Source organism: Ranitomeya variabilis, chromosome 2 (genome assembly GCF_051348905.1).
Source record: "Ranitomeya variabilis isolate aRanVar5 chromosome 2, aRanVar5.hap1, whole genome shotgun sequence".
Classification (NCBI taxonomy): Eukaryota; Metazoa; Chordata; class Amphibia; order Anura; family Dendrobatidae; genus Ranitomeya; species Ranitomeya variabilis.
Genome location: NC_135233.1, coordinates 61367988 through 61512166, shown reverse-complemented (window position 1 = coordinate 61512166; position 144179 = coordinate 61367988).

The following is a 144179-nucleotide window of genomic DNA, read 5'->3' as shown; positions in this document are numbered from 1 at the left end:
CAACACAGCTAATCAATCATTATGATTCTCCAGGTCATTACGAGTTCATAGACACCTAACATGTCTAGGTTCTTTTTTATCTAAGTGGTGAAAAAAAATTCCAAACTTAGCTAAAAAAAAACCAGAAAAAAATTGTGCAATTTTACGATACCCGTAGCGTCTCCATTTTTTATGATCTGGGGTTAGGTGAGGGCTTATTTTTTGCATGCCAAGCTGACGTTTTTATGATACCATGTCAGTGCAGATACGTTCTTTTGATCACCCGTTATTTCATTTTAATGCAATGTCGTGGTGACCAAAAAACGTAATTCTGGCGTTCTGAATTTTTTTCTCGCTACACAATTTAGCGATCAGGTTAATGCTTTTTTCATTGATAGATTGGGTGATTCTGAACGTGGCAATACCAAATATACGTAGATTTGAATTTTTTATTGTTTTATTTTGAATGGGGTGAAAGGGGGGTGATTTAAACTTTTATATTTTTATATTTTTTCTTATTTTTAAAAACATTTTTTAAAACTTTTGCCATGCTTCAATAGCCTCCATGGGAGGCTAGAAGCTGGCACAACTCGATCGGCTCTACTACATCGGAGCGATGCTTAGATTGCCCCTAAGTAGTAGAATTGCAGCATTGCTATGAGCGCCGACCACAGGATGGCATTCACATCAATTCAGCATCAACAACCATAGAGGTCTTCAGGAGACCTCTGGTTGTTATGCCAACGCACCGATGACCCCCAATCACGTGATGGGGTCAGCGGTGCACGCAGCTCCGGCTGCACGGCCGGGAGCGCTAGTTAAATGCCACTGTCAGCGTTTGACAGCGGCATTTAACTAGTTAATAGCGGCGGGTGGATCGCGATTCCACCCGCCGCTATTGCGACCACATGTCAGCTGTACAAAACAGCTGACATATCGCGACTTTGAGGTGGGCTCACCGCCGGAGCCCACATGAAAGGAAGAGATGCGACCTCCGAAGTGGTTAAATTATCCTAATCTTTAGAAGTTTGGTCTTATGACAGGCAACCTTTAAGTGTTATTCAATGTATTCTAAATTGTCATCTTTATGCACTATGCTATCAGGAATAACATTGATGTTGGGTTTTCCATGCTTGAAATTATTGACATCAAATAACATCCAACAATCAACAAATGTGTTTTCAGAAACTGGCCCTTGATAAATTAGACTAATGAAACATATGAAGCCACAAAAAATCTATTTATGGCTAGGTAAAAAAGGAAATCTAACATAAAATGTAACTCACTATTCTGATCCCTTTTCCTGGGTTTTCTTTAGTAGCTTTGAGTTTATTACCATTTTCACCTTCATTCATTCATTCATAGAAAGTAGGAATAAATGATTCAACTGGAAAAGGGGAATAAGTAAGGATTTATAGAATATGTGAAAGACATTCTTCAGTTGGAAATCTTCAGCTCTTTAGAATGTGATGACAATAAAAAGGATGAATGAGCATTATATAATGAAATCCATAAGCGGCTAAAGCTCTTTTCAAATATTTGTCAACAGAATTGTATTGTGATATTAGGATTCTGAAGGTTGTTTGTCCTATTCTGTATCCAGGTCAATAGGAGTCGTGTTTAGTGGTGGCATCAGGCCGTTAAAATTGTTACATATGTGTGTTGGTGCACTAAAGCTACAGTACGTTTATTGGGAATATACAGTATATCATTTCATTTAAGCTATATAAAGGACAAGTACCTAGATCCCTCTGGAAATTATGTAAAAAGACCCTCAGCTATCTTATGTCCAGATGAAAAAGTATCATTTAGAAAACACTTTTCTCACTGGAGATGGGAATTCCCTGGGCCTTAAATTGGCTTGACTAAACCAAAAGAAACTTCAAGCTACCAACCCCCATCCCCTTGCAAGATAGTGTACATTTTCCTGGATGGACTAAGGGTGCATTTACCAGAAATCATTGACTGGTGGCAGTAGCACAGGTGATGCAGTAGCATGGTCATAACAGATGATCAGATATAATAAAACAGATCAGTGGAGAGGATAGGACCAGAGCTCGGAGTTGAATAACAGGTATCAGATAAATGCTCCACAGAAGGCAGAATTAATATCCAAGAAGAGGAAAGAATTCAATGTCAGGATAAACCAGGAGTAAGGAAGAAAAGATCATTTTGCTAAGCAACTGGATATGGCAGTCCTTTGGAGCTGAAATGCATGAGCGACGAAGGACCACACAGTTTCCTTTTCTTCTCTATCTGGATTTCTTTGGGACAGTATGTTGTTAAATCTAGATATTATTTCAAGAGAAACAATTAGTTATCATTATGCTCACTTATATAGAGCCATCATATTCCACATAACTTTACATACATTATCATAGTTGTCCCCAATGGAGTTTGCAATGAAAATTCCCTATCACTATGTCTTTGGAGTGTGGGAGGAAACTGGAAAACCTGGAGGAAACCCACACAAACACAAGGAGAACATACAAACTCCTTGCAGATGTTTTCCTTGGTGGGATTTGAACTTAGGACCCCAAAACTGCAAAGCAAGAGTGTCAAACATTCAGCCACCTTGCTGCCCAAACAAGATAATATTGTGCCATTTAAATAGGTGCACAACCAGGCTTGGACTGGCCCACTGGATAACAGGAGAATCCACCGGAGGGCCCCTTTGCAAGAGTAAACCACTATTCTCTTATATGAGCAGTACTTGGCACAATGTACTTGAATCACTATAGAAAGACAAAGACAGCATCTTAATAATTTAACAATCTTGTTATATAAATTTGTGATTGTGGATAATGCCACATTTGCATGAAGCAAAAAAGTGGTGCCCTGGAGTTGGTTACTGGTGGGCCCTTGGCACCCCAGTCTGACACTGTGCACAACTCACAGTTATGAATCCACTGTATTCGTGAACTTGGCACTTGCTTTGCCTATATTTGTCACCGGAACAATGGTTGTGGGTTACCCAGGTATGTACCAGCACTTACAATGCCTGGTCTAAGAAGGGGAAGCAACTGGGGTAGCTTTTGAATACATAGTACTTTTCTTTCTTAGGCTACGTCCCCACAATGAGTTTTGGGCAAAAAAATTGAAGCTGCGTATTTTGTAAAAAAAAATGCAAGCACTCTATTTTGCGTAATGGGTGCTGAAATGGTGCAGAAAATGTGCAACATCATAAACTCACCAAAACTTCATTGTGGGAATGTTTCCTTAGCGTCACTTGGTATGATATCTCTTTGGTCATGTTATCATATATTATTGTTTTGAAATATGACAACATTTTACAAATCCAATTTAAATTGCAACAGTAACCTCTCTGTATCTAAGATATGATGTGATATGCCATTAAGGCTATAATTATAATTTTATAATTTTTGCATTTCATTTTTTTTAGTATCTGTAGAATATTCCCTCTCCCTTAGCGATCAATATATACTTATGACAGACGGTAATACAGCGCCTGCCATTTGGATACTATTTCAAACACCAGGGATATAGCTAGATACTCAATTGAAATGTCAATTCTGAGCTTTTAACCTACCCTTCTAATCTGCGTAAGTCTTTGTTTACTGCAGCCATTTTCCGAGGCTGTTCTAGTCAATTTACTTTTATCAGCAAATTTTGTCAGCTCATTTATACTGTCTTAAAGAGTATTGAAGTATATAATTGAAAAAGTTTAGTCCAGAAATAATGGCTTTTATATACCCTCTATGCCCTATGATTTAAGGTGTAGTTCTCCTTGACAGTGATATTCATTTTCTCTATTCTTTCTTATGAGATAGCAGACATAAACATTGTTAAATTAATTCAGGTTTAGTTAACATTTATATATATATTTTACTGTTTGTTTATTTTTTATTTTATAAATCTTAAGAGTTTATCTTAAGTATAATTATAAAACAATGAAAGAAGTGTAAACTCCTGCACTCTGTATTACAACATGACAGCTCAAAAGAACTGGAATTGATTAAACAAAAAACAAAATGAATGAAATATAAGACAGCTGGTTACAGATGTGCGACCTATAGCTTTTCATTTAGTACCCCACTTGAGGATGGCTCAGTGACTCACATGGACTCAGAAGACTTTTAGTAATTATGAGGCATCTAGCGTAGCACTCACAGTCTCTGAGTATCATATTAGCCATTATACCGAGCATGGAGGCAAACAACTTGGCAGTTACAAAAAAATAAGAGAACAGAGTTTGTCAGTTACACAACAAAATAACAGTACAGAGCTTGGATGTTATACATCAAAGATAAGACAAAGAGGCTGGCAGTTTCACATGAGATAAAAAGCATAGACCTTGATGGTTACACATCAGAAATTGGGCATAAAGCTTGGTAGTTACACATCAGATATGAGCTACAGAGTTTGGCTGCTATGCACTAAAGGTGAGGTATAGAACTTGTCTGTTACACCTCATAAATGAGAGTCAGAGCTTGGTGGTTTCATAACAGAGCTAAGGCATAAAGCTTGGGGGTTACACTTCAAAATGGAGATGCAACACTTGCTATTTTTTTTTAATTCACAATATGAACAGTTTTTTAAATCAGCAGTACAGTGTTTTTTTTGCAGGGCTAGAGTGGTGCTGCTATTTATGTTCTCTGCCCCTTGTCTAATAGTTACCAGCTGCCATCTTCATATTTTACCCATGCTGCTTTGGTTAATCTTGAGCAGGTTGTGACCTGCCAGATCGCTCTAGTGTTTGCTTGGCAGAGCAGAAATCAAGACTCAATGTAGGCCTATGAGAGCCAGAAAAAAGGGTCTCATAGACTTGCATTGAGAGCTTGTGACTGTTACCTCTGACTTCTGTTCAGTCAGAAGTTGCGGTCGCAAGATGGCGCTATGAGACTGGGAAGAGCTACATTAGTAGTATCACTCCTGAAACACAAAAAAAGCACTGGAGTGATGCTTTAGCACAGTTCAGTTTGTAACTCACAGTATGTGGTTGCAAAGCTTCACGATTTGGCATGGTCACTGGCTCAAGACATACTCTCTACCCAGACTCTCTCGACTCATATAACCCCACAAAAAACATTATAGGTTAAAAATGATCTGCAACAATTTTCAATCACCAGAGTAGTCTCTAGTCACAGAGTGCTAACTCCAGAAGGTCTGTTTATATCAGTCTAAGGTAAGTCCACAGAACCCTGTTGGATTTCAGGGTTGATATTTTTCTCACCTGACCCCACTACAAACTTGGATCCTCTTCATTACTCTATCTCCATACTAATGTTTCTTGACTAGCGACACTCAGCCTGGTATAATCACTGTCTTGGCGGCTGACCACAGGATTTGAAGTAGTTGTCTGGATCAATGAATTGCTGTTTGAGTAATATCCTTTTCTATTTATGAAGATTTAACATAATGCTTACCAAGACTATGTGTCATTGTTACTGGGATCAGCATTTCTTTCACTGGTAGTTTAACAGAGGGCAGGGAGGTAGTGGTGGCTGAGAGTGGTAGTACTTCCACACCCTGGCCCTCCGTCTCATAAATATATTGTCCCCTGTGTTGTGTGGAGGATGGCTCACTTACTTGCACATTAAAGTCCTCTCCAGTCTGTTGGGGGTTTTCTTTCCCAAATACCATGCAAAGACAGGCAGAGTCCAAATTCATTTTCAAACAAACAACCTTACTTATTTCTTGTCTCAGCTCGTCCAGAGTAATCACAGGTACAACACAGGATTCTTCACACATCATAACCTTTTCTTTCCCTGTGCCATCCTGTACACCCCCACGAATATTGCAGGGTCGTACCGTCATCTCCGGTACTGCAACGCTCTGTCTGGAAAGCCTAACTACCATCAGGAGTTCCCTGTCTGTTTCGCGCAGGACATTTAGGCATCTTCCCATGAAGTTTACTGCAACCATGTTGAAGCTGCCCTGTATTCCTTTGTCTCCCAAATGACCGTTACTCCTAGGCCCTGGACTAGCTGGTCTCCTTTACTTGAATGTTGCGTGGCTTAACTGCCCTGTCCGGGCTCCCAGGCTCTTCTCCCTCAATACAGGAAGCCCTCTCTTTTTTACACAGTTGGCCCCTCCTAACTTAACCAGTTCCTATCTTATTCTTATTACTAACTTACAATGACCCCCTCTAGTGGGCTAATCCAAATACTACACTTTCCCTATCTATACAGTAAAGGAACATACAGTTAGGTCCATATATATTTGGACAGAGACAACATTTTTCTAATTTTGGTTATAGACATTACCACAATGAATTTTAAACAAAACAATTCAGATGCAGTTGAAGTTCAGACTTTCAGCTTTCATTTGAGGGTATCCACAATAAAATTGGATGAAGGGTTTAGGAGTTTCAGCTCCTTAACATGTGCCACTCTGTTTTTAAAGGGACCAAAAGTAATTGGACAATTGACTCCAAGGCTATTTCATGGACAGGTGTGGGCAATCCCTTCGATATGTAATTCTCAATTAAGCAGATAAAAGGCCTGGAGTTGATTTGAGGTGTGTTGCTTGCATTGGGAAGGCTCTGCTGTGAAGTAAACATGCGGTCAGAGGAGCTCTCCATGCAGGTGAAACAAGCCATCCTTAAGCTGCGAAAACAGAAAAAACCCATCCGAGAAATTGCTACAATATTAGGAGTGGCAAAATCTACAGTTTGGTACATTCTGAGAAAGAAAGCACTGGTGAACTCATCAATGCAAAAAGACCTGGGCGCCCATGGAAGACAACAGTGATGGATGATCGCAGAATAATCTCCATGGTGAAGAGAAAGCCCTTCACAACAGCCAACCAAGTGAACAACACTCTCCAGGAGGTAGGCGTATCAATATCCAAATCTACCATAAAGAGAAGACTGCATGAAAGTAACTACAGAGGGTTCACTGCACGGTGCAAGCCACTCATAAGCATCAAGAATAAAAAGGCTATACTGGGCTTTGCTTAAAAAAACATCTAAAAAAGCCAGCAGAGTTCTGGAAGAACACTCTTTGGACAGATGAAACCAAGATCAACCTCTACCAGAATGATGGAAAGAGAAAAGTCTGGCTAAGGCGTGGTACAGCTCATGATCCAAAGCATACCACATCATGTGTAAAACACGGCGGAGGCAGTGTGATGGCTTGGGCATGCATGGCTGCCAGTGGCACTGGGTCACTAGTGTTTATTGATGATGTGACACAGGACAGAAGCAGCCGAATGAATTCTGAGGTATTCAGAGCCATACTGTGTGCTCAGATCCAGCCAAATGCAGCAAAACTGATTGGTCGTCGTTTCATACTACAGATGGACAATGACCCAAAACATAAAGCCAAAGCAACCCAGGAGTTTATTAAAGCAAAGAAGTGGAATATTCTTGAACGGCCAAGTCAGTCACCTGATCTCAACCCAATTGAGCATGCATTTCACTTGTTAAAGACTAAACTTCAGACAGAAAAACCCACAAACAAACAGCAGCTGAAAACCACCACAGTGAAGGCCTGCCGAGCATCAAAAAGGAGGAAACACAGCGTCTGGTGATGTCCATGAGTTCAAGACTTCAGGCAGTCATTGCAAAAAAAAGGGTTTTCAACCAAGCACTAAAAATGAACATTTTGTTTAAAATTATTGAATCTGTCCAATTACTTTTGGTCCCTTTTAAAAACAGGGTGGCACATGTTAAGGAGCTGAAACTCCTAAACCCTTCATCCAATAATAATGTGGATACCCTCAAATGAAAGCTGAAAGTCTGAACTTCAACTTCATCTGAATTGTTTTGTTTAAAATTCATTGTGGTAATGTCTATAACCAAAATTAGAAAAATGTTGTCTCTGTCCAAATATATATGGACCTAACTGTATATATATATATTATACAACATAGCAGCATTATGATACAAGGCATCATACAACATATCAGCATACATATGTATATATTAGACATTCAAGAACTTAGGAGCAGGTGCAGGGTATGAGCTGTCCTCTGTAACTTACAGTATTACCACAGGGCCCACTGGAGTAAAATGCAACTATTACTAATTTATGAGTGATAGCCTTTTAATAAATGTGTTATAACTTTACCTGTTCATGCATCAGAAAATAATATGTATACTATGGGCAGACATAAATTTGGGCTATATTACATTTGTCTGAGAGTGGTTACAGAAAGCAGCATAAAAAAATTAAAAAAATGTGTGCAAGACGTGCTATAATGGCAACTTATTTCTACTGGAAAACTGGTGAAAGTCTCTTAATAAATTTCCCTTTTTATGTTATTTACAGATATTTTGTGCCTGTTGACTGAATCATTTACTATCTGAAAATTTTCTCCAGCATTGCATCAATTTCTGACACTTAAAATATGAAAGCAAAGAAAAAAAAAATCGCCCTCATTTTTTTCTACCATGTTTATTTTTTTTTCCAGAGTAGTAGCTATAAGCCATAATCAATACTGACTCCTACTTGACCCAGGGTTGGGAGAATGGAGAAGGGAAGTAATTTAACTGTCTTATAAACTATCTACGTTGGCAAATTGTTTCGATTCTCACACAGGCTATACTAATTATTTTCTGGAGCACATGCTGTGTGACAAGTCCCCCATCCAAGGACATGTGTACTTCTGTAGAAAATGTTAACAATCATGAGGTCAGCTCAATGTAATGCTATTCCACATAGTCCCACCACTGCGCCAATGTAATTATAATTTACATTTAAGCCTGGTACCTGCCCATCGCTAGGTTATACTTAATTGGTGAGAGCGCCAATTTATAGACCTGCACTAAGATGATCTCGTAATAAAATAAATTGAAAAAATAGATATTTTGTAGTAATAGAAGTTTTAAAAATGATGTATAACTTAATTAAATACTTCAAGCATATGATTTAACAATAGTTATTCCCTGCCAGACTGTACCATACATTGAAATGAATGAAACCCTAAGGGTAAGTTCACACTAAGTGTTTTTTCAGGGGGTTTTTCTGCAGCAAAACCTGATCTCTTGGCAGGAAAGAAGCTGCAGAAAAAAACAATGTTTTCCTTGGCTTTTCTTGCATTTTTTTCCTTCGGTTTTTTTGCAGCGATTTTGGCATGCTAGATTTGTCTCTTGTGCATGCTGCTAAAGATTAGTATTAAAAAAAGAAGTCCTATTCCAAAGAATGAGGTTTTGGCATAAAAAAGCACTGCAGAAAATGATACCTGCGTTTTTGGTGTGTTTTTTTCAGCGTTTTTTTACCACCTATTCAAGTCAATGGGTGAAAAACGTTGAAAAAACGCTTTAAGAAGTGACATGCTCTTTGTACTAACCATTTATAAATAAAGACCTGGATGATCACAGAGGATTCTGGGCTGGAATGGAGGTTTGGGAGGTAAGGAAAGCTTCTTTTCTGTTTTACCATATCCTTCTGTCTTTTTTTTTCAAAACAGATAACCCATTTAATACTTTTGAAGTAATAGGGCCTAAAAAGCACAAATATAGCTGGTTGAAACACCCACAAAGTTGAAGGTCACCCTCATGATCAGAAGATTTATTACAAAACTACATAATGGATTCCATTCTCTAGATCCAGTAGAAAGAATATTAACTACCGTATTTTCTGGTGTATAAGACGACTGGGTGTATAAGACGACCCCCAACTTTTCCATATAAAATATGGAATTTGGGATATGCCCGCCATATAAGACGGGGGTCATCTTATACGCCCAGTCATCTTATATGGCGTGTGGTTCCCAGGGTCTGGAGGAGAGGAGACTCTCCTTCAGGCCCTGGGATCCATATTCATGTAAAAAATAAAGAATAAAAATAAAAAATATGGATATACTCACCCCTCCGACGAACCCTGGCTGTCACCGCTGCAAGCGTCTGCCTCCGTTCCTAAGAATGCAGAGAGTGAAGGACCTTTCGATGACGTCGCGGTCACGTGAGCGGTCAGGTGACCGGTCACCTGACTGCAACGTCATCGAAGGTCCTTCACTCTCTGCATTCTTAGGAACGGAGGCAGACGCTTGCAGCGGTGACAGCCAGGGTTCGTCGGAGGGGTGAGTATATCCATATTTTTTATTTTTATTCTTTATTTTTTACATGAATATGGATCCCAGGGCCTGAAGGAGAGTCTCCTCTCCTTCAGACCTGGGAACATCCAGGATCGCTCCCTGCACACGCCGTACCCGGTGTATAAGATGACCCCCGACTTTTGGGACAATTTTTAGGGGTTAAAAAGTCGTCTTATACGCCGGTAAATACGGTAATTCCCACTAAGGGAGATTGATATTCTTTTCACATATAGGAATGCTATGATATAGGACATGGAAACAGTTTTTAAATGGTGGGGGTTTAACTAACATAATTCATCAATCACTAAATTTTATGGTTTAAAAGGTTTTAAATGTAATCTTTCAGCATGTTTTTGCTATGTAATCTGAGGTTAGCATGAAGTCGGGGTTAAACACAGATTTCAACTATGTCACATGTCAAGCTGTGCACTGCTGTCTACTTACAGTGAAAGTTTTATAACTAGTACATTATCATTGCTATGACTAGCTGGGACATGCTTGCAAGTCTGACTCCACCCCTTCCTATTATAAGCAGCTCACTTTACTATGTACATACAGAACCTGGTGTGGGCGGGGGCAGCTTTCTCAGCTCTGCTTCATGCTATATCAAAGAACTCAGGTTGTGTCACAATTGCTGCACCAAATAATCTAAGTGATACATCTTCAGATTCAGATTCTCTTTTCCTACATTATGCTGCTGTCAAATGAGGTATCAAAACCTGGAGACAGATTCCCTTTAAGGATTTAACGTTTGCTTTAATTCTGAGTCCCATGTTTAACAGGTGGCCGTTAGTGGCCGTTAGTGCCATCATGCAAAAACCCTGTTACCCCTTCAATCTCAATATCAGTGGGATTCATGGACTTTGAATGCTTATTTAGTAGAAAAAACTTGGCACTCATGGGGCTGTAAAAAGTTGGCAGATCGCCGACTACCTATGTGCTAACCTACATACAAGTCCTTGTAGAAGTATCACTAAACAGCAGAACAACTACACTGAGAAATAGAATTCCTACAACTGTACCAGTTGTGATGAAGGTCCACACCAGGACCGAAAACGTTTAATGATATGTTGGATGCATAATTAATGGAACTGTTTTTCACTTTTTACCGCCCCATGAGTGCCAATTTTTTTCAAATTCATATGCTATAGGCTGAATACCCTACTTGGGCACCCCATCGCTTTACTGTAAGAGTGCCGTGAATATTATGTGTACTTTGAGTGTTTATTGTCAGAAACCATTGGCATATAACTCATCATTTTTTTAATTGTTCATTTGCTTCCTAAATGTAATGTTAAAGTACCACTACAGTGCTTTTTTTTATTTCCTCATTCAATAGCTTTCAGTAAAGTATGTTCAATATATGTATTAAAATACGCACTGGTCTCTGTTTTCTGCCATTTTCAGTGTTAGTTTGATTCCTCTCTTCCTCAACTTTCTAAATAGTTATTATTACTGAGTTTAATATGTAAACCATATACCATATATACTCGACTATAAGCTGACCCGAGTATAAGCCGAGACCCCTAATTTTGCCACAAAAAACTGGGAAAATTTATTGACTCGAGTATAAGCCTATGGTGGGAAATGCAGCAGCTACTGATAAATTTCAAAAACAAAAATAGATATTAATAGAAGTAAAAGTTTTTGAATATCCATATTGAATCAGGAGCTCCATATAAGGCTCCATACAGTTCATGATGGGCCCCATAAGATGCTCCATATTAAAATATACCCCATATAATGCTGTACAAAGATTAATAATGGCCCCATAGGATTCTCCATATTAACCCCTTCCCGACCTATGACGCATACGCTGTGTCATGAAAGTCGATGGCAATCCGACCTGTGATGCAGTGTATGCGTCATGGCGGGATCGCGTTCCTGCAGGTCGGGTGAAAGGGTTAACTGAAATTTCACCTGACCAGCAGGAACAGGGGGACTGGTACTTTAGCCCAGGGGGGGTGGATTTGCCGCCCCTTGGCTACGATCGCCCTGGTGACCACTTTGTCACCACCCCCCAGATCTGATTGGAGCTAGCGTCCATGTGATGCTAGCTCTCCATTCAGATATGGAGGGGCAGAAAAAATCATGGCTGCCTCGCTGTCCAGCTTCATGCCATCCATGGAAGCTAAACAGCGAGGTGCCTGCTTGCTGTCCTGCCACATACCGCGATCGCCGCCGCCATCGCCAGGTACTCCCCTCTAATGCCCTCCGCTCCCCCCCGCTGTCCAAATCCATGCCCCTGACCTCTGCTCCCTCCCCCTGCCCCAGTGATTACCCCCTCTGCTGCTGCCGGCTCCATCTCATCCATCTGCTGCTGCATCTCAGGCCCCCCACGTCTGACAGCCCCCTCCTTCCCCCAGTGATCACCCCCTGATCTCCCCCTGCCCCCTGATCTCCCCCCTGCCCCGCTGATCTCCCTTCTGCCCCACTGATCTTACCCTTGCCCAGCTGATCTCCCCTCTGCCCTGTGGATCTCCCCACTGCCCCGCTGATCTCACCTCTGCCCTGCTGATCTTACCCCTGCCCCGCTGATCTCACCTCTGCCCCACTGATATCCCCCTGCCCCGCTGATCTCCCCCTGCCCCACTGATTTTCCCTCTGCCCTGCTGATCTCCCCTCTACCCCACTGATCTCCCTCCACCCCGCTGATCTCCTCAATGGCCCGCTGATCTCCCCTCTGCCCCGCTGATCTCCCTCCACCCTGCTGATCTCCTTCCACCCAGCTGATTTCCCCCTGCCCTGTGGATCGCTCCCTGCCCCGCTGATCTCCCCACTGCCCCGCAGATCTCCCCCCTTCCCCAGTGAACACCCCCAGCCCCAGTTTTCCCATTAGGGTTAGAGTTGGGCTAAAGTGAGTTGGGCTAAAGTTAGCATTAGGTTTGGGGCTAAATTTAGGGTTAGGGTTGGGGCTAAAGTTAGGGTTGGGATTGGGGTTAGGGGTAGGGTTAGGATTAGGGTTGGGGTTAGGGGTAGAGGTAGGGGTAAAGTTAGGGGTAAGGTTAGGATTATGGTTGGGATTAGGGGTAGGGTTAGGGGTAGGGTTAGGGGTAGGGCAAGGGTGGGGATTAGGGTTAGGATTAGGGTTAGGGTTAGGGTAGGGTTAGGATTAGGGTTGGGATTAGAGGTAGGGTTAGGATTAGGGTTAGGGGTAGGGTTAGGATTAGGGTTGGGATTAGAGGTAGGGTTAGGATTAGGGTTGGGATTAGGGTTAGGGGTAAGGTTAGAGGTAGGGCTAGGGGTACAGTTGGGATTAGGGTTAGGGGTAGGTTTAGGGTTGGGACTAGGGGTAGGGTTAGAATTAGGGTTAGAATTAGGGTTAGGATTAGGGTTAGGGGTAAGGTTAGGATTAGGGTTGGGATTAGGGGTAGGGTTAGGGTTGGGATTAGGGTTAGGGGAAGGGTTGGGATTAGGGGTAGGGTTAGGGGTAGGGTTAAGATTAGGGCTGGGATTAGGGTTAGGGGTAGGATTAGGGTTAGGTTTAGGGTTGGGATTAGGGTTAGCGATAGGGTTAGGTTTGGGATTAGGGGTAGGGTTAGGATTAGGGTTCGGAATTAGGGTTGAGATTAGGGTTATGTTTGGGATTAGGGGTAGGGTTAGGGTTGGGAATAGGATTAGGGGTAGGGTTAGGATTTGGGTTAGGGTTAGTGGTAGGGTAAGGATTAGGGTTGGGATTAGGGGTAGGGTTAGGGTTGGGATTAGGGTTAGGGGTAGTGTTAGGTTTGGGATTAGGGGTAGGGTTAGGATTAGGGTTGGGATTAGAGATAGGGTTAGGATTAGGGTTAGGGTTGGGATTAGGGTTAGAGGTGTGTTGGGGTTAGGGTTGGAGTTAGAATTGGGGGGTTTCCACTGTTTAGCCACTGTTTTTTATTTCCTCATTCAATAGCTTTCAGTAATGTATGTTCAATATATGCATTAAAATACACACTGGTCTCTGTCTTCTGGCATTTTCAGTGTTAGTTATATTCCTCTCTTCCTCAACTTTCTAAATAGTTATTACTACTGAGTTTAATATGTAAACCATATACCGTATATACTCAACTATAAGCTGACCCGAGTATAAGCCGAGACCCCTAATTTTGCCACAAAAAACTTGGAAAATGTATTGACTTGAGTATAAGCCTAGGGTGGGAAATGCAGCAGCTACTGGTAAATTTCAAAAATAAAAATAGATACCAATAAAAGTAAAATTAATTGAGACATCAGTAGGCTGTGTTTTTGAATATTCATATTGAATCAGGAGCTCCATATAATGCTCCATAAAGTTCATGATGGTCCCCATAACATGCTCCATACAAAATACGCCCCATATAATGCTCCATAAAGTTCATGATGGGCCCCATAAGATGCTCCATATTAAAATATACCCCATATAATGCTGCACAAAGATTAATAATGGCCGCATAAGATTCTCCATATTAAAATATGCCCCATATAATTCTGCATAAAAGGTTAATGATGGCCCATAAGATGCTCCATAGAATAATATGCCCCATATAATGCTGCATAAAAGGTTAATGATGGCCCCATAAGTTGTTCCATAGAATAATATGCCCCATATGCTGCTCCATAAAAATTTATGGCCCCATAAGATGCTCTATAGAATAATATAACCCCATATGCTGCTCCATAAAGGTTGATGGCCCCATAAGATGCTCCAATTGAATAATATAACCCCATATGCTGCTGCTGTGATTTTAAAAAATGACATACTCATCTCTCGTCACTGGGGGAGAGTTCTCGGGGTCCTGAGTATGTGGGGTCACAGGCGCACTATGGGGTCCATGTGCAGGAGTCACCGCTGACTCAGGACACCGGTACTTGCGATACTCACCTGTCCCCATTCCACCGCCACACGCCGCTGTCTTCCGGGTCTCTGCAGTAACTGTTCAGGCAGAGAGCTCGCACTAACCACATCATCGCTTCCTCTGACCTGAACATCACAGTCAGAGGACGCAGAAGACGGAGCCCGGTGGTGGAACCGGGACAGGTGAATATCGCATGGCCCACCCTCCCCGTCATACTTAACCTCCCGGCGCGGTCTCTGCAAGTCCCTGATTCTCTGATGGTCTCTGACGCCTGCAGTTTGTTCTTCTGTTCAGCAGTCACATGCTACTGCTCATTAAAGTAATGAATATGCGCTCCGCCAATGGGAGTGGAGGCGCGTCCATACTCATTACTTAATGAGCGGTACTACGTGACTGCTGAATACAGGAACAAGCTGCCACCGCCGAGAACATCTGAGAAGCAGGGACATGCAGAGACCGTGCCGGGAGCAGGTGAGTATGATGTGACAGCCGCCACTCCTGCTGCTCCCCCTCCCCAGCCGACCCCCTGGGATAATGACTCGAGTATAAGCCGAGGGAGCACTTTCAGCCTTAAAAAATGGGCTGAAAATCTCGGCTTATACTCAAGTATATATAGATAGATAGATAGAAAACTTGGTTAAAAACTACCAATCAAGGTATCTGATGTGGATTCAGCAAGGTAGAAGTACTAAAATATAACTTTGAATATATTGCGATAAAATAGTCACAGGCTAATTGACAAACAATATACATACAGACACACGATTGACCTCATAAATAGTTGTCATCTAACCAAAATAGATTGCACTAATCAGTGCTCATTTGCAATGAGGTGCCTATCGAAGTGATATATATCATCTGTATTCATATAGTACAAAGGAGTGATCTCACCGTATGTCCCGGAGGTGTCCCAACAGACTGGTCTAGGTCAGATGATGGGATATAGAAAGTGGGTGGCATCACATAAAAGCCACACATTTTCCACAGTATTCTCCCAAGGATCAAGTAAAGAGGTGCCCCGTGGTACTCCCAGGGAGAATCCACATCATATATATATATATATCCTGAATTCTCCCCGAACACAACTTTTCTCTATGAGGGGATTAGATTCTCTTTATCAGAAAGCACAAAACTGACTGTTCTAACAATATAGTAAGAGAGTTAGGCTGGGGTCTCATTTGAAAGTGTAATGTGAGAAACTCACTCGAGTCTCTTGCCTCAATACCCAACACTGCCGCCGGCACTCGGACCGGAGCGTGCGGCTGCATGTATTTCTATGCAGCTGCACACTCTGGACCCGAGTGCCGGTGGCAGCACAGGGTATTGATGCGAGAGACTTGCACGAGTTTCTCGCATCACACTCGCAAGTGTGACCTCGCCTTTCTCAAAATCTTGGACTTATGAATAGTCAAGTCAAGTCCAGGTACATTTTTTGTTTTTTCTTTTCTGTACCTGCGGTTTAAAAGTTCTAAAGTTTTTCTTGTTGTTTTTAAATATTTTTTGTCTGTTTTACTCACGATACATGGAACCTAATTTTTATGTCATTTTTACATTCAACATTCTATATTTTATACAAATATTAAGAGAGAAATGTAATACAAAATAAGGAAAACAGGTCCATTTTTCAAACTTTTTTAAAGACTACAAAAGGTCACTAATATACAATTATAGTTGTTCTCCTTTCCAATATAATTATTGTTATATATTGGACATCCCGTTTTTGGGGCACTGCGGTCCTGATTTTGGTCTGCTAAGAACCAGTAGCCCCTGTTCCCTTCAGGCAATTGGACCTGAGCAGAACCCACAATTAATGCTTCCTGTTCTTTATTTACAGTGCTCATTTGAAGGTGTCTATAAAGCAATCAGGAAGGCAGCGATGGTAATAAGCCGTCTCATCCTTTTGGTGTCTATTCTGGCTATCTCTGATGATTTCATTTCCATTTCTGCAGCTGCATAATCTCAATGCAGCTCCTGACTCGGTGAGGACATTCTGTAACATTCTTGCAGAATCATATGCGGGACACCTCAACATTTTAAAACATTGGAACTGTTAAAATATTATTCATGGGTGGACTTTTACTTTAAATAGTTGAATAATTAACATAATAAGCAAAGAAAATATCAAATAAAAATAAACAAAATTGTCTATATTATTGTTTTATCAGGATAAAGAAGCAATCGCATATAATAGAATAGAGCCGGTCCCATCATGAATTAATACAGTATCTCTTTTCAGACGACACTGCAGGAATATAATGTTGGAAGCCACTTGTTCAGTACTTCTGCTATCTATTCATCCCTGGCTTTATATTTGTTATTCAATATTCATTATTGTCCTTGGTGAATTTCCTAGTACAAGTGATTGTATCTATGTGATGAAAAAAGCAGAATTTAAAATACACAATGATCGAATATCCAAACAAAATATATTCTGCATAAAACGATAAGGATCTAAATCTGTCACCTTCTTTTAAATCCTACATATTGCATTCATCTAAAAATCTATGAGCTGCCATCAAGATTTATTTTTGTCTTTTCAGGCATTTATCATTTGCCTAATGTATTCTGTATCATTATTTGTAGCGTGAATGCAAACAAGCAGGTTCACAGTTAAATTGTTTTGTCTCCTTTGTCTTTTTCAATTTAATTTATTTGATGCTGCATGAAAATAAAAGAGTTACTCTATGAGATTGGTTTACTGAGCATTTCAGGATCACTACTTCACCAAAAGATTAAATGAGGAAATATTCCTAAATATACATGGAAGACTTTCAGAGAAGTTGGTAAGTAGAGCAACATTATATGACTGAGCTGGTCGCATTTGATACTGCTATCTTAAAAAAAGAAAAACAGAACTGGTCACAAAAAGAAGAAAATGAAAATCTGCCTGATAACACAAAGGAATTATTTTAATAATTGAGTAACAATGACTCCATTAATTTCTATGAGAGGTCCAAAAATTGCTCAGTCTGCTTCATCCATAATTTTTTGTTGCTCTCAGAAATAAGGACAGAATCATACATGTGCGGCAACTAGAGTTCAGAGGATCTCCCAAAACCAGAATAATCAGGAAGGGTCTGGCAATTGAATTTGAAGTGCCCAATTCTTCTCTTCCCTGACATCATCCAATGGTGGAAAGTTGGGAAAGTTGGGAGCCGCACATAGACTTCAGCTATTAGGCTTATCTCATTGAAATTGGCAGGTTTGACATGTGTCTGAAATATTAGGTTGCTTTCACACATCAGGTTTTTTGTTTCAGGCTAATTCTGGCTCTTCCGAAAAAAAAACGGAATCGGAATAGTGTAAAACCGGATCCGGCTTTTTCCCCATTGACTTGTATTAGTGCCGGATTGCGCCGGATGGCCCAGCGTTCCTTCCGGTTTGATGCCGGATCCGGCGGACAATCGATTCCAGCGTCTGGAAAAAATGTCTACTGTAGCGTTTTTTTGTCTGCGGCGAAAAAGCCAGGAGGGCCGGATCCGGCCTTACTGGCTTTTCGCTGCAATGTCTATGGACGCCGGATAGTGCCGGATCCGGAAAATGGCGGATCCGGCGGCCTGATCCGGCTTTTTACACTGAGCATGCTCAGAAACTGTGGGCCTGCCCCAGGACTAAATATAAAGCAATGCCATTGAGGCCTTCACTCATTTCCAGCCATACTGCCAGCCAGAGAGACCACAAGAGAGACACACCCTGCCAAGACAGAAGAACAAAGGAGCCAGAGAGCGGAGCCAGCTACAAACCTGCCACAGAACTCAGCCAGCTCTCCTGCCACAGAGGGCTGCCAGCTACCTGCCACAAAGGCCTGCCAGCTATAACCTGCCACAGAGCCCAGCCAGCCAAGCCGTACCAGAGCAGACATCTCTTCTTCTGGGAGCCCTCCTCCCCGTCGGCAGCGCACTGAGGTAAATATGTTTTTAACATGATTTTGCTCTCCTGCTCCCTCACTGTCTTGTGTGTGTGTGTGTCTGTGTGTGTGTGTCTGTGTGTGTATGTGTGTCTGTTTGTGTATGTGTGTGTGTGTGTGTGTGTGTGAATGTATGTCTGTGTGTGTATTTGTGTATGTATGTGTATATTGATGTATTTTGTCATTTTGCATCTTTGTAGGAAGCTGCTGAAGCTGCTGACGTAGTCCAAGAGGTGCTCCCAAAAGAAGAGGGAAGGGGTGGAGAAAGACATGGAGAGGGTTCACAATTGGTATGTTTCTTTCACGTATTGCGGAACCACAACCTAACACTACACACAACACATAACACTAGATACTTAAAGATAGAACACAACACATACAAGCTGATACATTCAGACATCACACAACTAGTGTTGAGCGATACCGTCCGATACTTGAAAGTATCGGTATCGGAAAGTATCGGCCGATACCGGCAAAGTATCGGATCCAATCCGATACCGATACCCGATACCAATACAAGTCAATGGGACTCATGTATCAGACGGTATTCCTGATGGTTCCCAGGGTCTGAAGGAGAGGAAACTCTCCTTCAGGCCCTGGGAACCATATTAATGTGTAAAAGAAAGAATTAAAATAAAAAATATTGCTATACTCACCTCTCCGACGCAGCCTGCACCTTACCGAGGGAAGCGGCAGCGTTCTTTGTTTAAAATTTGCGCTTTTCTTTCCTTTACTGAAGTCCCGGCTTGTGATTGGTCGCGTGCCGACCATGTGGCCGGGACGCAACCAATCACAGCAAGCCGTGACGTAATTTCAGGTCCTTAAGGATTTTAAAATTACGTCCCGGCTTTGTGATTGGTTGCGTCGCAGTCACATGGGAGACGCAACCAATCACAAGCCGTGACGTCAGGGGAGGCTGGACACGCGCGCATTTTAAAATGGGCGCGTGTCCAGCCTCCCGTGACGTCCCGGCTTGTGATTGGTTGCGTCGCGATCAACCAATCACAAGCCGGGAGGCTAGACACGCGCGCATTTTAAAATTTTAAAATGCGCGCGTGTCCAGCCTCCCGGCTTGTGATTAGCCGGGACGTAATTTTAAAATCCTTAAGGACCTGAAATTACGTCACGGCTTGCTGTGATTGGTTGCGTTGCCCATGTGACTGCGACGCAACCAATCACAACGCCGGAACGTAATTTTAAAATCCTGAAGGACCTGAAATTACGTCACGGCTTGCTGTGATTGGTTGCGTCCCGGCCACATGGTTGGCACGCGACCAATCACAAGCCGGGACTTCAGTAAAGGAAAGAAAAGCGCGAATTTTAAACAAAGAACGCTGCCGCTTCCCTCGGTAAGGTGCAGGCTGCGTCGGAGAGGTGAGTATAGCAATATTTTTTATTTTAATTCTTTCTTTTACACATTTTTACATTAATGTTGTTTCGATACCGATACCCGATACCACAAAAATATCGGATCTCGGTATCGGAATTCCGATACAGCAAGTATCGGCCGATACCCGATACTTGCAGTATCGGAATGCTCAACACTACACACAACACATAAAAAACTTATCATTATAGATATCACATGGCACACAACACATAGAAAGGCTACCTACAAGCACAACATTTTTATGTTATTTTTCTTCTAGTGTTCGGATTCTGGTGCTCAATCAAGAGGTCCTTCCAGTGGCTCCCAGGGTCGTCGGCGTGAGAGTCGTGGTGGCCGTCCTCGTGTTTTTTTTATTTTTTATTTTTGTAGGTTTTCTATGTTTACAATTTTGTGTTAATTTATTTTTCCCTTTTTTATAACAGGCTTCACAGCGTGTGCCTGATTCTGATGGTGAGGAGGTCGGCCTTGATATTGACCTCCTCATCGATCTTGTCCGAGACAGGGAGCCGCTGTGGAACATGGGTGACCGCCGCCATGCTGATATCACAGTGACCCGTTGACTCTGGGAGCAAATCTGCCAAGAACTTATATCGAGATGGGAGGACCTTGATGTTCAGCCCCATAATCAAGAACGTAAGTATCCACAGTTCAGTTTTGTTGATGCATTCTAAGTAGTGTTGAGCGATACCGTCCGATACTTGAAAGTATCGGTATCGGAAAGTATCGGCCGATACCGGCAAAGTATCGGATCCAATCCGATACCGATACCCGATACCAATACAAGTCAATGGGACTCAAGTATCGAACGGTATTCCTGATGGTTCCCAGGGTCTGAAGGAGAGGAAACTCTCCTTCAGGCCCTGGGATCCATATAAATGTGTAAAATAAAGAATTAAAATAAAAAATATTGCTATACTCACCTCTCCGACGCAGCCTGGACCTCAGCGAGGGAACCGGCAGCGTTGTTTGTTTAAAATTCGCGCGTTTACTTGGTTACGTGAAGTCCCGGCTTGTGATTGGTCACGGCGGCCATGTTGCCGGGACGCGGACCAATCACAGCAAGCCGTGACGAAATTTCGTCACGGCTTGCTGTGATTGGTCCGCGTCCCGGCAACATGGCCGCCGTGACCAATCACAAGCCGTGACGTCACGGGAGGCTGGACACGCGCGCATTTTAAAATGCGCGCTTTTCCTTCCTCCCGGCTTGTGATTGGTTGCGCCGCGGTCAACCAATCACAAGCCGTGATGTCACGGGAGGCTGGACACGCGCACATTTTAAAATGCGCGCGTGTCCAGCCTCCAGTGACGTCCCGGCTTGTGATTGGTCACGGCGGCCATGTTGCCGGGACGCGGACCAATCACAGCAAGCCATGACGTAATTTCGTCACGGCTTGCTGTGATTGGTCCGCGTCCCGGAAACATGGCCGCCGTGACCAATCACAAGCCGTGACGTCACGGGAGGCTGGACACGCGCGCATTTTAAAATGCGCGCTTTTCCTTCCTCCCGGCTTGTGATTGGTTGCGCCGCGGTCAACCAATCACAAGCCATGATGTCACGGGAGGCTGGACACGCGCACATTTTAAAATGCGCGCGTGTCCAGCCTCCAGTGACGTCCCGGCTTGTGATTGGTCACGGCGGCCATGTTGCCGGGACGCGGACCAATCACAGCAAGCCGTGACGTAATCGTCACGGCTTGCTGTGATTGGTCCGCGTCCCGGCAACATGGCCGCCGTGACCAATCACAAGCCGTGACGTCACGGGAGGCTGGACACGCGCGCATTTTAAAATGCGCGCTTTTCCTTCCTCCCGGCTTGTGATTGGTTGCGCCGCGGTCAACCAATCACAAGCCGTGATGTCACGGGAGGCTGGACACGCGCACATTTTAAAATGCGCGCGTGTCCAGCCTCCAGTGACGTCCCGGCTTGTGATTGGTCACCGCGGCCATGTTGCCGGGACGCGGACCAATCACAGCAAGCCGTGACGTAATTTCATCACGGCTTGCTGTGATTGGTCCGCGTCCCGGCAACATGGCCGCCGTGACCAATCACAAGCCGGGACTTCACGTAACCAAGTAAACGCGCGAATTTTAAACAAACAACGCTGCCGGTTCCCTCGCTGAGGTCCAGGCTGCGTCGGAGAGGTGAGTATAGCAATATTTTTTATTTTAATTCTCTCTTTTACACATTATTACATTAATGTTGTTGCGATACCCGATACCCGATACCACAAAAGTATCGGATCTCGGTATTGGAATTCCGATACAGCAAATATCGGCCGATACCCGATACTTGCAGTATCGGAATGCTCAACACTAATTCTAAGTATTGTTTCTAACCAAGTTGTGTTTCTCCTTTTTTAACAGGTGAGAGGATTGTGAAAAGGTGGTGGTCAATCCGGGATCGCTTTAAGAAGGAGTTCAACAAAGAGATGTGGGCCCCGAGTGGATCTGGAGGGCGCAGGAGCAAATACAAGTATGCCCAAGCCCTGTCGTTCCTCAGGTCAACGATGGTAACACGATGGTAAATATTACCCACCACATGCACTAACAAATGTCTAACCTCTTTTGCTCTTTCAGCCAGGGCCATGCAATGACAGTATATTAATTGTTTGTTTTTCTCTTTTGTTCCACAGCACCGTCGGGAGCACTCGGGAGCCTGCAGCACAGTTGAACCCTTCTGCGGCGATCCCTCAGGAGGCCGCCACCGAGGGACACTTTGACAGTGAGGAGCCCTCTGCACCTTCCCACTCTGCACCTTCCCACTCTGCACCTTCCCACACATCGGATCCCTCTGTCCCATCCACGAGCACTGGAGCATCCTGGCCGGTTCCATTGCATGTATCTGCTGGTGAGGATATATCGTTTCCTGTACCCCACCCCTCTGCTGCAGCCACCTCTAGTGGCTCCTGTTCCACCAGCCACAATACTTCCAGCGTTCCCGTGCCCCTTCCCACCAGCCACACTGCCAGTGTCCCGCCCGTGCCCCTTCCCACCAATAAGATGATCCTGACCCATACGACTTCCCATCCACTTCATCCGCGCCTCCTCTCCCTGGCCACTACCACCAGCCTGTTTCACCTCCTTCCCAACCCTCTTCTCCACCCATCACTGATTCTGCCTCCCAATCCTCCAAAAACATCACCTACACCCCTCCATCCTACCAAATTCCTAACCCCAATCCCACTTTCTTGCCCACCCGGTCAATTGCCTTCTCCACTCCTTCACCACTACCTATTGATCCTTCCCCCACCACTAGGGTTGAGCGAAACGGGTCGATCATTTTCAAAAGTCGCCGACTTTTGGCTAAGTCGGCGTCTCATGAAACCCGATCCGACCCCTGTGCTTGTCGGCCATGCGGTACGCGACTTTCGCGCCAAAGTCGCGTTTCAATGACGCGAAAAGCGCCATTTCTCAGCCAATGAAGGTGAACGCAGAGTGTGGGCAGCGTGATGACATAGATCCTGGTCCCCACCATCTTAGAGAAGGGCATTGCAGTGATTGGCTTGCTGTCTGCGGCGTCACAGGGGCTATAAAGGGGCGTTCCCGCCGACCGCCATCTTACTGCTGCTGATCTGAGCTTAGGGACAGGTTGCTGCCGCTTCATCAGAAGCAGGGAGAGCGTTAGGCAGGGTCCACTAACCACCAAACCGCTTGTGCTGCAGCGATTTCCACTGTCCAACACCACCTTCGGTGTGCAGGAACAGTGGAAGCTATTTTTTTTTTTTTTTCCCCTCAGCGCTGTAGCTCATTGGGCTGCCCTAGAAGGCTCCGTGATAGCTGTATTGCTGTGTGTACGCCACTGTGGAAACCAACTGCTTTTTTCAAAGCACATATCCTCTTGTTCCTTCCTTTCTGCACAGCTATCTTTTTTGTTTGTCCACACTTTTTATTTAATTTGTGCATCAGTCCACTCCTATTGCTGCCTGCCATACCTGGCTTACATTACTGCAGGGAGATAGTAATTGTAGGACAGTTTTTTTTTTTTTTTTGTTTTTTTTTTGTGGGAGATTAAGATTGGCATTTCTGCTACAGTGCCATCCCTGTGTGTGCCATCTCTCACTGAGTGGGCCATAGAAAGCCTATTTATTTTTTCCGTGATTTGTGTTCTAAAATCTACCTCAACACAGAAACACTACATCAATCAGTGGGAGAAAAATATTGGCCTCAGTCAGGGCTTGTGTGCCACTGCTGTGTGTGCGCTATCTCTCATTCAGTGGGCTATAGCAAGCCTATATTTTTTTTTTTTTTTTTTTTTTAATATTATTTGGTTTCAAAAGTCTCCCTGAAAAAAAAAAAAAACCTAAAAAAACAGTGGGAGAGTAATATTGCCCTTTCAGCTTGTGTGCCAGTCTTGACTCCTGGGTGTGCCACCTCTCTCCCTCTCATTCAGTGGGCCATAGAAAGCCTATTTATTTTTTTTTTTAAATATTATTGGGTTTCTAAAGTCTCCCTGAAAAAAACAAAAAATACATAAAAAAACAGTGGGAGAGTAATATTGCCCTTTCAGCTTGTGTGCCAGTCTTGACTCCTGGGTGTGCCACCTCTCTCCCTTTCATTCAGTGGGCCATAGAAAGCCTATTTATTTTTTTTTTTAAATATTATTGGGTTTCTAAAGTCTCCCTGAAAAAACAAAAAAAACCTAAAAAAACAGTGGGAGAGTAATATTGCCCTTTCAGCTTGTGTGCCAGTCTTGACTCCTGGGTGTGCCACCTCTCTCCCTCTCATTCAGTGGGCCATAGAAAGCCTATTTATTTTTTTTTTTAAATATTATTGGGTTTCTAAAGTCTCCCTGAAAAAAACAAAAAATACATAAAAAAACAGTGGGAGAGTAATATTGCCCTTTCAGCTTGTGTGCCAGTCTTGACTCCTGGGTGTGCCACCTCTCTCCCTCTCATTCAGTGGGCCATAGAAAGCCTTTTTTTTTTTTGGTTTTTTTAATATTATTTGGTTTCTAAAGTCTCCCTGAAAAAAACAAAAAAAACATAAAAAACAGTGGGAGAGTAATATTGCCCTTTCAGCTTGTGCGCCAGTCTTGACTCCTGGTTGTGCCACCTCTCTCTCTCTAATTGTGGGCCATAGAAAGCCTTTTTTTTTTTTTTAAATATTATTGGGTTTCTAAAGTCTCCCTGAAAAAACAAAAAATACATAAAAAAACAGTGGGAGAGTAATATTGCCCTTTCAGCTTGTGTGCCAGTCTTGACTCCTGGGTGTGCCACCTCTCTCCCTCTCATTCAGTGGGCCATAGAAAGCCTTTTTTTTTTTTGGTTTTTTTAATATTATTTGGTTTCTAAAGTCTCCCTGAAAAAAACAAAAAAAACATAAAAAACAGTGGGAGAGTAATATTGCCCTTTCAGCTTGTGCGCCAGTCTTGACTCCTGGTTGTGCCACCTCTCTCTCTCTAATTGTGGGCCATAGAAAGCCTTTTTTTTTTTTTTTTTTAATATTATTTGGTTTCTAAAGTCTCCCTGAGAAAAAAAAATAAATAAATTAGGTGGGAGATTAATATTGACATTAGTGCTTGAGTGACAGTCCTGCGTGTGTGTCATCTCTGTGATTTTGTGCCACAGAAAACAGAGTGTGTAACATTGTGCCTGATTTTCCTTGTGGTCTCACCAACCTGTTAAGGGATATTGAAATCATACTGAAGTTATAGCTCACCGTGTAAGTTGTTTGATAGCAACAAATAAAGTTACTTTGGTTAAGATTTTAAAACAATGAGGAAGTCTGGTGCAAGAGGTCGTCGTGGGCGTTCATTGTCAGCTGGTAATGATGGTAGTGGTAGTGGAGCATCAGGTGGTCGTGGGGATAAAAATATTCCACCTAAGTCTGGAGCTGTGGAGCCAGTTTCGTCGTCAGGCTACACAAGGCCTCGAACGCTCTCTTTTCTGGGAGTAGGAAAACCGCTTTTAAAGGCGGAGCAGCAACAGCAAGTTTTGGCTTACATTGCAGACTCAGCCTCTAGCTCTTTTGCCTCCTCTTCCGAAACTGGTAAATGTAAAAGCAGCGCGTCGCTTGTGGATGTTCACGGTCAGGGACAAGTCGCTTCCTTGTCCTCCTCAGCAAAAACTACAACAAGAGAGAAGGATGCAGCAGGCGACACAACGGGTCACTCCATGGAGCTCTTTACACATACCGTCCCTGGCTTAGAAAGTGAAACATTTAACAGGCCATGCCCATTACAAGTATATTCTGACATGGAGTGCACTGATGCACAGCCACAGCCAGAGTACTATGCTGCTCCTTTGACTCAGACCACCACATTGCCCTCTCAGGGTACAGATCCACAATCAGACCCTGATGAGACTATGTTGCCCCGCCACGAACGCTATACCACCGACCGACACAGTGACACAGACGAAGTTGCACACGAGCTCGAAGAGGAGGTAATAGATGACCCAGTTATTGACCCCGATTGGCAGCCATTGGGGGAACAGGGTGCAGGCGGCAGTAGTTCAGAAGCGGAGGTGGAGGAGGGGCCGCAGCAGGCATCAACATCGCAACAGGTTCCATCTGCCGGGCCCGTATCTGGACCAAAACGCGTGTCAAAGCCAAAACCTGTTGGAGCACAGCGTTGCCATCCGGTTAAAGCTCAGTCTGCAATCCCTGAAAAGGGATCAGAGTCTAGGAAGAGTGCAGTCTGGCATTTTTTTAAACAACATCCAACTGATCAGCGCAAAGTCATCTGTCAAAAATGTTCAACTAGCTTAAGCAGAGGTCAGAATCTGAAAAGTCTAAATACTAGTTGCATGCATAGACACTTAACCACCATGCATTCTCAAGCCTGGACTAACTACCAAACGTCCCTCAAGGTTGTAGCACCCTCGGCCAATGAAGCTAGTCAGCAACGCAACATCCCTTCCGTCACTGTAAGGCCACCATTTTCCGCACCACCGGCAGTATCTGTGCAGGTTTCTTTGCCAGCCAAAAGCAGTCAGGGTCAGGGAATCACCAGTTTTGTAGGAGGAAATATTGCATGTAGGGCACCGGCGGAAACAATACCGTCTCCAACCGTCTCTCAGTCTGCCATGTCCACCGGCACACCCGAAAGTTCCACGATCTACAGCTCTCCAGTCCAGCTCACCCTACATGAGACTCTGGTTAGAAAAAGGAAGTACTTATCCTCGCATCCGCGTACACAGGGTTTTAACGCCCACATAGCTAGACTAATCTCGTTAGAGATGATGCCCTACCGGTTAGTTGAAAGCGAAGCTTTCAAAGCCCTGATGGAGTACGCTGAACCACGATACGAGCTACCCAGTCGACACTTTTTTTCCAGAAAAGCCATCCCAGCCCTGCACCAGCATGTTAAACAGCGCATCGTCCATGCACTCAGGCAATCTGTGAGTACAAAGGTGCACCTGACTACAGATGCATGGACCAGTAGGCATGGCCAGGGACGTTATGTGTCCATCACGGCACACTGGGTGAATGTGGTGGATGCAGGGTCCACAGGCGACATCAATTTAGGGACAGTTGTGCCTAGCCCACGGTCTAGGAAACAGTTGGCTGTAGGCGTTCGCACCCCCTCCTCCTCCTCCTCGTCCTCCTGCAGAAGCTACAGCTCTTCCACAGAACGCAGTCGGCCAACCACTCCATCGGCAGATGACACTGTTGCACACCAGTTGTCCCATTATGGGCCAGCTACTGCCAAGCGTCAGCAGGCTGTATTGGCTATGAAGTGTTTGGGCGACAACAGACACACCGCGGAAGTTCTGTCCGAGTTCTTGCAACAAGAAACGCAGTCGTGGCTGGGCACAGTAGATCTTGAGGCAGGCAAGGTAGTGAGTGATAACGGAAGGAATTTCATGGCTGCCATCTCCCTTTCCCAACTGAAACACATTCCTTGCCTGGCTCACACCTTAAACCTGGTGGTGCAGTGCTTATTGAAAACTTATCCTGGGTTCTCCGACCTGCTCCTCAAAGTGCGTGCACTTTGCTCACATATCCGACGTTCGCCTGTACACGCCAGCCGTATGCAGACCTATCAGCGGTCTTTGAACCTTCCCCAGCATCGCCTAATCATAGACGTTGCAACAAGGTGGAACTCAACACTGCACATGCTTCAGAGACTGTGCGAACAGAGGCGTGCTGTTATTTATTTGTGGGAGGATACACGGGCAGGCAGTAGGATGGCAGACATGGAGTTGTCAGGTGTGCAGTGGTCGAAGATACAAGACATGTGTCAAGTCCTTCAGTGTTTTGAGGAATGCACACGGCTGGTTAGTGCAGACAACGCCGTAATAAGCATGAGCATCCCCCTAATGCGTCTGCTGATGCAAAGTTTGACGCACATAAAGGAGCAGGCGTCTGCACCAGAGGAAGAGGGAAGCCTTGATGACAGTCAGCCATTGTCTGGTCAGGGCAGTGTACAGGACGAGGTAGCGGGCGAAGAGGAGGTGGAGGACGAGGAGGATGATGGGGATGAGTATATTTTTAATGCGGAAACTTTCACGGGGGCACAGGAAATTGGTTGCGTGTCACGGCCGGGTTCTGGTTTTTTGAGGGACACAAGTGACGTAGATTTGCCTGCAACTGCCCCTCAACCAATCACAACCGGAGATTTGACAAGTGGAACTTTGGCCCACATGGCGGATTATGCCTTACGTATCCTACAAAGGGACACACGCATTACGAAAATGATGAACGATGACGATTACTGGTTGGCCTGCCTCCTTGATCCACGCTATAAAGGCAAATTGCAAAATATTATGCCACATGAGAACTTGGAACTAATATTAGCAACCAAACAATCAACTCTTGTTGACCGTTTGCTTCAGGCATTCCCAGCACACAGCGCACGTGATCGTTCTCACACGAGCTCCAGGGGGCAGCAGACTAGGAGTGTTAGGGGTGCACACATCAGAAGTGGCGTTGGACAGAGGGGTTTTCTGACCAGGTTGTGGAGTGATTTTGCTATGACCGCAGACAGGACAGGTACTGCTGCATCAATTGAAAGTGACAGGAGACAACATTTGTCCAGTATGGTTACTAACTATTTTTCATCCCTTATCGATGTTCTCCCTCAACCGTCATTCCCATTTGATTACTGGGCCTCCAAATTAGACACCTGGCCAGAATTGGCAGAATATGCATTGCAGGAGCTTGCTTGCCCGGCAGCAAGTGTCCTATCAGAAAGAGTATTCAGTGCTGCAGGGTCAATATTAACCGAAAAAAGGACTCGTCTGGCTACCCAAAATGTTGACGATCTAACATTCATTAAAATGAACCACAACTGGATTTCAAAATCTTTTGCCCCACCTTGCCCGGCCGACACCTAGCTTTCCTATGAAAAGCTCTTGCCTGTGAATTACTTTTCTAATGTCTAATTTGCTGCTGCAGATTGTACAGCATACGACATGTTTACACCTCCCTAAATGGCCAAACTCCCCACACGGGGCCGTGGTATCGCGACTTGGCGCAAGCACCCGTGAGACTGCTGTTTGTCTGAAGAGGTGGGTGTGCTCGCTTTTGGTTGACGGCATTGCTACTGGGTCCCTCATAGTACAATGTAGTGTCTCTGGCGGTGGTGGTGCGCACCCAACGTCAGACACACCGTTGTAACATGAGTGGCCCTGGGGCGGTCCCGCCGGCCTCAAGAGAGTTCCCCCCTACCCCAGCTCAAACTGGGCTCTACTACGTGCAAAATTATGTCGCACAGCTCCACCAATCTTTAGTCTATTCGCTGACATCATTCAATGTCTGGCACTGACAATACAAATTTGTAGACATCTATGATGCAACTTAAAGTAGTCTGTGTCTGTGTCCTATATTGGCACCATTAAATAGTTACTGCCAAATTACTATGTCAGAAACACAGCAGATGAGCCCACCCCTGTACCTAAGTATGCCATCTTTTTTTTTGTTTTGGTTGTTTTGCGAGACATTAACATCTATTTATATTTTGGGAGTACTGGGACAGACACTCCTTGCACTACTCCTCCACTCAGCACCAAGCTGCCTGCCCGTGTATCCATGTAACCGCTGTAAAACTGCCATGAGCCTATTGTTTGTTATTTTAGGCCTTTGATAGCCTGTCTGCGGTCCCTACTCCTCCACTGACCACCAAGCTGCCTGCCCGTGTATCCATGTAACCGCTGTAAAACTGCCATGAGCCTATTGTTTGTTATTTTAGGCCTTTGAAGCCTTTCTGCGCTCCCTCCTTCCACTAGTCCTCCACTGACCAGACCACTGCTGCCCGTGTACCCCTGGAACCAATTTTAAAGTGCCTACAGCCAGCCCATTTTATTGTGTTAGGCCTTCGAAGCCTGTCTGCGGTCCCTCCTTCCACTAGGCCTCCACTGACCAGACCACTGCTGCCCGTGTACCCCTGGAACCAATTTTAAAGTGCCTACAGCCAGCCCATTTTATTGTGTTAGGCCTTCGAAGCCTGTCTGCGGTCCATACTTCCACTAGTCCTCCACTGACCAGACCACTGCTGCCCGTGTACCCCTGGAACCAATTTTAAAGTGCCTACAGCCAGCCCATTTTATTGTGTTAGGCCTTCGAAGCCTGTCTGCGGTCCATACTTCCACTAGGCCTCCACTGACCAGACCACTGCTGCCCGTGTACCCCTGGAACCAATTTTAAAGTGCCTACAGCCAGCCCATTTTATTGTGTTAGGCCTTCGAAGCCTGTCTGCGGTCCATACTTCCACTAGTCCTCCACTGACCAGACCACTGCTGCCCGTGTACCCCTGGAACCAATTTTAAAGTGCCTACAGCCAGCCCATTTTATTGTGTTAGGCCTTCGAAGCCTGTCTGCGGTCCATACTTCCACTAGGCCTCCACTGACCAGACCACTGCTGCCCGTGTACCCCTGGAACCAATTTTAAAGTGCCTACAGCCAGCCCATTTTATTGTGTTAGGCCTTCGAAGCCTGTCTGCGGTCCATACTTCCACTAGGCCTCCACTGACCAGACCACTGCTGCCCGTGTACCCCTGGAACCAATTTTAAAGTGCCTACAGCCAGCCCATTTTATTGTGTTAGGCCTTCGAAGCCTGTCTGCGGTCCATACTTTAAATACTCCTCCACTCAGCACCAAGCTGCCTGCCCGTGTATCCATGTAACCGCTGTAAAACTGCCATGAGCCTATTGTTTGTTATGTTAGGCCTTTGAAGCCTTTCTGCGCTCCCTCCTTCCACTAGTCCTCCACTGACCAGACCACTGCTGCCCGTGTACCCCTGGAACCAATTTTAAAGTGCCTACAGCCAGCCCATTTTATTGTGTTAGGCCTTCGAAGCCTGTCTGCGGTCCATACTTCCACTAGTCCTCCACTGACCAGACCACTGCTGCCCGTGTACCCCTGGAACCAATTTTAAAGTGCCTACAGTCAGCCCATTTTATTGTGTTAGGCCTTCGAAGCCTGTCTGCGGTCCATACTTCCACTAGGCCTCCACTGACCAGACCACTGCTGCCCGTGTACCCCTGGAACCAATTTTAAAGTGCCTACAGCCAGCCCATTTTATTGTGTTAGGCCTTCGAAGCCTGTCTGCGGTCCATACTTCCACTAGTCCTCCACTGACCAGACCACTGCTGCCCGTGTACCCCTGGAACCAATTTTAAAGTGCCTACAGCCAGCCCATTTTATTGTGTTAGGCCTTCGAAGCCTGTCTGCGGTCCATACTTCCACTAGGCCTCCACTGACCAGACCACTGCTGCCCGTGTACCCCTGGAACCAATTTTAAAGTGCCTACAGCCAGCCCATTTTATTGTGTTAGGCCTTCGAAGCCTGTCTGCGGTCCATACTTCCACTAGGCCTCCACTGACCAGACCACTGCTGCCCGTGTACCCCTGGAACCAATTTTAAAGTGCCTACAGCCAGCCCATTTTATTGTGTTAGGCCTTCGAAGCCTGTCTGCGGTCCATACTTTAAATACTCCTCCACTCACCACCAAGCTGCCTGCCCGTGTATCCATGTAACCGCTGTAAAACTGCCATGAGCCTATTGTTTGTTATGTTAGGCCTTTGATAGCCTGTCTGCGGTCCTTACTTTAAATACTCCTCCACTCACCACCTAGCTGCCTGTGTATCCATGTAACCGATGTAAAACTGCCATGACTGCCTACTGTTTGTTATTTTAGGCCTTTGATAGCCTGTCTGCGGCCCCTACTTGCAATACTCCTCCACTGACCACAATGCTGCCTGGAGTGCCTGCCTGTGTATCCATGTAACCGATGTAAAACTGCCATGACTGCCTACTGTTTGTTATTTTAGGCCTTTGATAGCCTGTCTGCGGCCCCTACTTGCAATACTCCTCCACTGAGCACAATGCTGCCTGGAGTGCCTGCCTGTGTATCCATGTAACCGATGTAAAACTGCCATGACTGCCTACTGTTTGTTATTTTAGGCCTTTGATAGCCTGTCTGCAGCCCCTACTTGCAATACTCCTCCACTGACCACACCAATGCTGCCCGTGTACCCCTGGAACCTATTTAAAAGTTCATAGAGCCTAGTTATATATTTTATTTACTATTAATAAGGCCATGATGGACTACGCTGTACCACGCTACAAGCTAACCAGTCGACACTTCTTTTGCGAGAAAAGCCATCCCAACCCTCCACCAGCATGTAGAAGACCGCATTGTCCATGCACTCTGGCAATCTGTGAGTACAAAGGTGCACCTGACAACAGACGCATGGACCTGTAGGCATGGCCACGGAAGATTACGTGTCCATTACGGCGCAATGGGTTAATGTGGTGGATGCATGGTCCACAGGGGACAGCCTACTAAGTCTGTCTGCAGTCCCTAATTCAAATTGTCCTCCACTGTCTAAATCGGAACTTCCACCTTCTGGCTTTCGGCCTATAGTATCAGAAATTAAACTGCATTTGGCCTTCAACTTTGGTTAGGGCCTACTAACGGCTTCTGCCCCTCCCTGGTGTTGCCCTCAACTAAATAAAGCTGAGCTTCAACCTTCCGGCTCTCATTATGTGGTTTTAAAAAAAAAAATGGTGGTTAGGGCCTACTAACGGCTTCTGCCCCTCCCTGGTGTTGTCCTCAACTAAATAAAGCTGAGCTTCAACCTTCCGGCTCTCATTATATGGTTTAAAAAAAAAAAATGGTGGTTAGGGCCTACTAACGGCTTCTGCCCCTCCCTGGTGTTGTCCTCAACTAAATAAAGCTGAGCTTCAACCTTCCGGCTCTCATTAAGTGGTTTTAAAAAAAAAAAAAATGGTGGTTTGGGCCTACTAACGGCTTCTGCCCCTCCCTGGTGTTGTCCTCAACTAAATAAAGCTGAGCTTCAACCTTCCGGCTCTCATTAAGTGGTTTTAAAAAAAAAATGGTGGTTAGGGCCTACTAACGGCTTCTGCCCCTCCCTGGTGTTGTCCTCAACTAAATAAAGCTGAGCTTCAACCTTCCGGCTCTCATTAAGTGGTTTTAAAAAAAAAATGGTGGTTAGGGCCTACTAACGGCTTCTGCCCCTCCCTGGTGTTGTCCTCAACTAAATAAAGCTGAGCTTCAACCTTCCGGCTCTCATTAAGTGGTTTTAAAAAAAAAAAAAATGGTGGTTAGGGCCTACTAACGGCTTCTGCCCCTCCCTGGTGTTGCCCTCAACTAAATAAAGCTGAGCTTCAACCTTCTGCTCCAAATTACCATTTTAAAAAATGCAATAGGCTTTTCCGGCCTACTAAAGGTGTCTGCCCCTCCCTGGTGTTGTCCTCAACTGAACAAAGCTGAGCTTCCACATTCTGGCTTTCGCCCTATACTATCAGATATTAAACTGCATTTGGCCTACTAGTGTGGTTAGGCCCTTGAAACAGTGTCTGCTGCTCTTGGGTTTGCTACTCCACTGAACAAAGCAATGCCGCCTGTTTAGTCCTGTTACCAATTTTGAACTGCATGTAGCCTACTTTATTCTTTGGCCCTATATCTGTTTCCTCCTCATCCTGCCCATTGCCCAGCCACTGCTAAATGAGTCTGCTGGTACATTGACCTAGACCACTACATTCCCCTTGTACTCTACACAGCCAGAATCTGTCCCTGCTGAAAGTAAGGTTCCCCTTCCCGCATGTTATACCACCTTACACAGGGACAAAGAGGAAGGTGCAGATGAAAGTGCAGGTTCCTTCATCAGGTGGGGGGGCATACTCGTTGGCGACGTCACTGGCACAGGGCCCCTCAGAGTACGCAAAAGTGTCGCTGCTGGTGGGAGGCGCCCCCGCCATGCAAACACACCGCCGTACTTTGAGGGGCCCTGTGCCAGTGGCAATGCGAACGAGTGGGCCCCCCCTGCTTGCTCAGGATCACAGCACTTGCAACTTTTAAATACTTACCTTTCCCTGCAACACCGCCGTGACGTAGTCCGCATTTCCTGGGCCCACGAAAAACTTGAGCCAGCCCTACTCCCCCCACAACTTTCCCCCAATTCCCTATGCCCAACTATTATTATACAGTTAATTAAGATTGGCAAGCTTCAGAAACAAGAATGGATGTTTTTGGCATTAAAATGGGCACTGTAGGTGTTTTCCTGGCCTCCACTCACTGCCGACTATGCTTCCCCATTGACTTGCATTGGGTTTCGTGTTTCGGTCGATCCCCGACTTTTAGCGATAATCGGCCGACTGCACTCGACTCGACTCTGGACAAAATCGGGTTTCCCAAAACCCTACTCGATCTTAAAAAAATGAAAGTCGCTCAACCCTACCCACCACCAATACATTCCTCTCTCCACACTCCCACTGTCAAAGTGTGGCCCTATCCGACTGCCCCTCCAGCACTATCTCCACCCCGACTTATTCCAATCTGTAGTTTGTTTTGCATGCTGCAAAATTTATTTATTTATTTTTGTTTCCAAATAAAAGTTGGGTTTGGATATTGTAAAAAAATTTTTTTAATAAAACTTTGTTGTTTACAGCTATCTTGTATTTATTCTTTATAAGGTATAGATTAACACACTTTGGTTAAACAAGGTTTATTGGTCAGAGGTAAAATACTTTGGGTACAAACCCAAACAGATGCACATCTTGGGTAAAAGGTAAAACCAAACAGGTACACATCTTGGGTAGGTAAAACCAAACAGGTACACATCTTGGGTAAAATGTAAAACCAAACAGGTACACATCTTGGGTAAAGGGTAAAACCAAACAGGTACACATCTTGGGTATAAAGGTGAAAAAGTTACTAGGTTCAATACAAATTGTTTAAACTCTCTCATCCTGCCAGTGTATTCTTCCTTCGGGTGAAATAAAATATTCTGCAAAGTGATCCCATATTCTGGAAACAGTGGCAGAACTTCTATATGTTTGGTTGCTATATTCAGCCAAGGTGGTTTCTGCAGAGAGGTCCCCAATGGAAAGCTGTTCCTTGGATATAACAAAATTGTGTAGGACAACACACGCTTTCACTACCTCATCCACATTGTCTGTCTTCAAGTTAATGGATGTCAGGAGAACTCTCCATTTGGCGGTTAAGATCCCAAACGCACACTCCATCATTCTCCGTGCACGTGTGAGTCGGTAGTTGAAAATTCTTTTAGTATTGTTTAAACCACGGCTGGAGTAGGGTTTCAAAAGATGTTCTGAAAGCTGAAAAGCTTCATCTCCAACACAAACAAAAGGCATTGGTGGCTCAGAGGTTTGAGGCAGTGGTCTAGAGGGGGAGAATTGAAAGGTTTGTCCATACAAATGCCGTCCCATAGAAGACAGTTTGAAAACTTGAGAATCATTAGAGCGGCCATATGCCCCAATGTCCACCGCTACAAATTTGTAATCCGCATCGGCGATGGCCATCAGCACGATGGAAAATTACTTTTTATAGTTGAAAAACTGAGATCCAGAACCAGCCGGTTTCACGATACGGATGTGTTTCCCATCCACCGCGCCCAAGCAATTGGGAAACTGACACACTTCCTGGAATTTGTCAGCAACTTCCAACCATGTCTGCAGTGTGGGATGTGGAATGAATTCGTCATGCAGAGAGTCCCACACAGCACGGCAAGTGTGCCTCACTATTCCAGATATGGCTGAAATGCCCAGGCTGAAATGAAAATGTAGTGAAGACAGGGATTCACCAGTTGCTAGGAATCTGTGAACAAAAGCAAGGCAGAAATTACTGCAAATTCAAAATATCAATCAATGAAAGTGCGCTACAAGAGTAGATCCAAAAAGAATGCTTACCGAAGAGTGACCATCAGACGCTCAGCAGGTGTAATGGAGAATCTGCTTTCTCAGCTTTCATCCGCACATAGCTGAAAAACTTGTCAGGGTCTCCTCGTAGCTCCATGTGTAAAGTAGAAAAGACTCCCCGCGTCATTCTCTGTGTCGTGATGGGGTGGAATTGCTTTCAATCGATTCGCCTCCACAATGAAATCCACGTTGTTCTGCAGAATCTTCGCAATAATGCCATCCATCTTGCTCCGTATCTTGCTCCTCTCAAACCTGTCACAGATGGCTGTAGGAACACTGTATATATAGTTTTCAGCGGGCCAATCACCTTTTTAGCCTTTCAGGGGCCGTTTCTCGCCGGATCCGGACACTTGATCCGGCTGAAAAACGGATCCATCTCATCCGGTTTTTACAAAATAAGCCGGATCCGGCGCTGCGGCGCAACACTGGAACTGGCATGCGGCTAAAAACCTGATGTGTGAAAGCAGCCTTAAGGATTATATTTGTGGATTTGCAGAGGAAATTATGGTGGCATTATGGTGGCAGAGAAGTAAATGAGATTTTACAAATGTTTCAAAATTAATTCCTTGAATGATTTTCACTGTGGATTTTAATGGCATTGGGGTAAACTCTATGGTGGATCTTTCCATCCTGTGGAATTGGATCTGCAAAATAGGTTGTATTAACTCACTGAAACATGTTATTAAGGGTCCTTTCACATTGCATTCTTGCCTACTTTCAGTGATCCAGTCGGGGCTTGCGTCTGAACCATTAACCCACTGCAAAACGGGATTCAGGGATATGCGTCGCCAAGGCCATTGACTAATAATGATGCTGATGGAGTCAAAGTGTACTCTGTCATGCATTATTTTCAGGGGTATACACCTACTATTGGCGGACATTCAGGCATAGTATACTGTATCTGAGTGTCCATCTCCAGTAAGCGTGTACACCCCAAAATGATACACGGCAGAGCACATAGTCAATGGCCTCACTGGCTCATACGCCCAAATCCCGTGGTATGGTGAGTTGAGATGCAAGCCCCAATAGAACCACATTGGCGTGGGCAAGAACGCGAAGTGAAAGCACCCTGAGGAATAGCTACAAAACACCAAAGGTATAACTCACTTCAACAATTTTAGATCTGCTTCTACATGGATAGGACACTTTTTATTCTGGGTCTTATGGCTCTTGCATTATTGGAGGACAAAGCTTCTGTTGTAGCAATAGGTTTATGCTAACTTCAAGAAAACAGACTCAAGTCTCCTATCTCTGTGTAGTATAAAGCGTTGCTTTGGGCCACAATACAGTTCTCATTATCTCCATGATGATTCTTGGGATGGATACAGCAGGTAAAAACTTCTTAAAATAAAATCAGAGGCATATGGAGGTATAGTAGCAATTTACGTGTGGCCAATTATTGCTCCATATAATTTGGCTGTTGTATTAAGCCATAATATGGCCATGTGCATAAGGTCTAATTGTTTCAAAAGATCACGGACATTGCAGCAGGCAGCTGGTCTACAGTTTATAACAGGAAACTTTAATATCTCACACTGTTCCATTTATTACAAGGGTTTTGGCCTTCACCTGATAAATTAAACTTTTATCTATGAAAAAGGATTTTATTGCACATATGTTCAGATATGAGTCTTTTTGGGAGAAACAAAACCTATATAATTGTACTGGTCGTTGGAAATTCGAAATATGTGAAAATAATGAGAATTTGCTCTTTGGCTTCAACCCCATACAATGTATAATAAATTCATTATAACAAAATAGAACATCACTCTTCTAGCTAGAATGTGTCATGTGGGTTTGGATATTTCTAATATTACTATACAGTATATGGGCATTTATTAGCTAATACTACTGATTCCCAACCTGCTAGGTTATCTCTGTGAACGGAGAGGTGGCCTTACATGTGCTCCTCTTCATTTACATCCTTGAAAGTTTCAAAAGTATCTGTGACTGATCTTCATCCCATAAGTGATGTAGCCACTGTCAATGGTGACATTGTCCTGCATATCTGACTCACTGCATTAATTTAAATGGAGGATCCAAAAACAACCAAGCTTGATAAGATTGCTGGAAGTGGAGAGGTGGCTGCACATGGGCAAATTACTTCATTTATTTCTATGTTGGTTTAAAAAAACAGCCAAAGAAGTGTGCGTGACAGTTTTTGGAACTCTTATAGATGTGAAGAGAATGTAAGGTAAGAATTTTTAATAATTGAAATTTCTGAGCAATCCCAAAGGTTTAAAGAAGGTCTACAGGCTGCCATAGACCCATCATTCTTAAAATCTACTGTTATTCGAAATTTTAAGAATATAACTTTCTAAAACAGAAAAAAAAAGTTGGCCTCGTTTCCTATTTCAGGACAATTAAAGGGGTATTCTATTGGATGGGTAATAGATATTAGAATTAAGTAAGCCTCTCTCTGCAGGGTCTTAGTGGCAGGCTATAGTTTTTGCAATAGCTTGAAAGTCAAGAAAGAGCAACACTGCCTGGAGAAAACTAATAATTCATAGTTACATAGTTACATCGATTGAAAAAAGACCTAGGTCCATTAAGTTTAACCTTTCTCCACCAATTATGTATTTTGTCACTGATTTAACTATAACCCACGATGTTATGTACTGGCAAAATCATCCAGCCCTCTTTTAAAAGCTGTTATAATGTCTGCCATTACTACCTCTGGTAGTAATTTGGGTATTCCACAGTCTGACTGCTCTAACTGTAAAGAATACTTTCCAACTTATCTATAATAATAATAATAATAATAATTTTATTTATATAGCGCCAACATATTCCGCAGCGCTTTACAACTTATAGAGGGGACTTATACAGACAATAGACATTACAGCATAACAGAAATCACAGTTCAAAACAGATACCAGTAGGAATGAGGGCCCTGCTCGCAAGCTTACAATCTATGAGGAAAAGGGGAGACACGAGAGGTGGATGGTAACAATTGCTTTAGTTATTTGGACCAGCCATAGTGTAAGGCTCGGGTGTTCATGTAAAGCTGCATGAACCAGTTATCAGCCTAAGTATGTAGCAGTACAGACACAGAGGCTATTAACTGCATAAAGTGTATGAGAACATGATGGAGGAACGTGATTATGTTGTTGTTTTTTTATTAATAGGCCACACAGGGATAATTAGGTTAATGCGTTGAGGCGGTAGGCCAATCTGAACAAATGAGTTTTTAGGGCACGCTTAAAACTGTGGGGATTGGGGATTAATTGTATTAACCTAGGTAGTGCATTCCAAAGAATCGGCGCCGCACGTGTAAAGTCTTGGAGACGGGAGTGGGAGGTTCTGATTATTGAGGATGCTAACCTGAGGTCATTAGCAGAGCGGAGGGCACGGGTAGGTTGGTAGACTGAGACCAGAGAGGAGATGTAGGGTGGTGCTGAGCCATGGAGTGCTTTGTGGATGAGGGTAGTAGTTTTGTACTGGATTCTGGATTGGATGGGTAGCCAGTGTAATGACTGGCACAAGGTAGAGGCATCGGTGTAACGGTTGGCGAGGAATATGATCCTGGCAGCAGCATTCAGGACAGATTGGAGCGGGGAGAGTCTGGTAAAAGGTAGGCCAATTAGTAGAGAGTTACAATAGTCCAGACGAGAATGAATAAGTGAGACAGTAAGAGTTTTTGCAGAGTCGAAAGTAAGAAAAGGGCGAATTCTGGAAATGTTTTTGAGATGCAGATAAGAAGAGCGAGCCAGTGATCGGATGTGGGGGGTGAATGAAAGCTCGGAATCAAGGATGACTCCAAGGCAGCGGGCATGTTGCTTTGGAGTAATGGTGGAACCGCACACAGAGATGGCAATGTCGGGCAAAGGTAGGTTTGTAGAGGGAGAGAACACGAGGAGTTCAGTTTTTGACAGGTTCAGTTTCAGATAGAGGGAGGACATGATGTTAGAGACAGTGGTAAGACAATCACTGGTGTTTTCTAAAAAGGTCGGCGTGATAACAGGAGAAGAGGTATATAATTGGGTGTCGTCAGCATAGAGATGGTACTGGAAACCAAATCTACTGATTGTTTGTCCAATAGGGGCAGTATACAAAGAGAAGAGGAGGGGGCCTAGGACTGATCCTTGAGGAACCCCAACAGTAAGGGGAAGGTGAGAGGAGGAGGAACCAGCAAAACAAACAGTGAAGGATCGGCCAGAGAGATAGGAGGAGAACCAAGAGAGAACGGTGTCCTTGAGGCCGATGGAGCGGAGCATAGTGAGGAGGAGCTGATGATCCACAGTGTCGAATGCTGCGGAGAGATCCAAGAGAATTAGCATGGAATAGTGACCATTAGATTTAGCTGTTAGTAGGTCATTAGAGACTTTAGTGAGGGCAGTTTCAGTAGAGTGTAAAGAGCGGAAACCAGATTGAAGAGGGTCGAGAAGAGAATTATCTGAGAGATAGCGGGTAAGACGGGAGTGGACCAGGCGTTCCAGGAGTTTAGAGATCTACCGGAATCGCCTTTCTTCCATCTGTAATGAGTGCCCCCTGGTCCTCAGTATGGTCTTTGGAAGAAGTAAGTCATGTGCCAGTCCTATGTACAGACCACACATTTATTTTTACATATAAATGAGATCTCCCCTGAGGCGTCTTTTTTCTAAGCTAAACAATCCCAACTTTTCCAACCTCTCCTCATATGAGAGGCCTTCCATCACTGGCACTAATCTAGTTGTCCGTTTTTGAATTGACTTCTGAATATCATTTTTAAATTGTGGAGCCCAAAACTGGATCCAATATTCTAGATGTGGGCTCACAAGTGAATTATAAAGGAGTAACAATACTTTGGGATCGCGGGATTTTATCTCTCTTTTTATACACCCTAAAATTTTGTTAGCTTTTGTAGCTGCTGCTTGAGATTGAGTACTGCTGCTCAGCTTACTTTTAGCCGGAATACCCAAGTCCTTCTTCTGTTCTGTAGTCCTGAATATACTTCCATTTAATGTATGTGCAGCGATAGGATTACTCCAGCTGAGGTATATTACTCTAAATTTATCAACATTAAATCTCATTTGCCAAGTGCCCATTCAGACATTTTATCCACATCATTTTGTAATATTTTAATGTCAAGGTCAGATTTTAGTATCCTACATATTTTGGTGTCATCAGCAAAGACTGACACTTAACTCTTAATCACATCCACAAGGTCATTAATAAAGAGGTTAAAAAGAATCGATCCTAGCACAGATTTGTGCTAGTGATGGGCAAACATTGGGTTCGGCTGGACATCTAAAAAAAGTTTGGTTCGGGTACCAGAACGGTCCCTGACCTTAAACCCCATGCATACTAATGGAGGGCTCAAACATCTGTTGTTTGCCAAGCTGTCATTTGCATGACAGCATGGCAAACATGGACTCTGATCAGCGGTAACATCATTACCACCAGTCAGAGAAATGTATTTCCCAGCCAGCAAAATGTATTTCCCAGCCAGCAGCTGTAAAAGGCAGCAAAAAGTTTACCTCCGGTAACAGGCATCGCCTGAAAAGAGAGTACTACTATGCCTATGAATGCTGTCACTGAAAACAGTGATACCAAAATTGAACTTTATGGTATCATCGCCAATCAATGTGGTTGGAGGATGAAGATGGATGAGTAATAATAATTAGTTTTCTTCAGAATTTAGGCAGCTCCATGAGGAAAGACATGCATTATTCCCTCCATTATATTTTGCATTCCTATTTTTAAATGAAACTGCATCAAAAACTGCCTTGGCAATTCCACTGAAGAAGACAGTGATATGTAAGTACAAGAGATGAGTGAATCTGTCAAAATTTCAATTCGCAAGTTCGCCCAAATTTGGCCTTTAAATTCAAATTACATCAAATATGCAGTTAACATGAATCGTACATGTGTTATTATTAGGGTTGAGCGACTTTCATTTTTTTAAGATCGAGTCTGGTTTTGTGAAACCCGATTTAGTCCAGAGTCGAGTCGAGTGAAGTCGGCCGATTATCGCTAAAAGTCGGGGATCGACCGAAACACGAAACCCAATGCAAGTCAATGGGGAAGCATAGCCGGCAGTGAGTGGAGGCCAGGAAAACACCTACAGTGCACATTTTACTGCCAAAAACATCCATTCTTGTTTTCTGAAGCTTGTCAATCTTAATTAACTTTATAATAATAGTTGGGCACTGGAAATTGGGGGTCATTTGGCAAAAGTTGTGGGGGTAGGGCTGGTTCAAGGTTTTAGTGGGCCCAGGAAACATGGACTACGTCATGGCGGTGGAGCAGGGAGAGGTAAGTATTTCAACGTTGCAAGTGCTGTGATCCTGAGCAAGCAGGGGGGGCCCACTCGTTCGCATTGGCACTGGCACAGGGCCCCTCAAAGTACGGCGGTGTGTTTGCATGGCGGGGGCGCCTCCCACCAGCAGCGACACTTTTGCGTACTCTGAGTGGCCCTGTGCCAGTGACGTCGCCAACGAGTATGCCCCCCCACCTGATGAAGGAACCTGCACTTTCATCTGCACCTTCCTCTTTGTCCCTGTGTAAGGTGGTATAATATGCGGGAAGGGGAACCTTACTTTCAGCAGGGTCAGATTCTGGCTGTGTAGAGTACAAGGGGAATGTAGTGGTCTAGGTCAATGTACCAGCAGACTCATCTAGCAGTGGCTGGGCAATGGGCAGGATGATGAGGAAACAGATATAGGGCCAAAGAATAAAGTAGGCTAAATGCAGATCAAAATTGGTAACAGGACTAAACAGGCGGCATTGCTTTGTTCAGTGGAGTAGCAAACCCAAGAGCAGCAGACACTGCTTCAAGGGCCTAACCACACTAGTAGGCCAAATGCAGTTTAATATCTGATAGTATAGGCCGAAAGCCAGAATGTGGAAGCTCAGCTTTGTTCAGTTGAGGACAACACCAGGGAGGGGCAGACACCGTTAGTAGGCCCTAACCACCATTTTGTTTTTTAAAAAACACTTAATGAGAGCCAGAAGGTTGAAGCTCAGCTTTATTCAGTTGAGGGCAACACCAGGGAGGGGCAGACACCGTTAGTAGGCCCTAAACACCATTTTGTTTTTTAAAAAACACTTAATGAGAGCCAGAAGGTTGAAGCTCAGCTTTATTCAGTTGAGGGCAACACCAGGCAGGGGCAGACACCGTTAGTAGGCCAGAACCACCATTTTGTTTTTTAAAAAACACTTAATGAGAGCCAGAAGGTTGAAGCTCAGCTTTATTCAGTTGAGGGCAACACCAGGCAGGGGCAGACACCGTTAGTAGGCCGGAACCAGCAATGTGTTTAAAAACAGCAGTTAATCAGAGCCGGAAGGTAGAAGCTCAGCTTTATTCAGTTGAGGGCAACACCAGGGAGGGGCAGACACCGTTAGTAGGCCGGAACCAGCAATGTGTTTAAAAACAGCAGTTAATCAGAGCCGGAAGGTAGAAGCTCAGCTTTATTCAGTTGAGGGCAACACCAGGGAGGGGCAGAAGCCGTTAGTAGGCCCTAACCACCATTTTGTTTTTTAAAAAACACTTAATGAGAGCCAGAAGGTTGAAGCTCAGCTTTATTCAGTTGAGGGCAACACCAGGCAGGGGCAGACACCGTTAGTAGGCCGGAACCAGCAATGTGTTTAAAAACAGCAGTTAATCAGAGCCAGAAGGTTGAAGCTCAGCTTTATTCAGTTGAGGGCAACACCAGGCAGGGGCAGACACCGTTAGTAGGCCGGAACCAGCAATGTGTTTAAAAACAGCAGTTAATCAGAGCCGGAAGGTAGAAGCTCAGCTTTATTCAGTTGAGGGCAACACCAGGGAGAGGCAGACACCGTTAGTAGGCCGGAACCAGCAATGTGTTTAAAAACAGCAGTTAATCAGAGCCGGAAGGTAGAAGCTCAGCTTTATTCAGTTGAGGGCAACACCAGGGAGGGGCAGAAGCCGTTAGTAGGCCCTAACCACCATTTTGTTTTTTAAAAAACACTTAATGAGAGCCAGAAGGTTGAAGCTCAGCTTTATTCAGTTGAGGGCAACACCAGGCAGGGGCAGACACCGTTAGTAGGCCGGAACCAGCAATGTGTTTAAAAACAGCAGTTAATCAGAGCCAGAAGGTTGAAGCTCAGCTTTATTCAGTTGAGGGCAACACCAGGCAGGGGCAGACACCGTTAGTAGGCCGGAACCAGCAATGTGTTTAAAAACAGCAGTTAATCAGAGCCGGAAGGTAGAAGCTCAGCTTTATTCAGTTGAGGGCAACACCAGGGAGGGGCAGACACCGTTAGTAGGCCGGAACCAGCAATGTGTTTAAAAACAGCAGTTAATCAGAGCCGGAAGGTAGAAGCTCAGCTTTATTCAGTTGAGGGCAACACCAGGGAGGGGCAGACACCGTTAGTAGGCCGGAACCAGCAATGTGTTTAAAAACAGCAGTTAATCAGAGCCGGAAGGTAGAAGCTCAGCTTTATTCAGTTGAGGGCAACACCAGGGAGGGGCAGAAGCCGTTAGTAGGCCCTAACCACCATTTTGTTTTTTAAAAAACACTTAATGAGAGCCAGAAGGTAGAAGCTCAGCTTTATTCAGTTGAGGACAACTTGAATTAGGGACTGCATACAGACTTAGCAGGCTGTCCCCTGTGTGGACCATGCATCCAATACATTAACCCATTGAGCCACAAAGGACACGTAACCTTCCGTGGCCATGCCTACAGGTCCATGTGTCTGTTGTCAGGTGTACCTTTGTCAGTGTAGGCCTATTGGAAGGAGGGACCGCAGACAGGCTTCGAAGGCCTAACACAATAAAATGGGCTGGCTGTAGGCACTTTAAAATTGGTTCCAGGGGTACACGGGCAGCAGTGGTCTGGTCAGTGGAGGCCTAGTGGAAGGAGGGACCGCAGACAGGCTTCAAAGGCCTAAAATAACAAACAATAGGCTCATGGCAGTTTTACAGCGGTTACATGGATACACGGGCAGGCAGCTGGTGATGAGTGGAGGAGTATTTAAAGTAGGGACCGCAGACAGGCTATCAAAGGCCTAAAATAACAAACAATAGGCTCATGGCAGTTTTACAGCGGTTACATGGATACACGGGCAGGCAGCTGGTGATGAGTGGAGGAGTATTTAAAGTAGGGACCGCAGACAGGCTATCAAAGGCCTAAAATAACAAACAATAGGCTCATGGCAGTTTTACAGCGGTTACATGGATACACAGGCAGCTTGGTGGTGAGTGGAGGAGTATTTAAAGTAGGGACCGCAGACAGGCTATCAAAGGCCTAAAATAACAAACAATAGGCTCATGGCAGTTTTACAGCGGTTACATGGATACACGGGCAGGCAGCTTGGTGGTGAGTGGAGGAGTATTTAAAGTAGGGACCGCAGACAGGCTATCAAAGGCCTAAAATAACAAACAATAGGCTCATGGCAGTTTTACAGCGGTTACATGGATACACGGGCAGGCAGCTGGTGATGAGTGGAGGAGTATTTAAAGTAGGGACCGCAGACAGGCTATCAAAGGCCTAAAATAACAAACAATAGGCTCATGGCAGTTTTACAGCGGTTACATGGATACACGGGCAGGCAGCTGGTGATGAGTGGAGGAGTATTTAAAGTAGGGACCGCAGACAGGCTATCAAAGGCCTAAAATAACAAACAATAGGCTCATGGCAGTTTTACAGTGGTTACATGGATACACGGGCAGGCAGCTGGTGATGAGTGGAGGAGTATTTAAAGTAGGGACCGCAGACAGGCTATCAAAGGCCTAAAATAACAAACAATAGGCTCATGGCAGTTTTACAGCGGTTACATGGATACACGGGCAGGCAGCTGGTGATGAGTGGAGGAGTATTTAAAGTAGGGACCGCAGACAGGCTATCAAAGGCCTAAAATAACAAACAATAGGCTCATGGCAGTTTTACAGCGGTTACATGGATACACGGGCAGGCAGCTGGTGATGAGTGGAGGAGTATTTAAAGTAGGGACCGCAGACAGGCTATCAAAGGCCTAAAATAACAAACAATAGGCTCATGGCAGTTTTACAGCGGTTACATGGATACACGGGCAGGCAGCTGGTGATGAGTGGAGGAGTATTTAAAGTAGGGACCGCAGACAGGCTATCAAAGGCCTAAAATAACAAACAATAGGCTCATGGCAGTTTTACAGCGGTTACATGGATACACGGGCAGGCAGCTGGTGATGAGTGGAGGAGTATTTAAAGTAGGGACCGCAGACAGGCTATCAAAGGCCTAAAATAACAAACAATAGGCTCATGGCAGTTTTACAGTGGTTACATGGATACACAGGCAGCTTGGTGGTGAGTGGAGGAGTATTTAAAGTAGGGACCGCAGACAGGCTATCAAAGGCCTAAAATAACAAACAATAGGCTCATGGCAGTTTTACAGCGGTTACATGGATACACGGGCAGGCAGCTTGGTGGTGAGTGGAGGAGTATTTAAAGTAGGGACCGCAGACAGGCTATCAAAGGCCTAAAATAACAAACAATAGGCTCATGGCAGTTTTACAGCGGTTACATGGATACACGGGCAGGCAGCTGGTGATGAGTGGAGGAGTATTTAAAGTAGGGACTGCAGACAGGCTATCAAAGGCCTAAAATAACAAACAATAGGCTCATGGCAGTTTTACAGCGGTTACATGGATACACGGGCAGGCAGCTGGTGATGAGTGGAGGAGTATTTAAAGTAGGGACCGCAGACAGGCTATCAAAGGCCTAAAATAACAAACAATAGGCTCATGGCAGTTTTACAGCGGTTACATGGATACACGGGCAGGCAGCTGGTGATGAGTGGAGGAGTATTTAAAGTAGGGACCGCAGACAGGCTATCAAAGGCCTAAAATAACAAACAATAGGCTCATGGCAGTTTTACAGCGGTTACATGGATACACGGGCAGGCAGCTGGTGATGAGTGGAGGAGTATTTAAAGTAGGGACCGCAGACAGGCTATCAAAGGCCTAAAATAACAAACAATAGGCTCATGGCAGTTTTACAGCGGTTACATGGATACACGGGCAGGCAGCTGGTGATGAGTGGAGGAGTATTTAAAGTAGGGACCGCAGACAGGCTATCAAAGGCCTAAAATAACAAACAATAGGCTCATGGCAGTTTTACAGCGGTTACATGGATACACAGGCAGCTTGGTGGTGAGTGGAGGAGTATTTAAAGTAGGGACCGCAGACAGGCTATCAAAGGCCTAAAATAACAAACAATAGGCTCATGGCAGTTTTACAGCGGTTACATGGATACACGGGCAGGCAGCTTGGTGGTGAGTGGAGGAGTATTTAAAGTAGGGACCGCAGACAGGCTATCAAAGGCCTAAAATAACAAACAATAGGCTCATGGCAGTTTTACAGCGGTTACATGGATACACGGGCAGGCAGCTGGTGATGAGTGGAGGAGTATTTAAAGTAGGGACCGCAGACAGGCTATCAAAGGCCTAAAATAACAAACAATAGGCTCATGGCAGTTTTACAGCGGTTACATGGATACACGGGCAGGCAGCTGGTGATGAGTGGAGGAGTATTTAAAGTAGGGACCGCAGACAGGCTATCAAAGGCCTAAAATAACAAACAATAGGCTCATGGCAGTTTTACAGCGGTTACATGGATACACAGGCAGCTTGGTGGTGAGTGGAGGAGTATTTAAAGTAGGGACCGCAGACAGGCTATCAAAGGCCTAAAATAACAAACAATAGGCTCATGGCAGTTTTACAGCGGTTACATGGATACACAGGCAGCTTGGTGGTGAGTGGAGGAGTATTTAAAGTAGGGACCGCAGACAGGCTATCAAAGGCCTAAAATAACAAACAATAGGCTCATGGCAGTTTTACAGCGGTTACATGGATACACGGGCAGGCAGCTTGGTGGTGTAGTGCAAGGAGTGTCTGTCCCAGTGCTCCCAAAATATAAATAGATGTTAATGTCTCGCAAAACAACCAAAACAAAAAAAAAGGTGGCATACTTAGGTACAGGGGTGGGCTCATCTACTGAGTTTCTGACATAGTAATTTGGCAGTAACTATTTAATGGTGCCAATATAGGACACAGACACAGACTACTTTAAGTTGCATCATAGATGTCTACAAATTTGTATTGTCAGTGCCAGACATTGAATGATGTCAGCGAATAGACTAAAGATTGGTGGAGCTGTGCGACATAATTTTGCACGTGGTAGAGCACATTTTGAGCTGGGGTAGGGGGGAACTCTCTTGAGGCCGGCGGGACCGCCCCAGGGCCCCTCATGTTACAACGGTGTGTCTGACGTTGGGTGCGCACCACCACCGCCAGAGACACTACATTGTACTATGAGGGACCCAGTAGCAATGCCGTCAACCAAAAGCGAGCACACCCACCTCTTCAGACAAACAGCAGTCTCACGGGTGCTTGCGCCAAGTCGCGATACCACGGCCCCGTGTGGGGAGTTTTGCCATTTAGGGAGGTGTAAACATGTCGTATGCTGTACAATCAGCTGCAGCAAATTAGACATTAGAAAAGTAATTCACAGGCAAGAGCTTTTCATAGGAAAGCTAGGTGTCGGCCGGGCAAGGTGGGGCAAAAGATTTCGAAATCCAGTTGTGGTTCATTTTAATGAATGTTAGATCGTCAACATTTTGGGTAGCCAGACGAGTCCTTTTTTCGGTTAATATTGAACCTGCAGCACTGAATACTCTTTCTGATAGGACACTTGCTGCCGGGCAAGCAAGCTCCTGCAATGCATATTCTGCCAATTCTGGCCAGGTGTCTAATTTGGAGGCCCAGTAATCAAATGGGAATGACAGTTGAGGGAGAACATCGATAAGGGATGAAAAATAGTTAGTAACCATACTGGACAAATGTTGTCTCCTGTCACTTTCAATTGATGCAGCAGTACCTGTCCTGTCTGCGGTCATAGCAAAATCACTCCACAACCTGGTCAGAAAACCCCTCTGTCCAACGCCACTTCTGATGTGTGCACCCCTAACACTCCTAGTCTGCTGCCCCCTGGAGCTCGTGTGAGAACGATCACGTGCGCTGTGTGCTGGGAATGCCTGAAGCAAACGGTCAACAAGAGTTGATTGTTTGGTTGCTAATATTAGTTCCAAGTTCTCATGTGGCATAATATTTTGCAATTTGCCTTTATAGCGTGGATCAAGGAGGCAGGCCAACCAGTAATCGTCATCGTTCATCATTTTCGTAATGCGTGTGTCCCTTTTTAGGATACGTAAGGCATAATCCGCCATGTGGGCCAAAGTTCCAGTTGTCAAATCTCCGGTTGTGATTGGTTGAGGGGCAGTTGCAGGCAAATCTACGTCACTTGTGTCCCTCAAAAAACCAGAACCCGGCCGTGACACGCAACCAATTTCCTGTGCCCCCGGGAAAGGTTCGGCATTAAAAATATACTCATCCCCATCATCCTCCTCGTCCTCCACCTCCTCTTCGCCCGCTACCTCGTCCTGTACACTGCCCTGACCAGACAATGGCTGACTGTCATCAAGGCTTTCCTCTTCCTCTGGTGCAGACGCCTGCTCCTTTATGTGCGTCAAACTTTGCATCAGCAGACGCATTAGGGGGATGCTCATGCTTATTACGGCGTTGTCTGCACTAACCAGCCGTGTGCATTCCTCAAAACACTGAAGGACTTGACACATGTCTTGTATCTTAGACCACTGCACACCTGACAACTCCATGTCTGCCATCCTACTGCCTGCCCGTGTATCCTCCCACAAATAAATAACAGCACGCCTCTGTTCGCACAGTCTCTGAAGCATGTGCAGTGTTGAGTTCCACCTTGTTGCAACGTCTATGATTAGGCGATGCTGGGGAAGGTTCAAAGACCGCTGATAGGTCTGCATACGGCTGGCGTGTACAGGCGAACGTCGGATATGTGAGCAAAGTGCACGCACTTTGAGGAGCAGGTCGGAGAACCCAGGATAAGTTTTCAATAAGCACTGCACCACCAGGTTTAAGGTGTGAGCCAGGCAAGGAATGTGTTTCAGTTGGGAAAGGGAGATGGCAGCCATGAAATTCCTTCCGTTATCACTCACTACCTTGCCTGCCTCAAGATCTACTGTGCCCAGCCACGACTGCGTTTCTTGTTGCAAGAACTCGGACAGAACTTCCGCGGTGTGTCTGTTGTCGCCCAAACACTTCATAGCCAATACAGCCTGCTGACGCTTGCCAGTAGCTGGCCCATAATGGGACAACTGGTGTGCAACAGTGTCATCTGCCGATGGAGTGGTTGGCAGACTGCGTTCTGTGGAAGAGCTGTAGCTTCTGCAGGAGGACGAGGAGGAGGAGGAGGAGGGGGTGCGAACGCCTACAGCCAACTGTTTCCTAGACCGTGGGCTAGGCACAACTGTCCCTAAATTGATGTCGCCTGTGGACCCTGCATCCACCACATTCACCCAGTGTGCCGTGATGGACACATAACGTCCCTGGCCATGCCTACTGGTCCATGCATCTGTAGTCAGGTGCACCTTTGTACTCACAGATTTCCTGAGTGCATGGACGATGCGCTGTTTAACATGCTGGTGCAGGGCTGGGATGGCTTTTCTGGAAAAAAAGTGTCGACTGGGTAGCTCGTATCGTGGTTCAGCGTACTCCATCAGGGCTTTGAAAGCTTCGCTTTCAACTAACCAGTAGGGCATCATCTCTAACGAGATTAGTCTAGCTATGTGGGCGTTAAAACCCTGTGTACGCGGATGCGAGGATAAGTACTTCTTTTTTCTAACCAGAGTGTCATGTAGGGTGAGCTGAACTGGAGAGCTGGAGATCGTGGAACTTTCGGGTGTGCCGGTGTACATGGCAGACTGAGAGACGGTTGGAGACGGTATTGTTTCCGCCGGTGCCCTAGATGCAATATTTCCTCCTACAAAACTGGTGGTTCCCTGACCCTGACTGCTTTTGGCTGGCAAAGAAACCTGCACAGATACTGCCGGTGGTGCGGAAAATGGTGGCCTTACAGTGACGGAAGGGATGTTGCGTTGCTGACTAGCTTCATTGGCCGAGGGTGCTACAACCTTAAGGGACGTTTGGTAGTTAGTCCAGGCTTGAAAATGCATGGTGGTTAAGTGTCTATGCATGCAACTAGTATTTAGACTTTTCAGATTCTGACCTCTGCTTAAGCTAGTTGAACATTTTTGACAGATGACTTTGCGCTGATCAGTTGGATGTTGTTTAAAAAAATGCCAGACTGCACTCTTCCTAGACTCGGATCCCTTTTCAGGGATTGCAGACTGAGCTTTAACCGGATGGCCACGCTGTCCTCCAACAGGTTTTGGCTTTGACACGCGTTTTGGGCCAGATACGGGCCCGGCAGATGGAACCTGTTGCGATGTTGATGCCTGCTGCGGCCCCTCCTCCACCTCCGCTTCTGAACTACTGCCGCCTGCACCCTGTTCCCCCAATGGCTGCCAATCGGGGTCAATAACTGGGTCATCTATTACCTCCTCTTCGAGCTCGTGTGCAACTTCGTCTGTGTCACTGTGTCGGTCGGTGGTATAGCGTTCGTGGCGGGGCAACATAGTCTCATCAGGGTCTGATTGTGGATCTGTACCCTGAGAGGGCAATGTGGTGGTCTGAGTCAAAGGAGCAGCATAGTACTCTGGCTGTGGCTGTGCATCAGTGCACTCCATGTCAGAATCTACTTGTAATGGGCATGGCCTGTTAAATGTTTCACTTTCTAAGCCAGGGACGGTATGTGTAAAGAGCTCCATGGAGTGACCCGTTGTGTCGCCTGCTGCATCCTTCTCTCTTGTTGTAGTTTTTGCTGAGGAGGACAAGGAAGCGACTTGTCCCTGACCGTGAACATCCACAAGCGATGCGCTGCTTTTACATTTACCAGTTTCGGAAGAGGAGGCAAAAGAGCTAGAGGCTGAGTCTGCAATGTAAGCCAAAACTTGCTGTTGCTGCTCCGCCTTTAAAAGCGGTTTTCCTACTCCCAGAAAAGAGAGCGTTCGAGGCCTTGTGTAGCCTGACGACGAAACTGGCTCCACAGCTCCAGACTTAGGTGGAATATTTTTATCCCCACGACCACCTGATGCTCCACTACCACTACCATCATTACCAGCTGACAATGAACGCCCACGACGACCTCTTGCACCAGACTTCCTCATTGTTTTAAAATCTTAACCAAAGTAACTTTATTTGTTGCTGTCAAACAACTTACACGGTGAGCTATAACTTCAGTATGATTTCAATATCCCTTAACAGGTTGGTGAGACCACAAGGAAAATCAGGCACAATGTTACACACTCTGTTTTCTGTGGCACAAAATCACAGAGATGACACACACGCAGGACTGTCACTCAAGCACAAATGTCAATATTAATCTCCCACCTAATTTATTTATTTTTTTTTCTCAGGGAGACTTTAGAAACCAAATAATATTAAAAAAAAAAACAAAAAAAAAAAGGCTTTCTATGGCCCACAATTAGAGAGAGAGAGGTGGCACACCCAGGAGTCAAGACTGGCGCACAAGCTGAAAGGGCAATATTACTCTCCCACTGTTTTTTTAAGTTTTTTTTCTTTTATTTTCAGGGAGACTTTAGAAACCAAATAATATTAAAAAAACCAAAAAAATAAATAGCCTTTCTATGGCCCACTGAATGAGAGAGAGAGGTGGCACACCCAGGAGTCAAGACTGGCACACAAGCTGAAAGGGCAATATTACTCTCCCACTGTTTTTTTAGGTATTTTTTTTTTTCAGGGAGACTTTAGAAACCAAATAATAAGAAAAAAAAAAAATAAATAAATAGGCTTTCTATAGCCCACTGAATGAGAGATAGCACACACAGCAGTGGCACACAAGCCCTGACTGAGGCCAATATTTTTCTCCCACTGATTGATGTAGTGTTTTTGTGTTGAGGTAGATTTTAGAACACAAATCAAGGAAAAAAAAAATAAATGCTTTCTATGGCCCACTGAATGAGAGAGAGGTGGCACACCCAGGAGTCAAGACTGGCACACAAGCTGAAAGGGCAATATTACTCTCCCACTGTTTTTTTATGTATTTTTTGTTTTTTAAGGGAGACTTTAGAAACCCAATAATATTTAAAAAAAAAAAAATAGGCTTTCTATGGCCCACTGAATGAGAGGGAGAGAGGTGGCACACCCAGGAGTCAAGACTGGCACACAAGCTGAAAGGGCAATATTACTCTCCCACTGTTTTTTTATGTTTTTTTTTTTTTCAGGGAGACTTTAGAAACCAAATAATATTAAAAAAACCAAAAAAATAAATAGCCTTTCTATGGCCCACTGAATGAGAGAGAGAGGTGGCACACCCAGGAGTCAAGACTGGCACACAAGCTGAAAGGGCAATATTACTCTCCCACTGTTTTTTTATGTATTTTTTGTTTTTTAAGGGAGACTTTAGAAACCAAATAATATTAAAAAAAAAACAAAAAAAAAAAGGCTTTCTATGGCCCACAATTAGAGAGAGAGAGGTGGCACACCCAGGAGTCAAGACTGGCGCACAAGCTGAAAGGGCAATATTACTCTCCCACTGTTTTTTTAAGTTTTTTTTTTTTTATTTTCAGGGAGACTTTAGAAACCAAATAATATTAAAAAAACCAAAAAAATAAATAGCCTTTCTATGGCCCACTGAATGAGAGAGAGGTGGCACACCCAGGAGTCAAGACTGGCACACAAGCTGAAAGGGCAATATTACTCTCCCACTGTTTTTTTATGTTTTTTTTTTTTTTCAGGGAGACTTTAGAAACCAAATAATATTAAAAAAACCAAAAAAATAAATAGCCTTTCTATGGCCCACTGAATGAGAGAGAGAGGTGGCACACCCAGGAGTCAAGACTGGCACACAAGCTGAAAGGGCAATATTACTCTCCCACTGTTTTTTTAGGTATTTTTTTTTTCAGGGAGACTTTAGAAACCCAATAATATTAAAAAAAAAAAAAAAAAAAGGCTTTCTATGGCCCACAATTAGAGAGAGAGGTGGCACACCCAGGAGTCAAGACTGGCACACAAGCTGAAAGGGCAATATTACTCTCCCACTGTTTTTTTTTTTTTTTTTTTTTTTTCAGGGAGACTTTAGAAACCAAATAATAAGAAAAAAAAATAAATAAATAAATAGGCTTTCTATAGCCCACTGAATAAGAGATAGCACACACAGCAGTGGCACACAAGCCCTGACTGAGGCCAATATTTTTCTACCACTAATTGATGTAGTGTTTTTGTGTTGAGGTAGATTTTAGAACACAAATCAAGGAAAAAAAAAATAAATGCTTTCTATGGCCCACTGAATGAGAGAGAGAGGTGGCACACCCAGGAGTCAAGACTGGCACACAAGCTGAAAGGGCAGTATTACTCTCCCACTGTTTTTTTATGTATTTTTTGTTTTTTAAGGGAGACTTTAGAAACCAAATAATATTAAAAAAAAACAAAAAAAAAAGGCTTTCTATGGCCCACAATTAGAGAGAGAGAGGTGGCACACCCAGGAGTCAAGACTGGCGCACAAGCTGAAAGGGCAATATTACTCTCCCACTGTTTTTTTTTTTTTTTTTTTTTTCAGGGAGACTTTAGAAACCAAATAATATTAGAAAAACCAAAAAAATAAATAGCCTTTCTATGGCCCACTGAATGAGAGAGAGAGGTGGCACACCCAGGAGTCAAGACTGGCACACAAGCTGAAAGGGCAATATTACTCTCCCACTGTTTTTTTATGTATTTTTTGTTTTTTAAGGGAGACTTTAGAAACCCAATAATATTTAAAAAAAAAAAAAAAAAAAGGCTTTCTATGGCCCACAATTAGAGAGAGAGGTGGCACACCCAGGAGTCAAGACTGGCACACAAGCTGAAAGGGCAATATTACTCTCCCACTGTTTTTTTATTTATTTATTTTTTTTCAGGGAGACTTTAGAAACCAAATAATAAGAAAAAAAATAAATAAATAGGCTTTCTATAGCCCACTGAATAAGAGATAGCACACACAGCAGTGGCACACAAGCCCTGACTGAGGCCAATATTTTTCTACCACTGATTGATGTAGTGTTTTTGTGTTGAGGTAGATTTTAGAACACAAATCAAGGAAAAAAAAAATAAATGCTTTCTATGGCCCACTGAATGAGAGAGAGGTGGCACACCCAGGAGTCAAGACTGGCACACAAGCTGAAAGGGCAATATTACTCTCCCACTGTTTTTTTATGTATTTTTTGTTTTTTAAGGGAGACTTTAGAAACCCAATAATATTTAAAAAAATAAATAAATAGCCTTTCTATGGCCCACTGAATGAGAGAGAGAGGTGGCACACCCAGGAGTCAAGACTGGCACACAAGCTGAAAGGGCAATATTACTCTCCCACTGTTTTTTTATGTATTTTTTGTTTTTTAAGGGAGACTTTAGAAACCAAATAATATTAAAAAAACCAAAAAAATAAATAGCCTTTCTATGGCCCACTGAATGAGAGAGAGAGGTGGCACACCCAGGAGTCAAGACTGGCACACAAGCTGAAAGGGCAATATTACTCTCCCACTGTTTTTTTATGTATTTTTTGTTTTTTAAGGGAGACTTTAGAAACCAAATAATATAAAAAAAAACAACAAAAAAAAGGCTTTCTATGGCCCACAATTAGAGAGAGAGAGGTGGCACACCCAGGAGTCAAGACTGGCGCACAAGCTGAAAGGGCAATATTACTCTCCCACTGTTTTTTTAAGTTTTTTTTTTTTTATTTTCAGGGAGACTTTAGAAACCAAATAATATTAAAAAAACCAAAAAAATAAATAGCCTTTCTATGGCCCACTGAATGAGAGAGAGAGGTGGCACACCCAGGAGTCAAGACTGGCACACAAGCTGAAAGGGCAATATTACTCTCCCACTGTTTTTTTATGTATTTTTTGTTTTTTAAGGGAGACTTTAGAAACCCAATAATATTAAAAAAAAAAAAAAAAAAGGCTTTCTATGGCCCACAATTAGAGAGAGAGGTGGCACACCCAGGAGTCAAGACTGGCACACAAGCTGAAAGGGCAATATTACTCTCCCACTGTTTTTTAAGGTATTTTTTGTTTTTTAAGGGAGACTTTAGAAACCCAATAATATTAAAAAAAAAAAAAAAAAAAAAAGGCTTTCTATGGCCCACAATTAGAGAGAGAGGTGGCACACCCAGGAGTCAAGACTGGCACACAAGCTGAAAGGGCAATATTACTCTCCCACTGTTTTTTTATTTATTTTTTTTTTTTTCAGGGAGACTTTAGAAACCAAATAATAAGAAAAAAAATAAATAAATAAATAGGCTTTCTATAGCCCACTGAATAAGAGATAGCACACACAGCAGTGGCACACAAGCCCTGACTGAGGCCAATATTTTTCTACCACTGATTGATGTAGTGTTTTTGTGTTGAGGTAGAATTTAGAACACAAATCACGGAAAAAATAAATAGGCTTTCTATGGCCCACTCAGTGAGAGATGGCACACACAGGGATGGCACTGTAGCAGAAATGCCAATCTTAATCTCCCACAAAAAAAAAAACAAAAAACAGGGACTGTCCTACAATTACTATCTCCCTGCAGTAATCTAAGCCAGGTATGGCAGGCAGCAATAGGAGTGGACTGATGCACAAATTAAATAAAAAGTGTGGACAAACAAAAAAGATAGCTGTGCAGAAAGGAACAAGAGGATATGTGCTTTGAAAAAAGCAGTTGGTTTCCACAGTGGCGTACACACAGCAATACAGCTATCACGGAGCCTTCTAGGGCAGCCCAATGAGCTACAGCGCTGAGGAAAAAAAAAAAAAAATAGCTTCCACTGTTCCTGCACACCGAAGGTGGTTTTGGACAGTGGAAATCGCTACAGCACAAGCGGTTTGGTGGTTAGTGGACCCTGCCTAACGCTCTCCCTGCTTCTGACGAAGCGGCAGCAACCTCTCCCTAAGCTCAGATCAGCAGCAGTAAGATGGCGGTCGGCGGGAACGCCCCTTTATAGCCCCTGTGACGCCGCAGACAGCAAGCCAATCACTGCAATGCCCTTCTCTAAGATGGTGGGGACCAGGATCTATGTCATCACGCTGCCCACACTCTGCGTTCACCTTCATTGGCTGAGAAATGGCGCTTTTCGCGTCATTGAAACGCGACTTTGGCGCGAAAGTCGCGTACCGCATGGCCGACAAGCACAGGGGTCGGATCGGGTTTCATGAGACGCCGACTTAGCCAAAAGTCGGCGACTTTTGAAAATGATCGACCCGTTTCGCTCAACCCTAGTTATTATGTTTTGTAATACTGTAGATTGAAGACTGTTTAACAGGGAAATGAGAGGGGGACTGCATAGAGGTACAGGTGAGGGGAATGTCCTTTTTTTCTCCTTCCCAACTCTAAAATAAATCCATCAAAATGCTATCCAATAGCTAATTGTCTGGACTGATTCTAAAAAAAAAATATTTTTGGTAAATCCAAAGTTTTAGTGAAACTTGAAGAAAATTTTCTACCCCGATTAGCCTGCCCAATTACAGCAGATGATGGCTGTGTGATTCAGCCATCATCTGCCTCTAACAAAGGTGAGGGTAGCCAAACTCTGCTAATCTGTTTAATGCTGTTATCAATCTCCGAGATCAGCATTTACAGCATGAGGCCCATGGGCATGTGCTCATCAGTTCTCTGCGACATGGATGCGATGTGCCAATGGTTTGACTGGGTGTCAGCTGAAGACCCCTATGCTATCATGGTGCTCCTATGAAGATCATGAGTTTTTACTATATACTGCAATGCAATTGTATTACAGTAGATAGTTAAAGAATCGCAGGTTCAATTCCCTAGGGTAACTAAAAAAAAGTGAAAAGTAAAAAAAAATATATGTTTAGAAAATATTTGAAAAAAACCACAAAAAAACAAAAATTAAAATCACCCCCTCTTTCCCACTCCCCATTAAAAGTAAACATATTTAATGGTTTACAGGTATGCACTGCTATGTGTAGCACCAGCAATTAAATGATTGCAGATTCAAGTTCCCTAAGGGGACTAACAAATACAGTAAAAAGTGAAAAAAAAAGTTTAAAGTAATATGAAAGTTCAAATCACTCTCCTTTTGCCCCATTAAAAATAAAGAAATTAACAAAATACACGTATTTTGAATGTTTGCGCAAGTCAGGTTGTGACCTTATTTCCCTGAGTTGGATATCATATTTAAATATCTTACCAAGTGTGAGGTGTCCAGAGTTCAGGTCCCAGTCCCTTGTCTGCCTTTAGTCACACTGAGGTCAATTCTGACACATGGTAAAGTTTTAGGGTAAGTTCACACAGGGTGTTTTTGCTGCGTTTTTTATGCTATTTTTCAGCTGCTTTTTACAATTAGTGTTGAGCCATCCCCCTAGTGTTCAAGTTCGGTTTGGTTCGTCGAATTGGGGAGTGTTTGACGAATGTTCATCGAACGTTCGACGAACACCGTTGAACCCCATTGAAACCAATGGCAGGCAAACACAAACACATACAAACACATAGAAAACACATAGAAAACACATAGAAAACAACTTAAAAGGTGTCCAAAAGCTGACAAACTGCTCAGAAGACACAACAAACACATGGAAAAGTCACAAAGACATATAGTCATTAGTGTTGAGCATTCCGATACCGCAAGTATCGGGTATCGGCCGATACTTGCGGGTATCGGAATTCCGATACCGAGATCCGATACTTTTGTGGTATCGGGTATCGGTATCGAAACAACATTAATGTGTAAAATAAAGAATTAAAATAAAAAATATTGCTATACTCACCTCTCCGATGCAGCCTGGACCTCACCGAGGGAACCGGCAGCGTTCTTTGCTTAAAATGCGCGCGTTTACTTCCTTCCGTGACGTCACGGCATGTGATTGGTCGCGTGCCGCCCATGTGGCCGCGACGCGACCAATCACAGCAAGCCGTGACGTAATTTTCAGGTCCTCAATGCCTAATTCTAGGCATTCAGGATTTTAAAATTACGTTCCGGCTTGTGATTGGTCGCGTCGCGGTCACATGGGCGACGCGACCAATCACAAGCCGTGACGTCACGGGATGCAGGAAACGCGCGCATTTTAAAATTACATCACGGCTTGTGATTGGTTGCGTGCCGCCTATGTGACCGCGACGCGACCAATCACAGCAAGCCGTGACGTAATTTCAGGTCCTGTATGCCTAATTCTGCATTCAGGACCTGAAATTACGTCACGGCTTGCTGTGATTGGTTGCGTCGCGGTCACATGGGCGGCACGCAACCAATCACAAGCCGTGACGTAATTTTAAAATGCGCGCGTTTCCTGCCTCCCGTGACGTCACGGCTTGTGATTGGTCGTGTCGCCCATGTGACCGCGACGCGACCAATCACAAGCCGGAACGTAATTTTAAAATCCTGAATGCCTAGAATTAGGCATTGAGGACCTGAAAATTACGTCACGGCTTGCTGTGATTGGTCGCGTCGCGGCCACATGGGCGGCACGCGACCAATCACAAGCCGTGACGTCACAGAAGGAAGTAAACGCGCGCATTTTAAGCAAAGAACGCTGCCGGTTCCCTCGGTGAGGTCCAGGCTGCGTCGGAGAGGTGAGTATAGCAATATTTTTTATTTTAATTCTTTATTTTACACAGTAATATGGATCCCAGGGCCTGAAGGAGAGTTTCCTCTCCTTCAGACCATGGGAACCATCAGGGATACCGTCCGATACTTGAGTCCCATTGACTTGTATTGGTATCGGGTATCGGTATCGGATTAGATCCGATACTTTGCCGGTATCGGCCGATACTTTCCGATACCGATACTTTCAAGTATCGGACGGTATCGCTCAACACTAATAGTCTTGTAAAAATAAAAGAGGTGGAGGAGTAAAAGGAGGAGGAGACACAGATATAGGCATGTCATGCCCTTCTAAAATCAAGAAAGGCTGGAGTAAAAATCTAAAATCAGCCTACCAACACCCAGACGTCGTGACAAAAAAAATTAAAAAATAAATATCTTTAGGTAGAACGGCGGGTCCATTCAGAACACTTTCCTTAGAAGACGTAGTGGTATCCCCATTGGGAGTCGTGCCAAAAAAGGAACCCAATACATTCAGACTAATCCACCATTTGTCATATCCAAGGGGCAGGTCAGTAAACGACAACATCAATGCGGAACCAAGTACATTACTATATACTGTACCTCCTTTGACGAGGCAATCAGGCGGGTCAAGAAGTTGGGAAGGGGCACCCTAATGGCCAAAACAGACATTGAGGGGGCATTCCGGTTACTACCTGTGCCTCCGAATAGTGTGCGCCTATTGGGCTGCTTCTGTGAAGGAGCATGCTACATAGATCGCTGTTTGCCCATGGGGTGCTCCATATCCTGCTCACTATTTGAGGAGTTTAGTTGCTTCCTTGAATGGGTCGTCATGGATGTTTCTAACGGGGCACATATTATCCATTACCTTGATGACTTCTTATGCCTGGGCCCAAAAGACTCGCCACAGTGTGAATACACGCGGTAGTCCGCCTGTGAGAAGGAGAGAGCTGGAGGGACAGCGGACACCACAGAGCCGAGGGGTTAGATTGAGAAAGGAAGAAGGCGGTCTAGCTTGCTTCATGGGTGGGGTACTCTGCTGAGTAGCAGAAACTGCTACTAGGCCCAAAAGGATTCCTGGGCTAGATGCAGTTAAAAATTAGTAATTGGATAAACAGGCGGTGCAGCTTGCTTCATGGGTGGGCTACTCTGCTGAATAGCAGAAACTGCTACTAGGCCCAAAAGGATTTCCTGGGCTAGATGCAGTTAAAAAATTAGTACTTAGATAAACAGGCGGTGTAGCTTGCTTCATGGGTGGGGTACTCTGCTGAGTAGCAGAAACTGCTACTAAGCCCAAAAGGATTTCCTGGGCTAGATGCAGTTAAAAATTAGTAATTAGATAAACAGGTGGTGTAGCTTGCTTCATGGGTGAGCTACTCTGCTGACTAGCAGACACTGAAGCTTTGGAGCAGACCTCTGAATCCCAGGCCATAGTATGAGTAAACAGCTCTGCAGACTCAACCATCTGTGTTACCCCAAGACATAGTGTATGTAGTTTCTAAAGGTTAAAAGGGGGGGAGCGAACCCGCCCACCTGGAATTGACGATGCCAACGTCATGTAAAACACAGCAAGGGGACTCCAAAAAGAGTCTCCATTTTTTCCAAAAATTGGGCCACAGACACCACTTAAGCGGCATCAAGTTCGCCAGAGTTTCTTAAAATGGTTGGTGAGGTGATTTTCAAAAATCATCAAGCTTTAGTCTCCCCAGGATGACACAGGGGTAGAAAAGTCCTTGCAGATCCAGGATTTGTTCATCTTGATGAACATTAGTCTGTCTACATTGTCATTGGACAGCCGCGTGCGATTATCTGTCAGCACACCACCAGCAGCACTGAACACATGTTCAGAGAGAACGCTGGCTGCGGGGCTCGACAAGATCTCCAAGATGTGAGTGGCGAGCTCAGGCCATTTTTCCAGATTGGAAGCCCAAAATGAGCAAGGGTCCAGTTCCACAGTCATGTCAGCGATGTTAACTTGGAGATACTCCTCAGAGATTCACTACGTGCACCACTGGTGTTTTGTGGAAAAGCAGATGTAAGATTCTGTAACAGTCTCTGCTGATATTCCTGCATGCTTGAATCCCTTTCTATGGCAGGAATTATTTCGCCAAATTTACTTTTGTACCAGGGATCTAAGAGTGTGGCAACCCAGTAGTCGACATTACTTCGGATTCTGACAATCCGATGGTCATGTTGCAGGTAGTGCAGCAAGAAGGCACTCATGTGTCTTGCGCATCCAGGAGGACTAAGTCCTTGTTGTCTTGGTGGTGGCGAGGTGAGAATCATGCTTCCTTCCTCTGCCCTCTCCTCCCAACCTCGCACAACAGAAATTTGATCAAGGTCTCCCTCATCTGATGAGTCTTCCATGCCCAGCGCCAGTTCATCCTCTACTTCTTCCTCGGCTCCTGTACCTTCCTCAACAGTTTGGCTGCTACCATGCGCCCTCGGTAATCCCTCACCCCCACCCTCCACTGCCAGCCACCTTGGTGCTGCCGACCATCTGGACCTTGGAGATATTATCCCTTCCGCATATGACTCCTCCTGTTCCTCCTCCTCCTCCTCTTGTCCCAGCACCTGACTCCGAATTCTGTTTAAGGTGTGCTCCAGCATGTAAATGACCGGAATAGTCATGCTGATAATGGCATTGTCAGCACTAAACATCTTCGTCGCTATTTCAAAACTGTGCAGAAGGGTGCATAGGTCCCTGATCTGAGACCACTCCTGCAGCGTGATTTGCTCCACCTCTGGATCTCGTTGGCCCAGGCTATACATCAAAACGTATTGCACCAGGGCTCGTCAGTGCTGCCACAGTCGTGACAACATGTGCAGAGTTGAATTCCATTATGTGGGCACATTGCATTTCAGCCGGTGAACTGGCAGACACAATGACTTCTGTAGAGATGTAAGTCATTGAGCTGCGGGATGCGAATGGCAGAAGTGAGCACACAGTGACCGTGCCCTCTGCAGAAGCCCATGTAGTCCAGAATAGTGGGATGCAAATTGCTGGACAACCAGGTTCAAAATGTGAGCCATACAAGGCACGTGTGTGACATTGCCCCGGTGAAGGGCCACACCCAGGTTTGCAGCATTGTAGCACATGGCCTTCCCTGGCTGCAGGTTCAGTGGAGACAACCATTGATGGAACTTGATCTCCAGAGCTGACCACAACTCCTCAGCTGTGTGACTCACATTTCCCAGACATTTCAATGTAAACACCGCCTGATGCCATTGAGCCCTGGTGACAGCATAGTAAGGAGGTGTGCAGGATTCCTTCTGCACAGTTAAAACGTGGGTGGCATTACCAGACAGGCTTTGGGTGCAGGTGGAGGACCATGAGGAGGTTGAGGAGGCAGAAGCAGTGGAGGAACTTAGAGATACAGAGGATTGACGCGCAACTCATGGGGACGGCAAGACTTGGACAGTAGCCCCTTCTCCTGATGTCACCATAGTGCCAAGTCACCGACATGTAATGCCCCTGTCCATGTCTACAGGGGCATTACAAGTATCTGTGGTGAAATGCACCCTGTCACACACAGAATTTCTCAAGGAAGCGGTGATGTTGTGTGCGACATGCTGGTGTAGCGCAGGCACAGCTTTCTTTGAGAAGTAGTGGTGACTGGGCATCTGGTACTGGGGCACTGCGACAGACATAAGGTCTCGAAAATCCTCTGTGCCCACCAGGCAAAAAGGCAGCATTTCTGTAGCCAACAGCTTGCAGATGGTGAAATTCAACCTCTTAGCTTTGTCATGGCTAGGAGGAAATGGTCTTTTACTTGTCCACATCTGAGGGACCGAGGGCTGGCTGCCGTGCTAAGACGGGGTTGAGTAGGGTGTCCCCGGAAAACTGCTGGTCTGTGAGGAAGGTGCAGGCGGAGATATTATGTTGCCTTGATTAAAATGTGCTGGTCTCGATGTCGGAGAGCATTCAACACCAGCAGGTTTTTCCACTTGCAAATTTACTGACTACCTGCCAATCACACTGGCTGTTGCGGGTAAAGAGGTGGAAGGTCTGCGTCCAAAACCATGTGCGACTGCTGTCTCCACAGTCACAGAGAATGAAGAGGCCGCTGATGCACTTGATGGGGCAGATGGTGGTTGGCCCAGCCCACTAGGCCACATTATAGCACAGTGAGCTTCCCACTGCAATTTATGCCTCATATCCATGTGACGGTTCATGCATGAAGTACTCAAACTATTCATTTTTTGGCCTCTACTGAGATTTTCATGACAAATGATACAGACAACATGAGTTGGGTCATCCTTTGTGATCTCAAAAAATGCCCAGGCTATGCAAGGCTTAGAGCCCATATGACCTGAAGAACCACCACGACTTGTGCTCAGAGGCACAGTTATGGTTGAGGATGCAGTTGTTGACGTGCTTCCAGTTCTCCATCTCTGTCCAGGAAGGTGCAACCTAACCTCGTTGTCACTAGCATTCTCCTCCACCTCCTCTGCTGACCTCATGGACTGGCGGACTGTGGATTGACAGTAAGTGAGGTCTCCAACCTCGTCATCATCACCCTGTGTGTTCTCACACCCATCGTCCTCAGAGCCAACCTCTTCCTGTCCTGACCGAAAAGTCAAGTTTTCGTTCCAATCAGGTATCTCAGTCTCATCATCATCTTCCTCATTGTCTCCACCAACAGGAGAGTTTGGGAACGAGGTTCTACATTATGCTCAGAACCTTCTTCATCTAGGCCTGGATCCGACTCACAAAGATTCTGGGCATCAGTGCAGACCATTTTCTCGTCTGGATTCACAGAAGCTCTGGAGCAGACCTCTGATTCCCAGGCTATAGTATGAGTAAACAGCTCTGAAGACTCAACCATCTGTGTTACCCCATACTCAGATGGGTGGCTGGGGACTTGGGAGCTGTGAGGAAGCAAGTGAGATTGGGGTGACACTTCTGAGGACTGGAGTGTTTGTGATGTTGAAGTTGAGGTGGAGGGGAGCCCACTTGAATGAGCAATTGATATCCATTCAAGCACCTGCTGTTTTTGTGCCTCATCTGGAATTTGTAGCGATGCTTGTAGCGATGGTCGTAAGAAAGGGATCATATCAGATTGTCCACGAAAATGAGTAGACATCTTACTTTGGCTGGAAGATAGTCTTTCTTCTGCAGATGTTACTGTTGCTTTACCAACTACCCCAGGGACACAACCTTTTTTTCCCTTTCCAACACACCTGTTCCCCTTTCCACCAGCAGCAGGCCTTTTGACACTCATTTTGGTGCTTTACTAATTGGCAACTCTGTAGTTGTTGGCACAAAAAACGATGGATGGAAACCGAGTAGAGCTGAGTGTCCAAACTGTGGTACTAGGCCCAAAATGATTTACTGAGTTAAATGCCGTTAAAATTTAGATACACAGGCGATGTAGCTAGCTTCACAGGCGGGCTACTTCGCTGACGTACAGACACTGCTACTAGGCCCCAAACGATTTACTGGGTTAGATGCAGTAAAAATTTAGATACACAGGCGGTGTAGTTAGCTTCACAGGCGGGCTACTCTGCTGACATGAAGGCACTGCTCCTAGGCCCAAAACTATTTACTGGGTTAGATGCAGTAAAAATTTAGATACACAGGCTGTGTAGCTAGCTTCACAGGCGGGCTACTCCGCTGATGTGCAGTCACTGCTCCTAGGCCCAAAACTATTTACTGAGTTAGATGCAGTAAAAATTTAGATACACAGGCGGTGTAGCTAGCTTCACAGACGGGCTACTCGGTTGACTACCAGACAATGCTACTAGCCCAAAAGGATTGGCTGAGCTAGATTACACCAAATGCTGTGACTAACACTTCCACAGCACTGGCTCAGACCTGCCTGGCAAACAGTGCTCTGAACTGCTGTAACCTACCCTGAAAAGGGCTGATATTACAACTAGTCCCAACTCCCTAAACCTATCTCTCTCTATCTAACAGAAAATTTGCTCCCAAAAATCACTCTTAGACTGTATAGCGCCCACAGCAGCAGCAGTGCCGTCTAACACTAAGCTGCAGCAGTGAGGAAATGGTGGTGATGGGGAAAATGGCTGGTTCTTATAGGGCAAGGACATGTGACATACACAGCCAATGACACATGCCCTTGCTTGTATGCATCACATGCACATCGCAGTGTGTGGGCACTGCTGATTGGCTGAGAGACTGCACCGCCTCACTGTAAATGCGGGAAAGAAAAAAAAAATGGAGATCGGCATTATTTCAGCACAGATCTATCCCCCGCCCACTATACACTGAAACAGTCTATTAGCATTGATAAACAGTTTTAATGTGAAAATCAAGTTAGGCTTTTGGTGAACGAGCAGTTATCGAACAGAAACTCGAACAGACGAATTTTAAGCAAATTGTTAGAGTTCATCGAATGACTCAAACACCACCCAAAGCATCTCGAATTTGAAATTGGGGAATAGTTTGAACACCGCTCATCTTTATTTACAATACCAGCAAAGCCTATGAGATTTCAGAAATCTCATGCACACACAATGGTTTTTTGTTTGATCAGTATTTTGTGCTTTGCTGCGTTTTTTGGACATAGAGCATGTCACTTCTTTCAGCGTTTTTGCTGTGTTTTTTCACCCATTGACTTGAATGGGTGTTGAAAAAAACGCAGCGAAAACGCAGGTATCATTATTTGCTGCGTTTTTGCTGCTGAAAATCCAAGGACATTAGCATGGACAAAGAAAAAAAGAAAATGCACCAAAAAACGCACCAAATACGCAACAAAAAATGCATCAAAAATGCACCTAAACCTGCAGCTTCTTTCCTGTCAAGATGATCAGGTTTTGCTGCAGAAAAAAAAGCAGCAAAATCGCCCTGTGTGAACTTACCCTTAATATTAGACAGTGTAGGACCGTCCCGAAACCTTGCCGCTGGTTGGATGGCTTTTATGCTTTTTTTAATCAAAAACAGTGTTTACTAAGAACCCTGCGTTGTTTAAATGCACTTTTGCTTTTTTACTTATTCAGTAACAGCAGGGTATATGATCATTTTGTTTTTTGTATATTTGGTATTGCTGTGTTCATAAAAGTCTGATATACTAAAATATAAAACAGATTTATCCAATTGGTATATGTCGTATAGAGAAAAAAGACCTGTTTTTTTTGGCTGCCGTATCCAAGCAATAACATGCAATGAGAAGCGATCAAAATATTGTACCTACCCCAAAATGGTATCAGTAAAAATGTCAGCTCAGGGCACAAAGATAAACCCTCACACAGCCCAATGGTCTGGAAATTTAAGAATTTTTTTTCAACACTTAAAAAAAACTATAGATTTAAAAACTATACATTTTTGCTATTTGGTTACTCATACTGACCTGGAGAATCATACTGCCAGGTCAGTTTTACCATGCAGTGATCATAGTAAATAAAAGACCCAAAAGAAATTGTGGAATTGAACTCTCTTAGCAATTTTAACACACTTTTCCTGCTTTTCAGTGCATTAAACAATAAAAAGGATCATGTTATTCAATAATGCAATTTGTCCCACATAAAACAAACCCTCATATGACTATATATTGATGGAAAAAATACAAAGTTATGGCTCTTAGAAAAAGGGGAAGAAAAAATGAAAATGAAAAAATGGAAATTGACCGCAGATTGAAAGGGTTAAAAATGTGCTGATGGGACAACTTTCTGAAGTTTTACGATTCTAGAATATTCAGATGCTATTATTGTCAAGATCTTCTCGCATCACCATTTTATATGAGAATATTAAATATTGTTACTGCAAAGCATATTATCTATTATGCCTTTACAACATCAAGGAAGAAGACAGCGGATACCAGACTACTGCAGTCATTTTTCTGTTTAAAATATTCTTTCTGGCTCCAACAAAGTAAAGGAAATCTGTATTCTAAGAGAAACATTCATATTATTTGGATGCGTAATAAAACATTTATCTTCAGATTAATATTTAAACAGATTTCCACTAATGCTGCCCGGTGTCTACAAAAGGAAGTCATTTCTACCGCATATTTTGTTTTCCTCTTAATGTGGACAGAGTAATCTTATAAAGTCAAATACCTTGACCTTTTTTTGCAGATGATTTTTTTTTTTTTTTACTTGCTTCTATTCTAATAAATTCCTTAGAAAAAGATATCAACAGTAAAACACATGCATGTCTGATAAATATGATGGTTCTTGGCATATAAGTGATTTTTTCAAATACTCTATTAGGGCAATAGGACTTTACAAATTTGAAGTTGTTCAATTTACACCAATATTGAAGGGGTTTAAAATGGTTGCCCAGAATAGGGGACAATTATTTAATGCTTTATGAGGAAGAATTTAGGTCCCCTAGAAATATGTATCATAATAATGTCCTTGAATAAAAATATCTGCAGTATGCTAAGGCCCTGAATAAATAATTACATCTCACTGAGCTCCCTGCACATGTCCATCACACTGTCCCTCTTAGGGTACATGCCATCTACAGTCTCCTCTTCTATAAAATATTGCCTCATCACCATCTCCGTTTATGAACTATAAAAGCCACACTGTCCAGAATGTGATCTATTAATGCCATCCAATTCACCCTTCTGAACTATAACTGCTACAATATCCACCCTTATTAGCTATGACCACTACAATGTCCACCCTAATTCGTTATGACTGACATACTAAGCCTATCTTCAGTGTCCCCAGACTCTGCCCACTTTGCATGCTGGACTCTCCTCTTCACACTATCTGCTAACACTATGCCCCTTAGATACTGTCCAGTCTCTGTACTGTGCCCATCCCTTATACTTTCTCACATCTGCATACTTTCCCACATACTATGCCCTCATACTATCCACCCATGCTGCCCCCTCTCTATGTTCTCTCCTCACATTACCCAGTCTTTACACTGTTCCCCCTCACTCTCCTCCCACAGAAACTGTCCCTCACATTATTTCCCCATCTAATAAAGCTCTCCTCTACCTTTGGATCCATCGAAGCGCTTACCTTTCCACTGTAAATTTCTCCTCTACAGTACAGGAGTGACGTCAGCAGTGTGATCAGGTGATCTGATCACACTGCTGCACGTTGCCTTGACCCTCGAAGAGTAGTCAGAGCTTCAATTATAGTTGCACCAAAGGAGCATGGTCAGAACATGTGACATCAGCAGAAGCTTGTAAGGGTGGCATTGCAGGTTTTAGGAAGTTTTGCCCCCAGCAGTTCGCCCCCAGCAGTTTGCCCCCAGCAGTTTGCCCCCAGGTACACTTCGCCCCCGAACATTTCGCCCCCAGCATTTCGCCCCCAGGATGTTTCGCCCCTGGAAATTTCGCCCCCGCACATTTCGCCCCCAGCAGTTCACCCCCGGATGTTTCGCCCCCGGATGTTTTGCCCCCAGCAGTTCGCCCCCGGATGTTTCGCCCCCGGATGTTTCGCCCCCAGCAGTTCGCCCCCGGATGTTTCGCCCCCAGCAGTTCGCCCCCGGATGTTTCGCCCCCACCAGTTTGCCCCCGGATGTTTTGCCCCCAGCAGTTCGCCCCCGGATGTTTCGCCTCCAGCAGTTCGCCCCCGGATGTTTCGCCCCCGGATGTTTTGCCCCCAGCAGTTCGCCCCCGGATGTTTCGCACCAGGATGTTTCGCACCCGGATGTTTCGCACCCAGCAGTTCGCCCCTGGATGTTTCGCCCCCAGCAGTTCGCCCCCGGATGTTTTGCCCCCGGATGTTTCGCACCTGGATGTTTCGCGCCCAGCAGTTTGCCCCGGGATGTTTCACCCCCAGCTTTTTGCCCCCCAGATGTTTTGGCCCCAAATTAGGCAGGGAATTTTGGCCTTGTGTTTTAGCCCTAAGACCTCTTTCACAGTAGCCACTTTCCCAAGTGCTAAGCACTGGAAAATCGCTAAGAAGATTGCCAATTTTGAATATACTAGATGGTGGCCTGATTCTAACGTATTGGGTATTCTAGAAGGCGCAGCCATGTGGTATGTTGCACAGGTTATGTAGTATATTGGACAGTCCATGTAGTACATTGCACAGACCATGTAGTATATTGGACAGCCGAAGTAGTATTTTGGACAGCGCACGTAAATTGCACAGTCCACGTAGTAAATTGCACAACACATGTAGTATATTGGCCAGCCGACATAGTATATTGCACTTGTCACGTAGTATATTGCACTGCCCACGTAGTCTAGGAATGTGGGCACTATATTCGTGTTAAAAAAAATAATAATAAAGATATACTCACCTCAGCCACGGGCCCTGAAGTCCTCGCGCCTCTCTGCAGTGCTGGCAGTGGCTTCCAGTCTAAGCATAGGACCTGCGATGACGTTGCGGTCACATGACCGTGACATCATCGCAGGTCCTGGACGCATAGCATCGTTCGGACTGGAAGGCACGGCGTGCACTGGAGAGAGGCGCGGAGGACAGCGCGACATCGGAGGGGGTGAGAATAACTTTTTTTAAATTTTTTTTATTTTTAACATTACATCTTTTCACTATTGATGCTGCATAGGCACGATCAATAGTGAAAAGTTGGTCACACAGGGTTAATAGCAGCATTAACGGAGTGCGGTACACCGCAATCCATTAACGCTGGCATTAACCCTGTGTGAACGGTCAGCGGTGAGTGCAGGGCAGTGAAGCAGTGGCCATTTTTCTGGCAGACTGTGACCGTCGCTGATTGGTCGTGGCAATGGTCGTGGGCATTTTGCCATGACCAATCAGCGACTTGACAGACAGACAGATGCCGCGACAAATGAAATAATAAAACGTTACAGACAGAAAGACGAAAGTGACCCTTAGACAGTTATATAGTAAATAAGTCAATGGCTGGAAAAGCGAGGTGTTGTTTCGGCCAGCTCTTTTTATTTTATTACAGGAGCTATTTTTGAGCACTTAGCGTTCATCAATAGCCTGTATCTTATGGGTCATTACCGAGAGCGCTCACAAAAGCGTTCTGAAAAATGCCAGTAAAGCACGTGCTTTGGAGTTCTAAAACAGTGGCAGCATAAGGGTGCTTTCACACTTCCGCTACATATGCACTACAGGCCGCCCGTTTGCTTCTGTAATGCCGCATTCCGCTAACCTGCAGCGGAACGAAAAGAAGAAAAAAGCTCTTCTTTTTATTCTGACACTGATAGCGGAATGCGGCATTATGAAAGCGAACGGGCAGCTGCAGATCGCGGAACCCAGCCGTTCACTTCTATGGGCAATGCGATCGGAATGCCAGCATTCCGCCAACATTGCCCTGGGGTCAGCTGGATGTCAGATCCAGAGCGGATTGACCTCTGGCGGCCACCAACACAAGTGTGAAACCACTCTAAAATTACAGTGTGCAAGAGGCCTAAAATCTAAACAATTTTGAACTTTTACCTGACCCAGCATTGACCTGCTTTGTTGCAAGTTTTGTTGCAGATGTAACAAGTAGCAGGTCACATGTCCTGCAAGTTACATTAGACTAGCTTTTATTCCACCTGTACATCAGAATATAGCAGTGTCTGAAATCTCCACAAAGAGAGAAGTGTACTGCCACAAAAAATCAGTCAGCTTCCACAGCAATTCACTTTCTACAACTATGAATTCAGTTCTGTCCAAACGTGGAAGGAGGAAGTTGGTCCATGAGAATCACATTTACTTATTTTCCAAACGAACCGCTGATGATATCCATTCCATCTGGGTATGTGAAAAACGGTCGACTTGCAAGGGACGTGTTTGGACCAATGAAGAATCTGGCGAAGTTGTGAAAGTAGTCAATCTTCACAGTCACGCAGCACAAGCTGCAAGACCTAAAGCAATCCGACTTGTTAATGAGGCAGTCACCAGGGCAAGGACAACACAGGAGACACCACAACAGATTCTCACAGACGTCATTTCAGGAGCCCATTCTAATGTTGCAGCACTTCTCCCAAGGAAAGCATCACTGAAGAGGACAATACGATTAGCAAGGCAACTTGGCAATATCCCAAGGTTACCTCAAACCCTTGATCAACTTGTTATCCCCCTGGAGTTCCAGGAGATCAGTATTGATGGTGTCCAGCAGCAGTTCCTTCTGCATGACTCTGGTAAGCTACTTAACCATTTAACATTGTATTAAAACAATTCCATTATGCATAATTATTGCAAAGTTTATTTTGCACAAATGTGAAAAATGCTAGACTGTAAGGTGCTGATATAAAATACTATGTGATTTTTGCCTTCAAGGGAAACTTTGAGGGTAATATAATGTAGTGAGGCCTACTGATTCCAACTAGTGTTGGCCGATCACTGGAAAGATAGGATCAGATCGGGCTGATCATATCAAAAGATTGGAATTAATTCTCCAGAGCTATATATATATATATATATATATATATATATATATATATATATATATACACACTGTACGCCCAAACAGTGTGTGTGTATATATGTGTATATATGTGGGTGGGTGATGGTGGTCTGGCACTTTTGGAACTTTGTAATGCAATAAAGGATTTGTATAGGACTTCGGCAGTGCGGAGGTCTTTCTTCATGGATGCATGTTAAGTACGGGCGGAAGCCAACCCCTGCTCTAGCAGCACACTGAGTCATCAGCAACAATCTCAGTTGAGCCACTCTTCTTCCAGCTTTCTTGCATATATACAGTACAGACCAAAAGTTTGGACACACCTTCTCATTTAAAGATTTTTCTGTATTTTCATGACTATGAAATTTGTACATTCACACTGAAGGCATCAAAACTATGAATTAACACATGTTTAATTATATACTTAAAAAAAAAGTGTGAAACAACTGAAATTATGTCTTTTATTCTAGGTTCTTTGCTTTGATGACTGCTTTGCACACTCTTGGCATTCTCTTGATGAGCTTCATGAGGTAGTCACGGGAATGGTTTTCACTTCACGAGTGTGCCCTGTCAGGTTTAATAAGTGGAATTTATTGCCTTATAAATGGTGTTGGGACCATTAGTTGTGTTGTGCAGAAGTCTGGTGGATACACAGCTGTTAGTCCTACTGAATAGACTGTTAGAATTTGTATTATGGCAAGAAAAAAGCAGCTAAGTAAAGAAAAACGAGTGGCCATCATTACTTTAAGAAATGAAGGGCAGTCAGTCCGAAAAATTGTGAACATTTTGAAAGTGTCCCCAAGTGCAGTTGCAAAGACCATCAAGTGCTACAAAGAAACTGGCTCACATGAGGACCGCCCCAGGAAAGGAAGACCAAGAGTCACCTCTGCTTCTGAGGATAAGTTTATCCGAGTCACCAGCCTCAGAAATCGCAGGTTAACAGCCGCTCAGATTAGAGACCAGGTCAATGCCACACACAGTTCTAGCAGCAGACACATCTCTACAACAACTGTTAAGAGGAGACTTTGTGCAGCAGGCCTTCATGGTAAAATAGCTGCTAGGAAACCACTTCTAAGGACAGGCAACAAGCAGAAGACACTTGTTTTGGCTAAAGAACACAAGGAATGGACATTAGACCAGTGGAAATCTGTGCTTTGGTCTGATGAGTCAAAATTTGAGATCTTTGGTTCTAACCACCGTGTCTTTGTGCGACGCAGAAAAGGTGAACGGATGGACTCTACATGCCTGGTTCCCACCGTGAAGCATGGACGAGGAGGTGTGATGGTGTGGGGGTGCTTTGCTGGTGACACTGTTGGGGATTTATTCAAAATTGATGGCATACTGAACCAGGATGGCTACCACAGCATCTTGCAGCGGCATGCTATTCCATTCGGTTTGCGTTTAGTTGGACCATCATTTATTTTTCAACAGGACAATGACCCCAAACACACCTCCAGGCTGTGTAAGGGCTATTTGACCAAGAAGGAGAGTGATGGGGTGCTATGCCAGATGACCTGGCCTCCACAGTCACTAGACCTGATCCCAATTGAGATGGTTTGGGGTTAGCTGGACCGCAGAGTGAAGGCAAAAGGGCCAACAAGTGCTGAGCATCTCTGGGAACTCCTTCAAGATTATTGGAAGGCCATTCCCGGTGACGATCTCTTGAAGCTCATCAAGAGAATGCCCAGAGTGTGCAAAGCAGTCATCAAAGCAAGAGGTGGCTACTTTGAAGAACCTAGAATATAAGACATATTTTCAGTTGTTTCACACTTTTTTTGTTAAGTATATAATTCCACATGTGTTAATTCATAGCTTTGATGCCTTCAGTGTGATTGTACAATTTTCATAGTCATGAAAATACAGAAAAATCTTTAAATGAGAAGGTGTGTCCAAACTTTTGGTCTGTACTGTATAATAGCTCCAAGCTGCGCTGTTAAAAAATAAACAAACCCAGTTATTCAACTCTCTCCGGTGCCTAGCGCTGTCTCCGGCGGTGCAGGGAATTCCAAAATCCCAACGCTATGTATTCTGGGTTGTGCATCACCACCTCTGCACATGTGCCGGGCTGTTCTGTGACGTGATGTGGTGCTTTCCCAGGACCGTCTAGTGAGCGGTCCTGGGATCACTCTCCATTGTAGTTATAGTACGGCAGGCACAGAGGCGGCGATGCGCCGCCCGGATTTCGGGATTCCCTGCACTGCTGGGCTAGGAGCCGGAGCCAGTACTGGACACTGGTGTGGTGCTTTCCCAGGACCGTCTAGTGAGCGGTCCTGGGATCACTCTCCATTGTAGTTATAGTACGGCAGGCACAGAGGCGGCGATGCGCCGCCCAGATTTCGGGATTCCCTGCACTGCTGGGCTAGGAGCCGGAGCCAGTACTGGACACTGGAGAAAGAGGTGAGTAACTGGGTTTGTTTATTTTTTAACAGCGCAGCCTGGTGCCAATTACTAAAGCTAAATATGCACACATGCTGTACGCCCGTACAGTGTGTGTGTGTGTATATATATATATATATATATATATATATATATATATATATATATATACGCACACTGTTCGGGCATGTATGCCTGGACAGTGTTTTCAGATTACGGAGGATTCCGATTTCTAATTCTGATCATCATCATGATCTGGCTACAAATCGGATCGTAATTTAAAATAACGATCAGCCTGAAAATCGTAATAAATTACGATCTTCAGTGATCGGATCGGCCAGCACTAATTCCAAATATGCAGCATTGTACTGGCCATACCTGTCCTGGATGCTGCCCCGGAGTTCAGCCTCGCCTGTCTGGGGCATGCACGGGCTGAACTGCCATCGCCGGCTGATTCCTCGGCTCTCGTAGTTCAGTCCTGCAGATCCGTGGACAGGTCGGGCTGAACTCCGGAGCTCAGGTGAGATACGCCATGATTTGCAGAGGCATTTTGCCTGCTGCTTGCAAGCACTTTTTAAGCGCTTTGGCAAAACGCTTCTGCAAATAGGGGACGTGGCCAAGCTCTGCTATGGGCGTGGCCATGCCTTGCTATTGCCTAAACTGAGCGTTTTTCCAGTGGTTTGCAGGCATTTTTCAGGAGGTTTCCCTCTTGCCCATTCCCTTGAATGGGCAAGTTAAGCACGGGATCAGCCTGTAAATCCAGCTTGTCTGGATAAAGCCTGAGGCCTCGTGCCCACTGATGGAAGGGGATTGTGGAGCGGCATCTCCGCAGCGGCTGTAATTGCGGTAGCAACTGCAGATCCCACAGGAATCTATTTGTGCCTGCAATTGTGGCCACTATTGTGGTACCCTAATTCTGTATCAAAATCTTCACTTAACTCTATGCATTTAGGTGCAGGTTTTAGTGCAGGATTTCAGCCTCTTATCTGAATGGCTGGAATTTTCTTTGTATAATGGCAGCATACATTGACATGCTGCACTGCATGTTTTTTTTTTGTTAACAAAATTTTTTCATCAGCATGTGGATGGGATTTACACATTAATGCTGCATATTACCCCAGCCTAATGGACCATTCAGTTATGCCTTAGGCCAAAAGCACACTGGTGATTTTACTGCGTTTTTTGCATCCTGCACAATCCTCTCAATGAGACAGCATAGTCACAAACATCCGCCCTGCCCACCCGACGACTAGCGCGCCCATCTGCTTGAATGGAACACCTCATTCAGGCGGTCGGCCCTCCCAGTCATTCATTCAGACGTCTAGCCGCACGCCGCGTCTGGATGCGGCTGTCAACTAGACAGCTCTTCAGCATGGCGGCGATCGGCCGTGCTGAACGGCCGTCTAGTTGAAGGATCTAAAGGTACCCTAAAAATGTGACCTATTTCAAGTTTGGAAGTAATTTTAATTTTAAACAAAAATATATCATTTTCCACTGGGACAATATATGTTGTAAAAAACTATTGGTTGGCCCCTTCACACTAGATTTTGCTTCAGTTTTTTTATTATGAAATCCGAAAATCTGGAGCAAAATGTGAGTTTTTACTGTGAGATATGAACAGAGGCTTCTGATTAGGATATTTTTTTGTGAATTTATCCCAAAATTCTCTGTCTGCTGCTTGTTACACTTTTTCTGTTATTTCCTCTACTAATACTTTCATTTTAAATTAGGAAATGGACACAGCCTTATGTTGATATTTGGAACAAGAGACAATCTCCATCTACTGGCACAACATAAAGAGTGGTTTGCTGATGGCATGTTTTTCACTACACCAGCCTTGTTTAAGCAACTTTACACAATCCATGTAGTCCACAGCGGCCTTGTTGTTCTGCTAGTGTACACCTTGCTGACAGACAAGAGCCGTTCTACATACCAGAGGTTGCTGCAAGAGCTGAAGAACTTGCAGCCTGGACTGCAGCCAGACAACCTGATGTTGGATTTTGAACTAGCTGCAATACAGGCATTTGAAAGTGAGTTCCCCAACCTTGTGAAGACTGGTTGCTTTTTCCACCTATCACAGTCGGTTTGGCGTAAAGTTCAAAATGAAGGACTCAAGATGCAATACCAAGGTGACCATGAATTTGCCCGTTGGATACGCATGATACCTGCCCTGGCCTTTCTACCACCACAGAATGTTGTGCAATCATTTGAAGAGTTGGTGGAAGATCCTGACTTTCCACAAGAAGCAATACCTATTGCTAACTATTTTGAAGACAGCTATATCGGTCGAATGAATCGCAGAGGACGTCAAGCACCTTTGTTTCCAATTCAATTCTGGAATGTGTATGAGCGAACATTGAATGATCAACAGCGAACAAATAATGATGTCGAAGGATGGCACCGTAGCTTTCGAGAAACATGTGGTACTCTTTTCCAAAATATATACCGGTTCATTAACTGTCTGAAACATCAGCAAGAGCTCCATAGTTTTGAAATTATTCAGATAATAGCAGGAAATCCCATTGCTGCAAGAAACAAAAAGTATGCTGCAATTTCAGCAAGGGTTAAATGTATCGTGCAAGATTTCAATAATAGAAGCTTGAAGGATTATCTGAGAGGCATTGCCTACAGCTTTGAATTTTAGTTTATGGTCACATATTGTATGTTTTGAGAGCAGTGTTCTTAGCTGTAAAATAATTCAAGCATTATAACCTGTAATTTGTATTTTCTCTTTTTCTCTAATCCTTCCCCTCTATACCTTTTTATGTTTCTTGTTTAAACAGTTTTGATACATACAGTTAAAGCATAACTCTACAAAAAATATGTTATGTTATAGTACCTGTGCCCATGATATTCATTTCCAAAGGAGACCTTCCAGCAGCTTCACTTCTGTGTGAAAAGTCTCATCCAAGTTAAAGCTCCATGTGCTGCAGGATTTCAGTGGTTGCTAAGGAGGTTGTTTCTCCTTAGTAGCAGTACTTGTGGATGGATTCTAGAGGGTGTGGCTGCACAGGAGCATGCAACTAACAATATATTCCCTATGATGTATAAAGGGCTGCTGGTTTACAGCCCTCTGCAAAGCCCCCCTATGTGTTCCATCCTGTAATGGCTTTACACAGGCAGGGGGAGCCCTCCTCTTGTCCAGGACAGAGCACATGAGCGGAGGGTGAAGGGGAGCTTTGCATAGGGCTGTGAACAAGCAGCCCTGAATGTATCATAGGGAGCCAGGATCCGTTCTGCTACCAAGGGGGCACGACCTCCTTAGTAACCAATGAAATCCTACTATTTTCCTGTCTGTTTGTAAAATTACTCATCTAGAAAGCAAAGTTTTAAAATAAAAAAACTAATTTGATCAGAATTATATATCTTAGACACATATGGTGTATTATTAGTGATAAGCAAACCTGCCAATGTTCAGTTCAGGCAGGTCTTTCCCAGATGCGAAAGATCCAGGAGCAAATTGCTAGAGGCAAAACATCCAGGGATGAACTGCTGGGGGCAAAACATCTGGGGGTGAAACATCCGTGGGTAAACTGCTGGGAGCGAAACATCTGGGGGCGAACTGCTGGAGGCAAAACATCCGGGGGGCGAACTGCTGGGGGGAAACATCTGGGGGCGAACTGCTTGGGGACGAAGCATCTGGGGTTGAAACATCCGGGGGCGAACTGCTTGGGGACGAAGCATCTGGGGTTGAAACATCCAGGGGCGAACTGCTGGGTGCGAAATATCCGGGGGGCGAAACATCCGGGGGCGAACTGCTGGGGGCGAAACATCTGGGGACGAAACATCCGGAGGTGAACTGCTGGGGGCAAAACATACAGGGGCGAACTGCTGGGGGCAAAACATCCGGGGGCGAACTGCTGGGCGCGAAACATCCAGGGGCGAACTGCTGGGGGCGAAACATCCGGGGGCGAACTGCTGGGTGCGAAACATCCGGGGGCGAAACATCCAGGTGCGAAACATCCGGGGGCGAACTGCTGGGGGCGAAACATCCAGGGGCGAACTGCTGGGGGTGAAACATCCGGGGGCGTAACATCCGGGTGCGAAACATCCGGGGGCGTACTGCTGGGGGCGAAATGTGCAGGGGCGAAATGTGCGGGGGCGAAATGCTGGGGGCGAAATGTTCGGGGGCGAAGTGTACCTGGGGGCGAACTGCTGGGGGTGAACTGCTGGGGGCAAAATGCTGGGGGCGAACTGCTGGGGGCGAAACTTCCAACTCCCGGCATTGCATGACCTGCGGTGTGATTAGGAAATCTGAGACTGTTCTCTTTTTGCAAGTGTGAGTAATTGAGTATTAGTTGATTGGTCTCAATAAACCCTTAAATTAGACATTGCTAAAGAGCTACAAAGAGTGTACCTCACTTAGGAGAACAGTAGTCCATTGACAAATTAAATGATTTCAACATGAACCATGCAATTCCTCAATTTTCCTGTCGTGTATTGCATGGGAACTGAACATTTGCTGCCAGCTTCATTTTTAGATTGAAACTGATCAAAACTGATCAATTTGGGGGTACCATAATCCTTAAGATACACAGGACCTTAATCTGGTGTCTACATCAGTTCTGACCAGGGTCCTAAGATCTTCCTTGGTCGGCACTCTAATTCCGGCATCCTTAGTGCTTTTGAAGTTTACAACACCCCACACAATAATGTCATGTCATCACTTAAGGCCCAGTCACCAAGCCTCAAACAATAGCATAAAAAGCGTTGTGTCCCTGGGGACTTTGTAAGTTTTAGAGACACCCTGGGTTCCAGAATTAAAATGCCTGTTGAGGAAGACCAGAGGATCACAGATCTGACTGCCACAGAGTATTGATGTGGATGCCGGACCTGGGGTCCTACATACCTTTTTGCTCTAGCAGGTTTTTGCATCTCTAGCAGGTAGGCAAAATACTTTTAGAGTTTTTTTCCAATCACGTATTTGTATGTCTTGTTGATTGCAAAACCCAAAGAACATAAGTCAAATAATTAAAAAAGAGAAAATGAGGAATTGAGTTCTTATTGCATTGCATTTCCAAAAAAAACTAATTCAGCCCAGAGAAAAGTCCCATCAATATACAAATAAAATAATGAAAGAGCTTTTCTTATAAAGTAGCTCTTTTCAGGAAAGAGCTACTTAGAATCCTGTGATCAACACCCTCTTGATGAAAACCATGAAATAAATACCCTGTATCTCTGGAACTGTATGGCAGATCCAGGGAGATGTCTATGGGGCTGTTATCCATTTACTACCCAATGAGCAATGCCCCTATGGAAAGAACCAAAAATATTAGTATATCGGGTGTACTAAGTACCCATTTCTCTGGAAATATGTGATGGATTAAAAATAGTGATGAGCGAGTATACTCGTTGCTCGAGATTTCCCGAGCACGATCGGGTGGTCTCCGAGTATTTGTGCTCAGAGATTTAGTTTTCGTGGCCCGTAGCTGAATGATTTACAGTTGCTACACAGCTTGAATAAATGTGGGGATTCCCTAGCAACCAGGCAACCCCCACATGTACTCAGGCTGGCTAGCAGCTGTAAATCATGCAGCTGCATCAACAAAAACTAAATCACCGAGCACTTACAAATACTCGAAGACCACCCGAGCGTGCTCGGGAAAACCCAAGCAACGAGTACAATCACTCATCACTAAATAAAAACAAACAAACAAACACAAAAAATTACTCAAGAGAGCAGTTGGAATAAAATAAAAACAAAAATTACAGATCCTATCTTACCACAGGTCCATTGATGGGAATAGATCTTTGTTTCAATTCTATGCACAGATTAGGAACATGACTGGTGCTATGCAGCAAACAGGCAACACTGCTAAACCAGTACTTTTTTCCAATCATTCTCAGGATCTGCAGGGTTCCTAAAGGTTGCCCCCCCCACTTATTAGAATGTTATAGCATAAGTTAGCAATATGGTCAGACATTCAATGACAATATACAGTATATCATATACATTAATGTAGTAATAGGTGGCTTGCATTGAAAAAAAAATGAATTTTTCAAGAGACATTGTAGAATTCCTTTCCATAACTGTATTTTCTAGAAGTTCTGCATATATTACACATTTAAAACGTATAAATATAACGAAGTTGACATGCATAGGGAAATAAGGCGCCACGACTGCCATCTAAATGCAAATCCCATTGACTGCCTTTTTCATTTCCACACTGTGCACTCTAATCATACCTGACATGCTTAACAAGTTGATTGGATCAGAATCCTTGTGCATTTAAAGATTTTTTATTTTAATTTATGTCTGTATCACTATTCCTAAGATGTAACCGGAATCTCAATCATTTGAAATCAATAGATATTTGCTAAAGCCGAATTTTCATCATTCATGGTGTTTAACCCCTTCACCCCCAAGGGTGGTTTGCACGTTAATGACCGGGCCAATTTTTACAATTCTGTCCACTGTCCCTTTATGAGGTTATAACTCTGGAACGCTTCAACGGATCTTGGCGATTCTGACATTGTTTTCTCGTGACATATTGTACTTCATGATAGTGGTAAAATTTCTTCGATATAACTTGCGTTTATTTGTGAAAAAAACGAATATTTGGCAAAAATTTTGAAAATTTCGCAATTTTCCAACTTTGAATTTTTATGCCCTTAAATCACAGACATATGTCACGCAAAATACTTAATAAGTAACATTTCCCACATGTCTACTTTACATCAGCACAATTTTGGAACCAAAATTTTTTTTGGTGACGGAGTTATAAGGGATAAAATTTGACCAGCAATTTCTCATTTTTACAACACCATTTTTTTTTAGGGACCACATCTCATTTGAAGTCATTTTGAGGGGTCTATATGATAGAAAATACCCAAGTGTGACACCATTCTAAAAACTGCACCCCTCAAGGTACTGAAAACCACTTTCAAGAAGTTTATTAACCCTTCAGGTGTTTCACAGGAATTTTTGGAATGTTTAAATAAAAATAAACATTTAACTTTTTTTCACACAAAATTTGTTTCAGCTCCAATTTGTTTTATTTTACCAAGGGTAACAGGAGAAAATAGACCCCAAAATTTGTTGTACAATTCGTCCTGAGTACGCTGATACCCCATATGTGGGTGTAAACCATTGTTTGGGCGCAGGGCAGAGCTCGGAAGGAAAGGAGCGCCATTTGACTTTTCAATGCAAAATTGACTGGAATTGAGATGGGACGCCATGTTGCATTTGGAGAGCCCCTGATGTGCCTAAACATTGAAACCCCCCACAAGTGACACCATTTTGGAAATTAGACCCCCTAAGGATCTTATCTAGATGTGTGTTGAGCACTTTGACCCAACAAGTGCTTCACAGAAGTTTATAATGCAGAGCCGTAAAAATAAAAAATCATATTTTTTCACAAAAATGATCTTTTCGCCCCCAATTTTTTATTTTCCCAAGGGTAAGAGAAGAAATTGGACCCCAAAAATTGTTGTGCAATTTGTCCTGAGTATGCTGATACCCCATATGTGGGTGTAAACCATTGTTTGGGCGCAGGGCAGAGCTCGGAAGGGAAGGAGCGCCATTTGACTTTTCAATGCAAAATTGACTGGAATTGAGATGGGACGCCATGTTGCGTTTGGAGAGCCCCTGATGTGCCTAAACATTGAAACCCCCCACAAGTGACACCATTTTGGAAAGTAGACCCCTTAAGGAACTTATCTAGATGTGTGTTGAGCACTTTGACCCAACAAGTGCTTCACAGAAGTTTATAATGCAGAGCCGTAAAAACAAAAATCATATTTTTTCACAAAAATGATCTTTTCGCCCCCATTTTTTTATTTCCCCAAGGGTAAGAGAAGAAATTAGACCACAAAAGTTGTTGTGCAATTTGTCCTGAGTACGACGATACCCCATATGTGGGGGTAAACCACTGTTTGGGCGCATAGCAGAGCTCGGAAGGGAAGGAGCGCTATTTTACTTTTCAATGCAAAATTGACTGGAATTAAGATGGGATGCCATGTTGCGTTTGGAGAGCCCCTGATGTGCCTAAACATTAAAAACCCCCACAAGTGACACCATTTTGGAAAGTAGACCCCTAAGGAACTTATCTAGATGTGTTTTGATAGCTTTGAACCCCCAAGTGTTTCACTACAGTTTATAACGCAGAGCCGTGAAAATAAAAATTCTTTTTTTTTTTTCACAAAAATGATTTTTAGCCCCCAGTTTTGTATTTTCACAAGGGTATCAGGATAAATTGGACCCCAAACTTTGTTGTCCAATTTGTCCTGAGTACGTTGATACCCCATATGTGGGGGGGAACCACTGTTTGGGCGCATGACAGAGCTCGGAAGGGAAGGAGCGCCATTTGGAATGCAGACTTAAATGGATTGGTCTGCAGGCGTCACGTTGCATTTGCAGAGCCCCTGATGTACCCAAACAGTACAAACCCCCCACAAGTGACCCCATATTGGAAACTAGACCCCCCAAGGAACTTATCTAGATGTGTTGTGAGAACTTTGAACCCCCAAGTGTTTCACTACAGTTTATAACGCAGAGTCGTGAAAATAAAAATTCCTTTTTTTTTCACAAAAATGATTTTTTAGCCCCCAGTTTTGTATTTTCACAAAGGTATCAGGATAAATTGGACCCCAAAAGTTGTTGATCAATTTGTCCTGAGTACGCTGATAACCCATATGTGGGGGGGAACCACTGTTTGGGCGCATGACAGAGCTCGGAAGGGAAGGAGCGCCATTTGGAATGCAGACTTAAATGGATTGGTCTGCAGGCGTCACGTTGCATTTGCAGAGCCCCTGATGTACCCAAACAGTACAAACCCCCCACAAGTGACCCCATATCGGAAACTAGACCCCCCAAGGAACTTATCTAGATGTGTTGTGAGAACTTTGAACCCCCAAGTGTTTCACTACAGTTTACAACGCAGAGCCGTGAAAATAAAAAATCCTTTTTTTCCCACAAAACTTATTTTTTGGCCCCCAGTTTTGTATTTTCCCAAGGGTAGCAGGAGAAATTGGACCCCAAACGATGATGTCCAATTTGTCCTGAGTATGCTGATACCCCATATGTTGGGGTAAACCCCTGTTTGGGCACACGGGACAGCTCTGAAGGGAAGGAGCACTGTTTTCCTTTTTCAACGCAGAATTGGCTGGAATTCAGATCGGATGCCATGTCCCGTTTGGAGAGCCCCTGATGTGCCTAAACAGTGGAAACCCCCCAATTATAACTGAAACCCTAATCCAAACACATCCCTAACCCTAATCCCAACGGTAACCCTAACCACTCCTCTAACCCAGACACACCCAACCCTATTCCCAACCGTAAATGTAATCCAAACCCTAACCCTATCTTTAGCCCCAACCCTAACTGTAGCTCCAACCCTAGCCCCAACCCTAACCCTAACCCTAGCCCTAACCCTAGCAATAACCCTAGCCCTATCACTAGCCCTAACACTAGCCCTAACCCTAGCCCTAACCCTAGCCCTAACCCTATCCCCAGCCCTAGCCCTAACCCTAGCCCTAACCCTAGCCCCAACCCTAGCCCTAACCCTAGTCCTAACCCTTGCCCTAACCCTAACCCTAGCCCTAACTCTAGTCCTAACTCTAGCCCTAACCCTAGCCCCAACCCTAGCCCTAACCCTAGCCCTAACCCTTGCCCTAACCCTAACCCTAACCCTAATGGGAAAATGGAAATAAATACATTTTTTAATTTTTTTATTTTTCCCTAACTAAGGGGGTGATGAAGGGGGGTTTGATTTACTTTTATAGCGGGTTATTTAGCGGATTTTTATGATTGGCAGCTGTCACACACTGAAAGACGCTTTTCATTGCAAAAAATATTTTTTGCGTTACCACATTTTGAGAGCTGTAATTTTTCCATATTTGAGTCCACAGAGTTATGTGAGATCTTGTTTTTTGCGGGACGCGTTGACGTTTTTATTGGTAACATTTTCGGACACGTGACATTTTTTGATCGCTTTTTATTCCGATTTTTGTGAGGCAGAGTGATCAAAAACCAGCTATTCATGAATTTCCTTTGGGGGAGGCGTTTATACCATTCTGCGTTTGGTAAAATTGATAAAGCAGTTTTATTCGTGAGGTCAGTACGATTACAGCGATATCTCATTTATATCATTTTTTTATGTTTTGGCGCTTTTATACGATAAAAACTATTTTATAGAAAAAATTATTATTTTGGCATTGCTTTATTCTCAGGACTATAACTTTTTTATTTTTTTGCTGATGATGCTGTATGGCGGCTTGTTTTTTGCGGGACAAGATGACGTTTTCAGCGGTACCATGGTTATTTATATCAGTCTTTTTTATCGCGTGTTATTCCACTTTTTGTTCGGCGGTATGGTAATAAAGAGTTGTTTTTTGCCTCGTTTTTTTTTTTTTTTTCTTACGGTGTTTACTGAAGGGGTTAACTAGTGGGGCAGTTTTATAGGTTGGGTCGTTACGGACGCGGCGATACTAAATATGTGTACTTTTATTGTTTTTTTTTATTTTATTTAGCTAAAGAAATGTATTTATGGGAATAATTTTTTTTTTTTTTCTTTATTTGGGATATTTTTTTTTTATTTTTTTTTTACACACATGTGGGGAATTTTTTTTTTACTTTTTTACTTTGTCCCAGGGGGGGACATCACAGATCATTGATCTGGCAGTGTGCACAGCACTCTGCCAGATCTGCGATCTGCTGTGCAGGGCTGCAGGCTTACCAAGTGTCTGCTCTGAGCAGGCACTCGGTAAGCCACCTCCCTCCCTGCAGGACCCGGATGCCGCGGCCATCTTGGATCCGGGACCTGCAGCGAGGAGGGAGGTAGGAGACCCTCAGAGCAACGCGATCACATCGCGTTGCTCCGGGGGTCTCAGGGAAGCCCGCAGGGAGCCCCCTCCCTGCGCGATGCTTCCCTATACCGCCGGTACACCGCGATCATGTTTGATCGCGGTGTGCCGGGGGTTAATGTGCCGGGGGCGGTCCGTGACTGCTCCTGGCACATAGTGCCGGATGTCAGCTGCGATATGCAGCTGACACCCGGCCGCGATCGGCCGCGCTCCCCCCGTGAGCGCGGCCGATCGGCTATGACGTACTATCCCGTCGAGGGTCAGATAGGCCCAGGTCACCTCGACGGGATAGTACGTCTAAGGTCACAGAGGGGTTAATAACGGTCACTATTTAGCATATGGAGATAAAACAGAAATGATGCTGTAAGGTCAATTACTAAATATTTACATTAGGATATATGAAATTCATAGAGGGAAGTCCTCTGTTTAAGACCCCTCTATTACACAAAAATATGGCTCCAGCTCTACTAGATTTATTTATGCCACCTATTGTACATGAATGCATAATTATTTAATTGAATGGCTATCATTAAGTCTTTATGAAACAACCCCTTTAAGATGCAAAAAAAACCACATAAAAAAGAAGAAAATATTTTGGAAATACAATTGCATAAAAATTAATGTTCCTACTGCTGTAGGAAGGAGGGAAATAGGGGTGCAGCAAAAGCCAGACCGCCGTTGGTGGTACATGACTCTATAATTTGGCGGACAACCAGGGTCATCTGCCGTTGAGAATGTGAATGCCAAACAGTGTGTTGTGTGTCGGATGTTTGGGTTTGGCATATTGCAGATCAGATAGATGGGTCGGGCTGGTGAAAACCCAGAGGTCATGGTACATACATCGGTAGAGGGAGGTAGAAGGCCCATAAAAATTATTACAGGAACTAGGATAGAAGCTGAGAGCCAGGTGTTTTCAGAACTAATGATGGTGCCATGTGCGTCACTAGAAAGACAGAGGGAGCTTAGGGGGGGAAATAAGTGGCTTAGAATTTGGTGCAGGAAGGAAGGGTTTGGGGTCTTGAAGAACTGGGCTGACTTTTCTGTTGGCTACAGGCCCTATGGTAGAGATGGGCTGCACTTGAATGGGAAGGATGCAGTTGTGCTGGGGGAAAAATGGTCAGACAGATGGAGGAGCTTTTAAACTATTGAAAAGAATCAAGGGAGAGAGGGGAGGAGGGAGTCAGCTCACTGAGATGCTGGATCCAGCTAGCAATCTTGCGCAGAGCTACCCAGGACCAGGCTTGTCTTCAAGGAAAAAGAAAATCCAAAATTTATTGAAAAAAAAAAAAGGGATGGAAAGATATCAGGAGCACACAGACCCATGCGTTTTGGCTTGGAAAGTCTTACTCATGGTAACCATGAAGGGGGGCTGGGATATGCAGGGAAAGTAGGGAGGCAATGAGGAGTAGTGTTGAGCATTCCAATACCGCAAGTATCGGGTATCGGCCAATATTTGCGGTATCGGAATTCCGATACTGAGTTCCGATATTTTTGTGATATCGGAAATCGGAATCGGAAGTTCCCAGTGTATGGTTCCCAGGGTCTGGAGGAGAGGAGACTCTCCTTCAGGCCCTGGGATCCATATTCATGTAAAAAATAAAGAATAAAAATAAAAAATATGGATATACTCACCCCTCCGACGGAGCCTGGACCTCAGACGTGCAACCGGCAGCCTCCGTTCCTAAGAATGAGCGAGTGAAGGACCTGCGATGACGTCGCGGCTTGTGATTGGTCACGTGAGCGGTCACATGAGCGGTCACACGACCAATCACAAGCCGCGACGTCATCGCAGGTCTTTCACTCGCTCATTCTTAGGAACGGAGACTGCCGGTTACAGCGGTTACTACCAGGGCGCGTCAGAGGGTGAGTATATCCATATTTTTTATTTTTATTCTTTATTTTACACATGAATATGGATCCCAGGGCCTGAAGGAGAGTTTCCTCTCCTTCAGACCCTGGGAACTATCCAGGATACCTTCCGATACTTGTGTCCCATTGACTTGTATTGGTATCGGGCATCGGTATCGGCGATATCCGATATTTTTCGGATATCGGCCGATACCATCCGATACCGATACTTTCAAATATCGGAAGGTATCGCTCAACACTAATGAGGAGTAATAAATGTGCTAACAATACTAAATGTTTGCTGGCAAATGCAAGAAGTCTTGCAAGCAAAATTAAAGAATTGGAGACTCTGATGTCAGCCACAGATTATGATGTGGTGGACATTATGGAAACCTGGCTTGACGAAAGTCATGACTGGGTGACAAACGTTGAGGGTTACACAACATTAAGGAAATCCAAAAAAGGTGGAGGGGTGAAAATACTCATTAAACTTAAAACCTGCGTTCAATGATCACATTGGGGGGATCTGTGATAATGTAGAGTCGGTATGGATCAATGTACAAAGGGATGGAAATAATAGAAAGCTGCTAATTGGAGTTTGCTACAAGAAGATGAAATGCTGCACCAAATTTAAAAGACAGCCTGTTATAATTGGGTCCCTATTATGGGGGATTTTAACAATCCAGACAATCAATGGGATGTAGAATTTTCTGATTGTGCAAAAAGCTGCAAGTTTTTATCCACAGTTAAGGACAACTACCTCTCTCAGTTGGTAGCTGAACCAACCAGGGAATATAATCTGCTGGATCTGGTTGTCAAATAGACCAGATGCAATTTCAGATGTACAAGTCAGGAATGTAGTATGCAGTGACCATAATATCGTAAGTTTCCATGTAATATTCAATAAAACATTTCAAAGGGAAAATGCAAAAACCTGGAACTTTAGGAAAGCTAATTTCAGCAAATTAAGGGAAGTGCTTAATCGTGTACACTGGGACCATGTCATGGCAACTGGGGATACCGAACATAAATGAAGCATGTTTAAGGATATACTACTACAACCCTGTAGAAAAAAAATTCCCTGTGGTAATAAAATGTCCAGGAATAATAAAAAAATAATTATGGATAAATAAGACAGTACAAACTTTAACAGGGCTAAATCAAAGGGCATTCAAAATATTGAAAGATCATTCACATGGAAGATCAGAGCTACATACAGCAGGAGCGATTACACTCCTATTGGCGTGTGCCGGCTTGCAGCTATCCAAATCATCTGAATTGTCATGCGACAGTATAGATTACCTTAACATTGGACAGGTGATGTTGTTTATTATTTTCTTTTTTTTTACAGGGTATATGGGCATCTGTGGATTAGGTGTAAGGTAAGTATTTTTGTTGTTTTTTTTTTTTTTTTTTTTACAGGAGACAAGGGCTTCAATAGAATAGGCTTAAGGTGAGTACAACTTTGTTTTTTATTCTTAAATAAATGTGTAAAACCAGGTGTTGATTTTTATTTCAAATAAGGGGTAACAGATCTCCTTGCGGAGAGTAACATGTGAAGCATGCCAAGTTGAGTAGACTTTTAAGCCGCAACACTCCTCTGGGAAATATGCAAATTGTCTCTTCAGAGAGGAAGAGGACTAGAGGTTTAGTGCCACCTATAGGAAGAAACAATCTTGAATGACAATATGGACCCTTTAACAAGCCTTGTCACATGACTTAGAATAAAAGCCAAAACCATAATCTCAATTTACAGACACTGTATTTCAGGTACTGCCCCTCATCAGTGCACAGTGTGAGATCTGGCTTGGCGGTATGAGAGGCATCTGACTGGGATCCAAGGGTTAGCATTTCTCCTTGAGGAGAGTGGCATGTTAAGCATGCCAAGATGAGGAGACTTTTAAGCCACACTGCTCCTCTGGGAAATATTCAAATTGTTTCTTCAGAAAGGAAGAGGACTAGAACTTTAGTGCCACCTATAGAAAGTAGCAATCATAAAAGTCAACCCTTAAGGTGCTACTTCCTATAGGTGGCACTAAAGTTTTAGTCCTTTTTCTGTCTGAACTGAAGAGACAATTTGCGTGTTTCACAGAGGAGCATTGTGGCTTAAAAGTCTCATCTCAGCATGCTTGACATGTCACTCTCCACCAAGAGAAATGTTACCCTTTGGATCCCGGTCAGATGCCTCTCACAAAGCCAAACCAGATCTCACAATTTGCACTGACAAGGGGCAGTACCCCTAAACACAGTGTCTGCAAATTGAGATTCTGGTTTTGGCTTTATCTGAAGTTATGTGACAAGGGTCAACATTGACTTTTAGGATTGCTACTTCCAATAGGTGGCACTAGAGTTCTAGTCCTGTTCCTCTCTGAAGAGACAATTTGCATATTTCAAATAATGGATTTTATTCATGCTGTGTGTTTATTTCCAAACTTACTTTGGGGTTAGTAATGGACATCTTATAGGTGCCTGGACCCTGAGAATACAAAAGTGACATCAACCCAACAAACATTACCTCACTTGCCAATGCCACAGGGCAAGTGGGAAGAGACAGGCTAAGCTCCAGATTTGGCGCATCAATAAGAAACGTCTGACCTCTATAATTGCAAACAAATGTTTCTGTACCAAATATTAAGTTCTGTTTTGCTATTGTATCAGATACTTATTTCATGCAATAAAATGTAATTTCATTATTTAAAAATCATAGAATATGATTTTCTGTTTTTATTTTCAGATTCTGTCTCTCACAGTTGAAGTGTACCTACTACAAAAATTACAGACTTCTTTGTATTTGAGAAAACTTGCAAAATCGTCAGTGTATCAAATACTTCTTTTCCCCACTGTATAGATTATTGATACTCACCAATAGATATGTTATGTTAGGTTTATTGAAAATAGCTCAGTAACTTTGAGGTTAATTATATGAAGATATTTCATCCCATTGTAAATACTCCTAGGATTTATTCAATAGATTCAGTAAATACTAAATTGTTAAAAGGCTAATACCTTGTTTCTTACATTTCTACTAATATATACTTTTAATTACTCATTTAATGTTTTAATCATAATTGAAATTTTTTGGGTCACATTATTCTTTATAAATAACTAGCTATTGAACCCGTTCTACGCCCGGGTGGCGAGCATTTATATTGGTATATGGTCTCCATCCTGGTATGTGCTACTCCATCCTGCATCCCCATCCTGTCATGTGCTCCCATCCTGCGCCCCCATCAGTGCGGGCGGCTGTGCTGAGTGCGGGCAGCTGTGCTGAGTGCGGGCGGCTGTATGTGGCTGTGCTGTGCGTGGGCGGCTGGGCGTGGCTGTGCTGGGTGCGGGCGGCTGGGCGTGGCTGTGCTGGGTGCAGGTGGCTGTGCTGGGTGCGGGCGGCTGTGCGTGGCGGTACTGAGTGCGGGCGGCTGTGCGTGGCTGTGCTGGGTGCGGGCGGCTGTGCGTGGCTGTGCTGGGTGCGGTGGCTGTGCTGGGTGCGGTGGCTGTGCTGGGTGCGGTGGCTGTGCTGGGTGCGGTGGCTGTGCTGGGTGCGGTGGCTGTGCTGCTCCATCCTGCGCCCCCATCCTGTCATGTGCTGCTCCACCCTATCATGTGCTGCTCCATCCTGCACCCCATCAGTGCGGGCGGCTGTGCTAAGTGCGGGCGGCTGTGCTAAGTGCGGGCGGCTGTATGTGGCTGTGCTATGCGTGGGCGGCTGTGCGTGGCGGTGCTGAGTGCGGGCAGCTGTGAGTGGCGGTGCTGAGTGCAGGCGGCTGTGCGTGGCTGTGGGCGGCTGTGCTGAGTGCAGGCGGCTGTGCTGGGTGCGGGCAGCTGTGCTGGGTGCGGGCGGCTGTGCGTGGCTGTGCTGGGTGCGGCGGCTGTGCGTGGCGGTGCTGGGTGCGGGCGGCTGTGCGTGGCTATGCTGGGTGCGGCGGCTGTATGTGGCTGTGCTGTGCATGGGCGGCTGTGCGTGGCGGTGCTGAGTGCGGGCGGCTGTGCGTGGCGGTGCTGAGTGCGGGCGGCTGTGCTGGGTGCGGGCGGCTGTGCGTGGCTGTGCTGGGTGGGCGTGGCTGTGCTGGGTGCGGTGGCTGTGCTGGGTGCGGCGGCTGTGCTGGGTGCGGCGGCTGTGCTGGGTGCGGCGGCTCAGGCTGTGCTGGGTGCGGGCGGCTGTGCTGGGTGTGGCCGGCTGTGCGTGGCTGTGCTGGGTGTGGGCGGCTGTGCGTGGCTGTGCTGGGTGCGGCGGCTGTTTGTGGCGGTGCTGGGTGCGGCGGCTGTGCGTGGCTATGCTGGGTGCGGCGGCTGTGCGTGGCTATGCTGGGTGCGGCGGCTGTGCGTGGCTATGCTGTGCGTGGGCGGCTGTGCGTGGCGGTGCTGAGTGCGGGCGGCTGTGCGTGGCGGTGCTGAGTGCGGGCGGCTGTGCGTGGCGGTGCTGAGTGCGGGCGGCTGTGCGTGGCGGTGCTGAGTGCGGGCGGCTGTGCGTGGCGGTGCTGAGTGCGGGCGGCTGTGCGTGGCGGTGCTGAGTGCAGGCGGCTGTGCGTGGCTATGCTGAGTGCAGGCGGCTGTGCGTGGCTGTGCTGAGTGCAGGCGGCTGTGCGTGGCCGTGCTGGGTGGGCGTGGCTGTGCTGGGTGCGGTGGCTGTGCTGGGTGCGGCAGCTGTGCGTGGCTGTGCTGGGTGCGGTGGCTCAGGCTGTGCTGGGTGCGGGCGGCTGTGCTGGGTGCGGTGGCTGTGCTGGGTGCGGTGGCTGTGCTGGGTGCGGTGGCTGTGCTGGGTGCGGTGGCTGTGCTGCTCCATCCTGCGCCCCCATCCTGTCATGTGCTGCTCCACCCTATCATGTGCTGCTCCATCCTGCGCCCCCATCAGTGCGGGCGGCTGTGCTAAGTGCAGGCGGCTGTGCTGAGTGCGGGCGGCTGTATGTGGCTGTGCTGTGCGTGGGTGGCTTTGCGTGGCGGAGCTGAGCGCGGGCAGCTGTGCGTGGCGGTGCTGAGTGCAGGCGGCTGTGCGTGGCTGTGGGCGGCTGTGCTGAGTGCAGGCGGCTGTGCTGGGTGCGGGCAGCTGTGCTGGGTGCGGGCGGCTGTGCGTGGCTGTGCTGGGTGCGGCGGCTGTGCGTGGCGGTGCTGGGTGCGGGCGGCTGTGCGTGGCTATGCTGGGTGCGGCGGCTGTATGTGGCTGTGCTGTGCATGGGCGGCTGTGCGTGGCGGTGCTGAGTGCGGGCGGCTGTGCGTGGCGGTGCTGAGTGCGGGCGGCTGTGCTGGGTGCGGGCGGCTGTGCGTGGCTGTGCTGGGTGGGCGTGGCTGTGCTGGGTGCGGTGGCTGTGCTGGGTGCGGCGGCTGTGCTGGGTGCGGCGGCTGTGCTGGGTGCGGCGGCTCAGGCTGTGCTGGGTGCGGGCGGCTGTGCTGGGTGTGGCCGGCTGTGCGTGGCTGTGCTGGGTGTGGGCGGCTGTGCGTGGCTGTGCTGGGTGCGGCGGCTGTTTGTGGCGGTGCTGGGTGCGGCGGCTGTGCGTGGCTATGCTGGGTGCGGCGGCTGTGCGTGGCTATGCTGGGTGCGGCGGCTGTGCGTGGCTATGCTGTGCGTGGGCGGCTGTGCGTGGCGGTGCTGAGTGCGGGCGGCTGTGCGTGGCGGTGCTGAGTGCGGGCGGCTGTGCGTGGCGGTGCTGAGTGCGGGCGGCTGTGCGTGGCGGTGCTGAGTGCGGGCGGCTGTGCGTGGCGGTGCTGAGTGCGGGCGGCTGTGCGTGGCGGTGCTGAGTGCAGGCGGCTGTGCGGGGCTATGCTGAGTGCAGGCGGCTGTGCGTGGCTGTGCTGAGTGCAGGCGGCTGTGCGTGGCCGTGCTGGGTGGGCGTGGCTGTGCTGGGTGCGGTGGCTGTGCTGGGTGCGGCAGCTGTGCGTGGCTGTGCTGGGTGCGGTGGCTCAGGCTGTGCTGGGTGCGGGCGGCTGTGCTGGGTGCGGTGGCTGTGCTGGGTGCGGTGGCTGTGCTGGGTGCGGTGGCTGTGCTGGGTGCGGTGGCTGTGCTGCTCCATCCTGCGCCCCCATCCTGTCATGTGCTGCTCCACCCTATCATGTGCTGCTCCATCCTGCGCCCCCATCAGTGCGGGCGGCTGTGCTAAGTGCAGGCGGCTGTGCTGAGTGCGGGCGGCTGTATGTGGCTGTGCTGTGCGTGGGTGGCTTTGCGTGGCGGAGCTGAGCGCGGGCAGCTGTGCGTGGCGGTGCTGAGTGCAGGCGGCTGTGCGTGGCTGTGCTGGGTGCGGCGGCTGTGCGTGGCTGTGCTGGGTGCGGCGGCTGTGCGTGGCTGTGCTGGGTGCGGTGGCTCAGGCTGTGCGGTGGCTCAGGCTGTGCTGGGTGCGGCGGCTGTGCGTGGCTGTGGGCGGCTGTGCTGGGTGCGGTGGCTCAGGCCGTGCTGGGTGCGGTGGCTCAGGCCGTGCTGGGTGCGGTGGCTCAGGCCGTGCTGGGTGCGGTGGCTCAGGCCGTGCTGGGTGCGGTGGCTCAGGCCGTGCTGGGTGCGGTGGCTCAGGCCGTGCTGGGTGCGGTGGCTCAGGCCGTGCTGGGTGCGGTGGCTCAGGCCGTGCTGGGTGCGGTGGCTCAGGCCGTGCTGGGTGCGGTGGCTCAGGCCGTGCTGGGTGCGGTGGCTCAGGCCGTGCTGGGTGCGGTGGCTCAGGCCGTGCTGGGTGCGGTGGCTCAGGCCGTGCTGGGTGCGGTGGCTCAGGCCGTGCTGGGTGCGGTGGCTCAGGCCGTGCTGGGTGCGGTGGCTCAGGCCGTGCTGGGTGCGGTGGCTCAGGCCGTGCTGGGTGCGGTGGCTCAGGCGGTGCTGGCTGCGGTGGCTCAGGCGGTGCTGGCTGCGGTGGCTCAGGCGGTGCTGGCTGCGGTGGCTCAGGCGGTGCTGGCTGCGGTGGCTCAGGCGGTGCTGGCTGCGGTGGCTCAGGCGGTGCTGGCTGCGGTGGCTCAGGCGGTGCTGGCTGCGGTGGCTCAGGCCGTGCTGGGTGCGGTGGCTCAGGCCGTGCTGGGTGCGGTGGCTCAGGCTGTGCGCGGCGGTGCTGGGGGCCTGAGCAGGCGGGGACACCGGCGCGCTGTGGGGGTCAGGTGCCGGAGTCGCCGCTAGCTCAGGCCCCCGGCACTTGCTATAGTTACCTGGCCCTGATCCAGCGCTGCGCGCCGGTCTGTCTTCCGGGTCCTCTGCCTGTGACTGTTCAGTCAGAGGGCGGCGCGCATTAAGCGCGTCATCGCGCCCTCTGAACTGTGAACGTCACAGGCAGAGGATGTGGACCGGAGGACGGAGGGGCAGCGCGCAACGGAGGAACGGGACAGGTAAATATATCATACTTACCCTCCTGGCGGTCCCTGCTTCTCCGTTGGAGATCGCGGTGAGCGTTCAGTGTTCACGCATACCGCGATCTCCTGGGAGCGTCGCTCTGTGGGGCCTAGACTGCGCCGGCGCGTGCGCTTGCGCAGTCTATAGAGGCTTCGGACAGAGTGACGCTCCCAGCGTTATATTATAGATATCTGCAATATTTATGTGGCTTACACCTGTGGCAACTGCTTAGGTTCTTTTGAGAACAAAGCTTAGGACATTTAGTAATTCAACATGCCATTCCTTTTATTTTCTGACGTCTGCTGTCAGGGGAGAGACAGGACAACTCCATATATACTAGACATTTGAGTGGTCACACAGAATTGGCCATCTATGTTCGATGTTTGTCTACTGTATAGTCTACAGTATATTTTTTTTCTAAGTATGACGCAGTTATAACATGGCAGAATATAACAAGCATCTCTCTTCTCTTCAATACAGGTAAAGATATCATTCATTCCCTGAACTGAAATATCCTGCATGTATATTGCTCCATTCCCTGACAGCAAGCGGCTTGGATGGTAAAGATATCATTCATTCCCTGAACTGAAATATCCTGCATGTATATTGCTCCATTCCCTGACAGCAAGCGGCTTGGATGGTATCTGATTCATTCTATCTTCGGCATTGAATCCTGCATATAGCTATATATGTTAGTCATCTTATTATGCATTTGTTTGTGTTTATAGATATTTAACTCACTTTTGCTTGTCCCTATGTAGAGAGATCATATAACTTTTTCAAAGGGGTTTATGATCCATGCAGACCTGGACATTTGTTTATCTGATCACTACATTTATTGTGTCCTGCTGTCTCAATTGAGTTAGATTGATTGGTAACAAGAGGGGGAGAAACACCCTTTTCCAAAAACAAAAAAACAAAAAAACAAAAAAAAGTGAGATCTAAGAGCTAGCCATCTATAAATGTGGACATAACTTGGGGATGCATTCATGCAGGGGTGCATTCGTGCACTATTATACGTGTACTTTTTTTTTTCAAAGTATATTTTTTTTTCTAAGTATGACGCAGTTATAACATGGCAGTTAGACAGGGCAGGAGACAGGTAAGACAATCTAAATCTACTCCCTATTCACTAGAAACAGAACAAATACACACCATATGTATCTGTATAATCTATATCCTGGCTGCTGCATTCACTCACCGCCCTTGCATAAACTCTTTAAACTCCATCCACATCGGCCCCTCTGTCCTTGCCTCTCCTATGTATAGCACTCATGCTCTGTTCACTTTGCTTAACAGCGCAGATCCATTCAGTCCCACCATCCAACACAAGAGACGCTCTCACAAATCACTTAACCATCTGCTCACTCTTTCTATCATCCTTCTCCTAGTTGCTGGAGACATCTCTCCAAACCCCGGCCCCCCATGTTATAGCCAGTCAAACCTCCCAACTGCTACACCCAGAAACCCCTCTAACCTTATTAATATTCCATGCATGCCTTCTGTCTCTTTCAATTGTGCCCTTTGGAATTCTCGCTCTGTGTATAATAAACTCTCCTTCACCCATGATTACTTCCTGTCTAAGGCTCTTAATCTCCTGGCTCTTACTGAAACCTGGATCCAGCAGTCAGACACAACCGCTGCTGCTGCTCTCTCCTATGGTGGACTACACTTTTCTCATACCCCAAGATCAGACAACAGAGCAGGTGGAGGAGTTGGGCTGCTCCTTTCATCCAAATGTACCTTCCAAGTTATTCCCCAAGTACCCTCACTTGTATTCCCTTCCTTTGAGGTCCATGCTGTCAGACTCTACGTCCCCTTCTCCATGCGAGTGGCGGTGGTGTATCGTCCTCCTGGCCCCTCTCATCAGTTCCTGGATCACTTTGCCACCTGGCTTCCACACTTTCTCTCCTGTGACATTCCCACCCTTATCATGGGTGATTTCAACATCCCCATTGCTTCTCCCCTTTCCCCGTCTGCTTCTCACCTTTTATCTCTAACCTCCTCTTTCGGCCTCTCGCAGCATACTAACTCTCCAACGCATGAAGATGGAAACTCCCTTGACTTGGTCTTCTCCCGGCTTTGCTCAGTGGATGATTTCACAAACTCCCCTCTCCCGCTCTCTGACCACAACCTTCTTTCATTCTCTATCAAGAACTGCCATCCCGCTCAGGTCACCCCCACTTTCCACACTTATAGAAACATACAGGCCATTAACACCCAGAAACTTATGAAGAACTTGCAGTCCTCATTGGCCCCAATCTCCTCCATCTCATGTCCTGATTCTGCTCTGAACCATTACAATGAAACCCTGCAAAGTGCCCTGGATGAAGCTGCTCCTCCTATACATAGAGCAACTCGACACAGACGGCGACAACCGTGGCACATGCTGCAAACACGTTTCCTGCAGCAGTGCTCCAGGTGCGCCGAACGTCTGTGGAGAAAATCTTATCTACCCGAAGATTTCATCCATTATAAGTTCATGCTAAAAACATACAACTCTGCCCTTCACCTCTCCAAACAAACCTATTTCAACACCCTCATCACCTCACTGTCCAATAACCCTAAACGTCTCTTCGACACTTTCCAGTCCCTACTCAACCCAAGAGAGCAGGCCCCAACCACAGATCTCCACGCTGAAGATCTGGCCAATTACTTCAAAGAAAAAATTGACCACATTCGCCAGGAAATCATCTCCCAATCTCTTCATACCAGGCACTGTCCCCCCTCCCCCACTGCATCTAGTTCACTCTCTGACTTTGAACCAGTTACTGAAGAAGAAGTAAGCAGGCTCCTTGCATCTTCTCGCCCGACCACTTGCATCAGTGACCCCATTCCATCACATCTCCTTCAGTCCCTTTCCCCGGCTGTCACCTCTCACATAACAAAAATATTCAACCTTTCCCTCACTTCCGGTATTTTTCCCTCCTCATTTAAGCATGCCATCATACATCCATTACTTAAAAAACCCTCCCTCGACCAAAACTGTGCCGCTAATTATAAACCTGTCTCTAATCTTCCCTTCATCTCTAAACTCCTGGAACACCTGGTCCACTCCCGTCTTACCCGCTATCTCTCAGATAACTCTCTTCTTGACCCTCTTCAATCTGGCTTCCGCTCTTTACACTCTACTGAAACTGCCCTCACTAAAGTCTCTAATGACCTACTAACAGCTAAATCTAATGGTCACTACTCCATGCTAATTCTATTGGATCTTTCCGCAGCATTCGACACTGTGGATCATCAGCTCCTCCTCACTATGCTCCGCTCCATCGGCATCAAGGACACCGTTCTCTCTTGGTTCTCCTCCTATCTCTCTGACCGATCCTTCACTGTATGTTTTGCTGGTTCCTCCTCCTCTCACCTTCCCCTTACTGTTGGGGTTCCTCAAGGATCAGTCCTAGGCCCCCTCCTCTTCTCTTTGTATACTGCCCCTATTGGACAAACAATCAGTAGATTTGGTTTCCAGTACCATCTCTATGCTGACGACACCCAATTATACACCTCTTCTCCTGCTTTCACTCCGACCTTCTTAGAAAACACCAGTGATTGTCTTACCGCTGTCTCTAACATCATGTCCTCCCTCTATCTGAAACTGAACCTGTCAAAAACTGAACTCCTCGTGTTCTCTCCCTCTACTAACCTACCTTTGCCTGACATTGCCATCTCCGTGTGTGGTTCCACCATTACTCCAAAGCAACATGCCCGCTGCCTTGGGGTTATCCTTGATTCCGAGCTTTCATTCACCCCCCACATTCGATCACTGGCTCGCTCTTCTTATTTGCATCTCAAAAACATTTCTAGAATTCGCCCTTTTCTTACTTTCGACTCTGCAAAAACTCTTACTGTTTCTCTTATTCATTCCCGTCTGGACTATTGTAACTCTCTACTAATCGGCCTCCCTCTTACCAAACTCTCCCCGCTCCAATCTGTCCTGAATGCTGCTGCCAGGATCATATTCCTCACCAACCGTTACACCGATGCCTCTACCTTGTGCCAGTCATTACACTGGCTACCCATCCACTCCAGAATCCAGTACAAAACTACTACCCTCATCCACAAAGCACTCCATGGCTCAGCACCACCCTACATCTCCTCTCTGGTCTCAGTCTACCCCCCTTCCCGTGCCCTCCGCTCCACTAATGACCTCCGGTTAGCATCCTCAATAATCAGAACCTCCCACTCCCGTCTCCAAGACTTTACACGTGCTGCGCCGATTCTTTGGAATGCACTACCTAGGTTAATACGATTAATCCCCAATCCCCACAGTTTTAAGCGTGCCCTAAAAACGCATTTGTTCAGACTAGCCTACCGCCTCAACGCATTAACCTAACTATCCCTGTGTTGCCTATTAAAAATAGAAAAAAAACCAAAACACATAATCAGGTTCCTTGCATCGTGTTCTCATACACTTTATGCAGTTAATAGCCCTCTGTGTCTGTACTGCTACATACTTAGGCAGTTAACTGGTTCATGCAGCTTTACATGAACACCCGAGCCTTACACTATGGCTGGTCCAAATAACTAAAGCAATTGTTACCATCCACCTCTCGTGTCTCCCCTTTTCCTCATAGTTTGTAAGCTTGCGAGCAGGGCCCTCATTCCTCCTGGTATCTGTTTTGAACTGTGATTTCTGTTATGCTGTAATGTCTATTGTCTGTACAAGTCCCCTCTATAAGTTGTAAAGCGCTGCGGAATATGTTGGCGCTATATAAATAAAAATTATTATTATTATTATTATTATTATTACTGTATTGACTATGGCCACTTTTACACTTATTTAAAGAACATGCTGCATATTCCTCATTAGGTTATTCTTAGCTAATAGAGAAAGTCCCTTCTTCCAAATCAACAACAAAGGATGTGTCGGGCTGTGAAGGACCCAACGCATGAATGTATTACATACACACTACATTGAATCCAATGGGCATCTTGTAATGCTTAATTTCTCTTGTGATGGCTCTATAGAGGAAATTATAAATTGCTGATAGAGTTTCCTGCTCAAATTCAATTGCGGAGACAGGTTTTAGACAGCTTATTTTTGGAGGGGCCTTATAACATAAAAATTTGTGAAAAACATTAAAATAATTACACAAACCATGCAAAACCTGAAAATTTCGATTTATGTGCGGTTGACCCTGTATATCTCAGTTTACTATGATAATATTTATCCAGGTATCCAGGAAGCTATGGTACTTGGTACATGTTGTTAAATGAGCAATTTTGTGTGTGTATCTCAACTCATCAAACTGTTCAAGCTGCCCTTGAATGGTCAAATAAAAGATGGCCAGTGACAAATTTATTTAATTGACAATAGAGATGAGTGAGTTGAGTTTTCATTAATTGACTTTGATATGAATTTAAACATATGGATTGCATCAAATCTGATTTTTTTAGGATTTGATTTGTGCAAATACAGCAAAATGGCAGATGGCAAGCAGTCGTTAAGTTGGACTGAAAGCTGTAAAAACCATAAAATATTATACTCACCTCTCCTTGGCACACCCTGGTCCTCCAATCTCTCCTCTTCATCCTTCACCTCATCACAGGTCACTGGCACTGCTGTCCTTCACTAGACTCCATGCAGTCAAATCAAGTGTGATGTGTATCATTACTATGAATAATGTGCTTCCCACCCCACATGATAACTTGGGGCTTAGTCAGAAAAGACCTAGAAGAAAGAGAACACAGAATATCTGTGGCCAAGCAGAGGACTGACACTACTGGGAGAATTATGGTGAGAGCTGAGTAGAGGTGAACATCAGATCTTTTTTGACCCATTCCTGGGAGATTTGATTTGCAGCTATTTGGAATTTCAGCAGATTCACTCATCATTGCTTGTAGTACAATATAGTGCTTTTATTTTAATGACTTACCATGGTCACTAATTTGTTGATCCATGAACATTTTTATCCTTTGTCACATTCAGGCACCTAATGAGCTAAAACAGGACCTCATCAAGCATCTCTCCATATCTCAGCTTCGTTTCTCTACATTATCAGATAGAATAAGTAGCACATCAAAAAGTTATTTTCTGTGCATCAATTAAGAAACATGATTTTGCCATCAATAAAAAGTCAAATAATTTTACTTTAATTTGAAATTGGTAAAGTTTAGTTTTTTCTTCCTCTGAAACTAGGAGCAATCCATATGTTGTCATGACATTTCCTGCATATGAATTATTTATTATCTGAGTCATTGTTATCTGATACTGTACCATAAGATTATTTGAAAAGGCAATTTCTTGTTGTTAAATCTGAACATTATCATTTGGATTTAATGTTTAGCAGATGGTTAAAGATGGGAAAAGAACAATGTAGCATTTGCTAAAAAATGAATATTGTTTTTATAATGAATGTGATTATTTTCTTAAAATCTGCTACTAGTGAAAAAATAGTAAGTAAATCATAAGGACATATGCTCATGGATACCATCAATCAAGTGTTTTTCGGAGCAGTCATTGCACTGACTTATTTCAGCCCAGTCATGCAATGAATATCAAGCAAGCACATAGGTTGAATACTGTTGTCTGAAAAGAGAAATTTAATGGGAACGGCATAACAGAGGGGGCATTATATCTTAGCTTCGAAGGGGTTGTCTACTACTAGGACAACCCCTTCTCAGTCTGAGTATTTGCCACCATTAAAAAAAACACTTATACTCACCTCCCATGCCAACATCATTCTATCTGTGTCAGCACTTACTTTCATGGGGATCACGTGTGGTTGTTATGTCAAACGAGCCCTGTGCCAATTTAATGCTGGGGTCACTGTCCCCGTCTTCGGGTGAATAAGTAATCAAGAGGAAGTCAGAGCTGCAGCGGCGTTTTTACCTCCTCTTGATTACTTATATGTTCGAAGGTGAGGACAGTGAAGCCAATGCTGATTGGGCGTAGGGTTCACCTGACATAACAACCTCATGTGAGCCCCGAGAGAGTGAGTGCTGACACCACTGGAACGGCACTGGCATGGGAGGTGAGTGTTTTTATTTTAACTGGGGCAAACACTCAGCTTGAGAAGGGGTTGTCCTAGTAGTGGACAATTCCTTTAAATGTTTATATGCATTGTGTTTTCTGGAGCACACTGCTCCCTGCTTGCTGGAAAATGGTGTGCTCCTGTATGATTAACAGGTTGATCAGTGGTATAGCTACCAACCATCTTGAATCCTGAAGGACAGTTCTTATTTGGAGGAGCTGTCCCAGAAGGTCCGAGTTGGGTCCTGACTTTTACTCTGTGTCTGCAATGTCTCATCTCCTGCCATGCAGGCTTCACTGCATGTGTTACTGGGTTCATTGCTCAGAAGTTCCTCCATCTTCACTGTTTTTCCTAGAGCCAAAACTTCACATCTGGGATGGGTCAATAAAAGTAACCCTACTTTTTAGTACACTTTATGTGGAGAGCATCCTGCTTTCTAAATAAGATAGATAAATAGATAGATAGATAGATAGATAGATAGATAGATAGATAGATAGATAGATAGATCTTATCAAGAAGCATATTGGTAAAATAATTTAACCAATATCATTTCAGTTGATACATTTTAAGATGGGATTTTCAGATAATACATTGCTTATTTCTTGTGAATGAGCTGTAATCTGAGACCAATAGACAAGATATTTGTTCAATTTATCATTCACAGCTCCTCTCATAAAATAGGTTTTGCAATTTATGTTTTCATTATGACACCATTACAGGATACTGTTATGGTACAATAAATGATAGCAACAGTTTACTCTGGTTTGTTCCCTGAACAATTTTACACTATACATTTTATTCAGGGAATTTAGAGATTATCTTTATATGCTCTCTAATTTAGATAAGAAAACCAGCACAATGCATGTATATCAGCTAGTAATCTTGTGTAAATATATCATTAGTGGTAGTGATATATATGGGTCTACGGAGGAATGGCAGACCATTCGGATTTGTGCAGTAGAATCAAAAGAGAAGACGCCGAATATGTAGTCAAGAAAGGTTATTCAAAGACTGAGATGGAAAAAAATAATGATAAAACACCTTTATTAGGACAGAATGGTGAAATGGTGGCACTACTAACAGGAGAGTGCCTGCACTTACATGCAATAAAATATAGCACAATGGATTGAATACATATACAATGAAGAAAATAATGAAAAAAAAAGGAATATACATCAAGGTCGAAGCAGATAATCTATGACATACTGTGGTGTGTATTATAAGGTAACTATGAACATGACACCAGGTGTCAGATAAAATAGAGTAAAAGTTATTTACAACACAGTTTGGGGTAAGAAAGATCATATATCTTAAAAGGTATATACCAACAATGTGGAATGATCAATGTGCTAGGACACAGCAGGAGGTGAATAGAAAATAGCAAGATAAAAAAGACACATGCCAACACCAAAGTCAAGTAGAATACACTGGGAGTGTACATACACGAAGCACTAAAGATATCATATATCACATGTGGTCTAATTAGAAAAAAAGAGGTACAGACAGGAATCAGCGTGTGGAAAGGAGGGCATGAATTACCTGGGCGATCAGCTGTATGCATGCGGCATGCACCCCGACTCGCATTTTGAAGAATGTCTTTCTTCAGGGGGTCTTTAATTTAGTTGCTGGTTTTATGGTTGTGTTAAAGTCAATGATATATTTATGATGAACGCAATGTGCAAGCCGAAAAGTTCTAACATATCTCTACCCCAATGCTGCACTCTAAAATTTCCCAGCGAATGTTGTACTTTCTCATAGTTTATGAAATACTCATTAGTCTTTCATAAACAGTAAGACAGCAAAACATTCCACGAAGGATGTTATCAGTGCCATGGATGGCAAGCAGACAAACATCAATTTTTGAACAAATGAAACCAGACATGTCACTCAAACCAAGGATCACCAAGCTACGACTTGCCTACTTTGGACACATCATACAAAGAGAGCAATTACTGGAAAAAGACATCATGGTGGCAAGAATAGAAGGAACAAAGTGAAGAGGAAGACCAGCAACACGATGCCTTAATACTATCAAGATAACGGTGGAGAAGACCCTGGCGAACCTATCTAGGCTTGCACAAGATCGATCGTCCTACAGATCATTCATCCATCAAGTTGCCATAACTCGAGATCGAGCTGGAGGCCATTAAAAGATAAATAAATGACCAACACTAACATGGAACAAAACTGTACTTACTCTAGAAACTTATGCTGTGAATGATCATTTGCATTTTTTAAGTGATGTTTTTGTTTTTCCTTGTGCTTGCGCTAACAGGCTAATGGATTTTGAGCAAAATCAAAGATGCACCTTTAAATTTTTTGCATCTTTTTAAAGCAGAAAGTCACAGAAAGTCGCATATTCTTTTAAAATCTCACACATTAATCTTCAAATAAACTAAAACTAAAATTAGACAGAATTATGTATTCAAGTAGAGTATTGAACTACAATTGTGCCAAAAGTTAGCAACTAGAGATAAGTGAAAATATTAAAGTAGAATTGAACTCTGTTCGCATTTCACAAAAATCACCATTCTCCAAAATGTAGGGTTTTTTTTGTAATTTATTTACCATGGATTCAGCAAAATGGTGACCACTAGTCGATATTTTCTGAACCATAAAGGGCCATGAATAGTTTAAAAAAATTATGAAAGAATACTTATACTCACATTATTTAACTCCCCAGCCCCTCAACTTCTTACAATCACTCGTAAGCTCCTTTTCGCATCTTCTGATCACTGGCATGAGCACAGCAATTCCCATATGATTCATGCAAACAGGTACATTTGAATTTTGCCAGATCCACTCATCTCTATTAGTGAAATTTCCAAATGTCATAAATGAAGTCTTAGGCTAAAACCTTATGATAAGGAAAACCATATGCTAATTGTTGAACAAAAAAAAAAACAGAATAAACCATTTACATGTATAACTATATGTATGGTCAGTAGAAAGGACTTATTCAACTTGATTATTATTGCACATGACTTATTCCTTCCAAAGGTCATACTAAGGATTCATTACGGGTGAAAGAAAGGAGATTCCGGCAGCTAAATAGGAAAGGGTTCTTTACAGTTAGAGCGGTCAGACTGTGTAATGCCCGACCACAAGAAGTAGTAATGGCTGACACTATAATAGCTTTTAAAAAGGGGCTGGATGATTATCTCGATACACATAACATTGTGGGTTATAGTTAAATTAGTGGCAAAATGTGCAATTAGTGGAGAAAGATTGAACTTGATGGACCTAGGTCTTTTTTCAACCTATTCCACTATGTAACTATGTAAAATAAAAAAAAAAGGCGAAAAAACTTAAAATGAAACTAATAGAACCGTTTTTCAACAGAAATAAGGCACAAAGACAATGATGCATGAGGATCATAGTGTTATCCTTGAATAATTAGAAAGCCTTGGTCTTAAATAACAGATACATTTTTTTGTGAAGTAAAAAATCTCTTTAGGAATATCTTTTTTTTAAAGAAACTCATTTATTTACTTTTACTGAGGCAATGTGTTCATTAAAAGACCGCCGTAAAGAATTCCATATTTCATATTAACATGCTGTTAATGCTCCGTCTTCATAGCTGCCTTGTAATCCAAAACTATATATACTGCATAGGGAAATAAGATAATTAAATATGGGACCCATTTTTTTGCAAACTCTTATGATGTACATGTGCAAAATTAAAAAATAATAATATAGATAAATAATTATGTAGTGTTATAGTGCGCATCAGTATGGATATGGTGATGCCTAATGTGTGAAGTTGTGATATGTTTTTTTTACAGATTAAACAATTATTTTTTGGTAAACTGGGATTTTAGGGAAGTTGTTTTTACTTTTTAGTTTAAACAGCTATTTTGTTTTACATTTTTAACAGTACTTCTTAGTCTGCAATCATGCTGTTGAGTTACCTAAGTGCTGACAGATGAAGCACTCTCCCTCTGTCAAATTCCTCATTTCATACTGTCACAATTGACAGCGGCATATGAGGGGTTAAACTGCTGGGATGTGAACACTGATCCTAGCAGTTACAATAGGAGGCCCTCTGTGTGAAACAGTCAGACTCCTCCATCTGATCACACTGACCGGTACAGAAACTATACTGTGCGATCAGCATGACATATATAATCGTCATAGAGTACAAGGTGGTAAACACTCATGACAGACATCTACGTCAAATGGCATCAAGAGGTTAAAGTGTTTATTATTACCTAACCACATATTAATAATAATAATTAAAATAAAGTTGAAAAGTTGAAAAAAGACTAAACAACAGCAATCCGAATACATATTATACCTGTCTGTCCAAATGTTCACAGATTTTTTTTTAAACACCTTTTTAAGAAATAGTTCTTGGCTTGATAAATATGAGCTGTAGACTGTTAAATGCCCAGAGAATGCTCCTGGAAATGTTTTGCACAATGGCTAATGCAATTACTCTGCAATAAGAAGCATCTCAGATCAATACTTTGGAATAGAAAAAGTAGTTAAATGATTTATGCTCCTGTCTGTTGAGGAATTCTTTAAGACTACAGAAGAAAAAAAAACTTTACATTGTCTGTGCTCTATTTAAACTTTAAGAACCTGCTCTGAAATAGAGAAATGTAGAATGTGATTTATTAAAATGTTAAAGGTAAAGTGAACAGAACGGGAGAACATATTTTACATATTATGGTAATTTATGGGCAGTACCTGTCACTTCACTACTAGCCCTAAGAACAAGATGACCAGTAACTAGTCATGAGTGAATCGATTCAATGTGAATTTAAGTTGTGTCAAATTTCAGGAATTAAGGTAGACCTGGTGAATTTAAAGAATTCGCTATTTAATTGGTGAAAAATAGCAACACGGGCAGCATGGTGGCTCAGTGGTTAGCACTGTTGCTTTGCAGCACTGGGGTCCTGGGTTCAAATCCCACCAAGGACAACATCAGCAAGGAGATGGTAGGGAATTTAGATTGTGAGCCCCAATAGGGACACTGATGATGTCTGTAAAGCGCTGTGGAATTAATGGCGCTATATAAGTGAGCAAAATAAATAAATAGTCAAAAATGCCCACTAGAGTACCTCTACAAGCAGTAAAATAGCAGGTGGATGGAATACCAAATCTCATTACAGCAATCAGCAGTGGACCCTCAATAAGAATTATACCACTTTTTAATAATTAATAAATAATCAACAAAATGCCATAGTAAGGGAAGTAAGGTACCTTCTATAAATAACACTATAGAGCCTCTAGATGCAATCTTGCCTAAAACTGGATGAAGACAATCCACACATGAATTAGGTTGAGTAATAGCTCAGCACTGTACCATAACCAAATCAGGCCACCATATGTGACATGATGTCATTTATTAGCACATAGATGCTCAATCGCATGCCGACAATGTATTAGATTAAGAATTCCACCAAGGTTTCCCATGCATTTTACTTAATCAAGGACTGGAGCATTAATCCACATCAGAAATGGGCATTAGATAGATATCAAATGACAATCAACAGATAATATATAATCATGTGTAAAGGACCAAAGGCTAGCACTCCCATGGGGGATATTCATGTGGAGGTAACTGAATTTCTCAGTCCATAAATGGTAGAAGCAGATGATGAGTAACCTGGTTCTCACTCAATGTTGTTGCTGATGATCCATGATTTACTTGTCACAGATAAAAGAGTAGGGACTCTTGGAGGAAATCTTGGTCTATATTACATTGTCTGTGATTGAGCAGCTATGTGTTAACAAATTATATAATGTCACAAAGGCTTAACTGATTTACTTACGTTATAGTGTTGGTCTGTTAGGATTCCCATCGTTTATCATATTGATAGCCCAACTGTTGTGGGGTACCTTTAAGCACTTATAATATCATTATTATACAGGACCAATTAAGGTGTAATAAGATTTAACTCTTTGTGAAAAATTGTTTTTATCAGGGTAGACTTTATATTCTCTAGTGCTTCTATAAGGAACGCTTGCCAAGGCTCTTTATACTTATCCTGCTATTATAGATTTGTAAGTTGTGTTTATATATATATATATATATATATATATATATATATATATATATATATATATATTTATAAGGTGCGATTACTTGAAATTGTATTGGGTTTCCCTTTTGGGATTTTCCTAGTATTTTTTTCAGCAGGTATTAGTATTCTGACAGTCAGGACTGCGCACTCTAGCCACAATAATGCTAGATAAACATTGATTTTTTTTTTAGCAAAATTCAACTAGCAACTTGGGTTTATAAATAAGAAAATGCTTCAGATAACAGAATTGACTGGAAGGGATTCAAATTTGGTTTGAATTTCACAAAATATTTGGATTCACCAGAGCCTAAAAGTTTTGCTTTCATTTACTTAAAATCAAGTTGGCTGCCATTTTTCTTGATTCTTTTTAGGGCCAAGAAGGGGTTAAAAAATAAACATATTATACTCACTTGTACTCTCATCTGTCCTGGCAACCACAGCTCCAGATAGGTCTTCTAGCTCAGGTCTTCGCTTCTGCTTTCACTCTTTGGTGCCTTTGGGACAATGCATGAGGCCTATGAAACCCCTGTAGTGCTGAAGAGTGAAGAAGATATAAGGCAGAAGACTGGCGCCGACTAGAGCCAGAGGGAGGAACTGAGCCAGCGGTGGATGGGCTGCTACTCAAGGACAAGGGAGGGACAAGGTGAGCATAGAATTTTTTTTAATATCTCCTTATATTATGCTTGAGGGAAACATCTGGAGAAACCTCAAAACATAACAAGTAGAGATAAAATTGATTCAATGCAAATTGAATTTGTGTCAAAGTTTAGAAAATGCGCAGGTTTCAGAGAATCTGAATAATTTGCAATTCGATTTGTGCAAATCATCCAAAAAATTATACAGTTTGCAGAAGATTGCATCAGCCAGAGAAAGCTCACATGACTACAGGCATGGTCACACAGGCTTCCCATAATGCCTTACAGTCCTTCCATAATAGAGCAGTCCATCAGGATGTGCTATCTTAACCTGAATAAAAGCCGAGGCAGGGAATACAGCAGCCAATTTAGGGTGATTTATGATAGAGAGGTGAGCTAACAGCTCAACAATAGAGGTAGGTAGAGAGAGTCCTAAAAACATATGACAAATACTCCAGACAGTGTGGAAGTGAATTACCGAACATCCACATTTTGCTGAATGTGTAGTATTTCTGTAAAATGTGAGTAGAATTCACTTCCACTTGAAATTATTTGGTCATCTTTATTAATAACCCATCAGTCCCCTTCTGTAGGGCTACTGGGGGCCGATAGGATCCGATGCATGCAAGAACCAACTTGCGTTCCATTTAAATACTGCTGTAAGAAATTGACAGTGGCATTTAAATGGTTCATAGATACAGCCAAAACTTGGCACCAGCGCTTGTTAGAGGCAGATGCCAGCTGTATAATATAACTGGTATATAGGGAAAATAATAATATGCCATGGGCACAGCAACAATATAGATAGATGAGGTGCCACTAATCTGTGCAAACAGGTAAGTATGCAGAAAAGAAGAAGAAAACAGAGGCACAGAAAAAAATATGTAGTGCGCATCAAATAATAAGATGTGTGAGAAAAATTGTACTTTTTATTGAATAACAAAACAACCTTGACACAATAAAAAACAATTAAATATGTACAACAAAGACAGGGGTATCGATATAATAATCCAAAAGTAACTCCAACACAAGGTAAGCATTGATAGAGTTGTTATATACTCCAAATTAACCTGTATGTAGCTGATTACAATTAAATGACCAAAGATAAAAAATATTGTAAGATAAATAACAACAATTAGAGAAAAGGGGCAATCAGCCCTAGAAAAATGTAAAATAAAACCTACTGGTAGGGTGCAAAATGCAGCCACATAATATCAAAGGAGCATTGATAAAATGCCTGGTATTGCAAGATCCCCTGGTGTATCACTGCTCCATTGTAGCTTTGTCAGGGGTAGCCTGTCCAGTGTAGCATCAGAAATGTATCGGGAATAAACTTACGTCATCATGAATAATGGCACAAATCAGTGAAACGCATAGACTATGTCTGGTTCCAATGGTAACGCATAAGTTATAACCATTATCTGCCACTTTTGAAGAGAGCTCAGCTCTTGAATGCAAGACCCTTTTGTGGGAAAGGGTTAATAAGGCTGTGTTTGCATTAGGATCTAAAATCACATTTTTCTTTATTTTAAATTCTATGAATGTGGTGAATTTGAATTTCTAAATATTCGCCTATCTCCCATAATAAAAACAGCTTTTACAAGGAATTAGAATTGTGCTGAGTAAATTTGATGCAAATCGAATTTCATCAGATTTGTTCATCTGTGATATTGATTATACAAATTATTTTCTGTAAGTGTCCTTGGTCTATAGAATCTTCTGCTATCCCGAAAATTGAGACAAGGACATTTATTGAAGCAAAGTAGATCTCTTAAAGGTAATCTGTGATGTAAAAAATGCTATTAACCTGCATATATGGGGTTAATATGTAGGTTAATAGAGCTCCAAAGCTCAGAGGCCACCACACTGAGAGCCCGACTATAGAAAGGAAATTAAATTTATTCCTCCCATTTGCCAGTCTTTCAGTCATAGAGGAGTGGCCTGTGCAGCGTCAGTCTCTGCTCAGTTCATAGTGAGCGTCGGCTGTAACCACAGCCCCGGCAATGACTGACAGCTGGCTCAGCAGTGCATCAGTACAGAGTCGTCTTTCAGTCAGTGCAGGGGGTGACTGAAGACTCGCCGGCCATGCCTCTATGACCGGAAGTTGGAGGCTTCCAAGTGGAATAAAATTAATTTTGCTCCCAATAGCCACACAGCTTTAGAACACTATGAACCTGCAGATTAATCCCATATCTGCAGGTTAATAGCACTTTTTGACATTACAGGTCCCCTTTAAAGTACAGCTAGCGACTGAGTTTTTTGTATGCACTTTATTACTTGGTCCTCTATTGGTGGTTAGTTAATTACCATATTGTCTAGCTCCTCTGTCATTGGTTATCTAAACATATATGGAATATTATGATTAATGCACATATGACTGCTGATTAAGCAACTAAACTTGAGCTCTGCATCTAGGACAAAGTTGAGACATTTGATCAGCAGTTAATACATCTGACACTGTTCCGCTTTTGGGATGGAAAACCCCATATAATCTGTCTGGCTTATATCAGTTCATGTCAGCCATTTTAAACCATTGATTATAATGTATATATTAGCTGTGAGTATATGAGTATATATGATTATAGAGGAGTATACATGCAAGTGAGATCTACATGATATATATATATTTCTATCACGACTCTAACAGGGTAGAAGAAAAATGTAAGATTACTATGAATTAGACAGATATCAGTGATGAGCGAGTATGCTCGTTACTCGGGTTTCTCCGAGCATGCTCGGGTGGTCTCCGAATATTTTGGCGTGCTCAGAGATTTAGTTTTCAGTGCCTCAGCTGCATGATTTGCAGCTGCTAGACAGCTTGAATACATGGGAGGATTGCCTGTTTGTTAAGCAACCCCCAAGTATATTCAAGCTGTCTAGCAGCTGGAAATCATGCAGCTGAGGCGTCGAAAACTAAATCTACGAGCACGCTGAAATACTTGGAGACCACCAGAGCATGCTAAGAGAAACCCCCAGTAACGAGCATACTCGCTCATCACTAAGAGATATCCATTCCTTATAACACAATTTTTTTTAACCCAGTAGATTGTTTCCTTAATACCTTTTGCTCAGTCTATATACCTAAGAAAGTTGAGATGTTTTATATGTCTTTCTGAGGTTAGTTCCAGTGGTAATGTTCATTATTTAATATATTTCTGGTCAGTGAATGAGGTTGTCTGGGTTTTAGCTGTGAAATATATAAATTAAGTTTTACATTTTTTTCCCATGAGCCAGAAATAATTTCATTCTGCTTTTCCGATTTCACCAATCACACAGAATGTTGGTAAAATAAAATATGAATTCTCATGACTGTGGAAAATGCAATGAGTATATAAAATATGTACTTTAGAAAACTGAATAGCTACTTTGTAAGTAATTTAATTAACATTGAAGTTCTACTGCCTTAAGCTTCAAGCTATCTTAAATTAGTTTTGCTCCTGCTGAAAGGAAAATACGGAATTTTGAGATTCATTTAGCAAAAAAAAGTTTCAGAACATAAAAATAGTAATGTATGTTAACATAGATATTTCTATAAAGAAATTGAAACTGTTGCTGGTATAATCCTGTATTGAAGATAGCATGATGGGGTTTTCAGGTCACTAAGAATGGCTTCCTACAGGCTTTATAGAAGCCTTATATACTGTATGCGCAATCATAATACTAAGCAGCAGCCATTCCCTTCATTGTAAATGCTAAATGGCTGTTCCTCATATAACAATGTGACTCGTCTTGCTGGCTTCTGGCATTTAACAAATTTTTAATAAAAGTTCTAATATACTGTATTTTAAACAGAGGCAAACACGGAGTGAACAGTAACATACCTGAAAAATTGGAATCACGTAGCTTTTGTCAAAGCAATATACCTATGTCATGACTAGAGATGAGCGAACTTGTTCGGAAAATGTTCGCCAATCTCAAATTTGGCACAAACATAGCTCATTCGGATTTGTGCTCAGCTTTCTGAGCATTTTTTCTCAAAGTCAGCAAAGTTTGGGTGCAGTTTGGTAAATGATCGCATTTCCACTAATGTTTTGGCTAGGATTGTGATGCTGCATGCTGAGCTCGGTGGACGTGTTTTATGACGTGAGGGGATGGGTATAGGTCAGAGGAGCAGCAGACTATTGTTTTTCTTTTTTTAAATTAACTTAATGTGTGTAGAGTCTGGCAGCCAATCAGGGCTCAGAAACCATCCACAATGTCCAGTTACAAGGTATTCTGTCGTTGGCTGTCAAAGTCACATGTCCCTCTCCATATAAAAATCAGACATGTTATTTTGCTGGTGCCATTTTCTCAGTGTAACAGAGCAGAGAGGCCATATTCTGCTCCTACTGCAAATTGTCATATACTGTAGTTAGTTAGATTAGATACTGTTCTGTGTGAAATCGACCTTCCAACATCTAACTAGTTTGTACTAACAGTGTCGTGCAGGCAGGAGTACACATTTGCTAATCCAAATCATTTGGGCTAATACTGTGCTGCAGTCAGGGCTAAGGAGGTCACATTTACTAATCAAAATTGTTTGGGCTAATATTGGGGTTCAAGTATCAGGCCCCATTTCATAATCCAAATTGTTTGTGCTATTTCTGTGTTGCAGTCAGGACTCAGGAGGTCACATTTACTAATCAAAATCATTTGGGCTAATATTGGGGTGATATTCTGGTGCAGGCACCAGGCCTCATTTCATAATCCTAATCATTTGGCCCAATACTCTGGTGCAGGCACAAGGCCTCATTTCATAATCAAAATTGTTTGGGCTAATACTCTAGTGCAGTCACCAGGCCTCATTTCATAATCCAAATTGTTTGGCCTAATACTCTGGTGCAGGCACCAGGCCTCATTTCATGATCAAAATTGTTTGGGCTAATATTGGTGTGTAGGCAGGAGTCCACACTTCCTAATCAAATCATTTGGGCTAATACTCTAGTGCAGGGAGCAGGCCTCATTTCATATTCACATTACCTGGCCTAATATTCTGGTTCAGGCACCAGGCCTCATTTCATAATCAAAATTGTTTGAGCTAATTCTCTGGTGCAGGCACCAGGCCTCATTTCATAATCCAAATCATTTGGCCTAATACTCTGGTGTATGCAAAAGAAGGAAGACCAGACCCAGGTACCTGTGCCAGACCGGGTCTGGAACTGCTGAGGTTGCATACCATGTTGTCCAGGGGAAGGAAAAAATACCTGGACAGGTACCCTGACACAGAAGCTGGGGGCGCAGTTATAAGTAAAAGTGCACTCAGCGTTGGGCAGTCTCCCGCCGGCGGTGACAGAGGCAAGGTGCATGCGCAGCGGGCTCCGAGGGGCGCAGCCAGGCCTCAATGACACGCAGATGATCTGATACGGGGACACTGCCAGAGCCCACTGCAGTAATAAGGAAAGAGCTGGGAGCCCTGTTCAGCTAAGCACCGCACGCCAGCCTAAGAGCCAGGGCAGAGTTCAGGACTGTTCGTTGCTGCCCTCATTGTCAGACCGTGGTCTGCAGGACCTTGTTGTAGAAAAATTGCGCCAACTGTTGTCGACGCTTCAGTCTTGGGAACAGGCAGCGCACAGCATAGAAAGATAAGTGCAGAGTACGGCACACGTGCCACAAAGAGAGAACCGGGTACTGGACAGACGTTTTCAGCCCACCTTACCAGCATATACCTTCCTGTCCACGGGAGACCCTGATCGTGCTGCGGCCTTGTTTGCTCCAGCCGCATATGTTCATGGACTAGGGGCTCAGTGGAAGGTCCTGGAAACCGACCACTGACGCCAGAAGATGGACCACCGTTATGAGCTGAACCTTCTTGTACCAGCCGTTGTTGATGCTGTTGACTTCCCCGCAGCATTCACAAGAGCTGCCGTTATCTGATTTATTGTTTCTTAACTCTGCATATCCTTTACCATTGGACTGTTATTCTCCCCATTTAACCCTGCACCCCCCTGTGAGGAGTTAACCCGTGTTAAATTAAAACTGTTATATTTGTTAACCCTTGCTCTGCCTTCTGTCTGTCAGTGCAGGTACCAGGCCTCATTTCATAATTCATGTGATGACAGAAAAACTGGCACATCCAAACTAGTGTGAATAGGTTCATACCAGGAGCAGCTACCTCCATATACAATATAGAAAAAAGGTTGCACTCTATCGTGCCAAAGCATGTCAAATATGAAATACATGAAATATGAATAGCAAAATGGCTTTTGAACATTAGGAAAACTATTTAGGAGACGCTTTGCACAAAATTTGGCCAAAGAGTGTGAGTCCATCAACCATTGTCAAGGTGGCCTCATTAATCTGATGGGTCCCTAACCTCCCTGTCCAAATGTGAACACTTACCTAAGGCTAATGTCTGTATGCATGGGTGAATATGGACACCTCTCTCAGTAAAGCCTACATATATGGGTTGGCGGGAACCAAATGTGATTAGATGTAATTAAAAACCACATGGTGAAGGGAAGAGTGCTCAGTCAGTAAGCTAACATAGAAATGACAGAAAATTGACTGGCACATCCAAACTGCCTGGCCTAATACTCTGGTGCAGGCACCAGGTCTCATTTCAGAATCAAAATTGTTTGGGATAATACTCTGGTGCAGGCATCAGCGCACATTTCATGATATAAAAGGTGGGTCTTCAGATTCAAAAAGAATCTGAAGACCCACCTATTCCGACAAGCCTACAACCTGCAGTAACCACCGATCAACCAACCGCTGCACGATCAGCTCTATCCTCACCTACTGTATTCTCACCCATCCCTTGTAGATTGTGAGCCTTCGCGGGCAGGGTCCTCACTCCTCCTGTACCAGTTATGACTTGTATTGTTTAAGATTATTGTACTTGTTTTTATTATGTATACCCCTCCTCACTTGTAAAGCGCCATGGAATAAATGGCGCTATAACAATAAATAATAATAATAATAATAATATAAATCCTTTGTGCTAATATTGTGTTGCAGGCACCATGCCTCATTTCATAATCAAAATAAATCATTTGGGCTAATTCTCTGATGCATGCACCAGGCCTCATTTCCTAATCCAAATCATTTGGCCTAATACTCTGGTGCATGCACCAGGCATCACTTCATAATCCATATCTTTTGGCCTAATACACTGGTGCAGGCAACAGGCCTCATTTAATAATCCAAATCATTTGGGCTAATACTCTGGTGATGGCAACAGGCCTCATTTCATAAGCCAAATCATTTGGGTTAATACTCTGGTGCAGGCACCAGCCCACTTTCATAATATAATCATTTGTGCTAATACTGTGCTACAGGCACAAGCCTACATTTCATAATCTTAATCATTTGACCCAATACTGTGGTGCGGGCACCAGTACTCATTTCATAATCCAAACCGTTTGTGCTAATAGTCTGGTATAGGCATCTGGATTCATATCAGAGACATATCTGTATATGTACAGCCAGATGGAGCACATCTAAATACGTTGTTGGAAGATATTTATGCTATATGTGTCTATATGTGCAGACCCTGGGGTTGTTACATGGATTGCAGCCTTTCGATGGTTGTGCACACATTCACAAAAAGTCTCGTTACTAACAAACCTAAAAAGTCAATGTGACTACACAGTGTTTATTTTTATTTATGCCAGACGTATTGTTCAGTGGGTCGAGGAACCTGAGTCATTGTTCATAGGAACCTGTATGTAGACTCTTGTATTTTAATCTGTGGAATACCTTTTGATTAGGTATTGTATCAGCCCCCTGTAGTTTACTTGTCTACAGACCTTGGAGAACAAATACGCAGGTTAATTGAACAATCGATGATTGTGAATTTTCTGAATGCCTGCTAATTATACATCGTATCAGCAACTGCAGTTTACTACCCTGCACAATTTAGAGGACAAATTATGCCACCTTCTCCCAATCTTGTGGGAGAATGCCTCAAATGACAACTGTGTGTATAAAAGGGACCTCTCTCCCTCTCCAGTGAGACTGTACAGAATAGCAGCCAAGGAACCATGGTGCCAATTAGTTGAAATACTTATCTGCTCCACTGTCCATGACTGAACTCACAAATATGTTTGAAGAATCCGGGTTGTGACAATCAGGTCACCTGGCTAAATATCTTACTGTACTCGGTCACCTTCTTAAGTTTCCCGCTACCTCCTCTCTGTGGTTGCCCACCAAAAGTGGAGTGCTACTGGTTGGAGTAGTTGGCACTGGATGCCCCAAAGTAGCAGAGGTTCCAATCCTTGGTGAGCCAGGAGAAGGGTGAGACTATCGTTTACACCAGAGGTCTCAAACTGCATTCCTCGAGGGCTGCAAACAGGTCATGTTTTCAGGATTTCCTTGTGTTGCACAGGTGATAATTTAATCACCTGCACAGAATGATTCCAGCACCTTGTGCAGTGCTAAGGAAATCTTGAAAACACACATGGTTTGAGGCCCTTGAGGAATGCAGTTTGAGGCGCCTGGTTTACACCATCTTGTGTACTTGCTTGGACTGTACAATATGTTGCCAAAAAAATTAAAACTGACCAGCACCTCCATATAGTTTGAACAGGTGTAAGCTGCAATGACTAAACAACATACAAAAGAAGAACACAGCAGCACTCTGTAAGGGTGAAGATATATGCAAACACTGAATACATGAGATCTTAACTGCATTATTCCTAAATAGAATGTACTTTCAAAAATGAAGGTTCTTAGTGCATAAATTGGCCAAGTGGCCAATTCATGTATGCCCATCTAACCACAGCAAGGTGACCTTTCTCTGATGGGTACTTAACCTAATACTTGTCAAACATGTCTCTCCCGGGCTATAAGCCTACATTATAATGTTCAGGTAGGAACCAGCACTAATTAAAGCACCCTCAGGCTGAAGGGAGGAGTGCAGAGACAGAAAAGGAGGCAGTCACAACCTCCAATATTAAACTGCAAAAAACAAAAAACTGCAAAAAAACAAAAAACTGACCAGCACCTTCATATAGTGTGAACAGGTGCAAGCTGCAATGACTTTACAACATACAAAAAAACCACAGCAGCATACATGAGATCTGAATTGTATTTTGCTAAATAGAATGTACTTACAAAAATGAAGGTTCTTCCTCTCTGTGATTCGTTATCAAAAGCGGGTTGCTAATGGTTGGGGTAGTTGGTCCTGGATGCCGCAAAGCCGCACAGGTTCTAATCCCCGGCGAGCCTGCTTGCTGTGACTGTACTATATGCTGTTGACTATTGGTGATCCAATAAAGTATTACCGCAGTGTGTTAGCCTCTTCCTGTGCTGTCTGATTAGTATTCTGCCCATGGGAAAAGAGTATGGGCATTCAGTGGGATGAGCCTTGCAGTCTTTCTAGAGAAAGCCAGGCCAGCGGACGAGAGCACACACTGATCCTCGTGTCTCCACAGTCAATCTAAAAACTACATGTGGATATACTGTATATGCTTTTTGATCCTTTATCACGAATGCGGAGTCTAATATTTTTTGATCATTTTTAATTACATTTAATTTTGCAATTGACATATAGGGGGATATTAGTTACATTTCACATAATTCTTCAAATAATTTTTTTTTTTACAATTATGAACAAATAATATACTTTTGTGTTGACTTTTTTTCTTTCCTACTGTTCTCAGCAATTTAATTTTACCCTGAGCTGGTGAAGCTTTTTTGCTTCATGACATACAATGACACTTAACACAATGCAGGTTTTAAATTCATAATTTAATTTTGCTCCTCAAACAAAAGAAATCCTGGCCAAACAACTGTGATGTTTAATCAAAACTAATCATTTTAGATAAGGCAAGAAAAGGTCCATTTGAGGTAATGTTGACCAAGTTTTCATACTGTTAAAAAGAGGATAAAAAGAAGATTAATTTTAAATTTAGGTGCCAGCATGATCCATTACTGGCAGAGGAAAGTGTTACCAGGCATTAGTGTTGCGCAGTGTTGCAGTAAGGACATTTTGTCCCTGCGGAATTGTTTAGATAGTGATAAAAGTTGAATTCTCATTTGTAGACTGTATACAACATCTTTAGAATCTCTCAATCAATATGTAGAGATGAAAAATAAAAATGTGATGAGCTGTTGTGCCAATTTATTTGAGAATGGTGTTAAGATCAATAGTAAAAACAAAAATGACAATATTAAACTAAATAATCAACATAAATGACTATAAATAAAGACATTTCCCTGATCAGTATTTATTATTGGTGATTGAAACTTCTGAAATGTAAATTAATCAGCTTTTAGTACATTTTTTTCTAAAGATTTGAATTGTATTGCCTTGGAATTTGGAGTAGGAGTGTGAGAGAAAGAGAGCAAGAAAAAGTGAGATTCCAAACTTTTTTAGTGTCAGAAGGATAAGAAATTTGTGTAATTGGAATACATTAATCACACTGGCACTACTGCTGCCACCTGCCCTAACTCTCTCTCCACATTGATGCAACTAAATGTTCTTCAACATTAGTGCGTTTTGCACAAATTTATTAGAGCCAAGGATGAGGAGTCCATTCTAGGACTCCATGCAGATACGCTTAAAACTGTGTGGACAAATGTGTCGCAGAACAGGTTGACCAGTGGGCACAAGGACTTGTCATGGAAGGCGATATAGGGTGGGCTATCCATCTGGTCATTCGCGCATTCCCAGAACCTGTGCAAAACCGGGTACTGTCCAAGGTGCACCTTCATTGAGGAAACAACTCTACATGTATTTTGGGATTGCCGCTTTGCACAGCTCCTGTTGGTTTCCCTGGAGGACAACCTGAGGATCTCTGTCACCAGGAGTAGCCTATAGTACAATTCTGTACTTTATGGACTCTTCCCTTGGGTACATAGCATTGGAGCCATCCGGGAGGACTGGCGCATTATGAACTTTTTTAAGGACACTGTTGGAGTCACCAGGAACTGTCTCATTTTGCATGTCCATCCAGGAGAGCATTAGGCTGAACCACAGCCTGCTAGAATATTCCGGATTGGACAGTCTGGATGTTGACGACAAGGATGAAAACTAAACCGCTCTGCCTCCTCTTCCCCCCCATGTGTCTTGTCCTTCAATAAAGCTTAGGGCCTGTGAATTTCCCCCTCCCTATCCCCTCTTTTCTATTACACTCCTCTATTGTAGGTTGTTGTGTTTTGTTGCTGTATTTAATGTTTTTACTTTTCAGCAGGAGTGTTTGCGTAGCATAGGACTGCAATATACACTGTAGGTTACTACTATGTGATGCACTATATTCTTGTGCTACGTTCGATTTATGTACATTATTTTATGAACTATGTTGCTACACAATACATTGCATGTATTTTTTGATGAATGATTGCAATAAATTACACTTTCTATGAATAATTAATGCCTTTTTCTATCCTTATGTCTAATGAGCTGTGCGATCTGACCTCTATTGTTACAATGTAAAAGCATAAACTGGTGCTGTGTGTCAGGCTCCCTGATTGGCTGCGCTAGAGCATATTATATGGCAGCTGCAGGGTATTGAGGGGAAGCCCCCCTAACATCATTAGCCGCTCTGTGACTCTTAAGCATTGTGTGAAATGCCTCCAGGCATTTTTTTTTTTGGCTGATTGCAAACTGTTCACGGGACATGCTAAGTTCTGGAAATTTGACAAAAATTTGATTAGCCGTGGATTGATTTGATCATCTCTAGTATTTTCATATACATTTGGTTATTTATACATTAAAGTATTTTGATAAATATGCTGAAATAAAATTTTTATTATTATTTTTCAATGGTAGAGCTACTTATTTTTCAGTTTAAAAATTGTCCCTGGATCTGCCATATAGGAGAACACTTGATATAGACAGTACACAGTGAGTGTGCACAACGAATAGGAATATCATAGACTGTGATAGTCTCCAAGTGGAAATGGAGTACTGTATAATACTAGAAGCCATTCATATTGAGCCTTATTTGTGTTTAGCTATTATACTCAACCTTATTACCACTGAAGAATGCTCTGTCACACAAGAGGTTGAAAAGTTCACTGTGCTCTGTGTATTTTTTCTTACATAGAATGTAGGAAAAACTACACAAAACATCTGTGTCTTCTCTCACCCCACACGTAGATTCTCCTTTCACTTTTTACATTGTACAAGTGAGCAAGAATGACATTCAGAATCTAGTGTAATTCTTATACATTGATATCAGCAAACTCAAAATATATTTTTTTGGAAGTGCATTGAACAGCAAGGTGGATTGCTGCTGAGGGGAAAGAGAAAAAAAATCTCTTTAAATCTTCAACTTAGCGAGTGTGACCGCAGCGTAAGTGTGAACGGCGGAAAGTGTTACTTGAGATTCAGTGACTTTGGATTCAGGGAGTTTCCAAGGGAAGAATTACTGAATTGCTGTCTGTATTTTATTAATACTTTGTATTTATTTTTATTTAACGTTTGTCTGGTGCAATCCCCATTAGTAAATGTGCTCCACTATTGCTAATGCCATCCAGTACACATCTTGCCACATGTATGCAATCCTTGATCAGCCGGTCGAGGGTGCATACTGCTGTGCGAGATGTGAGCACATTGTGCATTTGGAAGCCCAGATTCTGGATCTAAATGTGCAGCTGGCAACATTGATATCCATTGACAATATGGAAAGGAGTCTTCTGCTCACTGAGCAGATGCTCAATGGGATAGATGAGGCAGGGGATGGTAGGATGGAGCTGCAGGACAGTGGAGCAGCAAGCTGGGTGACAGTTAGAAGGCCGTGTAGAGGGAAGAGTGCCAGGGAGGCTAGTCCTGATCTGGCACACCCCAATAAGTTTGCTAAGTTGACAGATGAAGGGGGTGCCAGTACAGGGGTAGCACTGCTGGAGCCAGGCATGTCCTCTGAAAGCCAGAGGAGTGACTGCTCCAGTAAGGAGGGAAATAGGAGAGCAGGGCAGGCCAGACCGGTGCTGGTAGTGGGGGACTCAATTATTAGGGGAAGAGATAGGGCAATCTGTCACAAAGACAGGGATGGTCGAACGGTGTGCTGCCTACCTGGCGCACGAGTCCGACACATCGTTGATCGGGTTGACAGATTACTGGGAGGGGCTGGTGAGGACCCAGTGGTCATGGTGCACATTAGCACAAATGACAAAGTTTGAGGTAGGTGGAAGGTCCTTAAAAACGATTTCAGGGAATTAGGCTGCAAGCTGAAAGCAAGGACCTCCAAGGTGGTATTTTCCGAAATACTGCCTGTACCACGTGCCATGCCAGAGAGGCAATGGGAGATTTGTTAGGTTAAAAAGTGGCTCAAGAATTGGTGTAGGAAGGAGGGGTTTGGGTTCCTGCAGAACTGGGCCGACTTCTAAGTTGGCTACAAGTTCTACGCTAGGGACGGGCTGCACCTCAATGGGGAAGGTGCAGCTGTGCTGGGGGAGAAAATGGCTAGAAGTCTGGAGGAGTGTTTAAACTACGGAATGGGGGGAGGGTATTCATTTTATAGGAGGGGAAGATAGTGCAGATAGAGACCTGGGCACAAATAAGGAAGTTGGGGGTGGCGGTGGCATGGGGGGTGGGGTTAGAACAATTAATAATTTAAGAAAGAATAGAGGTACAGAGAGATACATAAAGTGTATGTATACTAATGCCAGAAACCTCACCAACAAAATGGATGAATTAGAATTAATGTTGTTGGAGCATAATTATGACATGGTGGGGATATCTGAGACATGGCTAAATGAGAGCCATGACTGGGCTGTTAACTTGCAGGGTTATAGTCTGTTCAGAAATGACCGAACGGATAAGCGAGGGGGAGGGGTATGTCTATATGTAAAATCGTCCTTAAAACCCATCCGGCGTGATAATATAGGTGTATCTAATGAAAATGTAGAGTCCCTGTGGATGGAGATAAGGGGAGGGGGAAAAATAATAACTTACTCATAGGGGTTTGTTATAAGTCTCCAAAAATAATGGAAGCAACGGAGAATATCCTCATAAAGCAAATAGATGAAGCTGCGACTCAAGGAGAAGTCATTATTATGGGGGACTTCAACTACCCTGAAATAGATTGGGGAACAGAAATCTGCAGTTCCAGCAAAGGAAATCGGTTTTTGACAACTATGAGAGACAATTACCTTTCACAACTGGTTCAGGACCCAACAAGAAGGGGGCACTGCTAGACCTAATATTAACCAACAGGCCAGACCGCATATCAAATATAAGAGTTGGGGGTCACTTGGGGAATAGTGATCACAAAATAATAAGTTTTCATGTATCGTTTAATAAGATGTGTAGTAGAGGGCTTACAAGGACACTAAACTTCAGGAGGGTAAATTTCCAATGGATGAGAGATGATCTTGGTGCAATTAACTGGGACGATATCCTGAGCCATAAAAGTACACAAATAAAATGGGAGACATTTATTAGCATCCTGGATAGGACCTGTGCACAGTATATACCGTAAGGGAATAAACATACTAGAAATAGGAGGAAATCAATATGGCTAAATAGAGCTGTAAGGGGCGCAATAAGTGACAAAAAGAAAGCATTTAGAGAATTAAAGGAAGTAGGTAGTGATGAGGCATTAAGTAAATACAGAAAATTAAATACATTCTGTAAAAAGCAAATCATGGCAGCAAAGATTGAGACAGAGAGACTCATTGCCAGAGAGAGTAAATATAATCCCAAAATATTCTTTAACTACGTAAATAGTAAGAAACTAAAAAATGATAGTGTTGGCCCCCTTAAAAATAGTCTGGGTGAAATGGTGGATGAGGATGACGAAAAAGCCAATATGCTAAATTACTTTTTTTCATCAGTATTTACACAAGAAAATTCCATGGCAGACAATATGATCAGTGATAACAAAAATTCCCCATTAAGTGTCACCTGCTTAACCCAGGAGGAAGTACGGCGGCGTCTAAAAATCACTAAAATTGACAAATCTCTGGGCCTGGATGGGATACACCCCCGAGTACTGCAGGAATTAAGTACAGTAACATAGTAACATAGTAACATAGTTATTAAGGTTGAAGGAAGACTTTAAGTCCATCTAGCTCAACCCATTGCCTAACCTAACCTGCCCTAACATGTTGATCCAGAGGAAGGCAAAACCCATGTGGCAAAGAGTAAGCTCCACATTGGGAAAAAAAATTCCTTCCCAACTCCACATACGGCAATCAGACTAGTTCCCTGGATCAGCGCCCTATCAAGGAGTCTAGTATATATAACCTGTAACATTATACTTTTCAAGAAAGGCATCGAGTCCCCTCTTAAATTTAAGTAATGAATCACTCATTACAACATCACATGGCAGAGTTCCATAGTCTCCCTGCTCTTACAGTAAAGAATCCGCGTCTGTTATTATGCTTAAACCTTCTTTCCTCCAGACGAAGAGGATGCCCCCTTGTCCCTGTCTCAGGTCTATGATTAAAAAGATCATCAGAAAGGTCTTTGTACTGTCCCCTCATATATTTATACATTAAAATAAGATCACCCCTTAGCCTTCGTTTTTCCAAACTAAATAGCCCCAAGTGTAATAACCTATCTTGGTATTGCAGACCCCCCAGTCCTCTAATAACCTTGGTCGCTCTTCTCTGCACCCGCTCTAGTTCAGCTATGTGTTTCTTATACACCGGAGACCAGAACTGTGCGCAGTATTCTAAGTGTGGTCCAACTAGTGACTTGTATAGAGGTAAAATTATGTTCTCCTCCTGAGCATCTATGCCTCTTTTAATGCATCCCATTATTGTATTTGCCTTTGTAGCAGCTGCCTGACACTGGCCACTAAATGTGAGTTTGTCATCCACCCATACACCCAGGTCTTTTTCATTGACGGTTTTGCCCAGAGTTTTAGAATTAAGCACATAGTTATACATCTTATTACTTCTACCCAAGTGCATGACCTTACATTTATCCCCATTAAAGCTCATTTGCCATTTATCAGCCCAAGCTTCTAGTTTACATAAATCATCCTGTAATATAAAATTGTAATTGATAGACCATTATTTTTAATCTTTAAAGACTCCATAGTAATAAATGATAAGTGGCCAGTGAGCTTTAATGGGGATAAATGTAAGGTCATGCACTTGGGTAGAAGTTATAAGATGTATAACTATGTGCTTAATTCTAAAACTCTGGGCAAAACCGTCAATGAAAAAGACCTGGGTGTATGGGTGGATGACAAACTCACATTTAGTGGCCAGTGTCAGGTAGCTGCTACAAAGGCAAATAAAATAATGTAATGCATTAAAAGAGGCATAGATGTTCATGAAGAGAACATAATTTTACCTCTATACAAGTCACTAGTGCGACCACACTTAGAATACTGTGTACAGTTCTGGTCTCCGGTGTATAAGAAAGACATAGCTGAACTAGAGCGGGTGCAGAGAAGAGCGACCAAGGTTATTAGAGGATTGGGGGTCTGCAATACCAAGATAGGTTATTACACTTGGGGCTATTTAGTTTGGAAAAACGAAGGCTAAGGGGTGATCTTATTTTAATGTATAAATATATGAGGGGACAGTACAAAGACCTTTCTGATGATCTTTTTAATCATAGACCTGAGACAGGGACAAGGGAGCATCCTCTACGTCTGGAGGAAAGAAGGTTTAAGCATAATAACAAAGGCGGATTCTTTACTGTATGAGCAGTGAGACTATGGAACTCACTGCTGTATGATGTTGTAATGAGTGATTCATTACTTAAATTTAAGAGGGGACTGGATGCCTTTCTTGAAAGCATAATGTTACAGGGTATATACACTAGATTCCTTGATAGGGTGTTGATCCAGGGAACTAGTCTGATTGCCGTATGTGGAGTTGGGAAGGAATTTTTTTTCCCAATGTGGAGCTTACTCTTTGCCACATGGTTTTTTTTTGCCTTCCTCTGGATCAACATGTTAGAGTATGATAGGTTAGGCTATGGGTTGAACTAGATGGACTTAAAGTGTTCCTTCAACCTTAATAACTGTCTACCTGTTCCTTACAAACACAGATAGATTTGACAGTAGTCACACATAGTAAAGTATTAGTACATTCACTAAGAAATGCAACATCTTGTTGAATTTCCTAAAAAAGACAAGCAGGATAGATGAGTCCCAAATAGCACCATATTTTTGGTCCAAGAGCAATCTTACAAAACCTCGGATAGCACTCGGACCAATACTTGTCATGGTTGTGTCAGATACAACAGACTGTCGCTCTGCATCTGGCTGCAGAAGGTCTCTGTGTTTGGCATTACAGATGCCCCTTAATCCTTCTGGCACTTGGACCCAACAGCAACCTCTCTCTGGCTGTAGTTTCCACATCTGGACCTGGGTATTTATAAATCCCCAGTGTGCTGCAGGGAGTCGTCCTTGATATTCACATTTTTCTCTTGTGTAGGTTTGGAGCAATAGCAATCGGCTAAATTCCTCTCTGGAGCTGTTTGGAGCTGTTTGAGGATGTTTGCTGTTACCTCTGTGAGTCTGCTCAGGCTAAGTTCATCCCCCTTGTCTGTCTACCTTTTTGTCTGTAGTTTACAGTAGGTACTGACAAGTTTTTCATCCCAAACCCCCTCCCTATCCAGGGCTTAGATCTAAGGAGAATCAGGGCTTAGGTCTCCTGTTCGGCGATTGGCGAGGAACCAATTTAGGGATGGTAGGGCAGGTAAGGTGTTACTAGATCTGCCTAGGGGTCTCCACTCACCCTTTCACTAGTGTCTGGGCTTCCTTTCTCTCATCCCTACATGTTGCACTTAGTATTTCCTCCTTGCAAGATGACATCTGAGTGCAGATCGATTTCCATGGAGTGATAGCATGGGGAATTTTTTTCCTCTACATCTTATCCATGAAGATTGGATCTCACTCTAATCAAACTCTGATAAGAGTGTGATTTGCATAACACAGGTCAACAAAAAAAAAAAAAATTTCTGGTGTCCAAAATATTTTAATGAATTTGGGGTATTTTTGGGGTGCTGATTCTGAATATGCTATCAGTTTTGCCAGATTGGCTCAAGTTTTTGACATTTTTGGTATCTTATTTATAGCACTTGTTGGTAAATGCGACGCATCATCTCATTAATTTCTTTGGATTAGTACTTGAACTGAGCAGTTCTCAATATAGTTTTGTGTTAATTAGTGTTCTAAAAGTTTGTTCATAGCTTGATTTTTGCACTAACTTTATGTTGTTGTCTGTTTTCCAGTGAAAAGCATGAACTCATCAAGAAGAAGTTGTCTTAACGATCCAGACTCATTCTGTTACATTTGTGGTGAATACACACTGCCAAAACATAGAAGAAACATAACAGACTTCGTAAAAAAAGTGTATTTTGCCTATTTTGGGGTTATGCTTGGGGACCAAGACAAGTTTTGGGCACCACACATAGTGTGCAAAGCATGTATCGAATTATTACGAAAATGGAGCAAAGGACAAAGAAAAAGCTTCAAATTTGGTGTTCCAATGGTGTGGAGAGAGCCAAAAAATCATCATGATGACTGTTATTTCTGTGCAGTGCAAGTGCAAGGATTCAATAAGCATAAGAAACGAAAATGGGAGTAACATGGAATCTGCAAGAAGGCCTGTCCCTCATTGTGAAGATGTGCCTGTACCTGTGTTTACCATAAATAACAGTCATCATGATGATTTTTTGGCTCTCTCCACACCATTGGAACACCAAATTTGAAGCTTTTTCTTTGTCCTTTGCTCCATTTTCGTAATAATTCGATACATGCTTTGCACACTATGTGTGGTGCCCAAAACTTGTCTTGGTCCCCAAGCATAACCCCAAAATAGGCAAAATACACTTTTTTTACGAAGTCTGTTATGTTTCTTCTATGTTTTGGCAGTGTGTATTCACCACAAATGTAACAGAATGAGTCTGGATCGTTAAGACAACTTCTTCTTGATGAGTTCATGCTTTTCACTGGAAAACAGACAACAACATAAAGTTAGTGCAAAAATCAAGCTATGAATAAACTTTTAGAACACTAATTAACACAAAACTATATTGAGAACTGCTCAGTTCAAGTACTAATCCAAAGAAATTAATGAGATGATGCGTCGCATTTACCAACAAGTGCTATAAATAAGATACCAAAAATCTCAAAAACTTGAGCCAATCTGGCAAAACTGATGACATATTCAGAATCAGCACCCCAAAAATACCCTAAATTCGATGAAATATCTTTGGCACCAAAAATGCTGTTGACCAGTGTAATCAAACCAATTCACTCAGATGAGAGAAAAAACAATCATATGATCCTAGTCTAATACACATTTTATCTTCTATTAAATCTTCTATCCTCTTTTAATTAATGCTAACTCAGTTCTCCCTTCACTGCAGGATAGCAAGGCTGGTAAATGAGCTACAGAAAAGAGCAAGAGTCAGCTATTGTGTGTTCTGATGGCCAGAGTAAAGACTGAGTGTACAATTATTTTTTGCTCCTGATTAGTGGTGGGCGGACTCCTGGACTTTCAGGTCTTGCCAAACAGTTTAAAAAAGTTCGGGTTTGGTACCAGAACAGTGGCCAGCCCCCAAACCCAGACCTCATTCACTTGAATGGAGAACCCAAACATCCAGTGTCTGCCATGCTGTCATGTGCATGACAGCGTGGCAAACACTGCCTCTGATTGGTGGTAAAATGATTCATTACCACCGGTCAGATAGCCGTGGTGTCCACAATGTCAAATGACAGTGTAAGCACGCAGCTGTGATCAGAGGTAAAAAGTTTAAATCTGGTCACTGGTGTTGGCTGATGGGACTACATCAGCTGGCACCTGCGCTCTAAATAAATAATAAAAAAAACGTTGTTGGTTCCCCTGTACTTTTTATAACCAGCCATGGTAAAACTGCGTGCTGCAACCCTCAGCTTTCAGCTTTAGCAAGGCTGGTTATCAAGAATAAAGGGTTTTTTTAAAAATATTTAAGTAAATATTTAACAAAAAATGGTGTGGGATCCCCCCAATTTTTGACAAATAGCCAGGCTAAAGCAGACAACTGGGGGATGATATTCTCAGGCTGGTAAGGGGCCATGGATATTGGCCTCCCCAGCCTAAAAATAGCACATCACAACCACCCAGAAAAGGTGCATCTATTAGATGCGTCAGTTCTGGCCCTTTGCCCAGCTCTTCCCACTTGCCCTGGGGTGGTGGCAAGTGGGGTTCATATTTGTTGAGTTGATGTCACCTTTATATTGTCTGATGTCATAATGCCCATGGATTAGTAGAGGCGTCTATAAGACACCTATCCTTTATTAATCCTATAGTTATATTGTAAACAAACACACAGCAAATACATAGTCTTGTATTTGAAAAAAAATTACCCCACTTTTCCTTTTATAATTAAAAATATCAAACACAGCTATACTCACCTAATGCCCATTCCATTAAATCCCTCGTCTCTGATAATAAAACAAATAAAAGCAACAATATCCCTCACCCATCCTATGTTCTGTTCCACGCCGTAATCCATGTTTGGGGATACACAGTTTTCAACCTGGACAGTGCCAAGATGCAGCGGTTACATCATCAAGGATATCGCCAGTCACTGAGGCTGCGTTCCCAGCCAGATCCCTGAATTGCAGTTACCTCCCTCAACTGAGGTTATCACTAGCACAGTGAGAAAAAGTCTCAAGGGGCAGAGGTGAGTTCACCTGGAGAAATGAGAAATTTCTCCTGGTGAACTGCGGTGAACTCACCTCTGCCAAAATAAATAAATAAATGCAAATTTGCTGATGAATACAGATGTGTGAATCTCCTGAAATTCATTTTGAGCAGATTTGCTTAAATGAGTTGATAGACTTGATTTGTTCCAAATTGAAAGAGCCACAATTACTAGGAGAAGACTGTAAAGGTTAATGAATAGAGGGGAAGAAAGGCGTTAAAAAATCCTGTTTTGCTAACTGGTCCTAGAGCCTAACCTGACACCTCCTGCTGACTACACCACCGGTGATATGTCTGGATTTTCAGTTCTTATGGAGCTGATACCTACATGGTCACTTGATGGGCAAAGCACAACAGTAAAGTAATTTTTTAACCCATCAGGCCCCATTTTAATAGATTATTCAGGCAAATTGAATCCCAAAAAATATGGATTCACCAGAATCTGAAATTTGGGGGAAAATCATAATGAATTTTATATGTTGCCAATCAATTTAGTTATCTCTAGTAATATACAGTATTTTTAGCAATTTATTTATTTCCAATAAAAATTATGAATGGCATATACAGTACCTATGATATGCCATTAATGTGTGATTGATGGAGGTCAGACCACTTGAAGCGATCACAAATAAATGAACAAAGAGACGTTTGGTTTTAGGTGGAGGTCCACAAATTTTTGCTAAATTCAAATTTTTGTGGTGGATGTGGCTTCCAGTTATCTTATTTCTTGGGTAAAACATTCATGATAAATCCTAAGGAATTTACACTACTAGACTGATGCAATTTTGCTATTTTTGCGTTTAGAGGACAACAAGGACGAAATCAGTAAATATTGCATCAGGTAATCCTTTCTGATAAATATGAATCTTCAAGCATGGTTTATTCTATCATTTCTGCAAATGTTCACTGATCCATAAAGTACATACAAAGCACACCTTGAACTGTATTTTTGGCAAATTACAGATTGCTCATTGCTCCCAGAGCCACTGAATTTTGTGACGTAATCTGAAGTTCGAAAAGAAAACACTTGACTATGCCCCATTCACTGACGAAACATAATCACTAATCAACACAGATAAGCACAGATATGTGTTAAACACAGATACAAATATAGTAAACTTCATTTTTGAATTTAACCTCCTGTACACACACACTTTTCTATTTAATAAAGGGGTTTTCCACTACTAGGAAAACTCCTTCTTGATCTGAATGTTTGCTCATGTGAAAATAAAAACACCTATACTCATTTCCTGTGTTGTCACCGTTCCAGGGGAGTTGGTACTCACGCTCATGGGACTCACATGTGGTTGTTATGACATGTGAGCTCTGTGCCCAAACAGTGCTGACATCACTGTCCACTCTTTCAGATGCATACATAATCAACAGTAGGTGAGAGCTGCGGCTGGTCGCTCACTTCCTCTTGGTTACTAATATGTCCAGAGATGGGACAGTTTTGCCAGCGCTGATTAGGCACAGGGCTCATGTGTCATAATAATCGCACATGAGCCCTGGGAATGCAAGTGCCAACACCGCTGGAACAGTGCTGACCCAGGAGGTGAGTACAGGTGTTTTTATTTTCAAAGGGGAAGATTGAAAAGGGCTTGTCCTAGGAGTGGACAACCCCTTTATTATAGCTATATTAGTGGTACCAGCAGCTCTTAGTTACTAATAGGCATCGATCAGGCACCCGTCACCTTGTCGCTCCTGAGACACCATCATGGGCTCCCTGGAACACTGATGATAACTTGGCCATATACTGCAATACCTCTAGGGGGATTGTTCTAAAAATTAGTATGCTTCGTATCTCCATATTTTAAATTGTCTGGTCTATCAAAATATAAAATTAGATCGCCCATATGGTAAATGTCATAAAGGAAAAAATTGTGTATGCAGATGTATAGCAGGACATGATTTGATCTTGAAAACATGAACTACCCTATTTGGTTCTGGTTTCATTGCCATGACCATTTCTTGCTGCTCCAGCCAATGAAAGATTAGTTGTTTTAGTTTCTGAGATCTGATATTATACAGCAAATTCTGATGTCGACAATGTTTTGCTATAAAAACCCTTAAATTTAAACAATTTGGCCAAAACAATATCTATAAACATATCAATATATACTGTCTATGGGGACCTTAAAGTGAAAAGAAAATAAGCCCCGTCACAGTTTAGAAACATGGGTGCATTAAAGATATAAAAGCCTGTAAAATAGATACAAAGTAACATGAATCAAGGATAATAACATGAGACATGTAGGAGGAAACAAAAAAGAGTAAAGTACTCAAGCAAGTAAGAGTGGTAAATTGGAATAGTAACATGCTGCAGGTAACTAAATAGCAATATATCAAATTGGTCCTAACCAAAGACCCTGGGTATCAGGCTGATAATAAAGTGCATATAGCGCAAATCTATCAGGATCCTATCAGCACCAGCGAACTGCCACAGCTGAGCAGGGTGACTCACCCACATTGCGAGAGAGCCCTGGGTCAGATGTTGCGGGGAAAGCTCAGGCAGACTGGACCTGAGCAGCGTGATGAGAGGAGACGCTGAGGATAGCAGAAAGCAGAAGGACCTGCAATCATGTGACTACAGGGGGCGGGGTTTAGCATCCTGCTGCTGGAGATGAGAGCAGGATGCTACAGGGATCCTGAAGTAGGGGAGAGGGGAACTCAGGTCGGACAAACGGGGGTCATACACGGAGAGGGTGGCGCGGTACAGGAGGGACAGGCAGAACTCTTCATGGGGACAGAATCAGATCAGAACCAGACAAGCATAAATTAGCACAGGCACAAAGCACAGGTACAGGCACAACAGGGTCACACACACTTGGCAAAAGGTCAAAGTATAAGCGACGAAAAATTACCCCACAATGAGGCTATAAGAAGCCTCCCAGAATCCCAGAGTGAGGTCATCCAGATTAACCTCTGAACTACCTAATCTCACAAACTAAGCAGATCATGACAAAATCCCAATTGCCATTCAAGACAACCATAAAATGCATCATTTATGGCTCACTTATAATGTAACATAAACGTCCATCCACAGTACCAAAGACGCCCCGATGCACGTTTCGCGGATGTGCTTTCTCAATGTCAATTGTTGTATTAAAATGCAATATTGGGTGATCAAAAGATTGTATCTGTTCCAAAATAGCATTTTTTAAAATGTCAGCTCGGCATGCAAAAAATAAGCCCTCACCCAACCCGAGATCATGAAAAATGGAGATGCTACGGGTACTGGAAAATGGAACAACTTTTTTTAACAAACTTTGGAATTTTTTTTCACCGCTTAGATAAAAAAGAACCTAGACATATTCAGTGTCTATGAACTCACAATGACCTGGAGAATCATAATGGCAGGTCAGTTTTAGCATTTAGTGAACATAGTAAAAAAGCAAAACAAAAAACAATTGTGGAATAGCACTTTTTTTTCAATTTCACCATTCTTGGAATTTTTTTCCCATTTTCCACTACACGATATGCTAAACCAATGGTGTTGTTCAAAAGTACAATCTGTCCCGCAAAAGACAAGCCCTTACATGGGCATATTGACAAAAAACTAAAAAAAGTTATGGCTCTGGAAAAAGGGGAGCAAAAACAAGAAATTCAAAAACTAAAATATCACTGGTCATTAAGGGGTTAAGCTTATTTTGAAAGCTTCCTGCTGTTGACAGAAAAACAGAGATGGAGAAATAAAGTTATTTAAAGCTATAAAAGATTAATTAATCAAATTCGACAAGCTTACATATACCAATAGTGAGCTGGGTACTTGCAAGCAGAGCTTGCTTTTTAATCAAATTATAGATCAATTATAAATAATAATTGAATGATTTGTAACACTAGGGCAGATGGGAGCAATATTTGACTTGGTGCACCCAAATAATTAACACGTCATTATGGTTAGACCACTGACATTATAGTTGCTAAAAGCTTTATGTAGTAATTTATTTGCAAAGTTGAGAGTTGATCTTATTCCCCATTATAGGAGAGCTACATTTGTAAAGTCCAGTGGTGTCACAGAGATGCAGTAGGTGACACAATATGCTAACTTAGGGTGGTCCTTACTCCTTAATTATATTTCTGTATGTAAACTAAAAATGCAGAAAATACTTCACAGATTTAGAAGTCCCTATCTACTATTAAACTTTCTGTATTTTTGCCATGGCCGAGCCTCATTTGCACCTCACCTAAAAGATCTAGTTGTGGCAGGACCAGTGGCGGATTATAATGAGGTCAATCTGGGCGGTAGTCCAGGTCCCAGTGGTGTGGGGGGGCCCTGGGCTACCGCTCAGATTGACCTTGGCCGCCATCAGGGCATTACTGCCCTGACAGCATATGGGGCCCGGTGGGCAGAGGGGGCACACATCGGCCCCCATCCCATCTGCTCACCAGGCCCCTACCGGCACTGCGGCAGTTTAACGCTAGTTAACAGATAACATCCGCCAAACAATCGGAAGCTGGCAGCTGACATCAGCCGCAGCGTGCACGTCACCTGCGTCTGACATCATTGCCAGTTGCCGGCGAGTGCGCACTTCAGCTGCATGGAGGGAGCTTTGCCGAAGGAGCACGGCTAGGTAAGAAGAACTCATTTTTTTTTTATTGAGAGCAGCGATCCGGGGGGCTCACACTGGGGGCAGAATGCTGGACACACTGGGGTCAGAATGCTGGAAACCCTGGGGTCAGAATGTTGGACACACTGGGGGCAGAATGCTGGACACACTGGGGGCAGAATGCTGGACACACTGGGGGCAGAATGCTGAACACACTGGGGTCAGAATTCTGGACACACTGGGGTCAGAATGCTGGACACACTGGGGGCAGGATGCTGGACACACTGGGGGCAGAATGCTGGACACACTGGAGGCAGAATGCTGGACACACTGGGGTCAGAATGCTGGAAACACTGAGGGCAGAATGCTGGAGATAGATGGGGTAGGATTGGAGACAGATGGGGCAGGATTGGAGACAGATGTGTAGGATTGAAGACAGATGGGGCAGGATTGCAGACATGGGGGCATGGTTGGAGACATAGGGGGCAGAATGGAGATACAGGGCATGATTGGAAACCCGGGGCAGGATGAAAGACATGGGGGCATGACTGGAGACACTGGGGGCAGGATTGGAGACAGATGGGGCAGTGTTGTGAATTCTGTTTGTGGGCTCCCCCGGTGGTGTTTTATGGTAGTGCCACTTATTTGCCTTCTTCTATCCTTGATCACCTGTTGACACCCATTAGGGGAGTTTCCTATTTAAGGCTGCTTGGCTGCTGGTCTGATGCCGGCCAACAATGTATCAGTAGCATTCTGTTGCATTCTCCTGCCTCAAGATCCTGTTCAGCTAAGTTGAATTTTGTTTCTAGTTTATTCTATTTTTGTCCAGCTATTTGCAATGTGACTCTCTGTAGCTGGAAGCTCTCGTGGACTGGAATTGCCACTCCAGTGGCATGAGTTGTCACTGGAGTTTTAAAGTAATTTCAGGATGGTGTTTTTGAGTAGTGTTTTGAAGTTGACCATGAAGTGACTCTTTCCTGTACTTCTGCTATCTAGTAAGCGGACCTCACTGTGCTAAATCTGCTGTTCATCCTACGTATGTCTTTTCCTCTTGACTCACCGTCAATATCTGTGGGGGGCTGCTATCTCCTTTTGGGGTTCATCTCTGGAGGTAAGGCAGGCCTGTATATTCCTCTGAGGGGGGTAGTTAGATCTCCGGCTGGCGCGTGGTGTCTAGGGCATCGTAGGAAACACTCCCCGGCTACTTCCAGTGTCGTGTCAGGTTCAGGTCACGGTCACTTTAGTTCCCATCACCCGAGAGCTAGTCCGTTGTTATTTTGATTTCCCTGCCATTGGGAAAATCATAACAGTTTGGCCGGCCAACATGTGTTAAAACTATGCACTAAAGCAGGAAAGGATATGAAAAGGTTTTTTTTCTTTCTGTGTTTGGAAAGTGCACCTTAGTGCTTATTTGTACTCCTTGCTTAAACTGCAGTCTTCAGCCTTTTTTTTTTCCTCTCCTCTTAATCTCTGAATGGCTTTGGTTACACCTGTTTGAATCATGGATCCACAGAGTTTGGTTGCAGGTCTGAATAACCTGGCTACAAAGGTCCAGAACTTACAAGATTTTGTTATACGTGCTCCAATGTCTGAACCTAAGATCCCTATGCCTGAATTTTTTACCGGAGACAGATCCCGTTTTTTGAATTTCAGAGAGAATTGTAAATTGTTTTTGTCTCTGAAATCTCACTCTGCTGGTGATCCTGCGCAACAGGTTAAAATTGTTATTTCTCTATTGCGGGGTGACCCACAAAGTTGGGCATTTGCATTGTCGCCAGGGGATCCTGCGTTATTAAATGTAGATGCGTTTTTTCTGGCTTTGGGGTTGCTTTATGAAGAACCTAATTTAGAGATTTTGGCTGAGAAAGCCTTGATAGCTCTTTCTCAAGGGCAAGATGAAGCTGAGATATACTGCCAAAAATTTCGTAAATGGTCGGTGCTTACTAAATGGAATGAGTGCGCTCTAGCAGCTAATTTCAGAGAAGGTCTCTCTGATGCCGTGAAGAATGTCATGGTGGGGTTCCCTGTGCCTACAGGTCTGAATGATGCCATGAAATTGGCTATCCAGATTGATCGGCGTTTACGGGAGCGCAAATCTGTGCACCGTATGGCGGTATCTTTTGAGCAAAAACCTGTGCACCATATGGCGGTATCTTCTGAGCAAAAACCTGTGCACCATATGGCGGTATCTTCTGAGCAAAAACCTGTGCATCATTTGGCGGTGACCTCTGAAAAGGCACCAGAGCATATGCAATGCGATAGTGTATTGTCTAGAGGCGAACGACAGAATTACAGGCGCAAAAATGGGTTGTGCTTCTATTGTGGAGATCCAGCTCATGTTATATCAGCATGCTCTAAACGCATAAAGAAGGTTGATAAAAAGGTTGATAAATCTTTTTCTATGGGTACCTTGCAGTCTAAATTTCTTTTGTCCGTGACATTGATTTGTACTTTATCATCTGTTACTGTGGATGCTTATGTGGATTCTGGCGCCGCTCTGAGTCTCATGGATTGGTCCTTTGCCAAGCGTTGTGGGTTTGATTTAGAGCCTCTGGAGGTTTCTATTCCCTTAAAGGGTATTGATTCTACACCTTTGGCTAGCAATAAACCACAATATTGGACACAAGTGACTATGCATCTGTCCCCAGACCATCAGGAGATTATTCGTTTCCTTGTGTTATATAATCTACATGACGTATTAGTACTTGGATTACCATGGTTACAAATTCATAATCCAGTCTTGGACTGGAGATCAATGTCTGTGCTGAGCTGGGGATGTCAGGGGATTCATGGGGATGCACCTTTGGTTCCCATTTCTTCATCTACTCCCTCTGAGATCCCAGCATTTCTGTCAGATTTTTATGATGTCTTTCAGGAGCCTAAAACTGATTCTCTCCCTCCTCACAGAGAGTGTGACTGCGCTATTGAGTTGATTCCCGGTAGTAAATTTCCTAAGGGTCGCTTGTTTAATTTGTCTGTACCTGAACATACTGCTATGCGGGAGTATATCAGAGAATCTTTGGAAAAGGGTCATATTCGCCCCTCTTTGTCTCCACTGGGGGCAGGGTTTTTCTTTGTGGGTAAAAATGATGGTTCATTGAGACCTTGTATCGACTATCGACTTCTGAATAAGATTACAGTTAAATACCAGTATCCGTTACCTTTACTGACTGATCTTTTTGCTCGCATAAAGGGGGCGAAGTGGTTCACTAAGATCGATCTACGTGGTGCGTATAATTTGGTGCGGATTAAGCAGGGGGATGAGTGGAAGACCGCATTTAATACGCCTGAAGGCCATTTTGAGTATTTGGTAATGCTTTTCGGTCTCGCGAATGCCCCTTCCGTTTTTCAGTCCATTATGCACGATATTTTCCGTGAATATCTGGATAAATTTATGATTGTGTATTTGGATGATATTTTGATTTTTTCGGAGGACTGGGAATCGCATGTTCAACAGGTCAGGAGAGTTTTTCAGGTTTTACGAGCTAATTCTCTATTTGTGAAGGGCTCAAAGTGTATTTTTGGGGTTCAGAGAATTTCCTTTTTGGGATATATTTTTTCCCCTTCATCTATGGAGATGGACCCTGTTAAGGTTCAGGCTATTTGTGATTGGATACAACCTACTTCTCTAAAGAGTCTTCAGAAATTCTTGGGATTTGCTAATTTCTATCGCCGATTCATAGCGGGTTTTTCTGCCATTGCTAAACCTTTGACTGATTTGACCAAGAAGGGTGCTGATGTTGCTAATTGGTCCTCTGCGGCTGTGGAGGCCTTTCGGGAGCTTAAGCGCCGCTTTTCTTCTGCTCCTGTGTTGCGCCAGCCTGATGTTTCGCTCCCGTTCCAGGTTGAAGTAGATGCTTCCGAGATCGGAGCAGGTGCAGTTTTGTCGCAGAAAGGTCCTGACTGCTCAGTGATGAGACCATGTGCGTTTTTCTCTCGAAAGTTTTCGCCCGCTGAGCGAAATTATGATGTTGGAAATCGGGAGCTCTTGGCCATGAAGTGGGCATTTGAGGAGTGGCGTCATTGGCTTGAGGGTGCTAGACACCAGGTGGTGGTCTTGACTGACCACAAAAATCTAATTTATCTTGAGTCAGCCAGGCGTCTGAATCCTAGACAGGCGCGCTGGTCGTTGTTTTTCTCTCGATTTAACTTTGTGGTTTCATATCTGCCTGGGTCTAAGAATGTGAGGGCGGATGCCCTCTCTAGGAGTTTTGAGCCTGACTCGCCTGGTGATTCCGAACCTACTGGCATCCTGAAGGATGGGGTGATATTGTCAGCTGTCTCCCCAGACCTGCGGCGCTCTTTGCAGGAGTTTCAGGTGGATAGGCCTGATCGCTGTCCGCCTGGTAGATTGTTTGTCCCTGATGACTGGACCAGTAGAGTTATTTCGGAGGTTCACTCTTCCGCGTTGGCAGGTCATCCTGGAACTTTTGGCACCAGGGATCTGGTGTCTAGGTCCTTCTGGTGGCCTTCCTTGTCTCGAGATGTACGTATTTTTGTGCAGTCTTGTGATGTTTGTGCTCGGGCTAAGCCCTGCTGTTCCCGGGTCAGCGGGTTGTTGTTGCCCTTGCCTATTCCTAAGAGGCCTTGGACGCACATCTCTATGGACTTTATTTCTGACCTTCCTGTTTCTCGTAGGATGTCCGTCATCTGGGTGGTGTGTGACCGTTTTTCCAAGATGGTTCACTTGGTACCTTTGCCCAAATTGCCCTCCTCCTCTGAGCTGGTCCCTCTATTTTTTCAGAATGTTGTGCGTTTGCATGGTATTCCTGAGAATATAGTGTCTGACAGGGGTACTCAGTTTGTGTCTAGATTTTGGCGGGCGTTCTGTGCCAGGATGGGCATCGACTTGTCTTTTTCATCTGCATTCCATCCTCAGACTAATGGCCAGACTGAGCGTACTAATCAGACCTTGGAGACTTACTTGAGGTGTTTTGTGTCCGCTGATCAGGACGATTGGCTTGATTTTTTGCCATTGGCAGAGTTTGCCCTTAACAATCGGGCCAGTTCTGCCACTTTGGTTTCTCCATTTTTTTGTAATTCAGGGTTTCACCCTCGCTTTTCGTCCGGTCAATTGGAGTCTTCGGATTGTCCTGGAGTAGATGCTGTGGTTGATAGAATGCATCAGATTTGGGGACAGGTTGTGGACAATCTGAAGTTGTCCCAGGAGAAGACTCAACAGTTCACTAATCGTCATCGGCGTGTCGGTCCTCGTCTTTGTGTTGGGGACCTGGTTTGGTTGTCTTCTCGATTTGTTCCTATGAAGGTCTCGTCTCCTAAGTTTAAGCCTCGGTTTATCGGCCCTTATAGGATTCTGGAGGTTCTCAATCCTGTGTCCTTTCGTTTGGACCTCCCAGCATCTTTTACTATTCATAATGTTTTTCATCGGTCATTGTTGCGGAGGTATGAGGTGCCGGTTGTTCCGTCTGCTGATCCTCCTGCTCCTGTGCTGGTTGAGGGTGAGTTGGAGTATGTGGTGGAAAAGATCTTGGACTCCCGTGTTTCCAGACGGAAACTTCAGTATCTGGTTAAGTGGAAAGGCTATGGTCAGGAGGATAATTCTTGGGTGACAGCATCTGATGTTCATGCTCCTGATTTGGTTCGTGCATTTCATAGTGCTCATCCAGATCGCCCTGGTGGTTCTGGTGAGGGTTCGGTGCCCCCTCCTTAAGGGGGGGGTACTGTTGTGAATTCTGTTTGTGGGCTCCCCCGGTGGTGTTTTATGGTAGTGCCACTTATTTGCCTTCTTCTATCCTTGATCACCTGTTGACACCCATTAGGGGAGTTTCCTATTTAAGGCTGCTTGGCTGCTGGTCTGATGCCGGCCAACAATGTATCAGTAGCATTCTGTTGCATTCTCCTGCCTCAAGATCCTGTTCAGCTAAGTTGAATTTTGTTTCTAGTTTATTCTATTTTTGTCCAGCTATTTGCAATGTGACTCTCTGTAGCTGGAAGCTCTCGTGGACTGGAATTGCCACTCCAGTGGCATGAGTTGTCACTGGAGTTTTAAAGTAATTTCAGGATGGTGTTTTTGAGTAGTGTTTTGAAGTTGACCATGAAGTGACTCTTTCCTGTACTTCTGCTATCTAGTAAGCGGACCTCACTGTGCTAAATCTGCTGTTCATCCTACGTATGTCTTTTCCTCTTGACTCACCGTCAATATCTGTGGGGGGCTGCTATCTCCTTTTGGGGTTCATCTCTGGAGGTAAGGCAGGCCTGTATATTCCTCTGATAGGGGTAGTTAGATCTCCGGCTGGCGCGTGGTGTCTAGGGCATCGTAGGAAACACTCCCCGGCTACTTCCAGTGTCGTGTCAGGTTCAGGTCACGGTCACTTTAGTTCCCATCACCCGAGAGCTAGTCCGTTGTTATTTTGATTTCCCTGCCATTGGGAAAATCATAACAGGGCAGGGTTGGAGACAGATCATGCAGGATCATGGGGCAGGATGGATACGATGGAGACAGATGGGGCAGGATGGGGAGATCATATGAGGCAGAATGGACACTCATGAGGGCAGGATGGGAGAACATATGGCTGAAGCCAGGAATGAGGCACATGGGGGCTAGGATGGGGAATATTATTACCATAGGGGCTAATTATGGGATATTATTACTGCAGTGATGTATTTATTTTATTTTTTGAGGACACTGTTTTAAATGGGGGTGGTCCTGTTACTGTGTAGAGTGACACTATGTCGCCTCTTTTTCTTTATGCGGTGTAATGTAGAAGTTGGGAAAAATTAAGTAATGTGTTCTACAAGCGGAGCTCGAGATAACTGTGTTATTTCCTGCAGAAACGAGTCCTGGCTGGAAGACATGATGGCGGTCTGTGCTGGATGAAAGATGAAGGACTTCACCTAGTGACGTCACTGGTGAGTCAGTGTGTTACCTATACACTGACACTATACACTGTATACTATATACAGAGGTCCTGTGTGTAATGTCACCAGTGATCACTGTATTACCTATACATTATATACAGAGCTCCTGTGTATAATATCACCAGTGATCACGGTATTACCTGTACACGGACACTGCATACTAAGTTCAGATCTTCTGTGTATAATGGCACTTATTGTTAGGGCTGGCGTAACGCACCGAGTTAATTGAGAGATATTATTTGGTGCGTTCGCAGCCCGGGGTCCACCGTGCAGGAGAGGACCTGCTGCTGGCAAATGTCGGCCCTTTATGGCGGTAGAAGCGAACTCTGTTACTTCACAGAGATGCTGTGCCAGATCTCACTCTGACCCTCGGTGGCTTTTGAGCCCGTGCCTGAGGACGCCCCGAGTCAGCAGCTGAGACCTTGGCAACTAAGAAACGCGGAACCCTGTTGACTTCACAGGAGTATCCAGCAACTGCCGAGCTGATGGCAGTGCGTGGCAACACAAACATACAATCTCCTCATGGAGGAGCCGGTATTCTAGGGGATTATTTCAGCCGAGTCCCTGAACACACATAAATGTGACCACACTGGCGCATGCACATAACTGAATCAATACTAGCGCATGGCCGTGCGGTCATGAGAGCCTTAAATAGCTGCAGCAAGTACAGGACCTTCCTAGAAGGACCAATGAGAGGCTGCTACAGAGCCTGAGCACCTTCAGGACCTTCCTGGAGGACCAATGGATTTAGCTGCAGTATCTGAACATGTGACCCTCGATCTCCACTGAGAGATCTTACTCTGGGCATGCTCAAAACGAGAAAAGCAGGACTTAGTCCCAGAAGCGTCTGCTCGCCGCTAGAGTTGAGCGACTTTCATTTTTTTAAGATCGAGTCGGGTTTTGTGAAACCCGATTTTGTCCAGAGTCGAGTCGAGTGCAGTCGGCCGATTATCGCTAAAAGTCGGGGATCGACCGAAACACGAAACCCAATGCAAGTCAATGGGGAAGCATAGTCGGCAGTGAGTGGAGGCCAGGAAAACACCTACAGTGCCCATTTTAATGCCAAAAACATCCATTCTTGTTTCTGAAGCTTGTCAATCTTAATTAACTTTATAATAATAGTTGGGCATAGGGAATTGGGGGTCATTTGGCAAAAGTTGTGGGGGGAGTAGGGCTGGCTCAAGTTTTTCGTGGGCCCAGGAAATGCGGACTACGTCACGGCGGTGTTGCAGGGAAAGGTAAGTATTTCAACGTTGCAAGTGCTGTGATCCTGAGCAAGCAGGGGGGGCCCACTCGTTCGCATTGGCACTGGCACAGGGCCCCTCAAAGTACGGCGGTGTGTTTGCATGGCTGGACAAAGGTGCATACTGGACAAATGTTGTCTCCTGTCACTTTCAATTGATGCAGCAGTACCTGTCCTGTCTGCGGTCATAGCAAAATCACTCCACAACCTGGTCAGAAAACCCCTCTGTCCAACGCCACTTCTGATGTGTGCACCCCTAACACTCCTAGTCTGTTGCCCCCTTGAGCTCGTGTGAGAACGATCACGTGCGCTGTGTGCTGGGAATGCCTGAAGCAAACGGTCAACAAGAGTTGATTGTTTGGTTGCTAATATTAGTTCCAAGTTCTCATGTGGCATAATATTTTGCAATTTGCCTTTATAGCGTGGATCAAGGAGGCAGTCCAACCAGTAATCGTCATCGTTCATCGTTTTCGTAATGCGTGTGTCCCTTTTTAGGATACGTAAGGCATAATCCGCCATGTGGGCCAAAGTTCCAGTTGTCAAATCTCCGGTTGTGATTGGGTGAGGGGCAGTTGCAGGCAAATCTACGTCACTTGTGTCCCTCAAAAAACCAGAACCCGGCCTTGACACGCAACCAATTTCCAGTGCCCCCGGGAAAGGTTCCGCATTAAAAATATACTCATCCCCATCATCCTCCTCATCCTCCACCTCCTCTTCGCCCGCTACCTCGTCCTGTACACTGCCCTGACCAGACAATGGCTGACTGTCATCAAGGCTTTCCTCTTCCTCTGGTGCAGACGCCTGATCCTTTATGTGCGTCAAACTTTGCATCAGCAGACGCATTAGGGGGATGCTCATGCTTATTACGGCGTTGTCTGCACTAACCAGTAGGGTTGAGCGAAACGGGTCGATCATTTTCAAAAGTCGCCGACTTTTGGCTAAGTCGGCGTCTCATGAAACCCGATCCGACCCCTGTGCTTGTCGGCCATGCGGTACGCGACTTTCGCGCCAAAGTCGCGTTTCAATGACGCGAAAAGCGCCATTTCTCAGCCAATGAAGGTGAACGCAGAGTGTGGGCAGCGTGATGACATAGATCCTGGTCCCCACCATCTTAGAGAAGGGCATTGCAGTGATTGGCTTGCTGTCTGCGGCGTCACAGGGGCTATAAAGGGGCGTTCCCGCCGACCGCCATCTTACTGCTGCTGATCTGAGCTTAGGGAGAGGTTGCTGCCGCTTCGTCAGAAGCAGGGAGAGCGTTAGGCAGGGTCCACTAACCACCAAACCGCTTGTGCTGCAGCGATTTCCACTGTCCAACACCACCTTCGGTGTGCAGGGACTGTGGAAGCTATTTTTTTTTTTTTTTCCCCTCAGCGCTGTAGCTCATTGGGCTGCCCTAGAAGGCTCCGTGATAGCTGTATTGCTGTGTGTACGCCACTGTGGAAACCAACTGCTTTTTTCAAAGCACATATCCTCTTGTTCCTTCCTTTCTGCACAGCTATCTTTTTTGTTTGTCCACACTTTTTATTTAATTTGTGCATCAGTCCACTCCTATTGCTGCCTGCCATACCTGGCTTACATTACTGCAGGGAGATAGTAATTGTAGGACAGTTTTTTTTTTTTTTTTTTTTTTTTTTTGTGGGAGATTAAGATTGGCATTTCTGCTACAGTGCCATCCCTGTGTGTGCCATCTCTCACTGAGTGGGCCATAGAAAGCCTATTTATTTTTTCCGTGATTTGTGTTCTAAAATCTACCTCAACACAAAAACACTACATCAATCAGTGGGAGAAAAATATTGGCCTCAGTCAGGGCTTGTGTGCCACTGCTGTGTGTGCTATCTCTCATTCAGTGGGCTATAGCAAGCCTATTTTTTTTTTTTTTTTTTAATATTATTTGGTTTCTAAAGTCTCCCTGAAAAAAAAAAAAAACCTAAAAAAACAGTGGGAGAGTAATATTGCCCTTTCAGCTTGTGTGCCAGTCTTGACTCCTGGGTGTGCCACCTCTCTCCCTCTCATTCAGTGGGCCATAGAAAGCCTATTTATTTTTTTTAAAAAATATTATTGGGTTTCTAAAGTCTCCCTGAAAAAACAAAAAATACATAAAAAAACAGTGGGAGAGTAATATTGCCCTTTCAGCTTGTGTGCCAGTCTTGACTCCTGGGTGTGCCACCTCTCTCCCTTTCATTCAGTGGGCCATAGAAAGCCTATTTATTTTTTCCGTGATTTGTGTTCTAAATTCTACCTCAACACAAAAACACTACATCAATCAGTGGGAGAAAAATATTGGCCTCAGTCAGGGCTTGTGTGCCACTGCTGTGTGTGCTATCTCTCATTCAGTGGGCTATAGCAAGCCTATTTTTTTTTTTTTTTTTTTTTTTTTTAATATTATTTGGTTTCTAAAGTCTCCCTGAAAAAAAAAAAAAAACCTAAAAAAACAGTGGGAGAGTAATATTGCCCTTTCAGCTTGTGTGCCAGTCTTGACTCCTGGGTGTGCCACCTCTCTCCCTCTCATTCAGTGGGCCATAGAAAGCCTATTTATTTTTTTTTTTTAATATTATTTGGTTTCTAATTCTCCCTGAAAAAAAAAAAAAAACCTAAAAAAACAGTGGGAGAATAATATTGCCCTTTCAGCTTGTGTGCCAGTCTTGACTCCTGGGTGTGCCACCTCTCTCCCTCTCATTCAGCGGGCCATAGAAAGCCTATTTATTTTTTTTTAAAAATATTATTGGGTTTCTAAAGTCTCCCTGAAAAAACAAAAAATACATAAAAAAACAGTGGGAGAGTAATATTGCCCTTTCAGCTTGTGTGCCAGTCTTGACTCCTGGGTGTGCCACCTCTCTCCCTTTCATTCAGTGGGCCATAGAAAGCCTATTTATTTTTTTTTTTAAATATTATTGGGTTTCTAAAGTCTCCCTGAAAAAAAAAAAAAAACCTAAAAAAACAGTGGGAGAGTAATATTGCCCTTTCAGCTTGTGTGCCAGTCTTGACTCCTGGGTGTGCCACCTCTCTCCCTCTCATTCAGTGGGCCATAGAAAGCCTATTTATTTTTTTTTTAAAATATTATTGGGTTTCTAAAGTCTCCCTGAAAAAAAAAAAAAAACCTAAAAAAACAGTGGGAGAGTAATATTGCCCTTTCAGCTTGTGT